We start from the raw sequence: 144,179 nt of genomic DNA, 5'->3' as shown, positions 1-144,179 counted from the left end.
GAAGTTATTTTGACCCAAAATTACTTTCTTTTTGATAAAAAAATTTACATGCAGAAGACAGGCACAGCGATGGGGTCAAATGTGGCCCCATCCTATGCCTGTCTGGTCATGGATTACATAGAGGAATCTATTGTTTACAATCATCCTCTGTTTCAGAAACATTGCCTTGCATGGCATAGGTATATAGATGACCTTTTTATTATTTGGCAGGGCAGCCCCGAGTGTTTAAATCAATTAAAAAATGACATTGAAAGATCAGCATCATTTATAGTATTCACTGCCAAACATGATTACACTAAAATTGAATTTCTTGACACTTTGGTTTACAAAGAGAATGGTCATTTAAGCACCTTTATGTCAAGACAACTGACAAAAACACATTACTTCATAGGAATAGTTTCCATCCTCCTGCTATATTTAAATCAGTACCTAAATCTCAATTTCTCAGGGTTGATAGAATTGTCTCGGACCCCTCAGTTAAGGTGAATAGACTTAATGAGATTCAATTAAAATTTAAAGAGAGAGGATACTCTGAGAAAGAGTTAACAGAAGTGAGGTCAAATTTCCAGTCTAGAAAGAGTCACCCCAACAATAATAGGTTAACTTTTGTCAGTACATACAATACTCTAAGCTATAAGATACAAGGTATTCTTAAGCACAATTGGCATATCCTAAAAGAGTCATGTCCTGACATTGAAGAATTTTCTCAACTCCCTAGAGCAGCATACCGTAAGGGGTACACCTGTGGCAAAAGGATCGTTAGATCTACTGTCAACTCTGATAGCAATAAGTCTCCTTTTTTTGGGAAACCTAAGAATGGCACCTTCCCCTGTTTGGGTTGTCCACTCTGCAACAGTGTCATTAAAGGGGGTGAAATCTGTCACCCCTACTCCGGGTGTAAATTTAAAATACCGGGTTTTTTTACCTGTAACTCATCCTACATTGTATACGCCCTTAAATGTCCATGTGGGCTGTTATACATAGGTGAGACCACCCAAAGGGTAAGGGACCGTATAGGACAACATAAGTCCACTGTCAGAAATGACAGTACTAAAGACCTTCCTGTGCCTGCTCACTTTTTAAAAATGGGACATCAAGTAAACCAACTTCGGTTTATGGTATTAGATCAAATAAAAAGAAAACCTAGGGGGGGGGGGTGATAGACATAGAGAGCTTCTATACAGAGAGGCTAAGTGGATATGGAAATTAGACACACTTTAACCTAAAGGCATGAATAGGGAGTTTGATCTCAATCCATTACTATGATTTTATTTTCATGTTTCTCTAGTGTATATCCCTTTCTATTTAGATGGCTATGTATTCATCTTTAATTGTCCCCTCTCATATGATGTTTTTAATTTAGGCCCTTTAGGATACAATTTTTGGCAATATGGGGTTAATTAAATGAATGTTACTATGTATGAGAAAAGTTTTGTCTCTCTTGTGTAACCCCGCCTTCTACATGTGCTCCTATTGGTCCTTGTTTTAATTGACTGTGCTATAAAGTGTTTGCTTGTGCATTACATTTTTAGCTTGACAAAGGGGCAGTAGCCCCGAAACGTTGCTGTTCACTTTAATAAAAGCCCTTTCACTTCATTGTGTGCATCATCATTTGCTTTTGGATACTTATTTGGAGTCTATGGGATTGGACTCTGCATGATTGCACCTACCATGAAATTTATGGATCATTGATGAACTCAGGTGTGCTGGTCCTACCCTTGTGTTCTCATTTTCATACTGCATGTTAAAGTGTTTTTTAATACATTACAGTCCATTATAGATGAATAGTTGTGCAATCACAAATGGAAGCAACTGAACTCATTAGGATTTATCAAAGTGGATCCTATAATGTCTCAAATGTGGATGATGTATGAATTCTTGTTTAAAGGGGAGGGGCAAACTATGAGATGTCTTCAGCCTGTCTTAAATGTTGTATCTGAAAAAAAGAGAAATGATAGATGCTAAGACTGTGGTAGAAAATGGACTTCATCTTGACCCTGAATCTGCCCCTGAAGCTACACTTTACTTATATATCAGAGACATATGAAGGAATGTGACAATATGCTACCACATTGACACTGACATAATTATGTGTGGGGCATTTATATATATTTTTTTGAGCAACCATTCTATCTATCTATCTATCTATCTATCTATCTATCTATCTATCTATTTTTCTATCTATCTATCATCTATCCATTTGTCTTGTATCTATTTATCTGTCTATCTTTATATCTATCTATCTATCTATCTATCTATCTATCTATCTATCTATCTATTTATCTATCTATCATCTATCTATCTACTGCATCTATCTCTCTATTTGTCTCTTTATATCTCTCTTTCTATCCAATGTTTGTTAACTGGCATACTTTGCAAAAGTAAAATTACCTGGATTTATGCTTTGATTATTTCCATCTCATTACAAAGAATGAAATGCAGATTTAACCATAACGTTTTTTCTTAATTCTGTCAATGTTTGTGAAAGAGTTATGTGATGATCATATATTTGCATACACTTTTAATCCAAGCTAGAAGCAAGTAGGTGTGTGCAATTCATGTATTCAATTATTCAAGCATGCTGCAGAGTGAATATTGCTCTTGAGGCAATTTTGTTTGGTACATAATTGTTAATATGCACAATACTAAACCTTTGTTCAATCAGTTTTTAAGAATAACTAAACATTTCTCTGGTAAATCAAATTTTCCACAGTTCAAATGACATTTGTTGATTTGTGAAGAAGGCATGTCAATTGAAACAATAATTCCTACAAAACCATTTATGTATTTTAAGACACATTTCAGTGCCTACAAATGCACAACAGGGAACACATTGTGCAACCTTTTTGTGTTGTCAGGCACACGTTTTAAGGCTAAGCAATTTGAAGTGCTAGAGACTTGCAAAATTTGTCTGTATGAATGGTACAGGTTTTTGTTCTTACAAAATAAAATGCATAAACATAAAATAATCTCTAAGGTATTATTTGAGCATTTATAAGGCAATATATCCTTTTCCCTGTCATTTGGGCTTTTGTGTTTAGTCAAACCCTGTCAGCTTCTAAAAAGCTGCCGTTTTGTTTTTACTATTGTAAAGTAACAAGATAATAAGACTTGAAGGATTTTTATTTTTTTGTTTTATAATATGTTACTTTTCACCTGTATATATTGTATTTAAATATATGTCCCAAATAAATGCTATTCATTCTTTATTTTCAAGTGTGCCCATTTTTTTATTTCAAATACAAAGAAAAAAGACAGAATATGTCCTTTTTATACCATTACCTACATGTATCAATATATAATATTCTAAGTTTAGAGTTGATCCTTTATTCTGTTGATCAAAATCCATTAAATAAGATGAGTTACCTACCAAAATCCCCATAGGGGGATATTTATTAAAGCGTCAATCTCAGTGCATTCGCCAACGTCAATAAGCTTGCCAGACATCGCTGACACGGATCCACATACGATGCCCTTAATTTATAAAAAAAACGTAAAAAACACGTGTGTCAAGTATGGCGCAATGAGCATCGGACTGTTGTTAAAGGGACAGTTTAGTCCAAAATAAACTTTCATGATTCAGATAGGGCATGTCATTTTAAACAATTTTCCAATTTAATTTTATCACCAATTTTGCTTTGTTCTCTTGGTATTCTTAGTTGAAAGCTTAACCTAGGAGGTTCATATGCCTATTTCTTAGACCTTGAAGGCCACCTCTTTTCAGAATGCATTTTAACAGTTTTTCACCACTAGAGGGTGCACATGAAGTTACCTGGGAGCCAGCACTAATTGGCTAAACTGCAAGTCTGTCAAAAGAACTGAAATAAAGGGGCGGTTTGCAGAGGCTTAGATACAAGATAATCACAGAGGTAAAAAGTATATAAATCTAACTGTTTTGGTTATGCAAAACTGGGGAATGGGTAATAAACGGATTATCTATCATTTAAAACAATAACAATTCTGGTGTAGACTGTCCCTTTAACTAACAGTCATCAATGTTGCGGTTATTCAGGGTTTTTCCAACTTTATTTATACCATTTCATTACCGTCCATGAACAAGCACATTTCTCTAAAGCTAAGCTTTTATTTTTCATCTGTTAATGTCCAAGAAATAGCTACATTTATACCTCAACAAACAATATCTCATAGAAAGTTTTTATATTTGTATTTTTTATACAAAAAAATCTGTTATGTGATACTTTTACATAAATTAATGTGTATTTGTTTTTCTAGAAGTCATGATATGCTTTTATCTCATGTTTTTTTTTTATAAATGATTATTAATGCTAGAATTTGTACATATATCTTTGCACATACTTGTGTGTATATATATATATATATATATATATATATATATATATATATATATATATATATAATGTATGTGTGTGTGTCTGTGTGTTTGTGTTATGTCAAAATCTTTTGCAAACATATTTACATGTCCCTAAGATCCTTTATTTGTTCTAAACAATGTTGTCTGTCATATCTCTTTATTTATTTATACCACTATATGTATATAGTTTAAATGTATTATTATTCTGAGCAGGAATAATTGCGAATATAGCATGTAATCAGGGTATCATATGTATTTATTTGCAATCAATGGATATCTTAAGAGCTGGGACAGTTTTCTCTCTATACCTGTGTAACCCCTCCTGATTGCAATCTAGTTTTAAAAACCTCCCCTACACAGGTGTTATAAAATGGGCTAGCATATAAGATGACATTTCTTACTGAAAAAGAAATTCAAGAGAAGGAAGAAAAATATAATGACAGTAAAGAGGTGATTTTAATTTCTGCTTTATCTGAATCATGACAGTTTAATGTTAGGTGGGCTATCCCTTTGAGCTATCATCTTAAGATTATATTGAATCCAACATCAATTTGAATTTTAAAATCATTGTCTAAAATATTACACTGTGTGTCCTAATTTCAGCATCAATGTTATCTTTAATACTAATTTCACATATACATACATTCAAAGTATAATACACAATGTAACAAATGGCACTTACAAGTTCTGATAAATGTGATCAATGACAAACGTATTGAGCAATTTGATTTGTTAGTGATAGTTTAAAATGTATATTTGAATCAGATTGGCTAATGTCATAAATCATGTGATTATGCATATTCCAATCAAAAGTGGTTGAAAAATTCACTAGTGTGTGGGTTTGTGTCATAATTCGTGCTACAAGTGTTGTGTCAAATTTGGTGCAAAGTGGAGAGTGGGACTTGTATTACATGGCTTAAACATGGTGCAAATAGATTTTTCCAAAAAAATAAAAAGGAAGTTAGCTATATTATATTGTGCATTTATTTCATTTTTATCTCTATATCTATTAGTGCGACATGTTTATGCCAAAACTTTGGAGAAATAATATTGTCCTCTTGCTTTGTAATGAGAGACAAAGTTGTAACATAATCCATAAGTTGTAATGTATTTTTCATTTTTATCCCTATATCTACTAGTGCACCAAATGAGGAGCAATAATATTGTTTGATTTAGAAAGGGTATACAATTTTAATAAAGTTTCTAATTAGCTTTTATTATGTAATATACTTCATTCTCTTGCAGCATCGAACATAAGCTTTCTATGTATTCAGACTTCCATTGATTTCTATGGCATTCACGGCCTCAGGTGGAAGATTGAAAACTAAGTACGCTGCATCAGAATAGATGCTAGCGTACCTGTCAAATGTTTGATACATTGGGAAAATGGTCAAATAGAGTTGAATGTGAATTTGAAACATCTGTAAAGACGCAAGCATCAATCTGCATCAGATTGAGATTGTGGAAGCGTATATATTTTGTCACACATTTCAAAATTTGACGATCTTGACTCTTTGATAACTACGGTGGATCAAACTTGTGACAAATATGATGCAGGGTTCAAGCGTATTTTCAGTTGACGCTTTGAAAAATATCCCCCATAATCTTTAATGGTTAATTTTGTAGAAAAATCATTAGATACATGTTTTGACAGGATTATGTCAGGATACCAGGATCCAGACAGAGACGTAAAATGATAAATGAATCACACCTTCATTAAAAATAACAAACAAATATAACGAGTCCAAAAGCCAAATGACAAGCCAGGAGTCAAAGCCAGAGCAGATATTCAGATGAGCCGGGTCAGGTACCAAAGCGAGTAGTCAGACGAGCTGGGGTCAGGAATACAAAGATCAGTCAGGAGAAGCCAGGGATCAGGCCCAGAAGGGACATCAAACAAGCCAGGAACTCACAGAGAGATCAGAGAGAACGCAAGGGTAATGACAAACAGGACTGAGGCAGTTAAATAGGGAGTGATGACATCATGATTCTGGGACTGCAACCTGTCTCTCTCTGATGATGTTCTCCAGTTTGGCCATAAGAGGGAGCCTGGGAGTAGTGAGCAGCATTGCACACTCTGCTACAGGTGAGGAGAAAAAACAGGTAAGTCAAAATTGCAGCCAAGATAAAAAGCAACATTTAACTATTGGAATCAGGGTGAAACCCTGACAGATTGTGATCAACACCTATATTATAGTTTGGGAGTGAACCGATCAGTGGCAGCTGAATATAAATATATTTTAAAAAAATCAATGTTACTGGTGGTAATTCATTGACCTCAGAATGATGAGCATATAGAGATTAGAATATCACTCTCAGATTTGAAGAGGTACAAAAGAGGCTAATTAATCAAATTCTAATTAACTTGTCTATCTTGTGAGGGGACAGATAAACCAAAAGTTGATGGAAAATTTCAGCAATAATCTCTTCCGCCAGAAGAATATAAATGTAAAATTTATTTCTGCGGAATTACTGCATCTTAAAGTTGCAGCAACTTCAGAGGTTGTGAATATCAAACATCCAAGACTCAGTTGCCCGGGATGATTGTGAAGCCTTGCTCTTTTTTCAGATATGGTATCAAAAAAAGCAAAAAAACAACGAGTCTCAAAACGCTTTTGAATCAAAAGAAAATGTTGTTTATTATGGAGAAATTATAAAATATTGGCATAAAAGCAGATGTTCCCTCACAGCCTGCAAAAATGTCCTATGCGTTTCGGCAGCCCTCTGCCTTATTCATGGACATAACTACAATGATTGTAGATGCTTCTTAAATACACCTGAGCCCTCAGGTGTGATCAAACTACAGCTGCAAATTTTAAAGGGACATGACCTTATAGATATGCAGAACACAAACAGCATGGATATGTTAACACAATTAGAAGTAGGAACATGGGTATTTAAACAAATGATAAACAATCATCATATAAAATAGTATCATTGTAAGTAAGTAAACATACACCAAATAGCAATTCCACTTCATAAATGTCAGGGACTGAAAAGTTAAAAACAAAAATGAAAAGAAACCATCAACTCATTTAAATCTAGACCCATCTTGAGTAACAGATTATCCTTAAATGCTATTTATTTTGTACCCATTTATTTGCATTAGGCGAAATAGCCTGATTAATATGACTGCCTACACAAATGCAGATCTAAACACTGTTAGATCAAGTCTCTTAAACTGATGGGGTGTGTAGCATTATTAGGATCCCCTGCACTAGAAACTCAAATGATACTGATTTCGATATGGCCTTTATATATATATATATATATATATATATATATATATATATATATATATATAAGGGTGTACACTGATATCTGACGGTACCTTGGTAATGCGCTAGCTCACACAATGAACAACATGGTTATAACATCCAATGTAAAATCCCCCAGGGCATATAACTGAAGTGTAGGTTTAGAACATATCTATAATCATGTTGGACTAGACCATAGAGTAAATTTATCATACACACCATGATTCTTCATAATAATCTCAGTGTGACTAGTTATAGGGGTATACAGATATAAGTAGAGTGGACTTTAACAGATTTTTTTAGCTCTATTATTATACCATTAGATGAATCCTCAGTACCACGTGTTAGAGGATAGCCTTGTAAGACTATACAAGCTTGTATTTAATACCTCATAGCCTAACCTTGGTTATTAGCTATGGGATATGCAGGAGGAAACTATCCTAAAACATAAGGACAAGTGGAGAAGCCTATATTAGTTGCATAGATATTATATCAAAAACTTAACCTTACAGTAGAAAGGACATATGTTCGTAAAGTTTACAGTGTATTGATTAATTTATTAAACCATTTCATGTGGGATACTATATCAAATATGAGGAAGAAGGACAGAACCTATATACTCCATGAGTTCCTGGTGTCTATAGAGGCTGGACCTAATACTTAGATCTGGACTACAAGCTCTTATTTAATTCTGTCGGCACCAGAAATGAATGATGCCACCATCTATATTAATGCCATTTGGTCTTCTGATCTTTAATTGGTAAATCCAGAAAGCTTCCCTGTATAACAATTTAGATGTTCTATCACCTCCATGAACAGAGGGTCTGATATGATCAATCACCTGGCATTTAAATGTTGTGACTGTCTTACCATAAGTATGTATAAAATGTCTGGCCAAATCAGAGCATTCTATGCCATGTTCAATATTTTTCAACTGTTCCCTGATTCTACTTCTTGTCTTTCTAGTGGTGCACCCCACATATTGTTTTCAACATTGGACGCAATTCACCATATAGATAACAAAAGTGGAGCGACAGTTGGTATAGGTTGTCAAGGTCATAGACTTTCTGAGTAACACGTGACTGGAAATTCTGTGAAATCTGGGTAAATCCACACAATATACAGTTACCAAAGTGACACATAAAGTGTCCCTTTACTTCCAACAACTGCTCCTATTTGTTAAAGATGGACGTAGCAAACTAGGAGATAATGTGTTGCCAAGTGTGCAGCCCCTCCTTGAAACAAAATTACAGTCTTGTGACACAAAGTCTTTAAGGCTGTATTCAGCAGTGAGAATTGGAAGGTGTTTTCTTTTTACTACACAGATTTTGTCAAATTGTGCACTATAGGTGGTTATAAAGGTAGGCTTGGATACATAAAAATTCTTGTTCCTTCTTGTGTAAGTCTGTTCCACAAGTAACTGGTCCCTATCCATACGACTAACCTCTAGAAGCGCTCGATTGACTATTTTCTTCGAGTAGCCTCTGTCCAATAATTGTGCCGCCAGTGTCAAACTTTCTTTGGCAAAATCTTGTTCATCTGTGCAATTTCTTTTTATGTGGATGAACTGTTCCTTCACCACACCAAAACCTGTATGTTTCGGGTGGTTGCTACGTGCATGAAGCATGGCATTGGTGGCAATTGGTTTACGGTATAAGGTAGTTTTTACACTACTTGTATCAATGTCTCCAATTAAAAGAAGATCCAAATATGGTATTGAATGCGAAACCCAAGCATGTGTAAACTAAAGATTGATGTTATTGTTGTTCAAATAGTGAACAAACTCAATAATTTTCTGGCTACCCCCTGTCAAAATGAACAGGAGGTCGTCGATGTATCTCTTATACATCTGTATGTCTGATTTAAATGGGTTTCTATCTCCAAAGACGTGGCCCATCTCCCACCAACCCTTGAACAGGTTGACGTAGGCTGGGGCAAATTTTGCTCCCATAGCCGTACCACATCTCTGGAGATAGAAAACTCAGTTGAATTGGAAGAAATTATGGGAAAGCAGAAATTCCAATGTTTGCACCAAAAACCTCTTGAGTACCTCATCATAGTTGCTGAAAGTATTCAGCATGTATGTGACCACCACTTTAGTGAGGAATGGCCGAATATAGGCCAACCACATCAACCGTTAACCATTCAGAAAGGTTACTCCAAGTGGTTTGTTGCAAACAGCTGAGAAGGTGCTTAGTGTCCTTCAAGTATGAGGGAAGTTTAAAAGCCAATGGCTGGAGTAGAGATTCCACCCAACTTTAAAATTTCTCGAACAGAGAGCCAATCCCAGCCACAATGGGCCTACCCTTCACCTCCTCCAAGGACTTGTGTACCTTGGGGAGGTGATGAAAAATATGAGTCATGGGATTAGAAACAAATAGGAAATTAACCGTTTCCTGATCAAGGATCCCCCATTCGAGACCGTCATTTAAGAGGGACACAAGCTCCCTCTTAAAACTTTCAGTGGGGTTACAGCTCAAAATCTGATATACATCTGTATCACTTGACTGCCTATTGGCTTCTTGTATATAGGCTGTCTTGTCTTGCACAACGACACACCCGCCCTTATCTGCCTGCTTGATTATTATATTATCCCTATTTTTAAGGGTTTCCAGAGCCAATGTCTGGGCAGCAGTATGATTAGGGTGGGGCTGTCGAATCTCAAAGGATAGCTGAATCAAATCTTTCTCGATCCTATGGTGGAACGCCTCCAAGAAGGGACCCCTCTCCATAGTCGGGTAAAAAATAAACTTTGGTTTAAAGCCCCCATGTGACAATTTGAGAAGGGACTCTTCCACGGGTGTTTTTAAGGCCAGATCGTGCAGATGCAAATAGTCACAGGCCTCATTGAAATCAACCAAATCATATAACCTGGGTAAATCACAAGGTGTTAACGGTGTACACGTATACATTTCTCCACCCATAGATTCTTTATTCCAGAAAAATTTCTTAAGGGTTAAATCCCAAATCATTTTGTTGATGTCAACAATCATCTGGAAAAAATTAAATTTATGGGTGGGAGTAAAACCTAGACCTAAGCCTAAAACCTCACACTCCTCATTGCTAAGGTCTACAGATGTACACATATTTGCTTGAGCAGTGTCAAATTCCAGGAGATAATGCGGCATTAGAAGCCACAAAGACATGTGGACACATTCCCTGTGTCCTCAAGAACAAATTAATAAATGGGAACCTTGGACTACATTTTCAATAGATTTTGGACTTTTCTATTACAATATCCCTGACTTCTTTAAAATACATTTTTGCCTCTTTCACTTGAAATTCTTTGGAGATTTTTTTACCCATGTGAAAGTTCTTGCACTTGGCCAGTTTAAAAGGATATGAAACCCAAATTTAGACAGTTCTATGATCAATTTTTCTCTGTTGTCTTGATATCCCTTTTTGAAAATGAGCATGCACATATTTGGACCACCATATTTGTACCACACGGCTGCAGTTTTGCAAGAATGTTATACATTTACAAGAGCACTAGGTGGCAGCACTATTGCCTGCCATATAGTGCTCCAGACACCTACCTAAGTATTCTTCAATAAAGAATACCATGGGAACAAAGCAAATTTGATAATAGAAGTAAATATGAAACTTTTTTAAATTGTATGCTTTGTCTGAATTAGAAAAGAAAATTGTTGGGTTTCCAAAGATTAGAGGGAGAATCAGACCCCTTATTTGGAAGTGGTGATTTCAATTACATGTTTGATAAGAGGAAGGGGGAACTGTCAACTGTATGTTTGAGTTTTTTCTTGCAAAATACATACACAAACAATAATTCAAAGTTATCAAATGCCATATGAATCAACAGGAGGTTGGACTCAGATTTCGTATAACAAATGATTGTTGTTGTTATAAAACAAACAAAACAATAAAAAACAATAGGTAAAATGCCAACAGGCACAAGTCTCTTAATGAAAAATACACAAGACAGTACCAAGAGGGTGTCACTAAAAATATAGCTTAATATAATGCAACAAAAGATGTGCACAGCCTGAAGGTTTTAGCTAATCAAGTCTAGATTAAAATTAGCTGTGTATTGCTAAAATCTCAGCCCTTTTACAACACCTTTATAAACTATAATGTAGTTTTCACATTATTGGTTAAGGTGGAGGTTAGAGGAGGTAACAAATACTATGGGGGACATCAATAATCCATGAGATAAGCATAAATCTATTCTACAAAATCAATAAGCTTAAACTTTTAGGAAATTTGGCCATACTTGTTGGGACTATGTTTCTTATTTGCCGTCAAAATCAATCATTCTATGTTTAGTATCCTAAAAGAAAGTTCAATCTGAGATGCACGCAAAAACAGTCCTATTTCCATTAAACAAAATAAAGTAAACAACTATCATTGGAAAAACAATAATATAATATTAGACCTAGCTAATTGTTCAAGTCTATAGTATCCTCAGATTAATTTTCCAACTTCTAATTTAATTCAACATATTTCAGGTATTTTTTTATTTTACTAGATTGGGTTACTCAGTAGAAATGGACACCATTGACTGTTCCTGTCTCCATAATTCTGCTTATTGCTGGCTTCATAAATGTAGACTAATGTATTTTGTTTTTGCTCATTTTTTAACTTCATATATACAACCTTTTGCCAGTTACACTGAGCATATCACTTTCAGAACTCCTCTAAACAATTTGACTTTTGGCCATGGCAACCTTAGAGTGCAATGCAGCACTACTTGATTCCTTTCCATGCCTACATAGAATACCATGCATGAGAAAGACAATAAATGTATGAGATCAACAGTTTTAAAATTTATAAAATGTTGAATGTCCACCTGTTAAAAATTCCCTGTCTTTTTTTTTTTATAATAATTTTTATTGAGGTTGTGCGAAATAATACAACTTATATGAAATAACATATCATAAGACAAACTAAAATTAATTCACATTATAGATGATACAATGCAGAAGACTAGAACCTCTTTTTCTTTTTAACATGGCCTAAACAAAATGTATTACCTCACTTGACATTGAAGGCAACTATAGTGCCTCTTAAAACTTGCGACAAACTCTGAGAGAGGAAACTGAGTAATTTGAACGGTCACTTTTAGACCTATAGACTTAGATTAGATTGGTAATTAACATATGAAGTAATAACCACAATGAAAGTACTATTCCTAAATGGAAATAACATGATGAAACAATCAGAGACTCATCTGGAAAATTATGTTGATCAGGCCTGCTGAGTAGAATATAGTAGTTAGAGTCAATACTGTGGTAATATGTAAAAGTAAATGCTAGGGGGGTATTTAAGGTTGCGGCATAGGCGAGAGGAGCCGCATAGATAGCCCTCCTCATCTAGGAGGTTCATTATGTGGGGGGGGAGGAGGTGGTAGTTTAAATTCTCAAAGTAAATGGGAAGATGGTGAAATGTTTTATTTATTTATCTAACTTTCCCTCTTGTGTTAAGATTGAGACATTATAGATGTTAAATATTAGACTGGACTCTATGAATAAATGGCCTCTGTGAGTTACTATAATAGGTACAAGTGTTCATTTTTATGAGAATGGGAGCTTATTAGATGCCAGCTAGTCAAACATAAAGAATGTTAATATGAGAGATGTGTGAACTTGCCATGACAGCCCAATAGCCATACATAAGGTGTTAACAACATGTCTAAAGCCTTAACATAAAATAGAAACATTGCTTGAAGAGATTAATTTTCATTGCGATGTAAAGCTAGACCTAGATCTCTTCCACAGAGCCATATATCTGTATAACGTAGGCGTCACCCTGCCCCGGCCGCTGGCAGCAGTGCATCCTAACTAGAAGCTATATCAGGACTCTAAGAATAAATATAATATATAAGAATCATCTTTAAAACTAAGAAATAACTAGAGAGGTGATAGTCTAGCCCTACTTAATTTAACATGGGAGCATATATAAATAGTGTTAAATTTAAATTCCATTAACATCCCAATGGGTGCAAATAAAACAACAAACAATTGCAACACAAAACTGAGCCATGTAAATAAAATAGAATGGCCTTATGTTAGAGAAGTAGTCATATTTTTATCCAGCACTAGAGTTCACATGCATCAGTATCCCAGCAAAGATTGTCCAGTTATGAGACAGGCATTTTTAGCTAGTATGTATTAGAACCAAGTTCAGTGTGTCAACAAAATACTATAGTATTTAAAATACAAACACAAACAAGTAATTAGCATGTCCATGTCCGGATGTGATATAACATTTAAAATAATCATATATAGATAATATTACATTTAAATTCCATTAATATCCCAATGGATGCAAATAAAACAACAAACAATTAAGAAATAACTAGAGAGGTGATAGTCTAGCCCTACTTAATTTAACATGGGAGCATATATAAATAGTGTTAAATTTAAATTCCATTAACATCCCAATGGGTGCAAATAAAACAACAAACAATTGCAACACAAAACTGAACCATGTAAATAAAATAGGATGGCCCTGTGTTAGAGAAGCAGTCATATTCTTATCATAATGCCATTTGTTTTATATCAAAGATATGCTTATTAAACTATTAATCAGAAGAGGCTGACTAGGATATTAAGAAAGACTGTAGCAACATCTTAATTAAAGACAGCTTAAATAGTGCAGTAATGTATTAAACTAGGCATCTCCAATTTGTTTATATTGCAATTGTAAACCTGTAATGCAAGGGTTCGGCAACCTGTAAAGCTGGGTATAGAAACTCCTAAGGATAATGGATCTCAAGGTATTATCAATACTAGACACATAATATAAAATGAATTAAGCATCAAACACTTGTTAATCCCGCATTAAGTATAAAATTGGAAAGTAATAAATCTTAAGTTTCTAGAGCTAAGTAGTAAAGAGTTAGGTTACTAAAATACCAACATAGAACAAGCATAAACCTTTAACTATCATGTGTGTCAAAATCAGCCGCTTGAAAGACCCACTGGACCAGGCACAACCATTGAACTTTAAGGAAATTAACACAATCATGTCCAGGTGTGGGTTTCCTTAAGGACACAAGCTTAGAAGTGGCTTAGCCCAAAGGCGTCCTCAGTAAAACTGACAAGTTAACATATCGTCCCTATTGTATGTCCATAATTTCACTTATGACCTGCTCCAAGCACCAGGCATATTTGAGTCTCCAAGGTTTTAACCAACACCTTCTTTTTGGCGTTTCTGGGGAATGGAGGGTCGAACTGACAAGTATAATACATTTTCACTCTTGCTCCTAAGGTGGTTGATGACCGCTTCCGGACAATATAGAGTGGGCGTTCTGTAACAGGGAGAAACTAAATAGCATGCAAGTCTCACAGGAATAGTTACCGGTCCGTGAGGGCTTTCTTCTGTTGCTGTTGCCTGAAGTGATTGGCGAGCTGGCCACATTACATAAACACACATCTGCTCACAAATTACAGCAGGCAGCCCCACCAGCCCTTCAGCGATCGGCCCTCTCACTGCAAATGTCGGCTTCTTCTCCATGATCACATGAGGCAGACCTTGCAATACGCCCATCTCTTCGGAAAGAGTGCCCTGATTATAATGTTTTACGGTTACTGCTGGATCCTTAGGTGTTAAAGTGGTTGCCTCTAACTGTCCACGCACACCTTCTCCCACATCTTCCTGCCCAAGATCTGTCGCCTCCACCAAACGTACATCTGTTCAAACGCTGGGCATCCGCTTGTATATGGTGTCCCATTCTGATGTGAGGCAGTCCAAAAGGCGGCTAAAATGGGCATTTAGTAGGTGGGGAATAGCGGTCACTAGTTCAGAGCTGCATGATGTCATGTTATCACCACAATGGTACTCTCTTCTATCCTGTGTAGCCGGTCCTGTTCGTTATGTGAGAAAGGTCTCTTGATTCACTAGGAAGCCTTCACTTAGATAATAAATTGGCCTCTCCTAGGCCATCCCAGCATTAGTCAGTCCACAAAACAGCAATTCTCTCCTTATGAAAAGTACCATTCGGTGATCTATGTATCCCTTTCTTCTCCTCAGGGAACAGGTGTACCTAAGATATGAATTTGAACTGGGCTGAACGGTCTAACAAGTAAGATTATATGCTATATCAGGAGAGCTGAAGTAAAATGCGACCGTTCAGTTCCCAGGCTTGCTCCGCCAAATTCACTGTCTTTGATACATATTGACAATGAATGCAATTCCCTCAGCGAATACATGCTTTTGTCAATATATTTTTTAAAAACAATTATTAGGGGATGGGCCACATATGAACATACTCTTAACCAAATTGTCTTTTAGATAATAATCTGTGATGTGCAGTAATCAATGAGGGATCGGCCACAACATTTTTATTGGCTATCAAGTAGTGCCAGTTTTTTAAAGAATGTTAAATCTAACATTGTTGACTATAGATTTTTTCTTTTTGATGGTTAGTATTTCACTTTTTTCCCCCTAACTCTTTAGTGAGTTTTTTTTTACTTTATTATAATACATTTTTCTAACAAATGTATCTTTCATTTGTGACGCATGTTTGATCATAGGGAATACCTTTTTGTTTACTGTATGCTTCTATAATACTATTAGGGGAAATTGACTTCCTAAATGCTCAATAATCAAAGATATCCCTACCTTTTTATCTTTATATCAAAGAACTAGTTATCTCTCATTTGCATTACAACAGTGACATTACAACGGTGACAACTAATAGCCATTTAATAGCCATTTAGCATAGACTATAACCAACCTAATAACAAGGTGATATAGCTAGAAAAAGGAGAAGAAAAGAGGAATTAAGGTAAGAGAAGGAGAAGAAAGAAGATGAGAGAATATAGGATTACAGCAGATGAATAAAGGGGGGAAGGGAAAGGGGAAAGGAAAAGGAGTCAGGTGTGAGCCGGGTTTCCCAATAAAATCTGATATCTTGAAACATGGTTAGTTCTTTAATCTGAGATAGGAAATCTCTTCAAGTACCATCATTTCTTGTGTCCTCGCTGACCATTTGGCGATTTTGGGGATGCGAGTAGTCTTCCAGTGTCACGCTAAAAATAAACGTATGCTATTAAGGCTAATTTGAAGGTGGGAAATTATAATTACATATTTATTCGAGGTCTATCATGCAAAAGCCCTATAGCTGGTGTAAGTTGGAATGATTCCCCCAACCATTCAGTGATGTTGGGGACACGAGTAGTCTTCCAGTGTCATGTTAATAATGAACTTATGCTATTAAGGCTAATTTGATGGAGGGAAATCCTAATTTCACATTTAATCTGAGGTCTATTATGCAAAAGCCCTATAGCAGGTGTAAAATGGAATGATTCCCCCAAGAAGGTCTTTAATATTGATACAAGTGACTCCCAGAGTCCCTTTAAGCTTGGGTGTGGACTCCACAGCTTGGGTTTTAGTTCCCAGAAGAAATGGCTTGTGGACTTTCACCACCTTATGAAAGAAAATACAATTTGTGTTTACCTGATAAATTTATTTATTTAATGGTGATGAAAGTTCACAAAACCCACCCATCTTTTTTTTTTATCAGTTAACGCTGTTCTAGTATACACCTCATTTACCCTGCTTTGTTATTTACTACTTTATTTTTTCTCTGGATTCTCACCTGCATGAAAGGAATGAATATATAATTTAAGTAAACATTTTATGTTTCTTTTGCGTGAAGAACAATGCTATTTAAACTATTTTGGTGCTAGCATTGTTTTCAAGTAGACATTGGCATGGATTCGTTACCATTATTTCCAAAGGGAACAGCAAATAATCGGCTAGATTATGAGTTTTGCGGTAAGAGGTGCTTGGTGCTAACTTGCAAGTTATTGTCACCGCTCACCTCCCTATAGCGCTGCTATTACAGGTTTGTAAAATCCGGCGTTAGCAGGCAATAAGTGAGCGTAGAGCAAAATTGAGCTCCATACCGCACTCCAATACCAGTGCTGCTGTGAGCTGGTTTTACGTGCTTGTGCACGATTTTCCCATAGACATCAATGGGTAGAGCAGGCTGAAAAAAAGCCTAACACCTGCAATAAAGCAGCGTAAAGCTACGTAATGCAGCCCCATTGATTCCTATGGGGAAACAAAATGTATGTTTACACCTAACACCCAAACATTATCCCTGAGTCTAAACACCCCTAATCTGCTGGCCCCGACATCGCCGACACCTACATTATACTTATTAACCCCTAATCTGCTGCCCCCGACACCGCCAACACCTACATTATAATTATTAACCCCTAATCTGCCGCCCCCGCCACCGCCGCCACCTACATTACACTTATTAACCCTTAATCTGCTGCCCCTAACATCACCGCCACCTACCAACACTTATTAACCCCTAATCTGCCACCCTTAATGTCACTGCCACTTACATTACAGTTATTAATCCCTAATCTGCTGCCCCCGTCGGCGCCACTATACTAAAGGTATTAACCCCTAACCCTAACCCTAAGTCTAACCCTAACACCCACTAACTTTAATATAATTAAAATAAATCTAAATAAAAATTACTATTATTACCTAAATAATTCCTATTTAAAACCAAATACTTACCTATAAAATAAACCCTGAGCTAGCTACAATATAACTTATAGTTACATTGTAGCTAGCTTAGGTTTTATTTTTATTTCACAGCTAAGTTTGTATTTATTTTAACTAGGTAGACTAGTTAGTAAATAGTTATTAACTATTTACTAGCTACCTAGCTAAAATAAATACAAATTTTCCTGTAAAATAAAACCTAACCTGAGTTACACTAACACCTAATCTTACACTACAATTAAATAAATTACATTAATTAAATACAATTAACTAAATTACAAAAAAACAAACACTAAATTACAAAAAAAACAAACACTAAATTATACAAAATAAAAAAGAAATTATCAAATATTTAAACTAATTACACCTAATCTAATAGCCCTATCAAAATAAAAAGCCCCCCCCCCAAAATAAAAAAAAACCCTAGCCTAAACTAAACTGCCAATAGCCTTTAAAAGGGTCTTTTGCGGGGCATTGCCCCAAATAAATCAGCTCTTTTACCTGTAAAAAAATACAAACAACCCCCCAACAGTAATACCCACCACCCACACAACCAAACCCCCCAAATAAAAACCTATCTAAAAAACCTAAGATCCCCATTGTCCTGAAAAGGGCATTTGGATGGGCATTGCCCTTAAAAGGGCATTTAGCTCTTTTTCTGCCCAAACCCTAATCTAAAAATAAAACCCACCCAATAAACCCTTAAAAAAACCTAACACTAACCCCCGAAGATCCACTTACAGTTTTTGAAGAACTGACATCCATTCTCAATGAAGCGGCAGAAGTCTTCATCCAAGCGGCAAGAAGTCCTCAATGAAGCTGGGAGGAGTCTTCATACAAGCGGGCCGAAGTTTTCATCCAAGCCGGCAGAAGTCTTCATCCAGACGGCATCTTCTATCTTCATCCATCCGGTGCGGAGCGACTCCATCTTCAAGACATCCGGCGCTGAGCATCCTCTTCTTTCCATGGTGACTGAAGAATGAAGGTTCCTTTAAGGGACGTCATCCAAGAATTCTATCAGCCAATCGAAATTAAAGGGCAATAAATCCTATTGGCTGATCCAATCAGCCAATAGGATTGAGCTTCAATCCTATTGGCTGATCCAATCAGCCAATAGGATTGAGTTTGCATTTTATTGGCTGTTCCAATCAGCCAATAGAAAGCAAGCTCAATCCTATTGGCTGTTTCAATCAGCCAATAGAAAGCGAGCTCAATCCTATTGGCTGATTGCATCAGCCAATAGGATTTTTTTACCTTTAATTCCGATTGGCTGATAGAATTCTATCAGCCAATCGTAATTCAAGGGACGCCATCTTGGATGACGTCCCTTAAAGGAACCTTCATTCTTCAGTCGCCGTGGAAAGAAGAGGATGCTCAGCGCCGGATGTCTTGAAGATGGAGCCGCTCCGCGCCGGATGGATGAAGATTGAAGATGCCGTCTTGATGAAGACTTCTGCCAGCTTGGATGAAGACTTCGGCCCACTTGAATGAAGACTTCTCCTGGCTTCGTTGAGGACTTCTTGCCGCTTGAGTGAAGACTTCTGCCGCTTCGTTGAGAATTTATGTCGGGTCTTCAAAAACTGTAAGTGGATCTTCGGGGGTTAGTGTTAGGTTTTTAAGGGTTTATTGGGTTGATTTTATTTGTAGATTAGGGTTTGGGCAGAAAAAGAGCTAAATGCCCTATTCAGGACAATGGGGAGCTTAGGTTTTTTAGGTAGCTGTTTATTTGGGGGGTTTGGTTGTGTGGGTGGTGGGTTTTACTGTTGGGGGGTTGTTTGTATTTTTTTTTTTACAGGTAAAAGAGATGATTTCTTTGGGGCAATGCCCCGCAAAAGGCCCTTTTAAGGGCTATTGGCAGTTTAGTTTAGGCTAGGGTTTTTTTTATTTTGGGGGGGCTTTTTTTATTTTGATAGGGCTATTAGATTAGGTGTAATTAGTTTAAATATTTAATAATTTCTTTTTTATTTTGTGTAATTTAGTGGGTTTTTTGTTTGTAATTTAGTTAATTGTATTTAATTAATGTAATTTATTTAATTGTAGTGTAAGGTTAGGTGTTATTGTAGCTTAGGTTAGGTTTTATTTTACAGGTGAATTTGTATTTATTTTAGCTAGGTAGCTAGTAAATAGTTAATAACTATTTACTAACTAGTCTACCTAGTTAAAATAAATACAAACTTGCCTGGAATAAAAATAAAACCTAAGCTAGATACAATATAACTATTAGTTATATTGTAGCTAGCTTAGGTTTTATTTCACAGGTAAGTATTTAGTTTTAAATAGGAATTATTTAGGTATTAAAGGGACACTCAATAAAAATTAAACTGTCATGATTCAGATAGACCATACCATTTTAAACAACTTTCCAATTTACTTCCATTAACTAAATATGCACCGTCTTCATATATTTAAACTTTTTTAGTCACCAGCTCCTACTGAGCATGTGCAAGAATAAGTGTGTATGCATTTGTGAATGGCTGATTGCTGTCACATGGTACGTGTATGCATTTGTGATTGGCTGATGGCTGTCACATGGTACAGGGGGAGTGGAAAAAGACATAACTTAAAATTGTCAGAAAAAAAAATCTACTACTCATGTGAAGTTCACACTAAGTGCTATTGCATTGTCTTGTTATCTTGCATTTGTTAATTATGCAAATCCACTGTGTTGACTGGTCCTTTAATAGTAGGTTTTATTTAGATTTATTTTAATTACATTAAAGTTAGGGGGTGTTAGGGTTAGACTTAGGGTTAGGTTTAGGGGTTAATAACTTTAGTATAGTGGCAGCGATTTTGAGGGCAGCAGATTAGGGATTAATAACAGCAATGTAGGTTGCAGCGATGTTAGGGACAGCAGATTGGGGGTTAATAATATTTAACTAGTGTTTGCGATGCGGGAGTATGGCGGTTTAGGGGTTAATATGTTTATTATAGTGGCGACAATGTTCGGAGCGTCAGATTTTGGGTTAATAATTTTATTTTAGTGTTTGCGATGCAGGAGGGCCTCGGTTTAGGGGTTAATAGGTAGTTTATGGGTGTTAGTGTACTTTTTAGGACTTTAGTTATGACTTTTATGTTACGCCGTTGTAGCATAAAACCCATAACTACTGACTTTCAGTTTACGGTATGGATCATGACGGTATAGGGTGTACCGCTCACTTTTTGGCCTCCCAGGCAGACTCGTAATACCGGCGCAAAGGAAGTCCCATAGAAAAAGGACTTTTGGAAAGCTACGATAGTTACGTTGCGTTACGGCCAAAAAGTGTGCGGTACAGCTATACCTGCAAAACTCGTAATACCAGCGGTAGTGAAAAAGAGCCTTAACGCTGCTTTTCACTCATACCGCAAAACTCGTAATCTAGCCGATAGACAACTAATAGTATCTTTTAATGATAACAGAGGTGACTAGCTCACAGAAGCACAAAACAACTGTATATGGTTTATGACGAGGTTTTGGACATGGAAGTCTCCAAAGAATGTTAAATCTAACATAGTAGACTATAGATTTTTTCTTTTTGAAGGTTAGTATTTCACTTTTTTCCTAACTCTTTAGTGAGTTTTTTTAGAACTTTATTATAATACATTTTTCTAACAAATTTAGCTTTCATTTGTGAAGCATTTTTTTCAAAACTGCCAGACAATGAACAGTTTCTAAGCAATCTGAAAACCTGAGCATAGGGAATACCTTTTTGGTTACTTTATGCTTCTATTAGACTATTAGGGGAAATTGACTTCCTAAATGCTCAATAGTCGAAGATGTCCCTACCTTTTTTATCTTTATATCAAAGAAATTTATGGCTAGATTACGAGTTTTGCATTATGAGTGAAAAAGCAGCGTTATGGGTTATAACACTGCTTTTTCACTACCGCTGCTATTATAAGTCTTGTCAAAAAAGCTGTACCGCACACACTTTTTTGGCCGTAACGCAAATTAACTTACGCAATTTGCGTAAAGTCTTTTTTCAATGGGACTTCCATAGCGCTGATATTACAAGCTTTTTCTGGGAGGGCAAAAAGTGACGCAATCTAAAGTCAGTAGTTATGAGTTTTACGCTACATAGCTGTAGCATAAAACTCATAACTAAAGTGTTAAAAAGTACCCTAACACCCATAAACTACCTATTAAGCTTTAAACTGAGGCCCTCCCGCATCGTAAAACACAAAAATAAAATTATTAACCCCTAATCTGCTGCTCCCGACATCGCCACCACAATAATAAACATATTAACCCTTAAACCGCCGCACTCCCGCATCGCAAACACTAGTTAAATATTATCAACCCCTAATCTGCTGCCCCTAACATTGCTGCCACCTACCTACATTTATTAACCCCTAATCTGCCACTCCGGACATCGCTGCCACTAGAATAAACATATTAACCCCTAAACCGCCGCACTCCTGCATCGCAAACACTAGTTAAATATTATTAAGCCCTAATCTGCTGTCCCTAATATTGCTGCAACCTACATTACAGTTATTAACCACTAATCTACAGCGCTGCGGAATCTGTTGGCGCTCTACAAATACCTGATAATAATAATAATAATAATAATCTGCCGCCCCCAACGTCGCTGCCACTATACTAAAGTTATTAACCCCTAGACCTAAGTCTAACCCTAACCCTAACACCCCCTAACTTAAATATAATTAAAATAAATCTAAATAAAACTTTCTATCATTACCTAAATAATTCCTTTTAAAAACTAAATACTTACCTATAAAATAAACCCTAAGCTAGCTACAATATAACTAATAGCAGGGCCGGATTGGCCTACCAGGATACCAGGAGATTTCCCGGTGGGCTGCAGCAGCTAGCTACATTGTATCTAGTTTAGGTTTTATTTTTATTTTACAGGCAAGTGTGTATTTATTTTAACTAGGTAGAATAGTTACTAAATAATTATTAACTATTTACTAACTACCTAGCTAAAATAAATACATATTTACCTATAAAATAAAACCTAACCTGAGTTACACACCCAACCTTACACTACAATTAAATAATTTACCTAAATAAAATAAAATTACCTAATTTACAAAAAAAACACCACTAAATTACACAAAATAAAAAAAGACATTATTAGCTATTTAAACTAATTACACCTAATCTAATAGCCCTATCAAAATAAAAAAGCCCCCCCCAAAAAAAAAAAAAAAAAAAACCTCTAGCCTAAACTAACAATAGCACTTAAGACATCTCCCAGCTTCGTTGAAGACTTCTTGCCGCTTGGATGAAGACTTCTCCCTGCTTCGTTGAGGATGGATGTCCGGTCTTCAAAACTGTAAGTGGATCTTTGGGGGTTAGTGTTAGGTTTTTTTTAAGGGTTTATTGGGTTGGTTTTAATTTTTGGATTAGGGACTTTGGGCACTTGAAAAAGAGCTAAACGCACTTTTAAGGGCAATGCTCATCCAAATGCCCTTTTCAGGGCAATAGGGATCTTAGGTTTTTTTAGTTAGGATTTTATTTGGGGGGTTGGTTGTGTGGGTCGTGGGTTTTACTGTTGGTGGGTGTTTGTATTTTATTTTTACAGGTAAAAGAGCTGATTTCTTTGGGTCAATGCCTCACAAAAAGTCCTTTTAAGGGCTATTGGTAGTTTAGGCTAGGGTTTTTTTTATTTTGGGGGGGCGTTTTTTATTTTGATAGGGCTATTAGATTAGGTGTAATTAGTTTAAATATCTGATAATGTCTTTTTATATTTTGTGTAATTTAGTGGGTTTTTTTTTGTAATTTAGGTAATTTTATTTTATTTAGGTAATTTATTTAATTGTAGTGTAAGGTTAGGTGTAAGGTTAGGTTAGGTTTTATTTTACAGGTACATTTCTATTTATTTTAGCTAGGTAGTTAGTAAATAGTTAATAACTATTTAGTAACTATTCTACCTAGTTAAAATAAATACAAACTTTGCTTGTAAAATAAAAATTAAACCTAACCTAGATACAATGTAAATATTAGTTATATTGTAGCTAGCTTAGGGTTTATTTTACAGGTAAGTATTTAGTTTTAAATTGGAATTATTTAGGTAATGATAGTAAGTTTTATTTATATTTATTTTAATTATATTTAAGTTAGGGGGTGTTAGGGTTAGGGTTAGACTTAGGTTTAGGGGTTAATAAATTTAGTATAGTGGTAGCGACATTGGGGGCAGCAGATTAGGGGTTAATAAATGTAGGTAGGTGGCTGCGATGTTAGGGGCAGCAGATTAGGGGTTAATAATGTTTAACTAGTGTTTGTGATGTGGGAACATGACAGTTTAGGGGTTAATATGTATATTATAGTGGTGGCGATGTCTGGAGCGGCAGATTAGGGGTTAATAATTATAATGTAGGTGTCGACGATGTCGGGGGCGGCAGATTAGGGGTTAATAAGTATAATGTAGGTGTCGGCGATGTTGGGGGCGGCAGATTAGGGGTTAATAAGTTTAAGATTAGGGGTGTTTAGACTCGGGGTTCATGTTAGGGTGTTAGGTGTAAACATAAATTTTCTTTCCCCATAGGAATCAATGGGGCTGTGTTATGGAGCTTTACACTGCTTTTTTGCAGGTGTTAGACTTTTTTCAGCTGGCTCTCCCCATTGATGTCTATAGGGAAATCGTGCATCAGCACGTAAAAAAAAAGCTCACCGCAGCTTTCAGCAGAGCTGGTATTGGAGTGCGGTATGGAGCTCAATTTTGCTCTATGCTCACTTTTAGCCTGATAACTCCGGGTTTTTATAAACCTGTAATACCAGCGCTGTAGGAAATGAGCGGTGACAATAACTTGCAAGTTAGCACCGCGCCCTTCATAACGCAAAACTCGTAATCTAGCCGTTAGTTAGCTCTCATTTGCATAACAACAGTGACAAGTAATAGCCATTTAGCATAGACTATAACCAACCTAATAACATGGTGATATACTGTAGCTAGAAAAAAGGAGAAGAAAAGAGGAATTAAGGTAAGAGAAGAAGAAGAAAGAATATGAGAGAATATATGATTACAGCAGATGAAGGAAAGGGGGAAGGGAAAGGGGAAAGGACCAGGGGTGTAGTCAGAGTGTATCAGAACATAGATTTGGTTAGTTCTTTAATCTGAGATATGAAATCTCTTTAAGTACCACCAGAAGTCTTCCAGTGTCATGCTAATAATGAACGCTTGCTATAAAGGCTAATTTCAAGAAGGGAAATCCTAATTCCACATTTAATCTGAGGACTATCATGCAAAAGCCATATAGCAGGTGTATGTTGGAATGATTCCCCCAAGAAGCTCTTCAATATTGATACTAGTGACTCCCAGAGTCCCTTTAAGCGTGGGCATGACCACCATTAATTTTTGTCTAACTCATTTACTCATGGACTCACAGCTTGAGTTTTAGATGCCAGAAGAAATGGCTTGTGGACTACCACCTTATGAAAGAAAACAAAATTTATGATTACCTGATAAATTAATTTCTTTAATGGTGGTGAAAGTTCACGTAACCCACCCATATTTTTTTTTATCAGTTCTAGTAGGCACCTCATTTACCCTGCTTTATTATTTACTACTTTATTTTTTCTCTGGATTCTCACCTGCATTAAGTAAACATTTTAATTTTCTTTTGAGTTAAGAACAATGTTATTTAAACTATTTCTATTTTTCTTTTTTTTATTTTCAAAAAACAGCTTTATTAAACAGAATATGGATCCAGTTACAAATTGGAAATGTCAATAACAACAAAAAAAAGGGAATAAAAACTGTTACATCACAGCTTCCAAATGTAAACTATAGTAATATGCTGTTGCATTTTACAATGTTATGTATCACGTAAAAAACAGAGAAAACAAAACAAAAACAAAACAAAAAAAAGAAAAAGAAGATAAAGCAAAGAAACATGAAAAGAATCATATAGGCTAATCAGCTATAAAAATTCCACTGTACTTTCTTATATAAACATCCATGAGAAGAAGCATTGCAAGGGAAATCAGGTCACCTAGTTGCAGGTGAAAACACTGCCTATTTGGCACCATAAAGTATCACTAGGTCTGGGGTGTACTGTTTGGTCGTGTCAGTATATAAGTCTCCCAAGTAATTTTCATCTGAGTGTAGATATCTATTCTTTTGTTTTTCATGAAGGCATACTCTTCTAGATCTAGGAAGTGGTGTAACTGATGCTGCCATTGAACTATTGTAGGGACTTCCCTGTTCTTCCACCCCCTTGCCACTAGGATTTTAAAGCTATTGCTTGCTACGTATAGTAGCTTTTGTTTATATCCACTAACTTTACCATGGGTAATATTAAATAGCCAAATTGTTGGGTCCGCTGGCACCTCTACCTCTAACATAATTGAGGTTTCTCTTGCTATGTTTTCCCACATATGCTGCAGGGGTGGACATGTCCACCATATGTGAGCCATGTTTCCTGGTGTACCCCCACACCTCCAACATCTCTCATTGCTGGAAGGGAATATTTTATGAATTCGTGAGGGTGTGAGGTACCACCTCTGTATTATCTTCAAATTTAATTCCACTATCTTGCTGGATGTGGAGGTCTTTGTTATGGAGGCAAACATACGTGTTCTATCTATGTATGAGAATTCAACGTTAAGTTCCCTTTCCCAACTGTCCAGATAGTGTGGTGTAGACGAGGTCAGTTGTAAGATAGAGTATGTGAGTGAAAGAGTCCTCCTAGCCGGAGTGGATGATTTACATAGAGTTTCAAATGGAGTTGGGGGCCGTAAGAGATTCCTTCTGTCTTTGTGTTTAAAGATATAAGAATGACACTGTCTTAATAAAAACCAGTCTTTGAAAATAGTAAGTCCGTCATCTGTCAGTTCTCTGGCGGACCTCAAACTCTGTTCACACCCTAGGTGGAACATCATTACGGCTCTTTGATTATTTATGAGTTGGGGATCCCTCAACATACTAGCTCCCGGAGCAAAATCTACATTATCAGTAAGGGGGGTCAGGGGCGAAAACCTCGAGGAGACATGCGGGTACTCTATGATGATTCTATCCCAAGTTTTGAAAGTTTCTGATATTATGGCGTTTTGGGCTATGCCGGACGAAAGTAATGTTCGCCTCTGCCAACAGAGAGTCCCTAAGTGTTGCTGTCCTGAGATGTCATGTTCTAAGTTAACCCAAGCTTTGATTTCAAAATTTGTGAACCAATCTATGATCCTTTGCATGAATACTGCTTGTCTATATTTTTTAAGATTGGGTACCCCCAAACCCCCATCCCTGATATGTAGGTGCATAAGCTTTTTGTTGATCCTGGCCCTACGTTTGTCCCAAATGTAGTCGTAGATAGCATTTTGTAGGTTCACTAGGTAGGTGGGAGGAAGTGGGATGGGTAGGGTCTGAAATAAATACAATAATCTTGGTAAGATGTTCATTTTTATCGTGTTTATTCTTCCTAGCCATGAGATGTTATGAGACCTCCACGAGGACATATCATTGATGATGGATCTCTGTAGTGTTTTATAATTGAGAGAGAACATTTCCGGTGTGGAGGGGGCTAGCATGATTCCCAGATATTTTAAGCCTGACTTTTGTAATTTGAAAGGGCAAATCTCTTGTATATGTGTTATGAGGTGGGCATTACTCTGTAAAATTAACATTTCGGATTTGCTCTTATTAACTACGAAATTGGATACTAAATGGAAGTGGTCTAGTTCTCTAAGCAACTGTTGGATCGAATTAAGAGGGTTAGTCAGAAAGAAAAGGATATCGTCGGCATATAGCAGAGTCTTATGCTCTGTGTCTCTTATTTGGGTGCCTGAAATGCTTGGGTTGTGTCGTACTTTTGATGCCAGAGTTTCCACCACGCAGGCGAATAGCAGGGGCGATAGAGGACACCCCTGCCTGGTCCCATTAGAGATATGAAATGGCTCCGACAGGATCCCATTCACTCTCACCCTTGCCATTGGGGTCGCATAAAGAGCGAAGATCTTAGATATAAAGGATTTATCTATGCCAAATTTTTGTAATGTAAGACGTAAAAAGGTCCAACCGACGCGGTCAAAAGCTTTTTCCGCGTCGGTTGAGACCACCACCGCCGGTATCTTATGAGATTGTAGGTAGTCAATTAGATGGAAAGCCCTCACAGTGTTATCCTTTGCCTCACGTGAGTGGATGAAGCCTACTTGATCGTTGGAAATTATGTGTGGGAGGATTAACTTGAGTCTATTTGCGAGGATCTTTGCGTAAATTTTTACATCCACATTAAGCAAGGATATAGGTCTAAAATTTTCAGCCCTATCTGGGTTTTTGCCCTGTTTCGGTAAAACAGTAATATGGGCTTCCAATCCCCTCGGGGCAAAGGGAGTGTCCTCTGAAATATCATTAAAGAGTGAGAGCAGGTGGGGTATTAAAATATCCCTAAATCTTTTAAAGTATTGAGTAGTGAACCCATCCGGGCCTGGGGCTTTATGTGCTGGTAGCTGTGTTATTATATTTTTAACCTCCTCATAAGTGATCTGTGCTGTGAGAGATTGATTTTGTTCCTGGTTTAAATGCGGGAGGGGTATATCTTTCAAATACTCATGTATATCTTTGTCTCTGTCTAAGTGTGGAGCCTCTGCATTATGTAAATTATAAAGTTGTTCGTAATATAGTCGGAAGGTTTCTGCTATCTGATCTGAGGTATGTACCTTTCTATTCTGTTTGTCATGAAGTGATAAGATATAATTTCTATTTATCCTCCTCTTCAATTTTCTAGCTAGTATTGGGCCACTCTTGTTGTCCCCCTCGTAGTATTTTTGACTGAGTTTGAATGCCCGGAGTTTACATTCCTTGCCCATCAAAGTATTAACTTGTGCTCTACTCTCAGCGATTTTCAAATTAATATCAGCCTGATTAGGGTGAGTAACCAGCAAGCCCTCGAGGTGAGCTAGTGTATGAAGTATATTTTAACAGTCTATTGGCTTGCTTGGTGTGGTGGGTATGGATACTAATTAACTCCCCCCTAATGACCGCCTTGTGGGCATCCCATAGTGTTCTACTATCCACTGCTGGGTGTGTCGCTTCATTAATGGTAAAGTATTCCGTAATGGTCTTTTCTATGCGTAGAAAGTTTATAGGGTCATCTAGAATGCTATCTTCCAGTCTCCAGACATGTTGGTGTCTAGGGACGTGGGGCCAGCTAAGTTCGCATCGGACCATGGAATGGTCAGACCAGGAATTAGGGAGAATCCTTAGACGTGTGACTTTAGCTAAGCTAGTGACATCTACCATAAAATAGTCTATTCGGGAATGCCTATTGTGGGGGTTAGAGTAGAATGTGTACTCCTTGCTATCGGGATATAGTATTCTCCATGAATCACGCAGAGTTAGTTCTTTTAAATGCAGTTTGACAGAATTGATAACTTTATGTGGTACTGAGGAGGTTTGATTGGAATTATCTAAAACCGGGTTCATTGTTAAATTAAAATCCCCTCCCATTATCACTGCTCCCTTTGAAACCTCTAATACCAGGTTAGTGCGATGTTTGAAGAAGATATCCTGTTTTGTGTTTGGGGAGTATACATTTATAAATGTAACCATCGTGTTATATAATTTCCCTATCAGTATCAGAAATCTCCCATTTTTATCTGCGTGTTTCTTGATTAAAGTAAATGGGGTCCTTTTACTGATGAGTATACCAACCCCATTGGTCTTGGAGACATTGGAGGCGTAATAAGAAGGGCCAAATTTGCAAGAGAATGTCTTAGGCTCCCTACCCCTGACAAAATGGGTTTCTTGTACAAAAACCACATCACCCTTTTTCTGTTTAAAGTCTCTGACAGCTATATTACGTTTATATTGGTTATTAAGACCCTTCGCATTGGCAGTGATGAGATTCAAATTACCTTTCTTGTGTGCCATAGTGAACTTGGTAAATAGCTAGGGAGGGCCTAGTGTTGAAAGACCTATTACCTGAGAGTCGGTACGGATATTGTCCCCTATCGTCTGTTCTTAGAGGTACAGTCGTCTGTGGGCTGAGCTGACAAGTTTGGGAGATAAACATCAACAGATTCCACAAAATAGTTCAGATGCATTCACATACTGATATTAACCTAAAACTGTTAAAAAAAAAACAAAACATAAAATGGTGAGCACCAAGAAAACAAAAACAGAAAAACAGTACATAACATAAAACCCCTTGGCTGACTCCGCCAAATAAGGCATACATTGTATTGAGGAGTTTGCTCGATACCTAAACCTTGGTTATATATAAATCTGATTTTGGCAAAACAAAGAGAGAAGAAGAAAACAAGAAAGCATTTTCAACATATTCATGAACAAGTGCTATTATCTAAGCTAAAACAATTTAACCATCATATATCCTATAATGGGCGAACCATAATAACCGCTACCCCCACCATCTTCCCAGCCTCCCCGGTGGGAGTCTACCTTATCCAAACACCGTTATGGAGAAAGTAACCTGGTGTACTCATCTCCAGGAATTAGATTGAGTCAGTGTCTATGAGAGGCATTTTCCGTTAGGCCCCTGGACCTCTATTTGGGCCCCAAGCCTCAAGAAATATCATCACAGTTATCAAACTGCCTCTCCATAGGCTATGTGGGTAGTGAGGAGTGATCAATTAATATCCTTGTTGCCACTTCTGTCCCAAGTGGCTGCTTCTCTATGCTTCTTTCTTTTAGGGGACACTGTCATCCAGTTCTGAGAGGAGCTCTTAACATGCTGTTGTTGTTTTGAGGATTCTGGGCCCGTTACTCTGACATCCGAGGGGTGAGGTCGTTGGAAAGATAAATTGAGTAGGTCAGATAATGCTGGTAAGTCCTGCTCACTCCTATAGGTAACCGTCTGACCCTCATGCGTCACAATCAGGCCAAACGGGAATCCCCATCTATACCTGATGTGTCTGTCTTGCAGAACTTTAGTAATAAACCGGACTTCCTTCCTCTTTTGGATTGTAGAAGGACTCAGATCCAAGAAAATCTGCAAAGTATGGTCTAAATATTGAATGTTAGCTGTCGTACGTGCTGCTTGCCATATTCTTTCTTTGTCAGTATATCGTAAGAATCTTAAAATTATGTCTCTAGGGGGCGCATTCGGTGGAGGGAGGGGTCGTAAGGCCCTATGGGCCCTATCCAATTCCATGTCTGGGGATTGCTGATCTTTCAATAGAAATTTGAATAGGCCCTGTAGGTAATTCGCAATATCAGGTTGTAGAACTGCCTCAGAGACTCCTCTAATTCTCAAATTATTGCAGCGCCCCCTATTGTCCAATTCCTCTACTTTATCTTGCAAAGTTTCTATCTGGGTATACTGAACATTTGTTTGTGTAGTGATGTTGTCAATTAATGAACTCATTGTATCTTGTGATTCTTCTACACATTCTATCCTCTGTCCAATATCAGTAATGTCTCTTTTCATATTTGCTAGGTCTGATGTGATAATATCTTTGAGGGCATCAAAGTCTGCCTTGGTAGGCAGGTTAGCAATATCCGCTTTGATCTGGGCAGCATATTCCATAGGGACATCACTGGTATGCACTGGCAGAGTGGTAGAGTCACTAGTTTGTGATGACAGACTGTCAGTGTCTGTGTGGGTGATGGCAGAGCTCTGGAAGAAACTGCTAACAGATGTAGGTAGTGAGGCCTGAGATTTAGCGGCTCTCTCTCCCTTCTGTTTAGATTTAGTAGTCATTATATGGCTGTATAGGTCGTCGCTATGCCCCTAGTGCCTGGGATATATGAAAGAGTTATTTCTGTATTGCCCGTTACATAAATAGGGAGAATAAGGCAGCAGATGTCTGTAAATGTCACGTAGTTAGCGGTGTTTAGGCCTAGTGACCTTATATTTTAAAATGCGCAGAAAATGTCCCTGTAGTCCACCTCTGTGATAATGTACTATGCCCCAACAGCCAGATATCAAGTTGTGAGAGGTGGGCGTTTCTGGACGTGTGTGTCGAGTCCCAAATTATAAGTTATATGGCCGTACCTCTTGATCCTGTTATTTAACTTGTTGCCGACTTCTCTTGGGCCACGTGGAGAGCAATGGCGTCAGGAACTGTCGGGATGAGGGGTGATTTGCCGTTACCGCTTATGGTAAGCGATGTCTCCTCAGCGGGTCCAGTGCTGTGTTACCTCCGATGGCGTTTTAGATCTGTGTAAGATCCGGCGATCACGGTGGGTTGCTTACGTGCCGTCACGGTGGTTAATCTGACACGCGGGCCTCCGCTTCTATACTGGAGCTGTCTGAGTGCAGTGTCATGAGCCTGTGTCCGGCAACCCACCCCGTGCAAAGCCGGGTGTTAGCAAGAGGTATCCAGCCTATTAATGTGTGGTTAGTCTCAGTTTTGCCCTAGCATTGGGCCAAGGTGCGGTATCAGAGCTCGGAGCTTCAGTGACCAGCAGCCATTTCCTTGCCTGGTCCGGCTCCACCCCCCATTCACCTTCTATTTTTCTTTTTTTTAAATGGTTCTAGCATTGTTTTCAAGTAGACATGGGAATGGGTGAAAAATTTGTATGAATATTGGCTTTGAATTTGTTACCATTATTTCCAATGATAACAGCAAATATACACCTAGATTACGAGTTTTGAGCGCTATAGGGAAAGTAAAGAATGCAACAAAAGTTGCGTTATTTAACCCCCTATAGCACTGTCATTATAAGTTTAAAAAAACCCGGCTTGCGCAGGTGATATGGAGATTTTAAGCTCCATACCGCACCAAAAACAAGCAGTGTTTTGACATGCTCATGCATGCTTTCCCCATAGACATCAATGGGGAGAGCCGGCAAAAATAAAGTCTAACGCGGAAACAAAAGATCAGTAACGCAGCCCTATTGATGTCTACGGGGAAAAAGAAAATAGCGTTCAAACCTAACAACCTAACATAAACCCCGAGTCTAAACACCCCTAATCTGCCCCCTGACATCGCCGACGCCTGCCTACAGTTATTAACCTCTAATCTGCCGCTCCCAATATCGCTGCCATCAAAATAAAGGTATTAACCCCTAATCTGGCGCTCCCGATATCGCCGCCACTATACTAATGTTATTAATCCCTATTCTGCTGCACCCAAACATTGCCCACACTATAATAAATCTATTAACCCCTATTCCGCCACTGCCGACATCACTGCAACTAAATAAAGCTATTAACCCCTAAACCTCTGTCCTCCCACATCACTACTACTAAATAAACCTATTAACCCCTAAACCGCCAGCCCCCCACATCGCAAAAACCTAAATTAAACTATTAACCCCTAACCCTAATGTAACCCTAACGTAACCCTAACCCTAACACCCCCTAACTTTAACATAATTAAAATAGAGCTAAATTAAACTTACAATTATTAACTAAATAAACCTATTAACCCCTAAACCGCCAGGCCCCCACATTGCAAAATCCTAAATTAAACTATATTAACCCCTAAACCTAACCCTAACCCTAACGTAACCCAAACCCAAACCCTAACCCTAACACCTTGTAGCAAAATGCTGGGCTCAAATTTGTTAGTTACCTGTATGTGGCTGATTAATAGTTGATATCAGCGACTTAAACCAGTTAGCTTAATGTTAATGTTTGGGTGTGTATTAGGTGCTAAAGTGTAGGTAATGTTTAAAGATAGGAGAGTACTACAGAATATTAGACACAATAGTAATATAAAAATATATATATTTACTATAAGAATAAAAGTTACAAAGTTCACAGAGAAAATCACAAGGAAACAAGTTAGCAAATCATACTGCCATATTGCAATGATTGCTAGATAAAGCAATGTTAAAACAACTAAACAATTATGCTACAGTATATTTGATAATTAAAAGTAGTATTGCGCAATATTAAAATAAAATAAAACGAAAGACCCAATTGTTGCAATGATTATCTGAATACACTATAGCTGTTTAGCGTTTTAGGAAAAAAACAATCAAAAGCTGATATGTATCAATAAAATATAATGTAATAAGTAGCAATGACTGTCAAAGATACTAAGTATAGCTGAAAGTAGAAAAATCTAGTGCAATATGTAGCAAAGAATATGAAAGATACTAAGTATCACTAATACCTCTCATATAGGTATAACACTATTAAATAAAGGAAACTACTCAGTTTTAAAACTTGATAGGAATGCAGATATGAAATTATGAATGCAGATAAGAAGTTACAAAATTAGTGAAACCAGAAGCAAGTTAATGTAACTGTGCTGGGGGCTACCCAAATATGCTTAGATATCAAATACAGTGGATTGGCCAATTTTTTGTTTACATATAAAAAGGAAATACAGTAAAACACAATACAAGTGTCTGTGTAAGTGTCCATGGAAATAAATATCCCAATTGGGAGGCAAAAAAGAGAATGTCCTGGAATAATCTGGAAATAGTGTCCTGAAAAGGGAAGTGAAGTCTCACTGTGATGTCCTAAGGTGAGTGGAGGACACGTTGGTTACAAAAGAAGAGAGAGGAAGGGGTATGTGTGTCCTTTATCCGGATCAGTTAAAAAACAGATGAAAAATATATATAACTAAAGAAAAAACCTGTGAAGGAAAAAACAAAAAAAGAGCTATAGCAAACTAAATAACTGATATGAGCTTGTATAGAAATATGCTCACCTTTCAGAGCGGAACTCGGGCTGATATGTTGGGAACAGGTCTACGCGTTTCAGCCTTCAAATGAGGCCTTTATCAAGACTATACCAGCGGTGTTGTTATGTGCATATTTAAAGGCTAAATTAGCCTATAGCATGTTGGGGGCGTAGTTAAAAAGTGCACCAAAGAATTTCATTTGTGAAGTATATCTGTCAGTTTGCTTTTTGACAGATGTGGCAGTTTTAAGAATATTGTGACCATCTTGGAAGTGGGCAAAAAGATACTCTTAGCCTTTGGCAAAATATAGATGCTGATTGGATGGCATGATATATTAAAGGAGTTAACGAAATTTTATTGAAATGTTAAAGTCAGATATTTCAAAGTAATAAAACAAGTTTAAAGTCATAAAGCAGTTTCAAAGTTATAGACCGATTAAATGTGTTTAAATTGTTTACAGCCCAAATTTAGGTATAATTTAAAAAGGTGAGCATACATGTCAGAGATTTCTAAACTTATACATCAACTCGAAATTCCATGACAGTTTTATTGATACACAGAAAAATTTAAAACTATATGTACAAATTAAGAGCTGGAATGTGTGTGTGTGTATATATATATATATATATATATATATATATATATATATACATATATATATAAAGGGATTTTATAATTATGAAGGGAAAATAAATAAGTTGCCAAAATACATAAGATTATATATCAAAACTTTTTTGGAACTCATAGCATAACCCTAATATATATGTTTTTAATGTGTTTTTAATACATTAGAGAAACATTCTTTAAAATTTACGGCAATCGTATAGCTTTATGACTTTAAAATTGTTTTATTACTTTGAAATATCTGACTTTAACATTTCAATAAAATTTCGTTAACCCCATTAATATATTATTCCATCTAATCAGCATATATATTTTGCCAAAGGCTAAGAGTATCTTTTTGCCCACTTCCAAGATGGCCACAATATTCTTAAAACTGCCACATCTGTCAAAAAGCAAACTGACAGATTTACTTCACAAATGAAATTCTTCGACCACTTTTTAACCGCGCCCCCAACATGCTATAGGCTAATTTAGCCTTTAAATATGCACATAACAACACAGCTGGTATAGTCTTGATAAAGGCCTTGTTTGAAGGCTGAAATGCGTAGACCTGTTCCCGATATACCAGCCCGAGTTCTGCTCTGAAAGGTGAGCATATTTCTATACAAGCTCATATCAGTTATTTAGTTTGCTATAGCTCTTTTTTGTTTTTTCCTTCACAGGTTTTTTTCTTTAGTTATATATATTTTTCATCTGTTTTTTACCTGATTCGGATAAAGGACACACATACCCCTTCCTCTCTCTTCTTTTGGAACCACCGGGTCCTCCACTCACCTTAGGGCATCACAGTGAGACTTCACTTCCCTTTTCAGGACACGATTTCCAGATTATTCCTGGACATACTCGTTTTTGCCTCCCTATTGGGATATTTATTTCCATGGACACTAACACAGACACTTGTATTGTGTTTTATTGTATTTCCTTTTTCATATGTAAATAACGGATTGGCCAATTTACTGTATTTGATATCTCAGCATATTTGGGTAGCCCCCAGCACAGTTACATTAACTTGCTTCTGGTTTCACTAATTTTGTAATTTCTTATCTGCATTCATAATTTCATATCTGCATTCCTATCAAGTTTTAAAACTAATTGCAACAATTGGGTCTTTCGTTTTATTTTATTTTAATATTGCGCAATATTACTTTTAATTATCAAATATACTGTAGCATAATTGTTAAGTTGTTTCAACATTGCTTTATCTAGTAATCACTGCAATATGGCAGTATTATTTGCTAACTTGTTTCCTTGTGATATTCTGTGAATTTTGTAACTTTTATTCTTATAGTAAATATATATATTTTTATATTACTATTGTGTCTAATATTCTGCAGTACTCTCCTATCTTTATACATTACCTACACTTTAGTACCTAATCTACACCCAAACATTAACATTAAGCTGTAACTGGTTTAAGTCGCTGATATCAACTAATAATCAGCCACATACAGGTAACTAACAAATTTGAGCCCAGCATTTTGCTACATAGGTTTGTTTCTTTTGGTAACCCAAATAGCAGTGTGGCGGCTAACACATAGAAAATCTAGCCACTATTTAGATAAACTGTTGGCATTCCTTATTCACATTATTTAACATTATTTAAATAAATTCCTCAACGTACTATAGCCCCTTGTGAGGCGCTCCTTCACACACACTCTATATCATTTACTAAGAACGATTATATTGGGTAATCGCTCCATACAGATGTTGAGCAAGTACGTTCTACACCTGGCGCTGTCCTCTACACCAAACTTCCATTCCCTAACATCCCCTAACTTTAACTTAATGAAATTTGATCTAAATTAAATTTACAATTATTAACTAAATAATTATTATTTAAAACTAAATACTTACCTGTGAAATAAAACCTAAGGTAGCTACAATATAACTAACAGTTACATTGTAGCTAGCTTAGGTTTTATTTTTATTTCACAGGTAAGTTTGTATTTATTTTAACTAGGTAGACTAGTTAGTAAATAATTATTAACTATTTACTAACTACCTACATAAAATCAATACAAACTTACCTGTGAAATAAAACCTAACCTGCCTTACACTAAAACAAAACATAAAAAAAACCTACCATTAAAAAACAAAAAAACAAAAACAAAAAATGAAAATATCCAAAAAAAATAAAGATTATTCCTATTCTAATACCCTTTCTTTTTTTTAAAAAAAAAAAGAAAAAACCCAACCCAAAATAAAAAAGCTTAATCTAGAATAAACTACCAAGGGCCCTTAAAAGGGCATTTTGGAATGCCCTTAAAAGGGCCTTTGTAGGGCATTGCCCTGAGTTAAACAGCTCTTTTGCTATAAAAAACACCCTCTAAAAATATACATTACACAAAATAACAAACAAATTATCAAAAATAAAAAAAATATTCCTATTCTAATACCAATAAAAAAACACTGCAAAATAAAAAACCTAATCCAGAATAAACTACCAATGGCCCTTAAAAGGGCCTTTTATAGGGCATTGCCCTAAATAAATCAGCTCTGTTTATTAAATAAAAATACTAATACCCACTAACATTACAAACCCCCAACCCCCAAACCCACAAAATAAAAAAAAACTATCTAAAAAACCTAAGCTACCCATTGCCCTGAAAAGTGCATTTGTATGGGCATTTCCTTAAAAAGGGCATTTAGCTCTTTTACTGCCCAGACCCTAAACTAAAAAAAAAAACCTTAAAAAACATTAACCCCCTGACGATCCACTTACAGTTTTTGAAGTCTCGCTTGAATGATCTTCATCCCGGAGTTGAAGTCCTGATCAAGGCGGCGAGAAGTCTTCATCCAGATGGCCTCTTCAATCTTCATCCAGGCAGCATCTTCTATCTTGATCCCGGAGGCGCGGAGCAGCTCCATCCTGAAGACATCTGGCGTGGAGCGTCCTCTTCATATGATCGTCGCCATACACTGAATCTTCAATGCAAGGGACGCGATCCAAGATGGCGTCCCTTGCATTCCTATTGGATGAAAAATTTGAATCAGCCAATAGGAATTAGAGCTGCTAAAATCCTATTGGCTGTTCAAATCAGCCAATAGGATTTAAGCAGCTCTGATTCTATTTTTTATATATATCTGATGATAGTTTGGTAACATCTATATCTATACTATACATATATACATGATTATGTATAGGTATTTATTCAGGTGGCCCTCGGTACACGCCGGTTCAATTTGCGCCGTTTCAGAATAACAACCTTTTTTTCAGTCATGTGACTACTATTGAAAAGTTTTGGAAAGCAATGCACTAATTAAAATAGCCAGTAGGTGGAGCTGTCTGCTTGTTTTGCAGCAAAGTTATGTAAGTTTAACAGCCTGAAATTGATCTGTGTACACAGATCAGACCAGACTTATCGAGCAACAAGTTCTAGCAGGCACTTCCCATCTTCCTGTCCAGCTGCTTGAGGTGAGGGTGCCTAACTGCTTATTAATCACTGCAGATTGAAATGCATAGAATAGGTGCAGACCCAATATTATTTAACATGCTAACAATGCAGAGAACTGATTGCAGAAAAATGCAAGTAAAAAACGTTTTTGTTAATTAAACTTAGTTTGATGATGATGGAGTCTGTTGTGTGATTATTTAATAAGGTGCTGTTAACAAATGTTTTTGTTCATTAAACTTAGTTTGATGATGATACAATCTATATTATAAGCTTTAAAAATAATGTATTAGGTGTTACTTATGACAATTTTGAGAGAGGCCTGGAACCTAACTCCCTCACTTCCCATTCACTTACATTATAAACTGGGTTTCAATTTACAACGGTTTCAATTTACAACCATTCCTCCTGGAACCTAACCCCAGCGTAAACTGAGGGCTCCCTGTATATATATATATATATATATATATATATTTACAAATATACAAATACATAGAACATATTCTGCTATGTGCAGAACATTGGAATGTGAACTATTTGCAATAAATACATTGTTAAAGCCTTCATTAAATATGAATATTGCATAAATATGCAAATGCTGCAATGCACATATACATGTTTATATGTGTATATATATCTGTAAATTCATATTTACACATATAAATACATAAATACATTTGTACACATATATAAAATCTAGCCACTATTTAGATAAACTGTTGGCATTCCTTATTCACATTATTTAACATTATTTAAATAAATTACTCAACATACTATAGCCCCTTGTGAGGCGCTCCTTCACACACACTCTATATCATTTACTAAGAACGATTATATTGGGTAATCGCTCCATACAGATGTTGAGCAAGTACGTTCTACACCTGGCGCTGTCCTCTACACCAAACTTCCTTTCCCTAACACCCCCTAACTTTAACTTAATGAAATTTGATCTAAATTAAATTTACAATTATTAACTAAATAATTATTATTTAAAACTAAATACTTACCTGTGAAATAAAACCTAAGGTAGCTACAATATAACTAACAGTTACATTGTAGCTAGCTTAGGTTTTATTTTTATTTCACAGGTAAATTTGTATTTATTTTAACTAGGTAGACTAGTTAGTAAATAATTATTAACTATTTACTAACTACCTACATAAAATCAATACAAACTTACCTGTGAAATAAAACCTAACCTGCCTTACACTAAAACCTTACATTACAAAACATAAAAAAAACCTACCATTAAAAAACAAAAAAACAAAAACAAAAAACGAAAATATCCAAAAAAATAAAGATTATTCCTATTCTAATACCCTTTATTTAAAAAAAAAAAAAAGAAAAAACCCAACCCAAAATAAAAAAGCTTAATCTAGAATAAACTACCAAGGGCCCTTAAAAGGGCATTTTGGAATGCCCTTAAAAGGGCCTTTGTAGGGCATTGCCCTAAATAAATCAGCTCTGTTTATTAAATAAAAATACTAATACCCACTAACATTACAAACCCCCAACCCCCAAACCCACGAAATAAAAAAAAAAAAACTATCTAAAAAACCTAAGCTACCCATTGCCCTGAAAAGTGCATTTGTATGGGCATTTTCCTTAAAAAGGGCATTTAGCTCTTTTACTGCCCAGACCCTAAACTAAAAAAAAAAAACCTTAAAAAACATTAACCCCCTGACGATCCACTTACAGTTTTTGAAGTCTCGCTTGAATGATCTTCATCCCGGAGTTGAAGTCCTGATCAAGGCGGCGAGAAGTCTTCATCCAGATGGCCTCTTCAATCTTCATCCAGGCAGCATCTTCTATCTTGATCCCGGAGGCGCGGAGCAGGTCCATCCTGAAGACATCTGGCGTGGAGCGTCCTCTTCATATGATCGCCGCCATACACTGAATCTTCAATGCAAGGGACGCGATCCAAGATGGCGTCCCTTGCATTCCTATTGGCTGAAAAATTTGAATCAGCCAATAGGAATTAGAGCTGCTAAAATCCTATTGGCTGCTCAAATCAGCCAATAGGATTTAAGCAGCTCTGATTCTATTTTTTATATATATCTGATGATATTTTGGTAACATCTATATCTATACTATACATATATACATGATTATGTATAGGTATATATATATATACAGGTGGCCCTCGGTACACGCCGGTTCAATTTGCGCCGTTTCAGAATAACAACCTTTTTTTCAGTCATGTGACTACTATTGAAAAGTTTTGGAAAGCAATGCACTAATTAAAATAGCCAGTAGGTGGAGCTGTCTGCTTGTTTTGCAGCAAAGTTATGTAAGTTTAACAGCCTGAAATTGATCTGTGTACACAGATCAGACCAGACTTATCGAGCAACAAGTTCTAGCTGGCACTTCCCATCTTCCTGTCCAGCTGCTTGAGGTGAGGGTGCCTAACTGCTTATTAATCACTGCAGATTGAAATGCATAGAATAGGTGCAGACCCAATATTATTTAACATGCTAACAATGCAGAGAACTGATTGCAGAAAAATGCAAGTAAAAAACGTTTTTGTTAATTAAACTTAGTTTGATGATGATGCAGTCTGTTGTGTGATTATTTAATAAGGTGCTGTTAACAAATGTTTTTGTTCATTAAACTTAGTTTGATGATGATACAATCTATATTATTAGGTTTGTAATGCTGTTTAGCATTTAAAGTCTTCATTTCAAAGCTTTAAAAATAATGTATTAGGTGTTACTTATGACAATTTTGAGAGAGGCCTGGAACCTAACTCCCTCACTTCCCATTGACTTACATTATAAACTGGGTTTCAATTTACAACGGTTTCGATTTATAACCATTCCTCCTGGAACCTAACCCCAGCGTAAACTGAGGGCTCCCTGTATATATATATATATATATTTACAAATATACAAATACATAGAACATATTCTGCTATGTGCAGAACATTGGAATGTGAACTATTTGCAATAAATACATTGTTAAAGCCTTTATTAAATATGAATATTGCATAAATATGCAAATGCTGCAATGCACATATACATGTTTATATGTGTATATATATCTGTAAATACATATTTACACATATAAATACATAAATACATATGTACACATATATAAACATACATATATACATACATATACATTGTTAGAGATGTATATTTATATGTCTCAATGTTAAAGCCCTTTGCCTGACTTTTTTTCTCTAACACCTAATACCTCCTTTCTTTGAGCCTTTATAACTTTTGTGTGCAATATTTTTTTTTTAATAATTTATATTAGATGGTGTTATCATGGGTGTAAGTGTACTTTACAATATTTTTTTGATGTGTTTTGAGCAAATTTTATGTCTCAAGAAACAGTTAACCACAGCTCTGAAGTCATGGTAATCATGACTCGATTGTGTATTTACTTTCAACTCATAATACGAAAGGTAAGCCCAATGAGCACAAACCCTCACTATATACCCCTTATCCGCTTGGTCTCAATGCCTATTTTTGGTATGTTGAGTCTGTACTATTTTCTTTCAATAATTTAAATGTCCTCATTTTTTTCCTAATTTCACCTAACACATTTTTATTTAGCTACATTGGCTTGGATTTATTTATTTTACTTTTATACCATGTGGTATGTTGTTGATATGTATATTTATTTAACAAAGTTTTAAATATAATCCATTGATCTCCTCTGTATTTTCATTAGAGACTACTTTGTCCCAATTTATGTTATTTAATGTTTTCCTTACATCATTGAATTTTGCTTTCTCAAAATTAAAATCTTGTGGACTTAGAATCCAAATTATTTGTCATGAGTCTTAAAATATGCTACTTATGGCTTAGACAGATTACATGTTTTGATGATCATTGTTGCCTAGTGCACATGCCTGTATGAGCAAAGGAACTCTGACAGGTCGGACAACGCCACACATACTGAAAACCGGGGGAGGGGCAGTTTACAGTTGAGGGGCAGCAAAATGTATGTCGGGTTGCAGTCAGCCAGTTATCCAGATGTTTAGAAACCCTGTCCTAAGCATAATTTATTTCAGAAGAATATTTGAGAATACAAAGGTTCCAGGCAAAATTGTGTGTCACTTTTAACAATGTATTGTTTAAATTTAGAAAGCCTATGTATATCATATTTTTAAAATGGCACATGTGTTTGTATTTCTTAAGATTCAATATTTTGAAAATATGTTCGAATATTAGTAAGAAAACAAATCATATTATTAAACATCTATTATATTGCAGAAAGCCTGGTTATTAGACAGACAGCTAGATTACGAGTTTTGCGTTATGGCTCATAACTCTGCTTTTTCACTACCGTTGCTATTATGAGTCTTGTAGGTATAGCTGTACCGCAACGTAACTACCGCACCTTTCAAAAAGTCCTTTTTCAATGGGACTTCCATAGCGCCAGTATTACAAGTTTGCCTGTCCGGCCAAAAAGTGAGCGATACAGCCTACAACTATAAGATCTGTACCGCCACGTGAAAGTCAGTAGTTATGAGTTTTACGTTAAAAAGCTGTAGCATAAAACTCATAACTAAAGTGTTATAAAGTACACTAACACCCATAAACTACCTATTAACCCCTAAAATGAGGCCCTCCTGCATCGTAAACACTATAATAAACATATTAACCCCTAAACCGCCGTATTCCCACATCATAAACACTAGTTAAATATTATTAACCCCTAATATGCTGCCCCCAATATCGTCGCCACCTACATACACTTATTAACCCCTAATCTGCCGTCACTAACATCGCAGCAACCTACATTACTGTTATTAACCCCTAATCTGCTGCCCCCAAAATCGCTGCAACCTAACTACGCTTATTAACCCCTAATATGCTGCCCCAATGTCGCTGCCACTATACTAAAGTTATTAACCCCTAAACCTAACCCTAAGTCTAACCCTAACCCTAATGTAACCCTAACCCTAACACCCACTAACTTTAACATAATTAAAATAATTCCAAATAAAAATTACAATTAATACCTAAATTATTCCTATTTAAAACTAAATACATACAGTACTTACCTGCAGATTAGGGGTTAATAAATTTATGTAGGTGGTGGCGACATTGGGGGCGGCAGATTAGGGGTTAATAAGTGTAATGTAGGTGTCGGTGATGTCGGGGCGGCAGATTAGGGGTGTTTAGACTCTGGGTTTATGTTAGGGTGTTAGGTGTAAACATACATTTTCTTTCCTCATAGACATCAATGGGGCTGCGTTACGGAGCTTTACGCTCCGCGATTTCAGGTGTTAGGCTTTTTTTTAGCCGGCTCTCCTTATTGATGTCTATGGGGAAATTATGCAAGAGCATGTCAAAGCAGCGCTGGTATTTCTGTGCGGTATGTAGCTCAACGCGGCCATATCGCCCGCAAACGCTGGGTTTTTGCAAACCTGTAATAGCAGCACTATTAAAGGTGAGCGGTGGAAATAACTATTAGCGAGCCACTCATAACGCAAAACTCGTAATCTAGCTGAGAGTAAGTAAAAAGAATATGGTAAATTAAATTTCAATTAAAAATGTCAATATTTATTTTGCATGAATATGTAGTGTCTGCTATTTATTTTATCAAAAGAAAATGTGCTTAAATAACCCGTCTGTTCATTCACATTTAATATTTAGCTTCATCTTCTTAAATTAAATATATGTCTTTGAACTTAAGTACTAAACATATTTTAAGTATTACATGGGACTATAATATTGTGTCCTTATTTTAATAGCTCTGTGGATGGCTAAAATAAAATCAAACACCATATATTATTATTTTTTTAACATTCTACACAAAATGTTTTTAATTTTGCTTGGTGCAAAATTCAGTTTTGATTAACTATCATTTTAATTATGGATTTGCAAACCAGTGTGCATTGGCCACATATCAAATTAATTGCAGTTCTCAAATGTGGTAGCTTTATTAATAGTTGTTAGAAGAGAATGTCTAATAAGCAATATTTAAATGATATGATGTACCAAACTTTCATCCCTTTACAGATCATCCCTAACAATAAATCATACAGTCAAACAAAATGTTATTCAGTAATGCTCATATACAACCTGTTACAAATTATACTTAGTTGTTATTATTATTATTATTATTATTATTATTAATATTATCAATATTGTAATGCTCCATCAGATTCTGCAGCACTTTACATAGGAGTAAAAGAATAAAGACAAGGAAGACATATTGGGACTTCAATGTTACAAGACCATAATCACTTACAATCTAAAAGGAATATAAAAGGAAAAATGTTGTTTACTACTTTTAAACAAATGTTAGAGTATGTTTAGAACTTGGGTTTTTCAAAGTATCTTTGGTGTCCATCACAATCCTTCAGAAAAATGTATTGAAATTACTATAAAAATCCCCAGTCATTAATCTATATCATTAGGTGAGTTTTTCTAAAGGATTGTGATTGATTGTTTATGTTAGAATAGATACTTAGATGACATATTTCCATTATAGTCTCCTAACCTTAAAGGGACACTAAAAACATTTTTTTTCTTTCATGAGTCAGAAAGAGAATACAAATTTAAATAATAATCAAATTTAATTCTATTATTTATTTTGCTTAATTTTTTAGATATCCTTAGTTGAAGAAAAATCAATGCACATGGGTGGGCCAATCACATGAGGCTTCTAAGTGCAGGAACCAATCAGCAGCTACTGAGCCTATCTAGATATGCTTTTCAGCAAAGAATATCAAGAGAATACAATAAATTAGATAATAGAAGTACATTAGAAAGTTGTTTAAAATAGCATGCTTTTTCTATGAAAAAAATGGGTTTCATGTCCCTTTAATTTTTTGTATTCATACCCTGAATGTCTGAATGTTTATGGTAAGAGGTCAGGGTTTTGTATAAAAATGATGAATGATTACTTTTTTGTAATATAATTTATGCTAAACTTATATACTGATTATATTTACTGATTATATTTATCTGTTTTACTTTTTGTACCATTATAAGCCTGCTCTTTAATCTATTATTACACACACAAAAAACACATTTGATTATCCAGTAAATTAATAATAGTGGAATGGATAACAGTTTTGGAGGGAAGAAGATTAATAACGAAGAAATCATTTTTTCATCCATTAATAATAAATACAGTATAATGTCATTTACAGTGGTCAAATGAAAATTCCTAGGATCTGATTATTGAAACTTTGCTTGGTCAGAGGGGAAAGATCACACCGACACTCACAGGGGCTGCCCTCAGAGATTTAGCTAAAAAAATCTTGTTGGAAAATAAACTTGAATAGTGAAGTTAGAAAAGGGCAGCGGACACACATTCAAAATGAAGTAGTGCATTTAATACAAATCCTATTGCTCAAATTGCATTGTATAGTATCTTAAAATATCCACTTTGTTGTATGCATACATGCATTTTATTAGAGTAAAAAGTGTTTGCATATTTTGACACAATTGACTCCATGTACTAAGCAGCGTGAGCTGCTTTGGAGCTCTTGTGAAACATGTTTGCAGATGCAATCTCCTCCACCTCTGAGTTTGGGGAGAAAAATCACCCCCTGAACACGTCTGCTCAGGGTGACTGGCAGACCCTTCTCTCACACAACATTCGGTTGAGTGTGTAATGATATATACAGGCTGCTGCTCATACTTCTTAAAGCCGTGAGGACAAATTCTCAAGTTGAAAACCTTGTTCACACGCTGTTTAATACATTTGGCCCCCATCTTTTAGCAAGATCTGCATGGGGGAAATGTTTAGAGAATACACCAGACATAGTGGAGAAATTTCAACTACAACCATGGAATGCTCCTGTTTAGTCCACTAGCAGAGGCATATAACTATATTAAAACAAATAATATGCTTCAAATTTCTGCACCACTAAATTATTTCTTCCTTTTGCATTTCCATACAAATTTATATGATTTTTAAACTTTAGATTTAGATTTTTTTTTTTTGTGAGACCTATTGTAATGTATTCATCTCCTTCATAAAAAGGGCTTCATAATACTGGTTATATTTATTATAGAATCTCACAAGTACAAAGAGCTTTAGAGAAATGGGCTCATGTGTTATTTAATTATGCTATTGAATTCCTTTGTGGGTTAGCCTGTGTTGTCAAAATTACAAAAAATTATTATGGTCATAATTTGTCAACATTAAACCCTCATTGTAAAACTTGACCCTGAGAAATGCATCTTCTAAATTCATAGCAGTGTGTGGATAAAGCAATTAAATTCCCTCATAATTTGCTTTAATATAGAAACATTTGAAGCACTTTTTTTTTCTAGGATTCCATTCACTGATTGATTAGAAAACACCAATTGTTTAAATAGAAATAGTGTCCTCAGCTATCAGAGTATATTGATAATGAAATGATTTACTTGAAAATTAATATATTGCCAGCCAGCTAGAGGTCCCCATTTATGAAACTGCAGTCTTAAGACTGCTGCTACTTAACCTCTCTGCCACCAAAAATGTGGCAGAGTGAAATCAGGATGGTTGAAATCCCCTGCTCATGCATAAATAGCCGTGCGCAAGCAGCGTCTGTGAGACCAGGCAGACAGGTTCACGGGAGCAAACCATGTCTGCTTGGCTATCAATAAATGGGGCCCATAATCTCTATGAAAGTATTGCCATTAACTGTACATTCTTTATTTGCAGCTGCTAGATGGTAATGTCTGCTGATAGACAAATGCAGTAAAATGTTATATGTAATCAAACAAAGAACTATAAATCACAAATAGAGGCTAAGAGAAAAGCATTACAAAATTGTGAACTGAACATTTAAATCATGTTTATTTTGCTAAATCCAGTTAGCAAAAAAATAAGACAGTAAAGCATCACTAATTACCAATATAACATTATAGGAGTTGCAATGGATATATCCATACAGATCTTTGAATATCAGTGAATAGCTCTATAAGAGATTCAAAGTCCTCTAAATAAACCCTGTAGAGATCAAATATTCAATAAAGTGCATAGTAGACCTAATAAAGAAGTCCAACAATACTACTGTATTTGAAGTTTACCTATGCCAGACTGACAAACCAGGCAAAACCAGGGCATGCTCAGAATCCAGATGATTCTTCATTTATCAAACCAAGCTTCCACAGCAGAAGGAGGAAAGCATTATGTGATAAGCTCATACCCTGAATAGATCTTTCCCAGATACAGCTCTTTGCAGACTTATTCAGACTCACATTGGAATCACACCAGAAGGAGCCATAGTCAAGGAGCAGAAGCTCAGGCTAATCTTTCAGCATGTAATTTCTTCTTCCTAACAATGAACTATTTTTAAGAGTTCTGCAATCCACTTTTTTGTTAAGAAGATGAAGATTCAAGCATAATGTCTACAGCAGGTGACCTCACACTACCATCAATCTACACACCCTCACACACCATGTAGACACAACTTTGCTATTTAAGGTGTGTGGTGATATATGTGCAGGACTCAACTGTGCAGCCCCTAATTCTGATATGCTCCCAGTATCAGAAAAGGAAATCTAAAACAAGTGGGGGGAGGGGTGCGCTCTACTACAGAGCTGTGAGTGGGACTTGTATTAATTTAGCCTACTTATAATATATTGGTAGTATACAATTGGGATATTTTTAATTTATATATTCTACCCGTGGTGGCTTATGCGGTTGGAGATTGTGAGATGTGAATCCTTATATAAGGTTTATGCATGTATGCAATGATTGTTATAAATAGTGCTACAATATGTTGCAATGTGTTGCAAAAAACAATGAGTTGCAAAAAACAATGCTTGAAGTGCTATATGTGCAATAAATACGGTGATAGTATCGATATGTGCTTCTTATTAAAACTAACAATATGTGCTTCTTAATTGAAATAAAACAAATGTACAATTGACTTATTAAACAGTTTATATAAGTAAATAAAAACAAATAATAACAAATAAAATGGTCATATCATTGCATTAGGATACAACAGCTGTTGGTTCACTGAATTATGAAAAAATGGTGTCGGTGAAACTGATTTATCAGCATAGACAAAAGTACTGGCATTGGTCAATAGACACTTAAGACAAAATTTGTCCTTAAAAAGATACGATGATTATGGTTCAGCGTATAATATAAAAGTTATAAGTTAAAAGTTGTGGCCACAACTATTTGTAAAAGATCCAAAAAAGCTCCAAAGAGCTGTTTCCTGTTAGGATAGCTTGTGTAGCTTGTAATGTCCCGTTATTGGAAAGCTGTAATATGAAATTCTTATGGTGCTCACCCCTACCGGACTACCGATATCCCTTACCTCCTCTTGTACTAGCGTGGGTTATGGGAAGGATTGCAATATACTCGGGATATGTCTCAGTTCGGCGTTTTGCCGTGTAGCTGTGGTAGTATGTGAGCGTCTCACCTTCAAATTGCCCGGTCAATCCTTCCTACCCTGACGTCTACGTTGAGTAGTCACGTGGTCCTCGGAGGTCCAATCGGATAGCCGGGTCGTAGGGGGGAGTGTTGCGATAGCGATCCTGTTTGATTTGCTTGCTGGAGCCAAATTCGGTCACACTAGATTGTGTGACCGAATTTGGCTCCAGCAAGCAAATCAAATAGGATCGCTATCGCAACACTCCCCCCTACGACCCGGCTATCCGATTGGACCTCCGAGGACCACGTGACTACTCAACGTAGACGTCAGGGTAGGAAGGATTGACCGGGCAATTTGAAGGTGAGACGCTCACATACTACCACAGCTACACGGCAAAACGCCGAACTGAGACATATCCCGAGTATATTGCAATCCTTCCCATAACCCACGCTAGTACAAGAGGAGGTAAGGGATATCGGTAGTCCGGTAGGGGTGAGCACCATAAGAATTTCATATTACAGCTTTCCAATAACGGGACATTACAAGCTACACAAGCTACCCTAACAGGAAACAGCTCTTTGGAGCTTTTTTGGATCTTTTACAAATAGTTGTGGCCACAACTTTTAACTTATAACTTTTATATTATACGCTGAACCATAATCATCGTATCTTTTTAAGGACAAATTTTGTCTTAAGTGTCTATTGACCAATGCCAGTACTTTTGTCTATGCTGATAAATCAGTTTCACCGACACCATTTTTTCATAATTCAGTGAACCAACAGCTGTTGTATCCTAATGCAATGATATGACCATTTTATTTGTTATTATTTGTTTTTATTTACTTATATAAACTGTTTAATAAGTCAATTGTACATTTGTTTTATTTCAATTAAGAAGCACATATTGTTAGTTTTAATAAGAAGCACATATCGATACTATCACCGTATTTATTGCACATATAGCACTTCAAGCATTGTTTTTTGCAACTCATTGTTTTTTGCAACACATTGCAACATATTGTAGCACTATTTATAACAATCATTGCATACATGCATAAACCTTATATAAGGATTCACATCTCACAATCTCCAACCGCATAAGCCACCACGGGTAGAATATATAAATTAAAAATATCCCAATTGTATACTACCAATATATTATAAGTAGGCTAAATTAATACAAGTCCCACTCACAGCTCTGTAGTAGAGCGCACCCCTCCCCCCACTTGTTTTAGACACAACTTTGCTGCCAAACCAGCAGTGTTCCTGTGAAATCACAGCCAAATAAAAAGGCTGAATAGACCTCCATAGCTCTGTTCAGACAGCTTCCTGATGAATGTATTGTTCAGTAGTTCTTGATGGCCGTAAAAAATATCACCTACTTATTTTGCTTATGGCAACCACTCACTGTCCAACTAGGCAGATTAGACAAAAAAGCAAACCAACAAAAAAAAAAAACATTTTAGTTCTTGTTATGTATTCAGGATATTTAATAGTCTTGCACAAGGACAAAGGAACAAGGCATAGGGGCCGATTTATCAATGTCTTTCCGACATGATACACTGTAGCGTATCATGTCCGACAGACATCGCTGAATGCCGATAGTATACGATGTCGGCATTTAACATTGCACAAGCAGTTCTGGTGAATTGCTTGTGCAATGCCGACCCCTACAAAAGGATGATATGAAATGGGAAAAATTGCAGTAATGTAAATCTCACATAGGGGGCGCTTCCTAACCAATACTACAACAATAAAATCAACACAATATACAATGAACCAGCAAATACAAAACAAAAGTCCATAATATCCAAATAGAGGCAGCACTCTGTCAGAGGATGGTCAAATCCTGATGTGAAGATGATCTAAAAAAGGAAGGAAACAGAGGTGCCAAAATAGTACCATCGAACCAAGTAATAATAGAGGTATGACAAATGACTACTCACAAGCGTGATGCACCCAATGGTGCTAATGAAGCTGGCTGGAACTTTACAGTAGTCCAGCTCACTAGATGTAAACAAACAGTTGTCCAGATCAGGAGGGTTCCAGGGAGATCACAACTTTTCCAGCCTCCCCATCAGGACTACTACATTTAGCAGAAAGAGATATTCCAAAGTCAATTAGAGCTAGAGAAACAATATCTAATATAATTATAGTTTGGAATAAGTTCAACAGAGAATTACACATTGACAATCACCTTTCTCTATATTTACCGATCTGGGGGTAATCCAGACTTTGCCTCGAGTTTAGTAACCAATATCTTTAAAAGATGGAAACAGAAAGGCCTAGTGTACATGTATCAATTAGAAGACTTGAATATGGGTACAATTAAATCCTTTGCAGATTTAAGTCAGGAATATGAACTGTCATCCAAAGAATGATATGCTTATCTCCAGATTAGACATTATTATTTCAGAATAATAGAGAAACATGGTAGGGATTGGTCTTTGGGAGGGATTGATCAAGGAATCAGATAATATAATGCGGGTCAGACATCAATCGCTATCTAGTATAATCTTCTAATGCAAAAAAAAGGTCAAGTAAATTTGGATATAATAGATTTCAAATGGATAAATGAATTCAGTGAGATGTCAACTGATATTGTCTCAGAGTTTAAAACTACTCTATAAATGTACTTATTCACAAGGCTGGAGAGAATCTCATATGCGAGTAATTAATAAGTCATATTTATCCCCAGCTAGAATTGCTAAATGGTCAAGTAATCTTACATGTTGTTCTTGATGTTCCTATCCCGTGGCGGATCTGATGCATTGTTTTTGGGCATGTCCTAAGGTAAAGAAATTCTGGTTTAAGATTAATTATTGGTTGAACAGATTTTTAGAAAGACAAATAAATCTGAAACCTCTGGACATAATATTTTTACATGAAAAATCTTATATAAAAGAGAACAACAATTTGATTAATATGGCAATTCTAATTGGCAGAACTATGATTCTAAGCTCATGGAAATCAAAAGTCCAAGTATGAAAGAATTCAGTAAGACAATTTTATTACAGATTAATCTAGAACAATACGACCCAAATATAATACATGAGACAGCAGTCAAAAGATTTTTTTGTCAAATGGCATAAGGTAATTATCTCATATCCAGCGAATATACAGAAACAAACAGTAGCTACATTTAAATAATCAGATTTCTTTTGCAAGTCAGTACTAACAGGAGAATTTCCAGATTACTGGATGGATTAAAGATATATATATATATATATATATATATATATATATATATATATATATATATATATATATATATATATACAGTATATACATAGGATATATGATTACATATAAGGATATGAGGAAGGAAGAGGGAGGAGGGGGGAATTTTATTTATTCATTTGTATTTATTTATTTATTTTGATTATTGTTTGTTCTTCCGCATATATATATAAGGCTTAGAGAGAATTAGGTCTCCATCCCAGCATATAGCCCAACAATAGGGCTTCTTTTCATCAAAGAGAGCACGAGATTAAAGTAGGAGGAGAAGCGGGAAGGGGTAGGGAAGGGTCAGAAAGGGGTTTATGGTGATTTATAAAGGTGTGTTTTGATCTTTAAAGGTTATAAGGAAAATAATTATGTTAAGACAATAACTAAATTAATGCAGCCTGTGTTGACATATTTAGAACATATGAACGTTGATATATTATTTGTATGACAGGTATATATGAGCTAGCTTGTTATGTGCTTTGTTAATTGGATTTATTTCTGTATATACAGTTAATGGAGTTGGAGTCTTGCGTGACCCTAGTGATGTTGATTTTTCCTCTTTCTTTTTTCTTTGTATTGCTTGCGTAAAAAAAACAATAAAAAGATAATAAAAAAATAAAAAAAAGAGGGACAGGGGGCTTCACTTAGTCTAGTTTCTCTCCCTGTAGCTCAAGGCAGGACATCATTTTTTGACCTCTTTGCAACCAGACGTGATAAGCTGCTAGTAACATTTCTTAAATTTCTCTTCTCTGTTCCCTCTCTCTCTCTCACTCACTCTCCACTCCTCTTTATTCTCTTCTCTCTCACTTCCTCTTCTCTTTTCTCTTTCCTTTGTATCTCCGTTCTCTGTGGTAGATTTATCAAGCAGCGAATGCTGCTTTCTACGCCCAAGGTTTCCAACTCACTGGAAACCTAAGTTAAGGAGCACTGCTGCTTCTTAACTTGTCTACCACCTTTTAGAATACGATCAAGATGATTGACCACCCTGCTGGCAGTCGATTGGCTACGAATGTGCAGGGGGCGGCATTACTCAAGCATTTCTTGCGAAATGCTTGTGCAAACTTAAATGCTGACATGGTATGCTGATGGCATTTAATGATGCCGGGTGAACATGCTATAGCAAACCATGTCCACCCGGGGTTTAATAAATGTACCTCTTTGTCTCTTCCTATTTACTCTCACCCTCCTCTCTATTCACTCTCTGTTTCTTGTGTATTGTTGCTTGTGGTATTACTTGTTTATTGGTGTATATTGTTGGTTGTGTTGTTGCTTGTTTTTTTTGTATATTGTTTTGTGTTTTGTTGGTACTGGTTTATTGTTGTATATTGTTGGTTGTGTTGTTGCTTGTTTATTATGTATTTTTGGTTATGTTGGTACTTGTTTATTTTTGTGTGTTGTTGTTTGTGTTGGTACTTGTTTATTGCTGTGTATTTTTGTCGATTTTGTGCTTATTTATTGTTGTTCACTTTTGGTTAATGATTTATTTACTTTTTTGTGTTTCACGGTTGTGCAATATTGGTTGTTTTTATTTTGTGATATTTTTTTGTTTACTGTAGAGGAGTTAGGTTGTGGTGTGGGTTATGTCGCTTAAGGGTTAATAGCATAATGGGGTTAGGTTGCATTGGGGGTTATGGCACTTTAGGGGTCAATATTTTAGTGGGGATATGTTGCTTTGGGGGTTATGTCCCTTAAGGGGTTAATAGTGTAGTGAAGTTAGGTTGCATTAGAAGTAATGGTGCTTTCAGGGTTAAAAGTGTATAAGGGTTATGTTGCGTTGGGGGTTATGTTGCTTAAAGGGTTAATAGTATAGTGGGGTTAGGTTGCATAGGGGGTTATGAAACTTTAGGGGTCAATAGTCTAGTGGGGTTAGGTTTCTTTCTATGTCACTTAAGGAGTTAATAGTATAGAGGGGTTAGGTTTTGGGGGGTTATGCCACTTTAGGGGTTTATAGTGTAGTGGGCTTAGGTAGCATTGGGCCTAATAGCACTTATATAAATATAAATATAAATATAAATATAAATAAATATACATATTTTCCTTTTTGTATGTTTTTTCATAGAAAGAAGAGGTATTGTTTGTGATTTTAATATGTCTGGAAGACAGTATCTATGACTTTCTAGTTTTACATAACTGCATTTCAGTTAAAGAAATGCAGTTATGTAAAGCTAGAAAGTCATGGCTACTATCTTCTATAATATATTAATATCACTAACAATACATCTTCTTCCTTAAAAAGAAAAAAAAGAAAACCTTTTTAAAATAGTGACAATACCTAAAAAAATACATGTGATTGCATTATACAATGAAATACATATATAAATCATTGTATATACATGTTTTCCCACAGCAAATATAGGTTTAATAGGAAGGGCTTTTTTGTCTTTATTAGCATGGTAGATTACAGACATGACCAATATAGGTGTTCCTTGGGAGTTTGGTGGGCGATCCATTGGAGTAACCTATATTTTAATGTGGAAACATTGCCATGAGTGTGTAATATTAAAAGCACTGCCCTCCATATTAGATACACCTTTTTTAGCCATATTAGTCTCATCAGCTTTTAAGTGGCGATAATTTCCACTTTGTAAAATGTAGTTATTGTACAATGAAACTAAGTTTACATGGGCATTATTAGAAGTGTTTCTACACAGAAACCTGTTTTTGTTTCAGCAACTGCACATTCTACGTTGGGTAAGAACACTTTAAATACAGCCCCCCCCCCCCCTCCCAGGCCAAGATCGCAGATAAGTGGCGATGTGGGCACACTTTTCCTGGAGTTGCGATCCCTATAATTTCCTATGGGAGACACATCGCCATTTGTCATAAAAGAGAGGTTCCACCTAATATTTTGGAAAATATTGCCAGATCCACGGATTGTTAGAATGAAGTTCACAAAAAGGCAATTTCTCATGAGTATTGATCATCAGGGCCAAAGTGAGATACCATAAGAGTTGTATATTAACTTTGTAAAACTGCTAGGAATGTAACTTGACTATGTAATTTATCGGGTGAAAGGACTGATGCAATGCCAGACAGGTAAGATTTCCATATCTCTGAAATGTAAATATGATTTTTTTTTTCTATAGTTCTTTTTAGCATACCTGTACTGTTCTAGCATTAAAAGTTCACTAATTATCAACCTCCATTACTGTAAGAAACAAGCTCCCGATATCGTACAGTTTTTTCTATTAAACTTTTAGCCCCATTAGTCAAAATCTTGTATAGGTGTAGATGGAGCAAACTGAATCTGAAGGGAATTTATTTAATAGCCACTTCAACAGGTCCCAAGTTGAGCTAAACTGAAATATTTTTTGAACTCCCAAATAACTAAATTCCAGAAGCAATGAATAATTATGCATGGCCACTACATGTCAGTCTTTTAAATGCGCTCTTTTACTTTTGAATATAGAGTTTCTTGCAAAAGGGGTGTTCCCTGCATATATGTCAATGAGATGCATAGATTGCAATAGTACTCATTAAGAAATTGTAATTTAAAAATCGTATAAAACAAATATATGATATTAAAATAAAATATGCAGGAATGATTGTATTGTTAAATTGTAATTAAATTTATAACTAGTAGACTGAACACGGGTATTTCATGGACATAGTTGAAAGTACTCTGTGAGTTTTCGCGTATTCTCAAAACATTTTTTTCCCATACAAATCTTGCAGTTCTATCTCGCAAACTGAAAAATGAGTTTGTGGACAACATACACAAAACATTCATTACCCTAATATATAATCACATGCATACAAAAAAATAGAGCCAATTGTAAGACACTTTCTATTGACTACATTATTTCTTTTTTAAAGCATGCTCCTTGCTAACTTTCCTCTCTCCAACAAAGTTTCCCTTTACAACAATAAAGGACTGATGCAGTGCCAGACAGGTAACATTTCCTCATCTCTGAAATGTAAATATGATTTGTTTTCTATAGTACTTTTTAGCATACCTGTACTGTTCTAGCATTAAAAGTTTACTAACCTTCAACCTCCTTTGCTGTAAGAAACAAGCTCCCAATATCTTCCAGTTTTTTTTCTTTTAGACTTTTAGCCCCATTAGTCAAAATCTATAAGAAGCATCTTGTAACTGGCAGGGCAGCCCCTAAAAGTGTAATTGTAGTTTTTCCTATGTACTTTCAATGAGCAACAAAAAGACCAAAGATCTTACATATAAACAGTACTTATGACCACCAGGAACAATAAAAATATGCAAACATTTTTTAAATGCACACTTTCTGAGGCCCCAACTCATAATGAACATGTGGAAGACTCACAGAATATACATGTATCATTTTGTTATTGGCTGATGGTTGTCACATGATGCAGTTGGCAGGGAAATAAAACTAAATTTGCAATTTGTCCGAAAAAAATCTACCAATTATGTGAAATTCAAACTATGTTCTTTAACGTTTTTTATTTTGCATTTATTGCACCCTGGTATTATAGAAAAGTTGAAGGATCAACAGATACTATAGATAGGTATCATGCCTAGCTAGTACTATAGGCAAGTGGAAGGTCCAGCATAATAGGCAGTTAGATGGCTGAGCAGGTAAAATAATTTGGGTCAGTTGGGCTTGGTATTATAGGAAGATATCAGACCCAGAAGATACATTTGCAAGTAATAATCCCACTAGGTACTATAGGAACGTAGCTGGCCCAGCAGACATGGCAACAATTTAGATCTTAGCAGATACAATGTGCAAATAGCATTCACAGGCAAAAAGAGTTGTTATCAAACTTTATTCAAAAAGAATAGCATTATGAGCACACTGGAGTGAGCACTGCATTCTTAGGAAGGGAGAACATCAGTAAAAATGTAATACCTAGGTAGGCTCAGGAGCATCAGTTCTACTGGGAGCTAGCTGCTGATTGGTAGCTGTACATATATGCCTCTTGTCATTGTCTTACCTGACGTGTTCAGCTAGCTACAATTAGTGCATTGCTGCTTCTACAACAAAGAAAACCAAGAGAACAAAGCAAATTTGATAACAGAAGTAAATTGGAATTTTTAAAAAAAATTTATGATCTATCTGAATCATGAAAAAAATGGGTTTTATGTCCCTTTAACAGTCTTCTTAGTGGATATTACTAACAATTTGTTTCTGTAAACCAACGCTCCCCCTTTACTCTTTCTGACTTCACTTATATATGTTAATATATTGGTTATATTTTATATGAAACACCATGTGTGTCAGTGCTGTAACGCTGTAATTGCCACTCCATATAAACCCATAAAAATGCTATATAGGCTGCCAAAAGACCAAAAATAGCTTTAGAGAATGAGTTAAAGTAGATTGACTACATTTATGATGTACTATTAACTCGGAAAGGACAGATCTCTGACAGTTGAACAAAATTCTCAACACCTTTTCATTCAGGCTAAAATTTACATTATTGCCAATACACAGACAGTTATTTTCCTGGAGAAAAGGAAACACAAAGATGGCAGGTTGTCACCAACAGTTTACTATAAAGACACTGCTAAGAACACATTATTGGTCGCTTATAATTATCATTCTAAGTATTCATTTTTAAGAATAACTATGGGTCAGTATCTGACAATGAGGCCTATTTATCAAATGTCTGTCGAACCTGATCCAACAGTGTGGATCAGGTCCGACAGACATCGCTGAATGCGGAGAGCAATACGCTCTCCGTATTCAGCATTGCACCAGCAGCTCTTGTGAGCTGCTGGTGCAACGCCGCCCCCTGCAGACTCGCGGCCAACCAGCCGCCAGCAGGGGGGTGTCAATCAACCCGATCATACTCGATCGGGTTAAATTGTGGCGATCTCTGTCCGTCTCATCAGAGCAGGCAGACAGGTTATGGAGCTTGATAAATGGGCCTCAATATTGCTACTGTTGACAATGATTTCAAATAATAAGCCAGTAAACAACACCAAAAGTTCAAGGAAAACACACATTATAGTAAGAAAGCATTGCATATTTTCAAAAGCCTCAGCTTGTCTTGCAGTACAAATTTTGCATTACCTTACATTTTGATTTTAAGAACTACAATGTGCTACCTAAAGGATTTCTGGAATCTCAATACATAAATTATTTAAGTCCTTAAGGGACACTGTAGTCAAAAAACAATGCACAATATTGAAAAAATATGACAAATTGTATTTTGGAATATATATGAAATAACATTTTTTTTCTAAGGTTGTAAAAATTGGAGTGAACTTGCTTGTGTTGTCATTTCCTCTAATGACCTGTATGATTCTATAGTACTGTTTCTACTATACACAGCTCACTATTTTCCCATGCTCCTTAGCCAACTGTAGTACATGTATAGAGTAAATTCAGTAGTAAGCACTAATAATAATACACATGCTGCTCTCTATAATGATTTTGAGGATAAAGAAGACCTGCAACACACACTAATAAAAAGCTCCTTTGCATTAGGATTGTTCACATTCTGCACATGCCTTTATATAGACTGGCTGCTATGAGCCTCCTTAGCACTAGAGCCCTGGTGCCACGGCACCTGCCACACCAATGATAGTTCTGACCTGCAGGCAATACTGGCTGTGGCAGTGCTAGCTGTGCACTGTAGAAGGCAATGGTTTTCTGTCTTACTTTAGCAGAAATGCAATTTGTTAGGGAAAGTTAGTTTAGGCAGTTAAGACACCTTTCCAGGAAGCAGTGTAAGTAATGTAAATTTCAGCTGCCCTCACTTCAGAGTAGGTTTATCACCTCAGCCATGTTTTCCTTGACACTTATGAGTTACACATTATGCAGGGTAATCAAGGTGGAAAATGAATTATGTTCCCCCCTGCTTACCTTGCAGAATGCATAACTCGTAAGTGTCCAAGAAAACATGGCCGAGGTGGCAACCCTACTGCAGACAGAGACTAACTTTTTGCTAAGGTAACCCAGGCTGTGCAGGAATTGCAGTCAACTACAGAGCATGTCTATCAGGGCAGGGACTTGGAGGCATCTTCTGCTTCATTTTTTGTTCCTTCACTTTATTTCCGCTAATGTAAGCAGAGCACTGTTTCCTTCTCTGCTGTGTGCAGTATACTTTTGGAAACATAGAAAAATAGGGAGCTATGTGGGACTCATAGCAGCCAGTTATAGGCTTGTGCAGAATGTGTACAATCCTAATGCAGAGAAGCCTTTTATTAGTGTGCATTTGAGGTCTTCTCTACACAGTGCAGCCTGTATATTATTACTATTAATTACTACTGAATTACTTTTGAGGGCCCAAAAATAATGTTGCACAAGGGCCCTCTGTTTAGTAGGTCCACTATTGAGTGTCTGTTAGCTGAATAGGCGGCTCTATACCTGTACTACAACTGGCTAGGAAGTGTAGAAAAATAGTGAGCTGTATGTAGAAGAAACAGTAGTATGGTATTATACAGATCATAACAGGAAATAATAACACATGAAATGTCACTCTTTTAACAACTTTAGCTGCAATATTTTAACCTCTTAAGGTTTATAGAGACAGTGTTGCCGAAAGTACAAGAGACGTTTTTGAATTTTTGCTATCACTCCATTTTTTATTTTTTTATTTACAACACTATATATATATATTTTGTAGTAGACAACCCAAGGCATTCATCTAGGCCCATTTTGGTATATTTTATGCCACTTTTCCGCCGCCAAATGCGATCATATTAAAAAAAAAATCATTAACTTTTTCATACGCTTTTGGTTTCTCACTGAAATTATTTACACACAACTACTTCAGTCATAAGACAAATGGTTGTAAAAGCTTCTCTAGGTCCTTTTTGTTCAGGAACAGCACACATGCATTGATTTGCCATTGTTTTTGGTAGGCCGCTAATTGCAGCTGCGTACCAAACTTCTGAAATTCCCGGTTAATGAGGTATCTTGTAAGGTTAATTTTAGCTGAAGTGTAGAGATTACTCTCACACCCCCTGATTCCTACCTAATCCCTCCCAAACAGCTCTCGTCTCTCCCTCACCCCCCCCCCCCACTGGTCACCGCCGCCTTAGGTACTGGCAGTATGCTTTTTATGGAGAGTTATTATTTTTTTTTATAGTGTAGGGACCTCTCCTCATCTACCCACTTCCCTGATCCCCTCCCAAAACAGCTCTCTAACCCTGTGACGTAGTAGCTATGTCCAAAAGGCTTGAGGGGTCAATAGATAGACAGACAGGCAGACAGATAGATACAGTGAGGGAAAAAAATATTTGATCCCCTGCTGATTTTATACGTTTGCCCACTGACAAAGAAATGAGCAGTCTATAATTTTAATGGTAGGTTTATTTGAACAGTGAGAGACAGACTAACAACAAAAAATACAGAAAAAACACATTTCAAAAAAGTTATACATTGATTTGCTCTTTAATGGGTGAAATAAGTATTTGATCCCTTTGCAAAACATGACTTAGTACTTGGTGGCGAAACCCTTGTTGGCAACCACAGAGGTCAGACATTTCTTGTAATTGGCCACCAGGTTTGTACACATCTCAGGAGAGATTTTGTCCCACTCCTATTTACAGATCCTCTCCAAGTCATTAAGGTTTCAAGACTGATGTTTGGTAACTCGAACCTTCAACTCCCTACACAGATTTTCTATGGGATTAAGGTCTGGAGACTGGCTAGGCCTGTGCTTTATATTGAGCCACTCCTTTGTTGCCTGGGCTGTGTGTTTTGGGTCATTGTCATGCTGGAATACCCATCCACGACCCATTTTCAATGCCCTGGCTGAAGGAACGGGGACCTTGCAGGCGCTGCAGGATTTAATTCCTTCACGGCGTAGTGTGTTACCAATTGTTTTCTTGGGACTTTGGTCCCAGCTGCCTTGAGATCATTGACAAGATCCCCCTGTGTAATTCTGGGCTGATTCCTCACTGTTCTCATGATCATTGAAACTCCACGAGGTGAGATCTTGCATGGAGTCCCAGACTGAGGGAGATTAGGAGTTATTTTGTGTTTCTTCCATTTGCGAATAATCGCACCAACTGTTGTCACCTTCTCACCAATCAGTTTGGCAATGTTCTTGTAGCCCATTCCAGCTTTGTGTAGGTCTACAATCTTGTCCCTGTAATTCTTGGACAGCTCTTTGGTCTTGGCCATGGTGGAGAGTTTGGAATCTGATTGATTGATTGATTGCTTCTGTGGACAGGTGTCTTTTATACAGGTAGCAAGCTGAGATTAGGAGCACTCTCTTTAAGAGAGTGTTCCTAATCTCAGCTCGTTACCTGTATAAAAGTGTCAGGATCTGTGTGTCATCCTCTAGCCCATCCCCCTTGCATACATATCCCGAACGCTACCTGACACAGGTGCTTAGTAATTTGTTTAGACTAGCATAGCTAAGTAGTCTGAGCTCCTGAGATCAACAAAGCATTACTTGCAACCTGAATTCTGGAATTCCACTTGTAACCCTGGAATCTTATTTGTGTACTCTGCAACTGCAACCTGTTTGTATAAGAAGGAAATTGACTGTATCAAAAATCGTTCTACGGAATTTCCTACCTTCAGTTTCAGTGGCAAGAACTTTGCTCCTGTGGTACAGATTCACCTCAATGTACTGCCTTCCTATAAAGTTTTACCTGCATAAACGGACAATTACATGTTCAACTCATTACCGCAGTAAAACTCCTCACTCTGTAACCGTACAGAAGCTCCGCCCACTACTGTGACATCACATATCCTGTCTCTTACCTCTGACAGTGTACAAACGAACACAGAAAGCAACCATTCAAGTTTAAATATCCACTCCACTTTATTATCAGCACATTCCCAATAGCTCCAAATACCGGACTTAAGCCCCACCTCCAGGCTGACATCATTATACTCTTATAGTCATCTGATCCCTGCAATAGAGGCTGCTGTCAGTACGACTGATCTATCAGTTTGTTCTTGTAAATATACTAGGAGACTTAGTTTCCACTACCTCCCAAGAAATAAACTCACTAAGGCTACTTTTGACTACTTCCCAAATAGTAGTTTAATAGCTTTGTGGAACATTTATCCTCCTTTTTAAGAGACAACTATCTCTAACGCCGTAACCTGCAGTTGAGATCCTTAATTAAAATAATCCACCTTACATCAGTGCTGACAAAAAGACACCTGGGAGCCAGAAATCTTGCTGATTGGTAGGGGATCAAATACTTATTTCACTCATTAAAATGCAAATCAATTTATAACTTTTTTGAAATGCGTTTTTCTGGATTTTGTTGTTGTTACTCTGTCTCTCACTGTTCAAATAAACCTATCATTAAAATTATAGACTGATCATTTCTTTGTCAGTGGGCAAATGTACAAAATCAGCAGGGGATCAAATATTTTTTTCCCTCACTGTAGATAGATAGATACCATACCATAAACTTTACAGGTACCTACCCAGCTAGTGCTAGGCACCACATGTCTAGTTGGTTTTATTTACTGATATACAACTGATACATGTACAGCATAATATATAACACATATTAACATTATTTAAAAATGTTTCCATCATATTTGTTTATTTTTAAACTAAACTATTCAATGTAAATTCTAGAGATGAGAATTGATTTCAGAAGAATGAAATATCTGTTGAATTTTTGTTAGCAATAATTATAGATGTATGGTTCTATATTTACGCAATATAACAGGTAATGTATGCTGTTTAAGGTAAATAGACAGCATTTTTTATTTAGATAGAACTCAGTTAAAATATATCATTTTCAGTTAACTTCTATTGTCAAATGTGCTTATTTATAATGTTATTTTTTATTAAAATTTAGCTCATTTTAATGAAATCATACCTAAAGATTATTTAGGAACGTGCATGTGACTTGAACATTATATTGTTGCACTAGTGCAATAACGCATTCATACCTTTGAGCATATCTAGATATGCTCTCATGGAAAGAAGCTACATTTTAATAAAGGATACAAACACAAAAAGGTAAATTTGATAACATGAGTAAAATGAAAAGTTTTTAGTTTTTTTTAAATTGTACACCCTATTTAAACAAATGAAAGCTGAAATGGACAATAAACATTTGTGATTGGTATTTGGTAATACATAATAATGTTTAATTATACATGGTAAAAAAACTTTATGATATACTTTCATTACGTTTTTGGCCCCCTTTCTTTATTATTATCTCTTAAAATATAAAGTTTTACCTTATGTGAATTGAGAATCAGAAGCATAACCCTGCCGCATATCTTTCACTAACTGGCTTCAGCAAAGGTTATCAGATAAGAAACTGTGAAACAATGGAACTTTTAAGTAGTGGGTGGAGATTGGCTATTTTTAAAAACAACTGCAGAAAACGAGGCTAATGCATTCAACAAATTTATTTCTAGGCAAAACAAAATAATGTTATTATAAGGTATTTACTGTGTATTTAAAAGGATAGTCTAGTAAAATATAACTTTCATAATTCAGATAGAGCATGCGATTTTATGCAACTTTCTAATTTACTCCTATTATCAATTTTTCTTAGTTCTCTTGGTATCTTTATTTGAAAAAGCAAGAATGTACGCTTAGGAACCAGACCATTTTTGGTTCAGCACCTGGGTAGCGCTTGCTGATTGGTGGCTACATTTAGACACCAATCCGCAAGCGCTACTCAAGTGTTGAACAAAAAGAGGCCGTCTAGATGAAGACTTCTTGCCGCATGGATGATGACTTTGCTGGCTGGATTTATGCTTCAAGCGGGACTTCAACAACTGTAAGTGAATCGTCGGGGTTAGTGTTAGGTTTTTTTAAGGTTTTTTTCTGGGTGGGTTGTTTTTTAGATTAGGGTTTGGGCAATGTAAAAAGAGCTAAATGCCCTTTTAAGGCCAATGCCCATACAAATGCCCTTTTCAGGGCAATGGTTAGCTTAAGTTATTTTAGATAGGTTTTTTTTATTTAGGGGGGTTGGTTGGGTGATGGTTATTACTGTTGGAGCGGTCTTTGTGTTTTTTTTTACAGGTAAAAGAGCTGATATCTTTGAGGCAATGCCCCACAAAAGGTCCTTTTAAGGGCCATTGGTAGCTTATTGTAGGCTAGGGCCCAGATTACGAGTTTTGCATTAGAGGCTATGCGGTGCTAACAAGCAGTTTTCACTCACCACTCACTTACCTACAACGCTGGTATTACGAATTTTCAGAAACCCGACGCTAAAAGGTAAGAAGTGAGCGTTGAGCAACATTTTGCTCATTACCGCACTCCAATACCAGTGCTGCTTAAGTCAGCGGTGAGCTGGTGTAACGTGCTTGTGCACGATTTCCCCATAGGAATCAACGGGGAGAGCCGGCTGAAAAAAGTCTAACACCTGCAAAAAAGCAGCGTAAAACTCCTTAACGCAGTCCCATTGATTCCTATGGGTAAATACAATTTATTTTTACACCTAAGACCCTAACATGAACCCGAGTCTAAACACCAGTAATCTTACACTTATTAACCCCTAATCTGCAACCCCCGACACCTACATTCTAATTATTAACCCCTAATCTGCCGCTCCGGACACCGCCGCCATCTACATTATACTTATGAACCCCTAATCTTATTCCCCCAACATCGCAGACACCTACATTATATTTATTAACCCCTAATCTGCCGCCCCCAACGTCTCCGCCACTATAATAAACATATTAACCCCTAAACCGCCGCACTCCTGCCTCACAAACATTTGTTAAATAATATTAACCCCTAATATGCCGTCCCTAACATCGCCGCCACTTAACTACATTTATTAACCCCTAATCTGCTGCCCCCAGCGGCGCCGTAACTATATTAAAGTTATTAACCCCTAAACCTAAGTCTAACCCTAAACCTAACACCCCCTAACTTAAATATAATTCAAATAAGTCTAAATAAATATTACTATCATTAGCTAAATTATTCCTATTTAAAACTAAATACTTACAAGTAAAATAAACCCTAAGATAGCTACAATATAACTAATCAGCCAATAGGATTGAGCTTGCATTACATTGGCTGATTGGAACTTGTAATATCAGTGCTATGGAAGTCCCATAGAAAAACGACCGTATGAAGTTTACGTAAGTCATTTTGCGGTAAGGCCAAAGAAGTGAGTGGTACACCTAAACCTTCAAGACTCGTAATACCAGTGGGCGTAAAAAAGCAGCATTAGGACCTCTTAACGCTGCTTTTTTACCCTAACGCACAACTCATAATCTAGCTGTAGGTTTTTTTTTTTTTTTGGGTGGGCTTTTTTATTTTGATAGGGCTGTAAGGTTAGGTGCAATTCTTTATTTTGTGTAATGTATATTTTTAGGGGGTGTTTTATTTTTTGTAGCAAAAGAGCTGTTCAACTTAGGGCAATGCCCTACAAAAGGCCCTTTTAAGGGCCCTTGGTAGTTTGGGGGCTTGAATAGTGTTCATAAATAGCCGTTTATGTCAGGGCAATGCCTTACAAAAGGCCCTTTTAAGGGCTCTTGGTAGTTTATGATAGATTAGGCTTTTTTATTTTGGGGTGTTTTTTTTAAAGGGTATTAGAATAGGAATAATCTTTATTTTTTTAGATATTTTTTTTTTTGTATTGGTAGGTTTTTTATTTTTTGTAATGTTAGGTTTTAATGTAAGGCAGGTAAGGTTTTATTTCACAGGTAAGTTTGTATTTATTTAGCTAGTTAGTTAGCAAAATAGTTAATAACTATTTACTAACTAGTCTACCTAGTTAAAATAAATATAAACTTACCTGTGAAATAAAAATAAAACCTAAGCTAGCTACAATGTAACTATTATATTGTAGCTAGCTTAGGTTTTATTTTACAGGTAAGTATTTAGTTCTAACTAGGTATTATGTAGTTAATAATTGTAAATTGAATTTAGATCTATTTTAATTATTTTAAAGTTAGGGGGTGTTAGGGTTAGGTTTAGGGTTAGGATTAGGGGTTGATAGCTTTATTTAGGTTGTTGCGATATTGAGGGCTGGCGGTTTAGGGGTTAATAGGTTTATTTTAGTGGTAGTGATGTGGGATGCCAGAGGTTTAGGGGTTAATAGCTTTATTTATACAATAAATGTACAACTGAATCACAAAGTAACAGAAAATGAAATAAATGTGATAAGCAGAATTGTGAACTCAAAGTTCGTTAATTATTTAGAAGGATATGTTCCCTCCTGAGGAGTTGTTCAACAAACGATGTCTTCAAATTCGTCCTCACATAGAATGATAGAAGAAAAAACACACCATAGTGTAACTCTGTAACCCACTTGCAACATATGGTAGAAAATGGACAAATGGTTACTCACATTTAGCTGGAGCGGCTATTATTTAGGTGGCAGCGATATTGGGAGCCGATAAATAGGGTTTAATAACTTTAATATAGTTGTGGCGATGTTGGGGTGCGGCGGAATAGGGGTTAATAACTTTAGTATAGTGGCAGCGATATCAGGAGTGGCACATTAGGAGTTAATAATTTTATTTATGCTTCGATGATATCGGGAGCAGCAGATTAGGGGTTAATAACTGTAGTCAGGGGCAGCAGATTAGGGGTGTTTAGACTTTGAGTTTATATTAGGGTGTTAGGTTTAAACTGTCTTTTCTTTTTCCCCATAGACATCAATAAGGCTGTGTTACTGAGCTTTTGTTTCCGCAATCGCAGGTGTTTTTTTTGCCGGCTCTCCCCATTGATGTCTATGGGGAAAGCGTGCACAAGCACATTAAAACACTGCTGCTTTTGTGTTCAGTATGGAGCTCAACGCAGCCATATCGCCCGCACAAGCCGGGTTTTTTTTAAACTTGTAATGGCAGCGCTATAGGGGTTAAATAACGCAACTTTTGTGGCTTTCTTTACTTTCCCTATAGCGCTCAAAACTCGTAATCTAGGTGTCTGTGTTATAAAAAGTGGATGTTTAAAAGATTGAACAAAGTATCTTTATGCAGCCAAAATGTTTTTAGCTCTCCGTATAGTTTTAATGGACAGTATTACGAGTCTTGCATATACAGGTGTACCGCTCACTTTTTTGGCCAGACTCAGAAATACCGCAAATCCACTTACGTCAATTGTGTATCCTATATTTTCAAAGGGACTTGCATAGCGCCGGTATTACGAGTCTGACCAAAAGTGAGAGGTAGACCCTCTCCTGTCAAGACTGGTACCGCATTTTAAAGTCAGTAGTTAAGAGTTTTACACTACAACGCTGTAGCATAAAACTCTTAACTAAAGTGCTAAAAAGTACACTAACAACCATAAACTACCTAATAACCCCTAAACCGAGGCCCCCCCACATCGCAAACACTAAAATAAAATTTAACCCCTAATCGGCCGAACCAGACATCGCCGCCACTATAATAAACATATTAACCCCTAAACCGCCGCACTCCTGCATCGCAAACACTAGTTAAATATTATTAACCCCTAATCTGCCATCCTTTACATTGCCGCCACCTACCTACATTTATTAACCCCTATTCTGCTGCCCCCAACGTCGCTGCCACTATAATAAAGTTATTAACCCCTAAACCTAAGTCTAACCCTAACCCTAACACCCCCTAACTTAAATATAATTAAAATAAATTTAAATAAAATTACTACAATTAACTAAGTAATTCCTATTTAAAACTAAATACTTACCTATAAAATAAACCATAAGCTAGCTACAATATAACTAATAGTTGCATTGTAACTAGTTTAGGGTTTATTTTTATTTTACAGGCAAGTTTGTATTAATTTTAACTAGGTATGATAGTTATTAAATAGTTATTAACTATTTAATAACTACCTAGTTAAAATAAAAACAAATTTACCTGTAAAATAAAACCTAACCTAAGTTACAATTACACCTAACACTATACTATAATTAAATTAATTACCTAAATAAATGCAATTAATTCCAATTAAATTAAATTATCTAAAGTACGAAAAAAACATTAAATTTCAGAAAATAATAAAGAAATTACAAGATTTTTAAACTAATTACACCTACTCTAATCCCCCTAACAAAATAAAAAAGCCCCCCAAAATAAAAAAAAGCCCTACCCTACAGCGGCCTACACTAAATTACAAATAGCCCTTAAAAGGGCCTTTTGCAGGGCATTGCCCCAAAGTAATCAGCTCTTTTACCTGTAAAAAAAGTACAAATACCCCCCCAACATTAAAACCCACCACCCACACAACCAACCCTTATCTTAAACCCACACAATTCCCCCTTAAAAAAAAACTAACACTAACCCCTTGAAGATCACCCTACCGTGAGAAGTCTTCACCCAACTGGGCAGAAGTGGTCCTCCAGACGGGTAGAAGTCTTCATCCAACCGGGCAGAAGTGGTCCTTCAGACAGGCAGAAGTCTTCATCCAGATGGCATCTTCTATCTTCATCCATCCGGCGTGGAGTGGGTCCATCTTCAAGACATCCGACGCGGAGCATCCTCTTCTGTCCACGGCCAACGACTGAATGAAGGTTCCGTTAAATGACGTCATCAAAGATGGCGTCCCTTCAATTCCGATTGGCTGATAGAATTCTATCTGAAAATCGGAATTAAGGTAGAAAAAATCCTATTGGCTGATGCAATCAGCCAATAGGATTGAACTTCAATCCTATTGGCTGATCCAATCAGCCAATAGGATGGAGCTGGCATTCTATTGGCTGTTCCAATCAGCCAATAGAATGCCAGTTCAATCCTATTGGCTGATTTCATCAGCCAATAGGATTTTTTCAACCTTAATTCTGATTGGCTGATAGAATTCTATCAGCCAATCGGAATTGAAGGGACGCCATCTTGGATGACGTCATTTAAAGGAACCTTCATTCAGTCGCCGTGGACAGAAGAGGATGCTCCGCATCGGATGTCTTAAAGATGGACCCGCTCCGCGCCGGATGGATGAAGATAGAAGATGCCGTCTGGATGAAGACTTCTGCCTGTCTGGAGGACCACTTCTGCCCAGTTGGATGAAGACTTCTGCCCGCCTGGAGGACCACCCGTTGGTTGTGTGGGTGGTGAGTTTTAATGATGGGGGGGTATTTGTACTTTTTTTTTTTACAGGTAAAAGAGCTGATTACTTTGGGGCAATGGTCCGCAAAAGACCCTTTTAAGGGCTATTTGTAATTTAGTGTAGGGTAGGGCTTTTTTATTTTGGGGGGCTTTTTTATTTTGTTAGGGGGATTAGAGTAGCTGTAATTAGTTTAAAATCTTGTAATTTCTTTATTATTTTCTGTAATTTAGTGTTTTTTTTCTTACTTTAGATAATTGTATTTCATTGTAATTCATTGTATTTAATTTAGGTAATTAATTTAAATATAGTGCAGTGTTAGGTGTAATTGTAACTTAAGTTAGGTTTTATTTTACAGGTAAATTTGTCTTTATTTTAACTAGGTAGTTATTAAATAGTTAATAACTATTTAATAACTATTGTACCTAGTTAAAATAAATAAAAAGTTGCCTTTAAAATAAAAATAAACCCTAAGCTAGCTACAATGTAACTATTAGTTATATTGTAGCTAGCTTAGGGTTTATTTTATAGGTATTTAGTTTGAAATAGGAATTATTTAGTTCATTGTAGTAATTTTATTTAGATTTATTTTAATTATATTTAAGTTAGGGGGTGTTAGGGTTTGGGTTAGACTTAGGTTTAGGGGTTAATAACTTTATTATAGTGGCGGCGACGTTGGGGGCGGCAGATTAGGGGTTAATAAATGTAGGTAGGTTGTGGCAGATTAGGGGTTCATAAGTATAATGTAGGTGGCGGCAGTGTCCGGAGCGGCAGATTAGGGGTTAATAATATAATGCAGGTGTCGGCGATGTTGGTGGCAGCAGATTAGAGGTTAATAAGTGTAATATTAGGGTTGTTTAGACTCAGGGTTCATGTTAGGGTGTTAGGTGTAGACATAAAATGTGTTTCACCAAAGGAATCAATGGGGCTGCGCTAGGAGCTTTACGCTGCTTTTTTGCAGGTGTTCGGTTTTTTTTCAGCCTGCTCTCCCCCATTGATTCCTATGGGAAAATCATGCACGAGCACGTTTTACCAGCTCACCGCTAACGTAAGCAGCGCTGGTATTGAAGTGAGTTGTGGAGCTAAATTTTGCTCTACGCTCACTTTTTTGCGGCTAACGGCCCCGTAATACCAGCGCTGTCTGTAAGTGAGCAATGAGCATAAACTGCTCATTAGCACCGCACAGCCTCCAACGCAAAACTCATAATCTAGGCGTAAGTTTTTACTCTGTGAGTTTTGTGCATGAGCAAATCTGACTCCCTGTTATCTGGTCTATGCAATAGCCTAGATATTTTATGACATCATTCTAAGATAAAACTACCTGCAAAAGCCTCCTCCTCCTTGTAGGGCTCTGTCAGAAAGTAAAAAAACACTGCTTAAATGTAGTGTGAGAAATAAATAAAAAGTTAAATCCATTTAAATAGGTGAATAATACTTATTGAAATGCTTTCTATTAAAGGGACACTGAACCCAATTTTTTTCTTTAATGATTCAGATAGAGCGTGTAATTTTATGCAACTTTCTGATTTACTCCTATTATCAATTTTTCTTCATTCTCTTGATATATTTATTTAAAATGCAAGAATGTAAGTTTAGATGCCGGACCATTTTTGGTGAACAACCTGGGTTGTTCTTGCTGATTGGTGGATAAATTCATCCACCAATGAACTAGTGCTTTCCAGGGTTCTGAACCAAACAAATAGCTTTGATGTCTTCTATTTCAAATAAAGATAGCAAGAGAACGAAGAAAATTTGATAATAGGAGTAAATTAAAAAGTTGCTCTATCTGAATCATTAAAGAAAAAAATTGGGTTCAGTGTCCCTTTAAGTATAAACAACTGATTTGTGCTTTTTTTAATACGATTAAAATGACAGTTTAAAATCCCTTTAAAGGGATAGTAAACAACAAAAATGTTATTATTTAAAAAAGATAGATAATCCCTTTATTTACCATTCCCCAGTTTTGCATAACCAACACTGTTATAGAAATATTATTTTTACCTCTGTAATTACCCTGTATCTAAGCTTCTGCTGACTGCCTCCTTAACTCAGATTTTTTGACAAACTTACATATCAGGCAATTAGTGCTGACTCTTAAATAACTTCACGTACATGTGCACAATGTTATCTATATAAAACATATGAACTTCCTCTAGCTGTGAAAAAATGTAAAATGCATTCAAATTAGAGGCGGCTTTCAAGGGCTTAGAAATTACCTTTTGAGCCTACCTAGTATTAGCCTTTAACTAAGAAAAACAAGAGAACAAAGCAAATTTGATGATAAAAGTAAATTAGAAAGTTGTTTAAAATTACATGCCTTATCTGAATCATGAAATGTTAATTTGGACTTTACTATCCCTTTAAGTGTTGCAGCTAACACAATCCAAAATACTGCTGTAAAATGTTGCCCTTTTTGAGACCTGAAAAAAAAGATTATCACTTGCTAGTTGACTTAACAAAACACATGGAAACGTTATGGAATTAAATTATTTAAGTTATAACTGTATTTAGATCTAAAAGTTAAAAAAAAAGGTTTATTAACCCCTTAGTGACCAGACCACTTTTCAATTTGTTGACCATCTGGGACCAAGTCTATTTTTGCATTTCTGCAATGTTTGTGTTTAACTGTTATTTTCCTCTTACTCATTTACTGTACCCACACATATTATATACCGTTTTTCTCGCCATTAAATGGACTTTCTAAAGATACCATTATTTTCATCATATCTTATAATTTACTATAAAAAAATTATAAAATATTAGGAAAAAATGAAAAAAAACACACTTTTTCTAACTTTGAGCCCCAAAATCTCTAACACATCTACAACCACCATGAAATACCAATGCTAAACAGTTTATAAATTTTGTCTTGAGTTTAGAAATACCCAATGTTTACATGTTCTTTGCTTTTTTTGCAAGTTATAGGGCAATAAGTACAAGTAGCACTTTGCTATTTCAAAACCATGTTTTTTCAAAATTGGCAATAGTTACATTGTAACACCAATATCTGTCAGGAATCCCTGAATAACCCTTCAAATGTATATATTTTTTAAAAGAAGACAACCTAAGGTATTAAACTTGGGGTATTTTGACTTTTTTCATGCAACCATTTTACCACCAATCTATGCCAAAGTTTTTTTAGAGAGCGCATTCCAGTTTTTCAAATTGGAATTTTCACATCGGTCATCATGCACCCATGTCCCATTTCTGAAGCTGGCCAATGGAATTTACCCCCATCAAACCATATATTTTTGAAAAGTAGACTCCCTAGGGTATTTCAAATGCTGGTATTTTAACACTTTCCATGCACTAATTCAACCACTAGTCTTTGTCAAACTTTAGGGTAGTTATTTTTTTGTGTTATTTTTCACACACATTGTATTTTATGCATGAATTTTCAGTTCCTGTTATGTGTTACTGCCAAAAACCACCTCAATATGTGTTCAACAATATATCCTGAGTACAGTGATACCACCTATGTATAGGTGTGTCGGGTTCTCTGGGGGCTAAATGGCCTTATTTTTAGGTAGCACATTCCAGTTTTTCAACTTGGAATTGTCACATTGATCATCATGCACCCATGTCCTATTTGGGACATTTCTGAAGCTGGCCAATGGAGTTTACCCCCATCAAACAATATATTTTTGAAAAGTAGACACCCTAGGGTATTTCAAATGCTGGTATTTTAACACTTTCCATGCACTAATTCAACCACTAGTCTTTGTCAAACTTTTGGGTAGTCATTTTTTTGTGTTATTTTTCACACACATTGTACTTTAGGCATGTATTTTCAATTCCTGTTATGTGTTACTGCCAAAAACCACCTCAATATGTGTTCAACAACATCTCCTGAGTACAGCGATACCACCTATGTATAGGTGTGTCGGGTTCTCTGGGGGCTAAATGGCCTTATTTTTAGGTAGTGCATTCCAGTTTTTCAACTTGGAATTTTCACATCGGTCATCATGCACCCATGTCCTATTTGGAACATTTCTGAAGCTGGCTAATGGAATTTACCCCCATCAAACCATATATTTTTGAAAATTAGACACCCTAGGGTATTTCAAATGCTGGTATTTTAACACTTTCCATGCACTAATTCAACCACTAGTCTTTGTCAAACTTTTGGGTAGTCATTTTTTTGTGTTATTTTTCACACACATTGTACTTTAGGCATGGATTTTCAGTTCCTGTTATGTGTTACTGCCAAAAACCACCTCAATATGTGTTCAACAATATCTCCTGAGTACAGTGATACCACCTATGTATAGGTGTGTCAGGTTCTCTGGGGGCTAAATGGCCTTATTTTTAGGTAGCGCATTCCAGTTTTTCAACTTTGAATTTTCACATCGGTCATCATGCACCCATGTCCTATTTGGGACATTTTTGAAGCTGGCCAATGGAATTTACCCCCATCAAACCATATATTTTTGAAAAGTAGACACCCTAGGGTATTTCAAATGCTGGTATTTTAACACTTTCCATGCACTAATTCAACCACTAGTCTTTGTCAAACTTTTGGGTAGTCGTTTTTTTGTGTTATTTTTCACACACATTGTACTTTAGGCATGTATTTTCAGTTCCTCTTATGTGTTACTGCCAAAAACCACCTCAATATGTGTTCAACAACATCTCCCGAGTACAGTGATACCACCTATGTATAGGTGTGTCGGGTTCTCTGGGGGCTAAATGGCCTTATTTTTAGGTAGCGCATTCCAGTTTTTCAACTTGGAATTTTCACATCGGTCATCATGCACCCATGTCCTATTTGGGACATTTCTGAAGCTGGCCAATAAAATTTACCCCCATCAAACCATATATTTTTGAAAAGTAGACACCCTAGGGTATTTAAAATGTTGGTATTTTAACACTTTCCATGCACTAATTCAACCACTAGTCTTTGTCAAACTTTTGGGTAGTCATTTTTTTGTGTTATTTTTCACACACATTGTACTTTTGGCATGTATTTTCAGTTCCTCTTATGTGTTACTGCCAAAAAACACCTCAATATGTGTTCAACAACATCTCCTAAGTACAGTGATACCACCCATGTATAGGTGTGTCGGGTTCTCTGGGGGCTAAAAGGCCTTATTTTTAGGTAGCGCATTCCAGTTTTTCAACTTGGAATTTTCACATCGGTCATCATGCACCCATGTCCTATTTGGGACATTTCTGAAGCTGGCCAATAAAATTTACCCCCATCAAACCATATATTTTTGAAAAGTAGACACCCTAGGGTATTTAAAATGTTGGTATTTTAACACTTTCCATGCACTAATTCAACCACCAGTCTTTGTCAAACTTTTGGGTAGTCATTTTTTTGTGTTATTTTTCACACACATTGCACTTTAGGCATGGATTTTCAGTTCCTGTTATGTGTTACTGCCAAAAAACACCTCAATATGTGTTGAAGAACAACTCCTGAGTACAGTGATACCACCCATGTATAGGTGTGTCGGGTTCTCTGGGGGCTAAAAGGCCTTATTTTTAGGTAGCGCATTGCAGTTTTTCAACTTGGAATTTTCACATCGGTCATCATGCACCCATGTCCTATTTGGGACATTTCTGAAGCTGGCCAATGGAATTTACCCCCATCAAACCATATATTTTTGAAAAGTAGACACCCTAGGGTTTTTCAAATGCTGATATTTTAACACTTTCCATGCACTAATTCAACCACCAGTCTTTGTCAAACTTTTGGGTAGTCATTTTTTTGTGTTATTTTTCACACACATTGTACTTTAGGCATGGATTTTCAGTTCCTGTTATGTGTTACTGCCAAAAAACACCTCAATATGTGTTCAACAACATCTCCTGAGTACAGTGATACCACCCATGTATAGGTGTGTTGGGTTCTCTGGGGGCTAAAAGGCCTTATTTTTAGGTAGTGCATTCCAGTTTTTCAACTTGGAATTTTCACATCGGTCATCATGCACCCATGTCCTATTTGGGACATTTCTGAAGCTGGCCAATGGAATTTACCCCCATCAAACCATATATTTTTGAAAAGTAGACACCCTAGGGTATTTCAAATGCTGGTATTTTAACACTTTCCATGCACTAATTCAACCACTAGTCTTTGTCAAACTTTTGGGTAGTCGTTTTTTTGTGTTATTTTTCACACACATTGTACTTTAGGCATGTATTTTCAGTTCCTCTTATGTGTTACTGCCAAAAACCACCTCAATATGTGTTCAACAACATCTCCCGAGTACATTGATACCACCTATGTATAGGTGTGTCGGGTTCTCTGGGGGCTAAATGGCCTTATTTTTAGGTAGCGCATTCCAGTTTTTCAACTTGGAATTTTCACATCGGTCATCATGCACCCATGTCCTATTTGGGACATTTCTGAAGCTGGCCAATAAAATTTACCCCCATCAAACCATATATTTTTGAAAAGTAGACACCCTAGGGTATTTAAAATGTTGGTATTTTAACACTTTCCATGCACTAATTCAACCACTAGTCTTTGTCAAACTTTTGGGTAGTCATTTTTTTGTGTTATTTTTCACACACATTGTACTTTTGGCATGTATTTTCAGTTCCTCTTATGTGTTACTGCCAAAAAACACCTCAATATGTGTTCAACAACATCTCCTAAGTACAGTGATACCACCCATGTATAGGTGTGTCGGGTTCTCTGGGGGCTAAAAGGCCTTATTTTTAGGTAGCGCATTCCAGTTTTTCAACTTGGAATTTTCACATCGGTCATCATGCACCCATGTCCTATTTGGGACATTTCTGAAGCTGGCCAATAAAATTTACCCCCATCAAACCGTATATTTTTGAAAGGTAGATACCCTAGGGTATTTAAAATGTTGGTATTTTAACACTTTCCATGCACTAATTCAACCACCAGTCTTTGTCAAACTTTTGGGTAGTCATTTTTTTGTGTTATTTTTCACACACATTGCACTTTAGGCATGGATTTTCAGTTCCTGTTTTGTGTTACTGCCAAAAAACACCTCAATATGTGTTGAAGAACAACTCCTGAGTACAGTGATACCACCCATGTATAGGTGTGTCGGGTTCTCTGGGGGCTAAAAGGCCTTATTTTTAGGTAGCGCATTGCAGTTTTTCAACTTGGAATTTTCACATCGGTCATCATGCACCCATGTCCTATTTGGGACATTTCTGAAGCTGGCCAATGGAATTTACCCCCATCAAACCATATATTTTTGAAAAGTAGACACCCTAGGGTTTTTCAAATGCTGATATTTTAACACTTTCCATGCACTAATTCAACCACCAGTCTTTGTCAAACTTTTGGGTAGTCATTTTTTTGTGTTATTTTTCACACACATTGTACTTTAGGCATGGATTTTCAGTTCCTGTTATGTGTTACTGCCAAAAAACACCTCAATATGTGTTCAACAACATCTCCTGAGTACAGTGATACCACCCATGTATAGGTGTGTCGGGTTCTCTGGGGGCTAAAAGGCCTTATTTTTAGGTAGCGCATTCCAGTTTTTCAACTTGGAATTTTCACATCGGTCATCATGCACCCATGTCCTATTTGGGACATTTCTGAAGCTGGCCAATGGAATTTACCCCCATCAAACCATATATTTTTGAAAAGTAGACACCCTAGGGTTTTTCAAATGCTGATATTTTAACACTTTCCATGCACTAATTCAACCATCAGTCTTTGTCAAACTTTTGGGTAGTCATTTTTTTGTGTTATTTTTCACACACATTGTACTTTAGGCATGGATTTTCAGTTCCTGTTATGTGTTACTGCCAAAAAACACCTCAATATGTGTTCAACAACATCTCCTGAGTACAGTGATACCACCCATGTATAGGTGTGTTGGGTTCTCTGTGGGCTAAAAGGCCTTATTTTTAGGAAGCCCATTCCATTTTTTCCACTTTGAATTTTCACATCCCATGCACCCATGTCCTATTTAAGACATTTCTGAAGCCGGCCAATGTAATTTACCTCAATCAAACCATATATTTTTGAAAAGTAGACTTCCTAGGGTATTTCAAATGCAGGTATTTTAACACTTTCCATGCACTAATTTAACCACTAGTCTTTGTCAAACTATTGGGCATTCATATTTCTGTGTTATTGTTCACATACATTGTACTTTAGACATGGATTCACAGCTCCTGTTATGTGTTACTACCAAAGAAGACACCAATATGTGGTCACCAACATCTCCTGAGTTCAGTGATACCACCTATGCATAGGTTTGGTGGCTTGTTTGGGGGGTGCAATGCCAAATGTCTGACATGCGTTTGTGATTTTTTTTTCACATTTAACATATTTTCTTTGCCTATCGTCTTTTTGGGGGGTCTTTTAATATACCCCAATTTATTTGTTTTCCATGAATGTGCATATATTTGAAAAGTTGACACCCCAAGGTATTGTATATGGTGTGCTTTGATGCCTTTGAAGCAACCGTTTTAGCCCAAAAAATTGGAGAAAGTGTATGGTGGTTATTTTTCAATTTTAATTTTTACAGACACATTGCTTTTTGACTATGATTTAGGAGAGACTGTTGTAAGTTATTGCAAAAGAATACTTCAGGTTGTTTTCTGCAAGGCACCCTGAGTACACCTATACCCCCCATGCATAGGTTTGCCAGGATTTTGGGAAGGTTATGTTACAATTTTATGACTTGTGATTTTAGTTATTAACAATGAGAGTATTTCTTCTGATAGGCCTATCTTTAGTTTGTGGCCTATCGCATACCCCACTTTTATTTATTGCCATGAAAGTGTATATTTTTTAAATGTTGACACCCCAAGGTATTGTATATGGTGTGCTTTGATGTCTTTGAAGCAACCGTTTTAGCCCAAAAAATTGGAGAAAGTGTATGGTGGTAATTTTTCAATTTTCATTTTTACAGACACATTGCTTTTTGACTATGATTTAGGAGAGACTGTTGTAAGTTATTACAAAAACATACTTCAGGTGGTTTTTTGCAAGGCACCCTGAGAACACCTATGTCCCCCATGCATAGGTTTGACAGGGTTTTGGTTAAAAAAAAAAAAAACAGGCCCAATTTTAGAAAAAAATAGAGTAGTGAAATGTAAAAATCTGGCACAGTAAAAGTAAAAAAAACAAAAAAACAACCATCTAACAGTAAACATAACCAAAAAAAAATATATATATATATATATATATATATATATATAAAACACCAAATGTATTTATTTTTTTAAAAATTGACCATTGTATGGTACCGCTTGAAGCAGTCCCCAATGCAGAGTGCAGGCTGTCCAGGGCAATCAGGACAGTGATATATGGTGTCCCTTCTCTTCCCCCTCTTGGTACAGACTCTGCATTTTTTTTGTGGTTTCTACTTTGCGGCAGTAGGGGGGATTTTAAAAATAAAATGAGTAGCCCCAACTCTGCTCTCTCCCATCACCACCCGGGGAGCAGGTGCATCACGGTACAAAATCCCAGTAATAATCTGGAGCTGAAACTGTAAAAAAGTTTTTTTAACTCTGGGGTTTGCTTTTTTGAACAACAAAAAAGCGTTGTGGGTTGCAATCTGCATTAGGTAAATTGCAACCTTTTTGTACCAGGCCCTTGTCTTCCGCATAATTAGGTAGGGCTGCAGCAGCTGATCAGCCAGATCAACCCCACCCATATGCCGGTTATAAGATTTGATGCACACTGGCTTCCTTATGATCTCAGCTCTGCCACGTACAGAAACCGCCACTGATCTCTCTGTGTGGATGGTGGTAAGAAGGTATACATCCTTCTTGTCTCTGTACTTAAGTGCCAACAGCTCCTCTTGGCGCAGAGCTGAGGTCTCCCCCCTTCGTAGCCGGGTGCGTACAAGTTGTCCTGGGAAACCTGCGCGGTTCTTTTTAATTGTACCGCAAGCTACTGTATCAAAGCAATACAGTAGCTTGAACAAAAGGACACTTGTATAAAAATTGTCTAAGTACAAGTGATACCCTTTGTTCATTAGGGGTAATATCAGGTCCCAGACAATCTTGCCAGCCATATGTTCTGGGCAACCTGGAGGGTCAAGGTGGCTATCCTTTCCCTCATACACCTGGAAGGCCTGAGTATACCCAGTCTCGCTGTCACAGAGCTTATACACCTTTATCCCATATCTGGAGCGTTTGGAAGGAATATACTGCTTGAATCCCAGCCTTCCCTTATACTTCATTAGGGATTCATCAACGCATATATTCCTTCCAGGTGTATAAGCCTCTGAAAACCTGGCAGAAAAGTGGGTTATCAGGGGGGCAGATTTTATACAGCCTGTCAAATTGGGGATGCTCCCTAGGGGGGCACAGGCTGTTGTCGCTGAAGTGCATGAAATGCAGAATCATTTCATACCTCTTCCTCGACATAGTCTGGGAGAAAATGGGGGTAGAGCAGATGGGGCTAGTACTCCAGTAGGAGCGAATGGAGGGTTTCTTTATGATGCCCATCAGCATAGTCAATGCCCAGAATTTTTTTAATTCTGGCACATTGATGGGGGCCCATTGCTGCTTTGCCAAATATGTTCCAGGCTTTGCAGCACGGAACTGATGGGCATATAAATTAGTTTGGGCGACAATGTTCCCCAATATATCATCGCCCAGAAACACTTCCAGAAACTGCTGGGGGCTAAAACCTGCCACATCTATATTTATGCCAGCATTTGCTGTGAAGGGTGGGATATCTGGCCTCTGGAGATGAGGCGTTACCCACTCTTCAGCAGCAATGGCAGCAACACGCCTCCTTCTGGCAGGGGGGCTAGCAGGGGGGCTGGCAGGGGGGTAGCAGGGGGGCTGGCATGGGGGCTAGCAGCCACAGATACATCACTATCAGTTGAGACTGCATTTAGTGATGTATCTGAGCACATGGCAGGGTCAAAATTGGGGTCTGAGTCAGAAATAGAGGCATCTGACTCTGACGCAAGGATGGCATATGCCTCCTCAGCACTATATCTTTTCTGTGACATTTTTGTATCTGTCACAGAAAACAATTACTAAAAAAAATTAAATTAACTAAATTAATTAACTAAATTAACTAGCAAAAAAGTACAGCTATGCTACTGCCAGTGATTTATAGCGATCACTGGCAAGCTAGGGGTTAATGGCTCTGAAAATTAAATTAAATTAACTAAATGTTTCTGAAAAGAGCCTTTGGGTTTTTAAAAAATTACAACAACAAAATTAACCCCTAAAAAAATGCACAGACAGCAAAAAAGTACAGCTATGCAACTGCCAGTGATTTATAGCGATCACTGGCAAGCTAGGGGTTAATGGCTCTGAAAATTAAATAAAATTAACCAAATGTTTCTGAAAAGAGCCTTTGGGTTTTTAAAAAATTACAACAACAAAATTAACCCCTAAAAAAATGCACAGACAGCAAAAAAGTACAGCTATGCAACTGCCAGTGATTTATAGCGATCACTGGCAAGCTAGGGGTTAATGGCTCTGAAAATTAAATTAAATTAACTAAATGTTTCTGAAAAGAGCCTTTGGGTTTTTAAAAAATTACAACAACAAAATTAACCCCTAAAAAAATGCACAGACAGCAAAATGCAGCAAAAAAAAGTGCACCTATGCTACTGCCAGTGATATATAGTGATCACTGGCAAGCTAGGGGTTAATGGCTCTGAAAAGAGCCTTTGGTTCTATATTTTTTAACAAATAAAAGAAATAAATCTCTCTCTTTGCTAAATACAGGTCTCTCTCTCTCTCCAACAAAATGGCAAGTGAGGAGAGGGAGGGAGATCCACACTGATCATAGTCAATATTTACAAATATTGACATGATCAGACAAATGGGGTATTTTATTATTTTTTTTTTTTTAGGGTGGGAGGCTCAGATTGGGTGACCCTAGCTTGCCCCTATGATGATGCAGGCTAGGGACACCCCCAGAGGCCCCATGATGCACTGGGCATCGCCATCTTGGATGCCTAGTGAAGGGGGAGGGGGGGGCTATTTGGGCTTTTTTTTTTTTATTTTATCCGGTTTTTTTTTTATTTTTTTTTATTTATTATTTAATAACCAACTAAGTGCCTCGACCCACCGAGGCACTTAGCACACAAGCAGAGCATCGGAAGCGTGTCCGATCGCTTCCGATGCTCTGAAACACTGCCGGGCTCCACGTGGAGCGAAACCGGAAGTGATCACTCGTGGGGGAGTGATCAATCCAGTCCCGGCACTCGGGAACAGTATTGCAGGATGCCTAGACATCAAGGCAAGCCTGCAATACTGTTAGAGCAGCTGGAAGCGATTTCGATTGCTTCCAGTGCTCTGTTAAACCGACGACGTATGCCAAACGTCCTCGGTCGTTAAGTGCTTTTTTTTTGAGGACGTATGGCATACGTCGTCGGTCGTTAAGGGGTTAAGGAAAAAAGTTTTATGGCAGTAGTAAAGGGAAATGGTGTATGACAAGGAGCAGAAATGAGAAAGGGTTAAAGGTGCATGGGTATGTATGTGTATGTATGTATGTACAGTTGTGCTCATAAGTTTACATACCCTGGCAGAATTTATGATTTATTGTGAACGATAACACAAAAACTTTTCTTTCACTCATGGTTAGTATTTGGCTGAAGCCATTTATTATCAATCAACTGTGTTTACTCTTTTTAAATCATAATGACAGCAGAAACTACCCAAATGACGCTGATCAAAAGTTTACATACCCTGGTGATTTTGGCCTGATAACATGCACACAAGTTGACACAAAGGGTTTTGAATGGCTATTAAAGGTAACCATCCTCACCTGTGATTTGTTTGCTTGTAATTAGTGTGTGTGTATAAAAGGTCAATGAGTTTCTGGACTCCTGACAGACCCTTGCATCTTTCATCCTGACTATTCTGGATTCTGAGTCATGGGGAAAGGAAAAGAATTGTCAAAGGATCTGTGTCAAAAAGGTAGTTGAACTGTATACAACAGGAAAGGGATATAAAGAGATATCCAAGGAATTTTTTTTTTTTTTTTTTAATAAATAATTTTTATTGAGGTAACAAATTCAAAAATAAACATACACTGTAAAACAGCATGGCAACACGCCTATTTGACAAACAATAATATTGAAGCAACCCACACAAGAGCCATGTCTTATACATATCAACCACACTTTGGTTTCAACTTATAAGGGAAATTGTCTAGCCATGTATAAAACCTCATTTTGCTTATATACATGTTCATTTGGACAACTAACATACCAGACATATGCCGCAGTCCTTGGGCCTGACATCAGTAAAAGAAAAAATGTCAACTAAGAATGGTTAGGCCTACAATTGTCCATATTTTCTTCATGGCAATAGCTATTATAATGGCGTGCTTCCTCCACATACTGTGAAGCCACTTATGGACTTCCTGTCACTTTAAGAAAACTTGGTAGGAGGAAACCTACACAGGCCACTGTTAGACCTCTAATAAAATAAAGTCACAAATATATGTACTCCACGTCTAGGTGGCACTGGAAAGAGTAAAAAGAAAAAAAATGTGATCTTCTAGGAGTAGCAACTTCAACAGGTTAGAAAAGCTCTATAAGAACTATTACGCTCACCCACTACGGAGCCATTACAGGTCTATGGTAATAAGTTATATAATAGGGCCAATATAGATACATTAAGGCTGGGCAGAGACTTCCTAACTCTGCCTGAGATTGTGGAGGGTGGCGAGTCACCCCTGTCTGCAATGAGTGAAAATGGAGGGGGGGGGATACTGATATAGTGTGTGGCCCACTACCATCTATGTAGGTATATTCCCTGTGCGTAGTGTGAGAAATATATAACTTCATGCCAACAAATAAACATAAGAAGTATAGTAGATAGCCAGGTGCAAAAAGCCTGACATTCAGAGTTAAATACATACATAAGTGAAACATGTGGAGAAGAATACATTCCTATCCTGCAGCTAAACAGTGAAACAGAGTAGAGAAATAGATAGATATTACAAATCCAAAAGACGAGTCTAGGCACTGTTAGCAATAGTAGCTGCTGACCATTTTTGCACGCTCCTAACAGATACATTTTAGTGATATGTTCAGTCAAATGAAGAGTCACAGACCTGTGTGTGTAATCCTATAAACCCAAAGATATATATAGTTATCAACTACTTCTAAACCATGCTGTAAGCCTATCCCAAACTGTAAGATAGGCATAGGTCTCTCTTGTCTCAATAGTGATTCATGTTAAGTACCTTCGGTCAATAGTATAAGTTTGTCAGCATATTTGTAGAATTGTTTTTATATTTTAAACTTGAGAGTGCAGCAATTTCCTTAACTCAGTGAGATCATGCCACCTCGGCCGCAGGTGACACCCCCACTATGGTCTAAAGCAATAAATGAACCAAGGTGTAGCTGCTGCTATTAGTTGGTGGGGATAGTACCATGCATAAAAATGGGAACTAAATAAGCACTAGAGCCTTGACGTATGTACAGTTAAGTACCCAATTTGAGATACAAGTAGTTGTAGAGTCAGCAAACAAAAAACAAGGGTTAATCAATGACATGTACAGCAATATAGGTGACACCACGATCTGTAACCATACCAATAAGTTTTCTGTCATCTGGTAAATTAGGTGCATCAAGTTACATTTTAGGATCAAGACACATAGTTAGCAGAGAAACTTGTATTGGCAGACCTAAACATCCAGCATAATATTAACATTGAGTCCAGTTCTACTTGCTTGCAGATTTAGGAATTGCGGCCTTTCAACCCTGCAGGGACCGAACAGGCAGGGACATCCCCCTCCCAAGTCCCACCAGATATACATGCCTTTAACCTATGCCAGTTCTCCAGCGTATTATGTCTACCCACTTCAGCCCCAGACAACTCTCCACTGTGTCACAATAGTAGGAGCTCCCGCTCTCTCTAAGAGGCATATGGGCTGAGAGAGTTCTCATGCATAGGGCCACAGGCGATCCGCAATCCTCCCATTTGCACAATGAAGCGTGTGTAGGTAAGTTAAGGAGAGACACCAGTGGTGCCTGTTCCCCCATCGCCATTCCTTCTGATCTAGTCCCCGACTGGGATCTTGGTGGTATCAGGGTAGGAGTACAGGCTACAGACAAGCGTTGATTGTTATGGGCAATTACATTTTCTTGTTCAGGTGCCGTGTCTAGGCCATGTGATGGACTTCCTCCCTGCCGTGTAAGTGTGAGAAACTTATCCATCCTCTCGCAGAAATGCCTGTCAAAATCTGCCAATAGGGTCCTAATTAAACTGCAGAGCTCCGTCATGGCCAAAATACAACCCGGAGCCTCTTAGGTCTCCTCCAACACAAGATTATATTTAGGGCATACGATTGTACTGATTTCTATCGGCATCTGCATTCAAAGATGGCCGTTCCACTGCCGTGTTCTGTGGTGAGTGTCGCAAAGTGAAATGTCCCCGATCAGTCGATCCCAGAGCTTCTCACACTTCTGAACTCCCTGGCTCAATTGTCTGGTACGTTAGCCACCTTTAAATTGTAATCAGGGCAATATTGAGTGGTCTATTAATTAGGTAAAGTTAAACTATAGCCGGAGCCATCTAAACATGCGACCGCTCAAATTCCCGGCTCGCTCCGCCCCAGTCATATCCAAGGAATTTAAAATGCAAATCAGCAGTGTTCAAACTCTAATCAAGAAGTGGAAAATGAGGCATTTTGTTTGATAACATACTGCATTCATCTTGCCATCAATTCTGAACAAATTTCCTATGCCTTTGTAGCGCACACATTGATTTTCTTGTGCAAAACTGTCCTACAGAGGATGTAATATAAAAGATGTAATATAAAAGATGTAATATAAAAGATTTCTAATTTTTAATTTCTAAGAAATCTTTTATATTACATCCTCTGTAGGACTGTTTTGCACAAGAAAATCAATTGCTGTATATTTAAACTTGTTGTCAGAAAAGTTATAGAGCTTTCAAGACTTTTTTTCATTGTTTGCCTCTTGGCACACTATATATATACATATTCGATCAGGTGTATTATATTTATCGTAGACTGTTTTGTATAAAGCATACTCTATACCGTATCATTTCCCTTTAAAGCCATCCGTGAATTCGATCTAGACCCTAAATATCTGACATCCAATCAAGATGGCTATCATCCACACACCCCTCCTTAATTACCAATAGGAATATCGAGATTGGGTCGTGATGTCATGACCAATCAAACTCTTAGGATATCGTAATACAAAACAAAACTTCTATTAAGCAACATTATTTACCAACTTCACTATGCACAATCACACTGGTTCTATGCTACTCTTTGATAACGTCAGCTCCGTAATTGGTATGTGAAGTTATGTCCCTAGATACCGCGATCTACTCTAATATAGAGCTGTCAGTTACAGCAGCAATGCCCAATCGAAGACGCCTAACTGAATATCCCTGTTTCTAAATTGCCAACAGAATGCTGACAGTAAATCGTGACATCACGATCAACTAAATGTTCGGTAGATTATTGAAATACAATATAGTTGTTATATAAAGTTCCATTCATGAATCATCTTAAATTTTCCATATAATTGCTCTTATAACAATTATTGTTATAAATAACATCTATCACTGTTAATTCCGTGAACCGGAAGTGACATTATGATCTTGGGCACTATGATGTACTGAGCATAATATAGACCAATATAAGTCAGCACAGTTTTTGTTTACACACCTATTTGACTAACATATAGAAGACTAGTATGTTAATCGACACACACTGTGATCATCTTTAAGATAGATATATATATATATTTTGCGAAACCGGAAGTAGAATTTTTTAAGCTACATCCGGTCACTTAAGTGACATCCCTATATAAAGACGCTCAGCTTACCAGTGTATCAGTCTTGATAAAGGTCCACTGAGGACCGAAACGCGTAGACACATTGGTAAGCACTTTTTCATAAGTTTTATTGTTTTTAGGATGTGTTACACTATGTTTTAAACTTTGGTTACAGGAAGACACTAGGGCCTAGATTTGGAGTTCGGCGGTAAATGGGCTGCTAACGCTCCGCGGGCTTTTTTCTGGCCGCACCATAAATTTAACTCTGGTATCGAGAGTTCAAACAAATGCTGCGTTAGGCTCCAAAAAAGGAGCATAGAGCATTTTTACCGCAAATGCAACTCTCGATACCAGAGTTGCTTACGGACGCGGCCGGCCTCAAAAACGTGCTCGTGCACGATTCCCCCATAGGAAACAATGGGGCTGTTTGAGCTTAAAAAAAACCTAACACCTGCAAAAAAGCAGCGTTCAGCTCCTAACGCAGCCCCATTGTTTCCTATGGGGAAACACTTCCTACGTCTGCACCTAACACTCTAACATGTACCCCGAGTCTAAACACCCCTAGCCTTACACTTATTAACCCCTAATCTGCCGCCCCCGCTATCGCTGACCCCTGCATATTTTTTTAAACCCCTAATCTGCCGCTCCGTAAACCGCCGCAACCTACGTTATCCCTATGTACCCCTAATCTGCTGCCCTAACATCGCCGACCCCTATATTATATTTATTAACCCCTAATCTGCCCCCCTCAACGTCGCCGACACCTGCCTACACTTATTAACCCCTAATCTGCCGAGCGGACCTGAGCGCTACTATAATAAAGTTATTAACCCCTAATCCGCCTCACTAACCCTATCATAAATAGTATTAACCCCTAATCTGCCCTCCCTAACATCGCCGACACCTACCTTCAATTATTAACCCCTAATCTGCCGACCGGAGCTCACCGCTATTCTAATAAATGTATTAACCCCTAAAGCTAAGTCTAACCCTAACACTAACACCCCCCTAAGTTAAATATAATTTAAATCTAACGAAATAAATTAACTCTTATTAAATAAATGATTCCTATTTAAAGCTAAATACTTACCTGTAAAATAAATCCTAATATAGCTAAAATATAAATTATAATTATATTATAGCTATTTTAGGATTAATATTTATTTTACAGGCAACTTTGTTATTATTTTAACCAGGTACAATAGCTATTAAATAGTTAATAACTATTTAATAGTTACCTAGTTAAAATAATAACAAAATTACCTGTAAAATAAGTCCTAACCTAAGTTATAATTAAACCTAACACTACCCTATCAATAAAATAATTAAATAAACTACCTACAATTACCTACAATTAACCTAACACTACACTATCAATAAATTAATTAAACACAATTCCTACAAATAAATACAATTAAATAAACTAGCTAAAGTACAAAAAATAAAAAAGATCTAAGTTACAGAAAATAAAAAAATATTTACAAACATAATAAAAATATTACAACAATTTTAAACTAATTACACCTACTCTAAGCCCCCTAATAAAATAACAAAGCCCCCCAAAATAAAAAATTCCCTACCCTATTCTAAATTAAAAAAGTTACAAGCTCTTTTACCTTACCAGCCCTGAACAGGGCCCTTTGCGGGGCATGCCCCAAGAATTTCAGCTCTTTTGCCTGTAAAAAAAACACATACAATACCCCCCCCCAACATTACAACCCACCACCCACATACCCCTAATCTAACCCAAACCCCCCTTAAATAAACCTAACACTAAGCCCCTGAAGATCTTCCTACCTTGTCTTCACCATACCAGGTTCACCGATCCGTCCTGAAGAGCTCCTCCGATGTCCTGATCCAAGCCCAAGCGGGGGCTGAAGAGGTCCATGATCCGGTCAAAGTCTTCATCCAAGCGGGGCAGAAGAGGATCTTCCATCCGATTGAAGTCATCATCCAGGCGGCATCTTCGATCTTCTTCCATCCGGAGCGAAGCGGCAGGATCCTGAAGACATCCAGCGCGGAACATCCATCCGGACCGACGACTGAACGACGAATGACTGTTCCTTTAAGGGACGTCATCCAAGATGGCGTCCCTCGAATTCCGATTGGCTGATAGGATTCTATAAGCCAATCGGAATTAAGGTAGGAATTTTCTGATTGGCTGATGGAATCAGCCAATCAGAATCTAGTTCAATCCGATTGGCCGATCCAATCAGCCAATCAGATTGAGCTCGCATTCTATTGGCTGATCGGAACAGCCAATAGAATGCTCCGGATGGAAGAAGATCGAAGATGCCGCCTGGATGATGACTTCAATCGGATGGAAGATCCTCTTCTGCCCCGCTTGGATGAAGGATCAGGACCTCTTCAGCCCCCGCTTGGGCTTGGATCAGGACATCGGAGGAGCTCTTCAGGACGGATCGGTGAACCTGGTATGGTGAAGACAAGGTAGGAAGATCTTCAGGGGCTTAGTGTTAGGTTTATTTAAGGGGGGTTTGGGTTAGATTAGGGGTATGTGGGTGGTGGGTTGTAATGTTGGGGGGGGGTATTGTATGTGTTTTTTTACAGGCAAAAGAGCTGAAATTCTTGGGGCATGCCCCGCAAAGGGCCCTGTTCAGGGCTGGTAAGGTAAAAGAGCTTGTAACTTTTTTAATTTAGAATAGGGTAGGGAATTTTTTATTTTGGGGGGCTTTGTTATTTTATTAGGGGGCTTAGAGTAGGTGTAATTAGTTTAAAATTGTTGTAATATTTTTATTATGTTTGTAAATATTTTTTTATTTTCTGTAACTTAGATCTTTTTTATTTTTTGTACTTTAGCTAGTTTATTTAATTGTATTTATTTGTAGGAATTGTGTTTAATTAATTTATTGATAGTGTAGTGTTAGGTTAATTGTAGGTAATTGTAGGTAGTTTATTTAATTATTTTATTGATAGGGTAGTGTTAGGTTTAATTATAACTTAGGTTAGGACTTATTTTACAGGTAATTTTGTTATTATTTTAACTAGGTAACTATTAAATAGTTATTAACTATTTAATAGCTATTGTACCTGGTTAAAATAATAACAAAGTTGCCTGTAAAATAAATATTAATCCTAAAATAGCTATAATATAATTATAATTTATATTGTAGCTATATTAGGATTTATTTTACAGGTAAGTATTTAGCTTTAAATAGGAATCATTTATTTAATAAGAGTTAATTTATTTCGTTAGATTTAAATTATATTTAACTTAGGGGGGTGTTAGTGTTAGACTTAGCTTTAGGGGTTAATACATTTATTAGAATAGCGGTGAGCTCCGGTCGGCAGATTAGGGGTTAATAATTGAAGGTAGGTGTCGGCGATGTTAGGGAGGGCAGATTAGGGGTTAATACTATTTATGATAGGGTTAGTGAGGCGGGTTAGGGGTTAATAACTTTATTATAGTAGCGCTCAGGTCCGCTCGGCAGATTAGGGGTTAATAAGTGTAGGCAGGTGTCGGCGACGTTGAGGGGGGCAGATTAGGGGTTAATAAATATAATATAGGGGTCGGCGATGTTAGGGGCAGCAGATTAGGGGTACATAGGGATAACGTAGGTGGCGGCGATTTGCGGTCGGAAGATTAGGGGTTAATTATTTTAAGTAGCTGGCGGCGACGTTGTGGGGGGCAAGTTAGGGGTTAATAAATGTAATACAGGGGTCGGCGGGGTTAGGGGCAGCAGATTAGGGGTACATAAATATAACGTAGGTGGCGGTCGGCAGATTAGGGGTTAAAAATTTTAATCGAGTGGCGGCGGTGTGGGGGGAGCTCGGTTTAGGGGTACATAGGTAGTTTATGGGTGTTAGTGTACTTTAGGGTACAGTAGTTAAGAGCTTTATAAACTGGCGTTAGCCAGAAAGCTCTTAACTCCTGCTATTTTCAGGCGGCTGGAATTTTGTCGTTAGAGCTCTAACGCTCACTTCAGAAACGACTCTAAATACCAGCGTTAGAAAGATCCCATTGAAAAGATAGGCTACGCAAATGGCGTAGGGGGATCTGCGGTATGGAAAAGTCGCGGCTGAAAAGTGAGCGTTAGACCCTTTAATCACTGACTCCAAATACCAGCGGGCGGCCAAAACCAGCGTTAGGAGCCTCTAACGCTGGTTTTGACGGCTACCGCCGAACTCCAAATCTAGGCCTAGGACATTGGATGAGCAGCTGATCGCCGTTAGGAACCATCTGGGAACTTCCATCATCAGGATCCAATGTTTTTTTCATGTGCCTTTTTTTACTTTTTCACTTATTTGGATTACAAAGGAATTTTTCTGTTCTTCACTAACATTTGTTGGACATCATTTTGCAATTTGATTTTTGCATTGTTTTTGTCTTCATCTCATCATTCACTACTCCACTAATTGTGACAGTTCATTGAATTCTCCTATATAATTTTTAATTTTTTATATATATATATTTTCACTCTTTTTTTTTTTTTTTTTTTTTTTGCACTGCAGTGCCACCAGTACACTTGAGCTTTGTATATCACGATTCTTTTATGCGCATTGTTTTAATCATTGTTTTAAATTTTTTTGCATTGTTTGGTAATTCACATTGCACATCACACTCATTCCCACACAATTTATTTTTAACATCATCATTATTCATCATGGATCCATGACTGTTAGCTGTTTTCACTGTGCCGCTGCTTTATTGACCTTTTACTGATCTTTATTGATTTTCACTGCTAGCTGTCATTGTTAGTCTTTTATTTATTTTTATTGTAGACTTGTATTGTATTCGTATAACAGGGAATATTTTCTATCATCCACCAGCTCAGATAACCATTATTCATTGTTATCAGCTTTTAGGAATGAATTTGTATAGCCATTGTTTTTATTAAATCTTATTTAGTATACTTCTTTGTAGTGTGTATATCTATCCCTTGGCCTTTTTTTGGCGCTGTACTCAAAATCCTTTACTGTTGACGTTGTAACTACATCCAACACTGTAGAGCAGGTTGCCACCGCAACTGAAGAACAGAAGGCATCTGCCTGTATATAGTAAAGGAGGACTGATCATGCTCTCTTACCATATGAAGACAGATTTCTGATACAGACAGTGAGGGGCTAGGGTCCCTACACTACAGAGAAAGAGCAGAAACAAATTAAATAACTAAATTAATATATATATTTTTTAACAAACTCAAGGTACTGTTGACTGGCTGCCATTACTTACAATGGCAGTGACAAGTGAGAGGTTAGAAATGTTTTAGAGCTTTTAGGAGGTATCAGGGAGGTAGGAAGTTGAGAAGAGTTAGTATAGTACAAAAAATATATAACAAATAAATAATTAAAAAACGGCCCCTCCCAGTCTGCCAGTACCTATCATGATGATGACCAGTGGGGAGTGAGGAGGAAAGACTGCTGTTTGGGAAGGATCAGGTAGGGATCAGAGAGGTGGTAGCACTACAATAAATATTACCGTTAGCAGGTAACCGATTAATCCCTTCACTGCCGGGTAATTTCCTATGTGTGGTGGGCAGCAGCAATTAGCATCCTTCTAATTACCAAAACCAATGGTAAAGCTATGCATGTTTACTATTTCTGAACAAAGGGGAACCAAGAGAAGCTGTTACATTCATTTGTTATGACTTCACAAGCAGTATGTAAATAATTTCTGTGAGAACCCCAAAGTTTGTTAAAAAGTTAACAATTCTTTTTTTATATTATCCCAGTTGGCAGTCAAAATGGTGGCATCAAATATACCAAAATGGGCCTTAATCAATAACTTTGTTTGTCTACCTTGAAAATATTGTTTTGAGGTCAATTTTGAGAATATGGGCAGTCTATCTTTATATATACTTTTTTGTAGTTGTAATTTTGCACCTATTTCTTAGTTCTGTGAATAAAAAGCTAGATGAAAATGTCATCCACTGCTAAAATAGCAAAAATACTAAAGATTCTTCAGTACTTTGGGCAAATGTTTCCATGAAATTCCGGGTAGGGAAGGGAATAAGTATGTGACCACTGTCATTTTAAACTCTTTTAAAATGAATCAAAACAAACAGAATGCACTCTTGAATAATTCACATTTCCGATTAGACCACAAATCCTGTTTTGTATTAATTTTAAATACCTATATTAAAGGGTCAAAAAACTTTTAACATTTCTAACATGCATATGAAAGGGTCAAAAATACTTTAAATGTTTATATTATGCATATAAAAGAACACAATTTAAACATAATACATTTTTTGTATAAGTCATTTTGAATAAATAACAAGGGCAAAACAGTAAAATAATATTTATTATTCTTATTTTATTTTAACAATGCTTCAATTCACAAACACATATACTTATTTATAAATGTAATTCCTACATATGTCTTCTCTATTAACATTATTAATCATAATGTATTCCATACACATCTTGGTACATATCTCATAATATGTTAGTGATCTTTGTTGTGGCTTTGCTCAGAGCCTATTTGCTACATTTTAATTTCTGCAAAAATATAAAACAAATGACAAAAATCAATTTAAAATTTCTTCCTCTACACATAATAATACCTTCATTAAGGAAGCCACTTTTTTCCATTAACCAAACTTTGCTGCAATTGATGACAAAGCAGGCTTGGGTAAACTTTTTAAATGAACATTCACATTGAAGATGTTTTTCTTTTGAAAAACTAAGCAACAAATATTTCATATTCTATTAACAGTAAGATAAGATTGTTTTAAACTTCTGATGTCAGCAGCGTACATGAGTAAGAAGCAAACAAGTAGAGGTAGAAAAGAAACGCCATATCAGAATGCTTCACAAAAATTATAAATTAATATTAAAGAACTGGGGATCAAATAGAAAGCATCAGGTGCTATATTTTTGGGCACTTTTATGTTAAAAGGTTATGTGATAAAGAAATTACATAGGGACTTCTATAGAGCCTTTACTGAATACAATTATGTAAGTAAAATTCTGCTTGTTGAAAAGCTTCCAAAGTGCAAATCTCTTGTTGCACTTAGCCAGGACTGCTTTAACGTTTCAGTTTGGTTATGGTCACTGTATACTATGCGGGATATGGCAAGGAGGGCACTGGTATCCAGTAATCCCCTACAGTGATAATAGTCAGTCACTGATCAGTATGGTATTTAAAATAAGTGTTCCGGTGGAAAGCACCATGTGACTATAGATCTCTTGTCAAAATGTCTTGTTAATATATAACTGGTGCAAAATCACGGTTTAATGAGTATTAACAAATGTTTGATAAGAAGTTTAACTAGGTATCACTTTAAGGAGGTTTTGTCTTTTTCGATGATACCTCTGATGTCAAGAAGTTTTTTTAGCCAATCAGGAGAAGGTTATGGTTTTAAATAGGCACATATGTGTCACAGAATATTAGGGCTATCAGTTCGGCAACAGCTGAAACGCATCAGCCTTTGACTAGACACAAAGGTGTTGATATGATGAGATACATTATAGACTGTTTTAATGAGGATACAATAAAATTTGTTTTTAACTCGGAAATAGTGCTCCATTTTTCACTTTGAGATTGTTAAAAAACTTTCCCAGGTAGCCTGAGGAGCAGTAATGCACTACTGGGAGCTAGCTGGTTATTGGTGGTTTGCCAAGCGGTCGATTACAATCTATTAACAATTTGCTCCCAAAATGGATTTTTGCTTTACTCCCAAATTGGTTGTTGAGTTTCTCAAGTGATCACAATGCAAAATGGATTTGTGTAACCTGCAGCCTTGGAAGGTTTTTTACAGAAAAAGTCCCCAAAAGTCCTTTTAATGTTTTAAGTACCTGTTTTGATGATAGAAACTGTAAGGTCAACGGAAATTGGCTTATACAATAGCCCTTTCACACCTATTAATGTTACAGTAAAGGGCTTTTAAATTAACCCCTTTGTTCACTATACATTTGAATGTATGGCATTAAATAGTGCAATCCAAATCCATCTTTACCACTGCTTAACCAATCTTGGCCTGATAGCTTCCCCCCAAAAAATCACATCAGGACCTTAACATCTACAAATTGTTTGTAGTAATCTTTTTCTGTTAATGTTTCATTCTATGTCACACTTTATGCAGATACAATGTTGCAAGGAAGCAAGATCACTCTTTTCAGAACTTTTAAAATCAAGTTAGCAAAAAATACATATAAATATTATTAAAAACAATACTTCTTAAAGATTAAAATTTACAATATAGCGATGGAACAATCAATTCCAGTATGCCCATCATGCCAATATACAAATGACATTCATGTAGTTTAGCAGTGGTGAAGATGGAAACAGACTGCAATAGGTTCCTAGGAACTCAGGATTCCACAACCCAGTTTTGAAGCCCAGTAATAAAGATGTCTGTACTTTTAGGGCCCGATGATTTAAAGCTCTCTGGACTGTTGAGATTATTAAAGAATCCTCACCAGTATTTCTATTTATCTGGTGGAATGATCTAAAGTCACTTGTTTCCCTGAATACAGGATGTCTCGCTAATAAGCGTATATTACATTTTCACATAAAAAGAGCAAAAAAAATGTATTATAAGCATCATACAAAACAAATAATTGAACCATTCACATAAAAAAGCAGGGGAAAATTGTATTGTTAAGGTGCATCAAAAATCCTAACTAAATTGATCAGCAAAAATCGTATTTTATCAAACTCATTTGTATGTAAATTACATAGCAATAATTTGTATTAACTATGTACAGTGTAAATCATATTTTAAGTACACTGGATGTGAAAAAAAGCAAGAAATGTTTACAAAGCGTCACTGTTTTTTTTCTTCGTAAAATGGGCTGATCATGGGCATTCCATGGGTTTATATAAAATTGTCCCTCTAATCCCAGTGTAATTCTGTAAAGATTTTCACACGGAAAAACTCACAATTTTTCTCTCCAACTAAAAGGCAGCATGCTTTTCTCAAAACACTCAAAATACTTATAACCCTATTAGACAAACACATGGATATGAAAATATAGGCGATTATAAGATGCTATACATAGAAAGCCGAGTAATGTTGTTTATATTGACTGCAGAGTTTAATTTTTAAAGTGCACCCTCTGCTCAATGCTAACTTTGCTCCACAGTGCAAAGCTTTCCTTTCCAGTGAGCTCCATTACTTTGAATAGGAGAAATCTTGCCACTCGTAGGGATTGCCCCTTTTTTATGATAATTCCACAAGGGCAGCCCCTGCGAGGGTTAGTGAGAAAAGCCACATCTGAAATTGGGAGATTTAGATAATTGGGCCTTCAACAATCACAACAGTGAAAGTGTGATTTAGAATAAAGCATTTACAGAAAGAGATGAATCCACGTCATTTGTAGATGTTGGGGTCCTGGTGTGAATTTTCCTGCAGATGCCCTTAGCTGTACAGGATATCACATACTCAACATGCATACACACTTATATGGACCTATACATATGTAAAGGTGTGCCCTGTCCACTGTAGATGTATATATAATAGTAATAAATTAAGCTGTAATGAATCAATACCATGTATGTTAATATACCTCTACAATGTCTCCTGTGGTCTTTTCAGAGTATCACATGCGCAAGACAATAGACTGTTTCTACTAGAGTTGGAATAGTTGCAAAGATTTTTAGAAGGCCATTCCAAGGGGGCGATTGTAGCGAATCATGTCCGCCCGACATCGCTAAATGCGGACAGCGCATACGTTGTCAGCATTTATCATTGCACAAGCATTTCGGGATGATTGCAGTCCACCAACTCAGAGGTGGCGGACGAGTTAAGGAGCAACGGTCTTAAGACTGCTGCTTCTTAACTCCTGTTTACGGTGAGCTGGAAAGGCTTGTGCAAAATAAGCAGCATTCGCTGCTTGGTAAATCGGCCCCCAAGGCTTTATCAAGTTCCTTGAGGTGTCGAATTTCACAGGTCAAACCTGGTCTTGAAAAGTGATGAAATTACTCCGAAAATGGATTGCGATTGACGAGAATCTTTCGGCACACGAGTAAAACAAGGCTTTTAGAGAATATTTGAAAACAAGATCGCTTTAGAGAATATCCGAAAACAAGATTGCTGGTGCAGGAAAGAGCTAAACACATGCTATTGTAATGATGATGAATTATTATGATCATGTTTAAAACGTCTCACCTTGATAGATTTGATTCACTCCCAAGTGTGTTAAGCTAGGTACCAGTAGTAAAAAATCACGTAGCACCCAGTAAATTAAGGAAAAATAGTGAAGGGAAATCAACATGTAGTGGTAGTTTACAAAATTGGTTATCAGCCCCTAGAGGAACATTTAAATATAACAAACCTAATTGCCCCATGTGCCCATTTGTCAAAAAAGGGGACTTATTCTTTAATCACAATGGATCTGAGTCTTTTAGTATGAAACATAGGTGTAATTGTCAGACCACGTACACAGTCTACCTCCTTTCCTGCAAGTGTGACCATATTTATATTGGGCGTACGAAAAGAAAAACATCTTAAAGGTTCAGTGAACATCTTTATCATATTAAAACTAAGTTTGACAAACACAGCGTACCAGTCCATTTTACCACAGTTCATGGTAGTGACACCAGGGGTTTAAATGTACAAATTATAGATTGGGTACCCACAGGAATCCCTAAAAGACTTCTACAGTTAAGGAGAAAAGAGACTGAGTGGATATACAGGTTGAGAAGCCTGGCTCCGCTAGGTCTAAATATTGATCTCGATGTTCAAGCTTTCCTTTAACCATGTTTTAAGTAAAAAAAGTGTATTAAATTGCTTTTTATGCATTAATTATATGTTTTTTCAAATGTATTTATTATATGTCTTTTTTAAAAATGTGCCTTATGAATTTTTGTATGTAAAAATTTGTTTATGTACTATTTATGAAATAATCGTATGGATTTTAATGTTTTTTTACCTGTAATTTGAGTATCATTATCATTATGTAAGGCATTTTATGAATTTGCATGTCTCTTGCCCATTTGTGTTGAATCTTTACTTGTGATTTTATGCACCAATCAGAATTGTGATAATGGGTATTTAAGGACTATCACAGGCTACGACCCACTACTCTTGAAAAAGCCGGGGTGTCACCGGCAAAACGCGTTGAGGTCTTTTGGTCGTGCCGAGTATCCGTAGAGCAAGGTGGAAGGATGCTGGATGACGTATCCTGACGGCTACGCTACTGTTTTCACAGCCGGGAACCTTTGAATCTGCGCTATATGGATGGCTTCTCCTGCTTAATCTGATGTTCTGTCGCTGATGTGGTGAAGTCATTCATCATACTGTTGATTGTGCTGTTTTTTATCTGCCTTCTAGTAAGTTCATTACTAGTGTGTGCCCTCTTGTATGAATAAATTTCTACCTTGAATTGGATGTGCGCTGTCTCCCTCTCTTCTATTCCAGTATTGCCTTAGGTACCAGTAGTGCATTGCTGCTTTGTAGCTAACTTCAACTATGTGTTAACTGCTTGCAGAGATAAAACATGTAGTTATATGGAAGAAAATGTTGAATACAGAAATGCACTAAAATGCCTTACATAGTTATGCACTTTTATGTTCCTTTAATTTGATATATTTTATTACTTTTTGTCATATCCCCGCTATAATATTCATTTGAAATAATATGAAATAATATATGATATACATAGTTAAGTGCAACTAATACTTAAAATGCAGCTAGATTACAAGTTTGGCGTTATGATTGAAAAAGCATAGTTATGGCCCATAATGCTGCTTTTTCCCTAACGCTGCTATTACAAGTCTTGTTGGTATAGGTGTACCGCACACCTTTTTGGCCATCACGCAACGTCAGTACTGCACTTTTAAAAAAGTAAATTTTCAATGGGACTTTCATAGCGCCGGTATTACAAGTTTTGCCTGGGAGGCCAAAAAGTAAGTGGTACCCTCTATAACCACAAGATTCATACCGCCATTTAAAGTCAGTAGCTGTTGCATAAAAATCATAGCTAAAATGTTAAAAAGTACACTAAACACCCATAAACTACCTATTAACCCCTAAACCGAGGCCTTCCCACATCACAAACACTAAAATAAAATGATTAACCTCTAATCACATCGCCGCCACTTAAAAAATGTATTAACCCCTATTCCGCCGATCCCCAACATCGTCTACACTATAATAAACTTATTAACCCCTAAATCGCCGCCCTCCCGCATCGCAAACACTATTTAAAGATTATTAACTCCTAAACTGCTGCCCTCCCACATCACTACATTAATATATTAACCCCTAAACCTAACCCTAACGTAACCTTAAGCCTAACACACCCTAACTTAAATATAATTAAAATAAATCTAAATAAACCTTACAATTATTACCTAAATAAACTATTTAAAACTAAATACAAACTTACCTGTAAAATAAAACCTAAGCTAGCTACAAAATAACTAATAGTTACATTGTAGCTAGCTTAGGTTTTATTTTTATTTCACAGGTAAGTTTGTATTTATTTTAACTAGGTAGACTAGTTAGTAAATAGTTATTAACTATTTACTAACTACCTAGTTGAAATAAATACAAATTTACCTGTAAAATAAAACCTAACCTGCCTTACACTAAAAACTAACATTACAATAAAATAAAAAAAATTAATTAATCAATTACAATTATCTAAATTACAAAAAAAATAAACACTAAATTACACAAAATAAAAAATGAAATTATCCAAAATAAAAACAAATTACTCCTAATCTAATAGCCCTATAAAAATAAAAAAGCTCCCCCCCATAAAAAACCCTAGCTTACACTAAACTGCCAATAGCCCTTAAAAGGGCCCTTTTGCGGGGCATTGCCCAAAAGAAATCAGCTCTTTTACCTGTTAAAAAATACAAACAACCCCCTAACAGTAAAACCCACCACCCACACAACCAAACCCCCAAATAAAAAAAATCTAAATAAACCTAAGCTAACCATTGCCCAGAGAAGGGCATTTGGATAGGCATTGCCCTTAAAAGGGCATTTAGCTCTTTTACATTGCCCAAAACTCTACTCTAAAAATAACACCCACCCAATAAACCCTTAAAAAACCTAACCCCCGACGATCCACTTACAGTTTTTGAAGACCGGACATCCATCCTCATCCAGGCGGCAGAAGTCTTCATCAAAGTGGGCAGAAGTCCTCATCAAAGCCAGCAGAAGTCTTCATCCAAGTGGGCAGAAGTCTTCATCCAGATGGCATCTTCTATCTTCATCAATCCGGCGCGGAGCATCCTCTTCTTCCGATTGCCGCTATAGAATGAAGTTTCCCTTTAAGTGACATCATCCAAGATGGTGTCCCTTACATTCCAATTGGCTGATAGAATTCTATCAGCCAATAGGAATTAAAGGTTAAAAAATCCTATTGGCTGTTGCAATCAGCCAATAGGATTGAGCACGCATTTTATTGGCTGATTGGAATAGCCAATAGAATGCTAGCTCAATCCTATTGGCTAATTGGATCAGCCAATAGAATGAAAGCTCAATCCTATTGGCTGATTGCAACAGCCAATAGGATTTTCTCACCTTTAATTCCTAATGATGTTAAATGGAAACTTCATTCTCCAGCGGCAATCAGAAGAAGAGCGGGTTTGGTTGTGTGGGTGGTGGGTTTTACTGTTGGGGGGTTGTTTCTATTTTTTTTTTACAGGTAAAAGAGCTGATTTCTTTTGGGCAATGCCCTGCAAAAGGTCCTTTTAAGGGCTATTGGCAGTTTAGTGTAGGCTAGGGTTTTTTATTTTTTGGGGGGGCTTTTTTATTTTTATAGGGCTATTAGATTAGGAGTAATTTGTTTTTATTTTGGACAATTTTGTTTTTTATTTTGTGTAATTTAGATAATTGTACTTGATTAATTTATTTTATTGTAATGTTAGTTTTTAGTAGGTTTTATTTTACAGGTAACTTTGTATTTATTTTAAGGTAGTTAGTAAATAGCTAATAACTATTTACTAACTTGTCTACCTAGTTAAAATAAATACAAACTTACCTGTGAAATAAAAATAAAACCTAAGCTAGCTACAATGTAACTATTAGTTATTTTGTAGCTAGCTTAGGTTTTATTTTACAGGTAAGTATGTATTTAGTTTTAAATAGGTATTATTTAGGTAATAATTGTAAGGTTTATTTAGATTTATTTTAATTATATTTAAGTTAGGGGGTTTTAGGGTTAGGTGCAGGGTTATGATAGGGTTAGACTTATGCTTAGGGTTACGTTAGGGTTAGGTTTAGGGGTTAATATATTTATGTAGTGATGTGGGAGGCCAGAGGTTTAGGGGTTAATAACTTTAGTATAGTGCTGTCGACATTGGGGGAGATTAGGGGCTAATAAGTGTAGGTATTTGGCGGCGATGTTTGGGCCAGGAGATTAGGGGTTAATAACTGTAATGTAGGTGGCGGCAATGTTAAGGGCGGCAGATTAGGGGTTAATAACATTATTTAGGTGGCGGAGATGTCAGGGCCGGCAGATTAGGGGTTAATAACATTATATAGGTGGCAGCGATGTTAGGGGCAGCAGATTAGTGGTGTTTAGACGTGTTTTTTATGTTAAGGTGTTTCCCCATAGACATCAATTTGGCTGCGTTACAGAGATTTTCATTCCGTGATCGTAATTGTTAGGCTTTTTTTTAGCCGACTCTCCCCATTGATGTCTATGGGGAAATCGTGCACGAGCACATCAAAACACTGCTTGTATTTGGGTGAGCACAAGCCGGGTTTTACAAAACCTGTAATAGCAGCGCTATAGGGAGGTGAAATACCGCCGCTTTTGTGTCGGTCGTTAATTTCCCTATAGCGCTCAAAACTCATAATCTAGCTGATGTTTAGGTATATTAGAAAAATATAATTGACTGCCACTTCCGAAGATGCATTATAAAAAAATTATTTAATAGGTTAAAAAATAAATTATTTTTAAGTTCAAAGATAATGAAATACAACATACCAAGAACTTTCATATTTTTGATCAGACTTTGTAGATAAAAGAAAAAATTACTTTGATATAATGCGGAATGTGAATATTTTAAATGCTAGAGGCTATTTCTACATTGATATGCAGTGAAAATGTTTAAGAAACAATATTATAGACAGATATTGCTTATCTGCTCTTATACTTGAACTGTTCCCTGAACCCAAATGACAGATGAGTTATGGGTTATCTAAGTAATACAGAAAACAAGAACAATAGAGAAAGCTCACAAGCAAACAACTTTAAACTTGAATTTCATGTTATCATGAAAAGCTTTTCATATCTTTTAACTCACTCTCTGAATTATACGTTACCTCTTGGAGCATATGTTTGACTTGTACATTGGCTTAATGGAAAATTATATTTTATTTTTTTATGGATAAAAGTTTGAGAAATATTTATGTAGTACTTTCAAGAACTGAGATGTCAAGCCATGAGATATTTATGTAAATATGTTTAGCTGGTAAATTATATTAAAGAAATGGTTCAAACAGAGTAACAGATGTAGGAAAAGTGTGATTTTTTTTAATAGTGTTTTTACTATACATGAGTACAAAATGCTAGTTCTTATAGATTCCAACCAAATATATATAGTGTTCTTCTTTATCATGCTGTACTCATTGTGATTAGTTCAGATGAATACATTCTATTGCTTATACTAATTTTATTCCTCTAATTCATTATCAGTAAGTACATTTATTCTCACAACTTTTATTATGTAGCTAAAGACTTAACTCTTAGGTTTACCTTTAAATGTAGTCTATATTCCTTTTTTTATAACCAGCAAACTGAGTGCATGAAAACAAAAGCAGTCCATTGCACAACTGTTTTCATATACACCGTTGCCTAAAATACTTAAAGGGACACTGAACCCAAATTTTTTTCTTTCGTGATTCAGATAGAGCATGACATTTTAAGCAACTTTCTAATTTACTCCTATTATCAAATTCTCTTCATTCTCTTGGTATCTATATTTGAAATGCAAGAATGTAAGTTTAGATGCCGATCCATTTTTGGTGAACAACCTAGGTTGTTCTTGCTGATTGGTGGATAAATTAATCCACCAATAAAAAGGTACTGTCCAGGGCTGAACCAAAAAATAGCTTAGATGCCTTCTTTTTCAAATAAAGATAGCAAGAGAACGAAGAAAATTGATAATATGACTATATAAGTAAATTAGAAAGTTGCTTAAAATTGCATGCCCTATCTGGATCATGAAATAAAAAATTTGGGTTCAGTGTCACTTTAATTTGTGAGTAAAGGGGTCTTATACAATTATAATAATTGTGAACTAGATAACAAGTAAAACGTTAATTTAAAGGGTCAGTCAACAATAAAATTGTTATTGTTTAAAAGATAGATAATGCCTTTACTAACCTTACCCCAGCTTTGCACAACCAATATTGTTATATTAATATACTTAATAACATTTAAAACCTCTAAACTTCTAAATGTTTCTAAACCACTAAAAACAGCCTCTTCTCACATGCACAGGTGACTGCTAGTTCATGTGGGCCATATAGATAACATTGTGCTAATGCCCGTGGAGTTATTTAAGAGTTAGTACAACACAGCACTGATTGACTAAAATGCAAGTCAATAGATAATAAATAAAAAATCCTGTGATCAGGGGGATGTCAGAAGATGCTTAGATACAAGGTAATCACAGAGGATAAAAAGAATATTAATATAACTGTGTTGGTTATGCAAAACCGACAAATGAGTAATAAAGGGTTTATCTATCTTTAAATAACAATTCTAGTGTAAACTGTCCCTTTAATGTGCGCCCATAAAGGGGCACATGTGTCTGTTTACAAATGCATGTTAAATAACCAGCCATTACAAGTGGCTGGTTAATGCTATCTAAACCTCACGGTAGCACTTTGCGCTAAGCGAAAAGAACCAGAGGTCAGACCTCTGATTAATTAAAAAAATGTTCCCCCATTGCAACCCAAATAAAGTGTACAGTTTTCTTAATAAAATAAAAAATAGTAGCATCTTTATTTTGTAATAAAGAAAACTTCACAAAGCAGTTATAAGGGGTTAAAGTGAGAGGATACGGGATGTTAGAAAAAAATGTCACTGAAAAGTCTATTTAGACTGTGTTTATACTGTTATATATATATATATATATATATATATATATATATATAGTATGATAGAACTGGGTCCAACGGACGGCCTCTGTTGTTGAATGTGATCCAAAAACAGCCGGCACACAGGGAATTTTTCAAAAATCCGATTTATTCAACAGAAGAGAAACCAGACGTTTCGGCTCTGTTGTGAGCCTTTCTCAATGGTATACAGACCGGACTGTATACCATTGAGAAAAGGCTCACGACAGAGCCGAAACGTCTGGTTTCTCTTCTGTTGAATAAATCGGATTTTTGAAAAATTCCCTGTGTGCCGGCTGTTCTTGGATCACATTCAACAACGGAGACCGTCCGTTGGACCCAGTTCTATCATACTGTGTGTATTTGCCCTGCCGAGCACCTGGTTGTTGCTTATTTGGCGAATGCCGTTTCCCAAAAACGATTTGTATATATATATATATATATATATATATGTATATGCTTATATACATATATATTTATGTGTTAATATGTGTTTATACACATATAAACAAACACACATGTATATATTTATATTCATATACAGATATATTTTAAAATTGCTGCCCAACGCTGCACGATTTACCCCCTGCGCTTTGCTAGGTTCTCTGCCGTGTCTCATGTCATGAGGACGAGGCTCCCATTGGAGCCCATGGAAGTGCTCTTTCCATTTTAAAAATAAAAAAACTAACATTACTAAAAAATGATAACTACAATTACAAAATATAAATATAGCTGCAAGCATCGATAGGGGTGGCCATGCGCAAAGCATACAAGCTGCAAAGTCACAATATATAGCTACACAGCAAATTTCACAGCTTTAACATAAGCAGTTGCAAAGAAATCACATTTTCAAAATTTTCGCATAAACCAATATGGCTGCCATAGCCTGTGACCAATTCCTTCAACATGAACAAATATGACTCTATGTCACAATATAAGGTTATACAGCTAGTTTCACAGTTCTAAGATAAGCAGTTGCAGAGAAAATAGATTTGTGAAATTTTCGTATAAAACAAAATGGCTGCCAGATCACATGATATACAGCCTCCATATTATGCACAATAATTCTCACTATATATGTCAATAATAATGGCAACAATAAAGCATTTTTGTAAAACGGTATTTGTTTTATTATTAATTTAAAAATATCGTTAAACATTTTTGAACAATTCAAAATGGCTGCCAAACCACATGACCTATCAACTTCTCTTGAACAAATCTGAACGTTAGTCATAAGCTAACTCTGTAAACAAAATTTCAAGTCTGTGCCATAAGCGGTTTTGGAGTTTTTAAAAACAGCTCATATGAAACAAAATGGCCGCCACAATGTGTAATGTATGGCTTTCATATTACACACACTAATGCTTATCATAGACCTCTACAAATTGCACAAGTTTCATAAAAAATTGCAAATGTTTTATTCCACGAAGGCGACTGCGCAATGCAAATTTTAACTGCAATATTGTCTGTAAGGGTTATGACTATGTGTAATCATGTGTGTATTACACTGTAATATTGTTAAATATTGTAAAACTAATGTATAAAGTGCAAAATTACGCAATTAAATGGCGATAAAAAGGTTAATGTCTCACAGCAGCTATGTTGATTATGGAAAAATCGCAATTTTAACAAACTTGGTAGAGGTTCTTACAAGGAACATATGTGCAAAATTGCGCTTTATTGCACTAAGCGGTTTAAGAGAAGAAGATGTTTAAAGATTTTCGCAAAATGCAAGATGGCTGCTACATCATGTGACCAAGGCACTTCTGTTGAACAATGGCAAATCTAGATCATAGCAGCACTGAGCACAGCAAGTTTCAAAGTTATAACATAAGCAGTTCCAGAGCTGAAGATTTTTAAGCTTTTCTCGAAATTTGTTGCAAAAAACAAAATAGCCGCCAAGCTATGCAATGTATGGCTTTCAAATTGCACATACTAATGCTCACTATAGACCTCTACAATTTGCAGAAGTTTCATGAAAATTTGCAAATGTTTTATTTCATGAAGGCGACTGCGCAATGCGAATTTTAACTGCAATATTGTCTTTAAGAGTTATGACTATGTGTAATCATGTGTCTATTACACTGCAATATTGTTAAATATTGTAAAACTAATGTATAAAGTGCAAAATTACGCAATTAAATGGCGATAAAAAGGTTAATATCTCACAGCAGCCATGTTGATTATGGAAAAATCGCAATTTTAACAAACTTGGTAGAGGACTTTGCAAGGAGCATATGTGCAAAATTGCGCTTTATTGCACTAAGCGGTTTAAGAGAAGATGTTTAAAGATTTTCGCAAAATGGCTGCTACATCATGTGACCAAGGCACTTCTTTTGAGCTACAGCAAATCTAGTTCATAGCAGCACTGAGCACAGCAAGTTGCAAAGCTGTAACATAAGCAGTAACAGAGCTAAAGATTATTAAGCGTTTATCGAAATTTGTCGCAAAAAACAATATGGCTACGTAACCTTATGACCTATGAGTTCAATATGGCATGAGATGTAGCAGAGCAATAGGCTGTACTAGCATACCTGATTTTAAGAGCTTTGCATTAGCAGTTCAAAAGTTATGAGCAATAGAAAAAGTGGCGGAATAATAAAAATAATAATAATAATAATAATAATAATCATGACAATAACAATAGGTTGTCCTGCAACTTCGTTGCATGGCCACCTAATAAACACAAAAATTACAAAAAATAAAACAAACTAACATAACAAAAAATAACAAATTATCCAAAAAAATTAAAATTATTCCTATTCTAATACCCCGTTTGAAAAACAAAACAAAACACCCCTAATACACATAATCTATAATAAACTACCAAGGGCCCTTAAAAGGGCCTTTTGAAGGGCATTGCCCTAAAGTTAACAGCTCTTTTGCAAAAAATAAAAACAAACACCCCCTAACATTACAAACCTCCAAACCCACAAAATAAAAATAAACCTATTCTACTCATTGTCCCGAAAAGGGTATTTGAATGGGCATCCTGTTTTTTCGGCCCCTTAAAAATGAAAAATGCCTAATTTAAAAAAAAAGAAACACTCCAAAAATAAAAAAAATCACATTACAAAAAATAAATGAAATTATCTAAAATAATAAAAATTATTCCTATTCTAATACCCCTTTAAAAAAAAAACCACTGCAAAAAAAAACAAAAAACCCTAATCTATAATTAACTACCAATAGCCCTTAAAAGGGCCTTTGCCCGAAAGTTAACAGCTCTTTTGCTACAAAATTACAATAAACACCTCCTAAAATTACAAACTCCCACCCCCCAAACCCACAAAATAAAAAAAAACAAATTTAAAAAAACCTAATCTACCCATTGCCCTGAAAAGGTCATTTGTATGGGCATTGCTTTTAAATGGGTATTTAGCTCTTTTACTGCCCTTAAAAGGGCATTGAGCTCTTTTTCGTCCGATTAAAATAAAAAAAGCCCTAATCTAAAAAAAAAAAAACAACCCAAAAAAAACCCCTAACACTTCCCTCAAAATAGGTACTCACAGTTGCTGAAGTCTGGCGAAAGTACTTCATCTCAGCAGCGAAGCATCTTCATCCAGATGGCTCTATCTTCATCCATCGCACATCAGGCATCTTCTTCATCCCTGTGGAGGCGGCACGGTCGATGCGAAGGTCAAGGCAGAGGTCCAGGCGGAGGTCCATCAGTCCGACGTGATTCAAATCAGCCAAAAGTAATGAGAGCTGCTTAAATCCTATTGGCTGTTTAAAAGAGCCTTTTGAAGGGCATTGCTCTAAAGTTAACAGCTCTTTTGCAAAAAAATTAAAACAAACAGCCCCTAACATTACAAACCCCACAAACCCACAAAATAAAAATAACCCTAATCTACTCATTGCTGTTAACTTTAGGGCCATGCTCTACAAATGGCCCATTTTATGGTCCTTGGTAGTTTATTATAGATTAGATTTTTTTAATTATGGGGTGTTTTTTTTTTAAAAAACGGGGTATTACGGGGTATTAGATTAGGATTTTTTTTATTATTTTGGATAATTTCGTTTGTAATAGTAGTTTTTTATTTTTGTAATTTTAGTGTTATTTTTTTTTTAGTTTTTTAGTATTCTTACGGCTAGATTTAGAGTTCTGCGGCCAAAGGGGTGCGTTAGCTACGCGTGTATTTTTTCCCCCGCACCTTTTAAATACTGCTGGTATTTAGAGTTCACAGAAGGGCTGTGTTAAGCTCCAAAAAGGGAGCATAGAGCATAATTTACCGTCACTGCAACTCTAAATACCAGCGGTGCTTACGGTCGCGGCCATCTTAAAAAATGTGCTCGTGCACGATTCCCCCATAGGAAACAATGGGGCAGTTTGAGCTGAAAAAAAACCTAACACCTGCAAAAAAGCAGCGTTCAGCTCCTAACGCAGCCCCTATTGTTTCCTATGGGGAAACACTTCCTAAGTCTGCACCTAACACCCTAACATGTACCCCGAGTCTAAACACCCCTAACCTTACACTTACTAACCCCTAATCTGCCGCCCCCGCTATCGCTGACACCTGCATATTATTTTTAACCCCTAATCTGCCGCTCTGTACACTGCCGCAACCTACGTTATCCCTATGTATCCCTAATCTGCTGCCCCTAACGTCGCCCACACCTACATTATATTTATTAACCCCTAATCTGCCCCCCCAACGTCGCTGCTACCTACCTACAATTATTAACCCCTAATCTGCCGACCGGACCTCACCGCTACTATAATAAAGTTATTAACCCCTAATCTGCCTCACTCCCACCTCAAAAACCCTATAATAAATAGTACTAACACCTAATCTGCCCTCCCTAACATCGCCAACACCTAACTTCAAGTATTAACCCCTAATCTGCCGACCGGACCTCGCCGCTACTCTAATAAATGTATTAACCCCTAAAGCTAAGTCTAACCCTAACACTAACACCCCCCTAAATTAAATATAATTTTATTCTAACGAAATAAATTAAATCTTATTAAATAAATTATTCCTATTTAAAGCTAAATACTTACATGTAAAATAAACCCTAATATAGCTACAAAATAAATAATAATTATATTGTAGCTATTTTAGGATTAATATTTATTTTACAGGCAACTTTGTATTTATTTTAACCAGGTACAATAGCTATTAAATAGTTAATAACTATTTAATAGCTACCTAGTTAAAATAAATACAAAATTACCTGTAAAATAAATCCTAACCTAAGTTACAATTAAACCAAATAACTACACTATCATTAAATAAATTAAATAAATTAAATACAAATACCTACAAATAAATACAAATAAATACACTAACTAAAGTTAAAAAAAATAAAAAAAGAACTAAGTTACAAAAAATAAAAAAATAATTTACAAACATTATAAAAAGATTACAACAATTTTAAGCTAATTACACCTACTCTAAGCCCCCTAATAAAATAACAAAGCCCCCCAAAATAAAAAAATGCCCTACCCTATTCTACATTTAAAAGATAGCAGCTCTATTACCTCACCAGCCCTTAAAAGGGCCTTTTGCGGGGCATGCCCCAAAGAATTCTGCTCTTTTGCCTGTAATATAAAAATACAACCCCCCCAACATTAAAACCTACCACCCACATACCCCTACTCTAACCCACCCAAACCCCCCTTAAAAAAACCTAACACTACCCCCCCTAAAGATCTTCCTACTTTGAGTCATCTTCACTCAGCCGAGCCGAATTCTTCATCCAAGCGGGGGCTGAAAAGGTCCATCATCCGGCTGAAGTTTTCATCCAGGCGGGGGCTGAAGAGGTCCATCATCCGGCTGAAGTCCTCATCCAAGCGGGGGCTGAAGAGGTCCATCATCCGGCTGAAGTCTTCATCCAAGCGGGGGCTGAAGATGTCTTCCATCCGGCTGAAGTCTTCTATGAAGCGGCATCTTCAATCTTCTTTCTTCCAGCTCCATCTTCATCCCGCCGACGCGGAACATCCTTCCTCCACGATGAACTCCCGACGAATGAAGGTTCCTTTAAATGACGTCATCCAAGATGGCGTCCCTCGAATTCCGATTGGCTGATAGGATTCTATCAGCCAATCGGAATTAAGGTAGGAATAATCTGATTGGCTGATGGAATCAGCCAATCTGATTGAAGTTCAATCCGATTGGCTGATCCAATCAGCCAATCAGATTGAGCTCGCATTCTATTGGCTGTTCCGATCAGCCAATAGAATGCGAGCTCAATCTGATTGGCTGATTGGATCAGCCAATCCGATTGAACTTGAATCTGATTGGCTGATTCAATCAGCCAATCAGATCTTTCCTACCTTAATTCCGATTGGCTGATAGAATCCTATCAGCCAATCGGAATTCGAGGGACGCCATCTTGGATGACATCATTTAAAGGAACCTTCATTCGCCGGGAGTTTGTCGTGGAGGAAGGATGTTTCGCGTCGGCGGGATGAAGATGGAGCCGGAAGAAAGAAGATTGAAGATGCCGCTTGATAGAAGATTTCAGCCGTATGGAAGACCTCTTCAGCCCCCGCTTGGATGAAGACTTCAGCCGGATGATGGACCTCTTCAGCCCCTGCTTGGATGAAGACTTCAGCCGGATGATGGACCTCTTCAGCCCCCGCTTGGATGAAGAATTCGGCTCGGCTGAGTGAAGACGACGCAAGGTAGGGAGATCTTCAGGGGGGTAGTGTTAGGTTTTTTTAAGGGGAGTTTGGGTGGGTAAGAGTAGGGGTATGTCGGTGGTGGGTTTTAATGTTGGGGGGGGTATTTTTATTTTACAGGCAAAAGAGCAGAATTCTTTGGGGCATGCCCCGCAAAAGGCCCTTTTAAGGGCTGGTAAGGTAATAGAGCTGGTATCTTTTAAATGTAGAGTAGGGTAGGGAATTTTTTTATTTTGGGGGGCTTTGTTATTTTATTAGGGGGCTTAGAGTAGGTGTAATTAGCTTAAAATTGTTGTAATCTTTTTATAATGTTTGTAAATTATTTTTTTATTTTTTGTAACTTAGTTCTTTTTTTATTTTTTGTACTTTAGTGTATTTATTTGTAGGTATTTGTATTTAATTTATTTAATGATAGTGTAGTGTTAGGTTTAATTGTAACTTAGGTTAGGATTTATTTTACAGGTAATTTTGTATTTATTTTAACTAGGTAGCTATTAAATAGTTATTAACTATTTAATAGCTATTGTACCTGGTTAAAATAAATACAAAGTTGCCTGTAAAATAAATATTAATCCTAAAATAGCTACAATATAATTATTACTTATATTGTAGCTATATTAGGGTTTATTTTACAGGTAAGTATTTAGCTTTAAATAGGAATAATTTATTTAATAAGATTTAATTTATTTAGTTAGATTTAAATTATATTTAATTTAGGGGGGTGTTAGTGTTAGGGTTAGACTTAGCTTTAGGGGTTAATACATTTATTAGAGTAGCGGCGAGGTCCGGTTGGCAGATTAGGGGTTAATACTTGAAGTTAGGTGTCGGCGATGTTAGGGAGGGCAGATTAGGGGCTAATACTATTTATTATAGGGTTTTTGAGGTGGGAGTGAGGCGGATTAGGGGTTAATAACTTTATTATAGTAGCGGTGAGGTCCGGTCAGCAGATTAGGGATTAATAATTGTAGTTAGGTAGCGGCGACGTTGGGGGGGGGCAGATTAGGGAGTAATAATTATAATATAGGGGTCAGCGATGTTAGGGGCAGCAGATTAGGGGTACATAGGGATAACGTAGGTGGCGGCGGTGTGCGGTCGGCAGATTAGGGGTTAAAAACATTTATTAGAGTGGCGCCGATGTGGAGGGACCTCAGTTTAGGGGTACATAGGTAGTTTATGGGTGTTAGTGTACTTTAGAGCACAGTAGTTAAGAGCTTTATGAACCGGCGTTAGCCCAGAAAGCTCTTAACGCCTGGCTTTTCTCTGTGGTTGGAGTCTTGTCGTTAGAGTTCTAACGCTCACTTCAGCCCAGACTCTAAATACCAGTGTTAGAAAGATCCCATTGAAAAGATAGGATACGCAATTGACGTAAGGGATCTGCGGTATGGAAAAGTCGCGGCTGGAAAATGATCGTTAGACCCTTTCCTGACTGACTCTAAATACCAGTGGGCAGTAAAAACCAGCGTTAGGACACCCTAACACTGGTTTTGACGGCTAACGCAGAATTCTAAATCTAGGCATTAGTTTTTTTTTATTTTTAATAATGTTAGGTTTTTTATTTTTTGTAATGTTAGGTTTTATTAGTTTAAGATAAGGTTTTATTTTTATTTCACAGGTAAGTTTGTATTTATTTTAACTAGGTAGTAAGTACATAGTTATAATGTAGCTTGCTCAGGTTTTATTTTTATTTCACAGGTAAGTTTGTATTTATTTTTAAATAGGTAGTTAGTTAATAATTGTAACTTTAATTTAGGTATATTTTAATTATGTTAAAGTTAGGGGTGTTAGGTTTAGGGGTTAATATAGTTTAATTTAGGTTGTTGCAATGTGGGGGCGATGGATTAGGGGTTAATAGGTTTAGTTAGTGTTGGTGTACTTTGGTTTAGGGGTTAATAGGTTTAGTTAGTGTTGGCAATGTTTGGGAACAAAGGTTTAGGGGTTAATAGGCTTAGTTAGTGTTGGCGATGTTTGGGAAAGGCGGTTTAGGGGTTAATAGGTTTAGTTACTGTTGGCGATGTAGGGAATCTGCGATTTAGGGGTTAATAGGTTTAGTTAATGTCGGTAGAATGGCGGTTTAGGGGTTAATAGCTTTATTTAGTGATTTAGTTAGTGTCAGCGATGTCGGGAACTGCGGTTTAGATTAGACCGTTGAAAAGTTCTGAATATGAATATAGAATGGAACCCAAAAATTCGGAAACTGATTTATTCATTTTCTGAATTTTTCAGGATATTAGTTATGGTGCCTTTTCGAAAATACGGATTCATTTCAATCTCCGAATCAGCCAAAATTTGGCCAAAACAAATTGCACATTTCTACTCTTGGCAACCTCTGAGGTTGTGGAGATAAATCAAGTGAATTCAGGTTGATTGACAGGTGCCACTGTTACTGTTTGTGCAATAGCTGACATACAGTACATGGGGCTTTATAGATGAGCAAATATGTATGTAAAACAGGAACAGGACCTTTTTCTTTTGGAGAACTACTTACACCTTTAGACATCATTCATGTATCATACAGCATTTCATATTCATCTTTCATGTGCCAATGTTTCTGTCCAACTTAATATAAATAAGACCATGATTTTCTTAATTAACCTTTACTGGAATTATAGTTTTGGATGATGTAATGCCCAGTGAACCTTTTATTAAGGAATTCAACTAATCCCTGATTTGATAAATTTAGGCCATAGTTTTTATTTGTATGATTGTTTCTATTTTTCTAAATAATTGTAAGTTTGTAATTAATCATCAATAAAACTCTAAACTTTTCTATCATGCATATAGAAAAATATGGCACAAAACTGAGGGAAAATAACACTTTTCCCTCTTATCACTGTTACCATCTTTTTAAATCTACTGCATGTATTTGCTTTAACTGTACTTTCTGTAGCTACTGAAGCAAATTAATAAGAGCTTTGCTTAGACATTTAGGGTTAGATTACAAGTGAAGCGATAATGTATCAAGCTTGCGGTAGAAATTTGTGCTAAAAAAATTAACCAGATGTCAGACTTTTGGTTCATTTTTAAAATGTACCCCAATTCCCCCCAAAATAATATTTGAGGTCCCTTTTTTTAAAATAAAAAACATGTAGCATATTTTATTGTTTTAAACAGCACTAAACAGTTTTTAGTGGTTAAAGTATACAGGTCTGGGGTGTTAGAAAGAGTGATGTTACATTGTGGGCTATGGGGAACTGTGTGTTCTCCATAAATATATATGTATAAGCTTATATACATATATATTTATTTGTTAATATGTGTATATACACATATAAACACATAAATACATAAACACATAAATACATATTTATATATATATATATATATATATATATATATATATAAATATAAATTTGCTGCCCATCACTGCGTGACTTACCTCCTTTGCTGCGCTAGGTTCTAATGCCATATCTCATGGCATGAGAACGAGGCTCCCATTGGAGCCTATAGAAACACGCTCTTGTGAGCAAAAAGCTTCCATGCAATGCGAATGCAATTGCAATGCACCTAACTTGTAATACCAGCGCACATTTGCGTGCGCTGGTATTACTAAGTGGAGCGCAAATATTGCTTTTTGCAAAAGTGATATTTTGCGCTCCACTTATAATCTAGCCGTTAGCTGGATATTTTGTATGGTTCTTGAGGTATACCATACAAGTTGTGTTCACCCTGCGCTGAGAAATTTACCAATAAGCCAGTGGGTAAATGGAGAGACCTCTTACTCCAATGATAGACCAAACACACACAATAGTATCTAAGATACTAAGAACCCCCGGCGCTGTACAGCTTAAATTGGTCTAAAAATAATATAACTATATATATGAGTATATGAAACCTCTATATTATATGGCAGAAGTCAGAGGCAAAACTAGCAACACACAAAAAAAATTTCCCCAGAGAGAACGAAATTCAAAATTAATATGTAGTGGTTTATTACATCAAGTTCACACATACATTGATTCACACATACAACAAAGGACAATGATTACCCTAAAAAACGCTGATCAGATGTTCACAAGTGCAGTATCGTTAATCTAAAGACAGCAAGACTACTTCTCTATACAAAGAATAAAAATAAAAGCAACAAGCATAAAATAAAAACAATAATATATTTGAAGCGAAGATCCCAGTACAGATCATGTGAATGTCCACATCAACTGGAAGTTTGTTTGTGACGTCCGGAGCTGCAACGAGATTGATAGAGGTTTAATATACTCATATATATATATATAGTTATATTATTTTTAGACCAATTTAAGCTGTACTTTCAGCATCGGGGGTTCTTAGTATCTTAGATACTATTGCGTGTGTATGGTTCTTGAGGTGCAAAACTTTTGTATATGCATGCAAAGTGTTTTGTAAACTGAAAAAGGGCATAATTAATGCATTGCACAGTAGTAGCATAAATTGTTATAACCTGTAGATTTTACTTTATAGTTCATAATTCACTATTTATTTTTAGATAATAATAACTTTACTAGGGCTACACTTATATCTGTCCATCACTTATAAATTGTTTTATCTTTATCAATGTCTCCATGCCATGTATAAGCACTGATATTTTAATAAATCATTAAAATAAACTATATTTTAGAACAAACGTGTAAATATTAGATGCAGGTATAAAAAGTGGGTGAGAAAAATAATGACCAAAACCATAACTTATAATATTTACTATGTAAACACTGGCAGGTCCTTTTGTTAGATCCGGTTACAAAATTAAGGGACAAACCAAAAATGAATTCTATAAGTTGGTGGGGAACCCTACCATGTTTATATAAATGTAGAACAAAGGATTGTTTGATGTGTCTACACATTACTAAAGATAATGATCACTTCTTTAACTGCAATGGTACTAAAATATTCCCTTGGAAAAGTCGGTGTACTTGCATGAGTACTTATGTGGTCTTTGATACAGCAACCATGGCAAAACACGTCAGTGGCATTCCCCCTTTCCCTTCTTGTTGTTTTTAATAATATTTGCTCTACTACCTAATATAGAATGACTATCTAACATTGCTAGATAGATTAAACGCTTTGGCGGTCAAAATTATTCAGTGACGCTACGCTATAGAACAAGTCTGACTAGCCGGCCTCTTTATTATTTCTTAATATATGTTAAGATAACTTATAATGGTATCTATGAGGTGCAGTATGTCAGACTTCTCTTAATTTAGATACTGGGTATTAACTACGGCATTAATATGGTATAGCGGTTAGGCTTTTCCTAACCTTAATACTGGGTACTCATAACGGTATTAACAGGTATAACAGTTAGGTATTTCCTAACTACGTTTTTGGCTCTACCTTAGATAACTTACTATTCTAATTATTTTATGGGCTATCACAACGGTATTAATAGGTAAAACATGTATCTCCTAACTACAATATTGGTCCTGCCCAAGATTACTTACTATTCCAACTACTTTATGGGCATCCACAACGGTATTAACAGGTAAAATAGTTAGGTATTTTCTAACTATAATATTGGTCTTGTCCAAGATCACTCACTATCTTATTTACTTTATGGTAATTACAAGGTATAGAAGTTAGATTCTTCTAACCTGGACTTATTCTAATTATCACGGTAATAACATGGTAATGAAGACTGACCACCATACTCTAACTCGCTAACGGTAATAATAAGGTATCGGATTTGGGCTTTTCCCAAACCACCAATAGATTATTACAATCGGTACTAACAAGGTAATCAGTCAGGCTTTTCCTGACAGACTAGTGGACACCATTATTATCTAGTTTATTAATAACTGACTATTCTCAGTGTCAATAATATATTATTACATTTTTCTGAACAATTATTCCTCACTCCGCTAACATATGATGACCATTGGTTAGTGTCACCATTCACTGATCTGCAAGATCTTTATATGATATAACATTTTTCTAGCCTGTAATATTGCAGACAATTTTAAAGAGGCAGACAGATGAACACTCATATATTTGGAACGTGGGGTTACTTATTCAAACACATATTGACAATTTACCCTAGCTATAACCTTTATGGTATAGACAAGAATTTTGATGTCTCCACTATCTGAAGTTACTGATAAATACTAACTTACCTTAAACCACTAGTGAAAGTTCCACTCTCTTTCTCTGTACCGTATTCAAATCACACAATTCTGCACATTGTGTACCTGATATCACCTGGGTAATATTGTATATCTGATGAGTTAGATTATGCCCAATTACTTGAGTCGTATCACTAGTACTTATATAGGTAATCGTAGCTAGTCATTCTCACAATAGACTCAATACTAATCCTAACAAGGTTGTATTGTTCCTCAAGGCCAGTACTTATCTCTTCTGGCTTAATGGTAGTAGACCAAAGTGGATTTTAAAATGTGTGTTAAACCCCTGTTTTTATGCGATCTAATAAAGGTTATATTTTAATACACCCTCTTTCACTCTATTTCTACATGTTCATGAGTGCTATATTTGTACCTTTTTTTGTCAGTTCTTTACTGATTTTCTGTACAATTTACCAGTAGGTACAAACACCAACCCCTAAAAGATTGTTACTAATTAAATATATCTAAACTTAACATACCCATCACTTTGGGTTAATAGGGGAACGTTCAGTATACTATATTAACGTCTGAGTAGTGCCATTGTTTCTTCTCTATAAACGATACTTATGCAAATGCAATTGGATCTACATAGGTAGAACTAAAATAAAAATAAAATATAGATTCAAAGAGAATCTCACTAATCTTGAGAAAGGATGTAAATTACGGTGTGTGTCCCAACACTTCAGAGTAGCACACAATCAAAATCCAGCAGGTCTAGAAATTTTGATCATAAATTGGGTGGCCACAGACATTTGGGACACAAATAGGCTTCTTAAATTAAGACAAAAAGAAACGTTCTGGATTAAAAAATTGAATTTCCTACAACCTAATGTTCTCAATGTAGATCTAGATATTCTGGCATTTTTGGTATAGGCTAAATTGGGGCATGTCGTTTTTACTCCTCCCTCTTATGTTAGTGTTATCTTTTATGGTTTGCGTAGGGTATACAGTGAAACAATATTAATTAGCATTATTTGCAGTAGTTTAAATTTACAATATAATTTTTTTAATTTAATTTGGGAATAGCATATCTTATTTTAACCACATCTATTGAAGTATGGTTATCTTATCACAGGATAGGAATATATGAACTTTTTGTCTTTGAGCAGTTAAGTCCAAGTTAAGGTGGTATTGAAATACCGAATTTGTACAGTGTTCTTATATTAATATTTAGGTATAATTTTGTTATATATTTTATATAATTAAATCTATACACCATAACAGTTGGAGTCTGAATGGAATCGAGTTATGAATAAAAATAGAAATAAGCTTTTAACAAAATTTCCTAAAAAACACTTCTTAATATATATATATAGGTTTTTTATTGAAATGTTATGTGCCATCAAACAGTGATACATGTGGCAGTGTAAAGATCTTAATATAGACTATCAAACTGTTACTTTTAATGTGGCCATTTTAAACATAGAAATACTTTGTTACATTTGCAGATAGGAAGGCACTTTCTAATGTTTTTCTCACATAGATTCCATTAGATACAGCAAAAAAACAGATGAATAGAAAGGTTGTAGAAAGTTTTAAGCCAACTTGATAGAATGTCAGTCCATATATAAATCAGACAGAGGCACATTTCCAAAATATGAGTGACACTAAATACACTGTGCAGCTATTGGTAGTGCTGTGGCGAGTATTATCTGCTAGCTCACAGAGGATTCAGCATATCTCCCAAAAAAAGGCAAAGATTAAATAAACAATAGTGTCCCACAGGTTTCTTCACTCACCCACACCAAGAAGTCACAAGCCACTTGTGATGAGAGCAGGAAGTGATGTCACTAGATTGGGGGCGGGCTTAGGTCTGTTTGTCTGTGTCGCAGTTAGTTAGTGAGATCAACCATACTAGATGTATATTTCCATGCTCTGTAATAAAATAGAGTTGTACCATCTTTGCTGTGTCCTGCATGTGTCCTGCATCTCATGACATGGTGTCAGAAGTTCTTGCCTACGCTTCTGTTTCCTGATCGATGACGATGTCAAAGTTTACCCCACCTGAGCCTTTTGACTTCTCTCAGCCTGCAGCTTGGCCCACATGGCGTCAGCGGTTTCAGCGCTTCAGGATTGCTTCCAAGCTGGACAAGGAGAGAGGTGAAGCACAAGTCAATTCTATTTTATACTCTATGGGGACAGATGTGGAGCCAGTGTTCAATGCTTTTACTTTCCAAGAAGGGGAAAAATGTAACTTTGAAATAGTTATGGATAAACTCAGTGCCACTTTGTGCCCAAAAGAAATGTGATTCATGAGAGGGCTTGTTTTCACAAACGTAATCAGCGTGTGGGAGAATCTCTGGAGTCATTTGTGCGCAGCCTGTATGAATTAGCTGAATTCTGTGAGTTTGGTGTTGCTAAAGAAGAGCAAATCAGAGACAGAATAGTTATTGGAATTGCAGATGCTGAAGTCTCCCTGAAGCTGCAGTTAGAGTCTGATTTAACATTAGATGGGGCTATTAGCATGGCCCACCAGAGTGAACTGGTGAAAAAGCAAAGTGCTGATCTGAGGTCTGAGAGTATTGTGGATGAAGTGCAGCAGTTCAGGAGAGCTGCTAGTGAAAGGCACAGTGTGAGCGGTATATCTAAGATAACAGATAGACCTAGAAGTGGATGGGCGCAGCATGCCCGATGCACTAGGTACAACCGTGTCCATGATCAGAGTGTCATATGCCCTGCTAAAGACAAAAGATGTAGAAAATGTAACAGGATTGGCCATTTTTAGGTGGTGTGTAAAACTGAATATATTAAGGAGATGCAGGTGGATAGCGACCAGGAGGGTCAAGAAGTGTCCTTTGTAGGGTCTGTTGTTGAACGGCCGGGTTCAGAAGATTGGAAGATTACTTTTACTGTAATGGGAAACAAAGTTGCCTTTAAGATTGACACAGGAGCAGATATCACTGTAATGTCCCTTGCAGCATTCATAAAACTGCCTCAACAGCCCCAGCTGGCAAAGGTTACTACAAAAGTCCATAGTCCTGGTGGCCGCATTGATTGTGCGGGAAATTTCTTGCCAGCTTTGAGTACAAGCAGAGGAAATTCACCATGTGGGTGCATGTGATTCGAGGTCAGTGTGTTAACAATTTATTGAGCAGAAAAGCACCCTGTGGTTTGGGCCTAGTAGCCAGAGTGAAAGAGATTTCTGAAGATATGTTTGGTGAATTGGGCCTACTGAATTGCAAGCCAGTCCGTATATCACTTAAAGGTGACGCAGTCCCATACAGCATTACTACTCCCCGTAGAGTTCCGTTCCCACTCATGCATCAAGTGGAGAAGGAGCTTATGCGCATGAAGAATATGGGGGTTATTGAAGAGGTTTTTGAAGCAACTGACTGGTGTGCCCCCATTGTATCTGTTGCAAAGAAAAACGGGAAGATGCACATCTGTGTAGACTTAAAAAGTTTGAATGAGGCAGTGAAGAGAGAGAGATTTGTGCTGCCGACACTGGAAGACATAGCTCCGAAATTGGCTGGGGAGAAGTTCTTCTCTACATTGGACGCTTCTAGTGGCTTCTAGCGGCTCCTAAGAGACCATGTGGGCATGGCAGTCGTCATGGACGACATCTTAGCGTATGGGTCTACTTTGGAGGAACACGATCAGTGATTGAGCTGTGTGTTGCAGACTATCAGAGAGTCTGGGCTGAAGTTAAATAAAGAAAAATGCTATTTTAGAAAAGCTGAGTTATGTTTCTTTGGGCATATCATCAATGGGGATGGCATCAAGCCAGACCCCGAGAAAATTTGTGCTATTGAACAGATGAAAAGTCCTTCCGATGTACATGAGCTGAGACAAATATTGGGCCTTGTAAATTATGTGTGCAGGTTCCTTCCAGATTTATCCACAGTACTACACCCTATCACAGAGTTGCTAAAGAAAGATGTTGCCAGAGTCTGGGGACCTCCACAGGAAGAATCTTTTATGCAGGCCAAGTCCCTGCTTGGGTCTGCCCCAGTGCTGGGGTTCTATGACCCTTCCAAAAAGACTGCGAGCAGTTATGGTTTAGGGGCCGCCCTCCTGCAGTTAAATGAAAATAAACTACAGCCCATTGCCTACTGTTCCCGCACACTGACGGCTGTTGAGTCAAAATATGCTCAAATTGAGAAAGAGTGCCTTGCTGCAGTTTGGGCCTATATGCGCTTTCAGCGTTACCTAGTGGGTTTAGAGAAATTTAGTCTGGAGACTGACCATAAACCGCTAGTCCCTCTAATCAACTCCTATGATATAGACAAAACACTCTTAAGATGCAAGTGACTTCTAATGAGGCTACTCAGGTTCAACATTCAGGCAGTGCATGTGCCGGGGAAAAAACTGGTTGTGGCAGATACACTATCCAGGCTCCCGCTGCTGCCGAAGAGTCTTCAACCGAATCGGATGTAAAAGTGTATGTAGATTCAGTTCTGGCCTCAAAGTCCATTTCTTCAAGGAAACTAGAAGAAATAAAGAAAGAGACATATTTAGATACAGACCTTCAAGAAGTTATAAAGTACATAAAAGAAGGTTGGCCCAAGAGTCGGGCAGCCTGGATGTCTTTAAGTTCTTACCAGTCAGAGAGGTCGCAGCTCACAGAGCTGGAGGGGTTGGTGCTGTTCCAGGACTGCATCGTTATTCCTGTCAGCATGAGGCAGGAGATGTTAAACAGGATTCACGTTGGCCACTTAGACATTACAAAGTGCAGAGAAAGGGCAGCTATGGCTGTATGGTGGCCTGGGATCAGCTCCGACATTGCAAGTCATGTGTCTAAATGTGCCTTTTGCTGGGAACACCGGCCTACTCAGAGAAGGGAGCCTTTGATTTCTACTCCGCTGCCTGCAGGTCCATGGCAGAAAATAGCTGCTGATTTGTGCGAACTACATGGGAAAAAGTTCCTAGTTGTGATCGACTACTATTCCAGGTATTTGGAAATTGCACCTTTGAATGAAATCACAAGTCAAGCCGTTATCATTCGTCTTAAGAGCTTGTTCGCCCGGTGGGGCATTCCAATGGAGCTGGTGAGTGATAACGGAATGCAGTTCGCTTCTACAGAGTTCAGTTCTTTCAGCAAGGAATATGATTTTAAACATTTCACGTCAAGTCCACATTACCCTTAGTGTTCACATATCAAATTTAGAGACTGAGAGACAATATAAAGTCTAAATGTTAATATTTTTTTAATGATATGCAAGGAATACTTCAATTTAATAAGAGAAAAATAGTTAAAATATGGGAAAACGTTAACTAGAAAAAGTGTGTGTGTGTGGGGGGGCTATTGTGGGATTATAATACCACCAACATAAAATGTCTAATAGCAATAAGTACATATAACTCTGTAAGTAAGTACAATAACTATGTGTAAACACAACCTGACAATAAGCATAACAAACATCAACTTTATTATTGAATCAGCTATTTATAAGAAACATATTAGGACTCGGGGGGTGAGACAAAAATTATTGTATACATACACAACCAATTATCTCTGCCAAAAATTGATGATGTCAAATTTGGAATTAAAACCGAACGGTATAAGACACTTGAGCTTGTGTATCCACAGAAAATTTGTCTCCACCTCTGGGCAATCTTTTGATCTGTTCAAACGCTTTCCTGTGCCGACATCCTTCCTATGTACCTCTAAAAAATGTCTGGAGAGGGCAGAGCAAGACCTCTCTCCAGAAATATAACAGACATGTTCCCTAATACAGGTGCCTACCTCTCTAGTAGTTATACCCACATAGGATTCGTGACACTGGGTACATTCTATCATATAGATGACAAACAGACTTTTGCAGTTAATACATCCCTTGTTAAACTCCTCCCCAGTGTGGTTAGAGGGAGCTAAACTTTTTAGAAACCTGGACATGGTTACAGGAAATACACGTTCTTCTGCCACATCTGTATGTGCCATTGTGGTGTAACCAAGAGCTCTGGGACTTATTGTCCCTTAAAAAACTGGGAGAAAGCATATTACCCAGGGAGACATTCCTTTTAGCCACAAACATGCATCCCTTATGAATAGTACCTCTCAATTGCTTGTCACCCATAAGTATAGGCATATTTCTATTGATGATTTTACAAATCGGACCATACTGGGTGGAGAAGGACATTACAAATTTGGGTGTAGCCTGATCGATGGTATCTCTTATCCCAGAACAAAAGAGACTCTCTATCCATTTGCTTCACTTCAAAAAATCCTTTATTTAAAACACTCTTAGTGTATTTACTATTACTGAGATCTCTGCTATCCTCCTGGAAAGAGCCATCTAAGGTAAAGTTACACCTTGTTCTCGTGAATTGTCCTTTGGATATTATTAATATTATTATCATTTATTTGTATAGCGCCGCCAAATTCCGTAGCGCTGGGTACAATGATAAAATACAAAACATAACAAAACTAAACAAATCTAGCACAGGAAGAAGAGTCTACAGGTTTAGGGTGCAGAGACATAAGGTTGGGGCAGCTTGTCACATCGGTTGTAGCTGCGGAAGTGAGTCAGGCAGTTCATGTATTAGTTTGGTACGGATAAGGGATAGAGGAGAGATGGTAAGCCTCTCTGAATAGGTGGGTTTTCAAGGAGCGTATGAAGCTATACAAGACATGCCTAGGGTGGTTACTGCGGACATGTAATAAACTGTTGCTAGAAATGGGTTTTCTGAATAGAGTAAAGACCAATTCTTGACTGGACACTACACCGTGCAAGGTGATGTCCAAAAAGGTGATACTGTCGTTTTGCCACTCATGAGTGAATTTGATGCCCAGACCATTAGTGTTTAGAAGTCCAACATATTAATCTGGCTCATCTGAACCAGCTGACCAAACAATTAACAAATCATCAATACATCTTACATACTTGATGATGTGATCAGACAGAGGGACACCACTAACCCCATAGTCATGGGTCCTCTCCCACCAACCCATAAACAGGTTGGAGTATGGGGAGCAAACTTCGCTCCCATGGCAGTACCCTGTCTCTGGAGGTAGTAGTGTCCTTGAAACAGAAAGAAGTTGTGCTCCAACAAAAATCTCACTGATCTTACCACAAAATTCATCATACTGGCAGTTAAATCCATGTAGAGATCCAGAAAAAAAATCAATGGACACCAGGCCATACTTATGGGGGGTGGAGGAGTACAGTGATACAATATTAACTGTTAACCAACTGTACTCCTTCCTCCACGGAATGCCCTCCATAGTGTGTAGTGTTTGGGTTGTGTCCCATATATGGCTGGGTAGTCTAGGAACCAAAGGTTGGAGAAAAATATCCACCCATTTAGAGAGGGGTTCCATAAGAGAGCCAATGCCAGTTACTATTGGTCTACCCTTAACATTGATTACGCTCTTGTGAACTTTGGGGAGGTGGTGGAAGATGGGAGTGATGGGTTTTTCACCAATAGGTGATCAGCCGTTTGGTAATCCATTAAACCATCTTCCACCGCCTCATCAACAAGATGCTTAAGTTCCCTAGAGAACCTTTTAGTTGGATCTCTGGGTAACTTTAAGTAGGTGTCCGTATTGCTCAGTTTTCTATGAGCCTCGTTAAGATAACTGCTTCTGTCTATGACAGCCACACTACCCCCTTTGTCCGACTGCCTAATCATGATGTGTTTATTGTTTTGTAGCCCCAATAGAGACTCTTTTTCCTTAACTGTCAGGTTATGCCCACCTTTAGTCATTTTATATAGCTCTGTAAGGTCATCTACTACCCATTGATGGAAACCCTCCAGTGATTTACCCCTAGTCTTAATGGGATAAAAAGTGGATCTGGACCTGAGACTGGGCAACCTAACACCTGATGATGAGTTATATGTACTTATTGCTACTAGACCTTTGCCATTTATGTGTTGACTATGATGTAAATGATCTGTCCATTATGACTATAAAGTAATATGTTTATATGCACCTCATTGTACTAGCTGTACGACTAATTATTATTATTATCGGTTATTTGTAGAGCGCCAACAGATTCCGCAGCGCTACTAAGGAGAAAGTTATGCTTACTGTCAGGTTGTGTTTGCACATAGTTATTATACTTTCTGTACAGAGTTACATGTACTATTTGGTATTAGACATTTGACATTTATTCATTCACTATGTTGTAAATTATCTGTTCATTATGACTATAAAGTAATATGTTTATATGCACCTCATTCTACTAGCTGTGTGAATATGGAGAAAGTTAGATGTCTGATTTCTCTTATTATCATATTCACTATTCGGTAGTATTATAATCCCTCAAAATGCCCCCCCCCCCCATTTTTTCTAGTTAACTTATTCCCATGTTTTAACTATTTTTCTCTTATTAAATTGAAGTATTCCTTGCATATTGGTAAAAAACATATTAACATGTATACTTTATATTGCCTCTCAATTTGATATGTGTACAATAAGGATTAAATTATTAGGCCATTTTTGTTTTAGCCTCCAGGCAGTTTCTTAGCCTTTATATTCTACACACAGATGTACTCTGTTATGTCTATGATTACGATCCTAGTGACCGAAACCGGTCAGATATTTTGAATGGCCTAGGATTTTACATTACGATTCCTGCTGTTTATCTTTTAAAGATTTGCTCAATAAAGTGTTTACTTCTTATTTTTATCTACCATGAGGCTCTACTGGACTCTTTTTTCAATATCCCATTAGATACACCTGTCTTGGAGGTGGGACCTAACAGGATACATAAAAGGTATCAAACGGTCCATATTTTCACTCTTGAAAAAGTTCCCAATCTATTGAATTTATTTGTGTGTCACTTTTTTGTTTAACGGACATTACATATAACTTTTCACTGGGCTCCAATCTGTGGACTGCTGAAAGGAAGGATTGTCCAACAAAGACTCCAGACCACATAGACACTTGCTGGAGACAAAAAAGAATAGGAGGACAGTCGGTTACAGACACACCAGCTTGCGGACCACTCCACGGGTTGCCCTGCCATATATGCTGTGTTGACAGGTATATGCTGTTATATGCTGTTATTTGATTTTAATCTTGTGAGTAGCTTCTTATAAAATCTGTATTCTGTATTAAATCTGTTTTTATCTGCACTTAGATGCGTTTGTTGTTTTTTAATGCTTAAAATCTGCCTAATGGTCTCCATATACAGACAGTTTTTTTAAAAAAAAATTATAAGCTTCACATAAGTTACTGAAAGCTGTGGTAAAGAAAAGTAAGTGGGCTTGATTACGTGGGCGGTATATTGCATTTTCAAGATCGTGAAAACTCCACTAGAGTTAGGCTTTTTGCGCTAGTCGGGTTGCGCTGGTATTAAAAGTTAAAAAATAACTTATTTTGCGCAATCGGTAACCCGACTAGTGCAAAAATCTGAACATCAAATATCATGTATTACCTTGTAGAAGTCAAAAGAGAAAAAAAAAGTGGAAAATAAACTAACACTATCGCATATTCGCAATTGCGCTAACCCAACATGAAAATATTAATATTTCATATTCCAATGTTCTTAACATTATGGAATATGGTCTATTTATTCATAATTAAATATTTCTACATACAGTATATCTATATCTGATGGTTTTTAACATATATATATTTATAACTATATATATAGATGATTATATATAGGTATAGATATATACAGATATATATAGGAATATTTGTTTAAAAATACTTAGAACATATTCTGCTATGTGCAGAACATTGGAATGTGAAACATACAGTTAAATATATATACAGGGAGTGCAGAATTATTAGGCAAGTTGTATTTTTGAGGATTAATTTTATTATTGAACAACAACCATGTTCTCAATGAACCCAAAAAACTCATTAATATCAAAGCTGACTAGTTTTGGAAGTAGTTTTTAGTTTGTTTTTAGTTATAGCTATTTTAGGGGGATATCTGTGTGTGCAGGTGACTATTACCGTGCATAATTATTAGGCAACTTAACAAAAAACAAATATATACCCATTTCAATTATTTATTTTTACCAGTGAAACCAATATAACATCTCAACATTCACAAATATACATTTCTGACATTCAAAAACAAAACAAAAACAAATCAGTGACCAATATAGCCACCTTTCTTTGCAAGGACACTCAAAAGCCTGCCATCCATGGATTCTGTCAGTGTTTTGATCTGTTCACCATCAACATTGCGTGCAGCAGCAACCACAGCCTCCCAGACACTGTTCAGAGAGGTGTACTGTTTTCCCTCCTTGTAAATCTCACATTTGATGATGGACCACAGGTTCTCAATGGGGTTCAGATCAGGTGAACAAGGAGGCCATGTCATTAGATTTTCTTCTTTTATACCCTTTCTTGCCAGCCACGCTGTGGAGTACTTGGACGCGTGTGATGGAGCATTGTCCTGCATTAAAATCATGTTTTTCTTGAAGGATGCAGACTTCTTCCTGTACCACTGCATGAAGAAGGTGTCTTCCAGAAACTGGCAGTAGGACTGGGAGTTGAGCTTGACTCCATCCTCAACCCGAAAAGGCCCCACAAGCTCATCTTTGATGATACCAGCCCAAACCAGTACTCCACCTCCACCTTGCTGGCGTCTGAGTCGGACTGGAGCTCTCTGCCCTTTACCAATCCAGCCACGGGCCCATCCATCTGGCCCATCAAGACTCACTCTCATTTCATCAGTCCATAAAACCTTAGAAAAATCAGTCTTGAGATATTTCTTGGCCCAGTCTTGACGTTTCAGCTTGTGTGTCTTGTTCAGTGGTGGTCGTCTTTCAGCCTTTCTTACCTTGGCCATGTCTCTGAGTATTGCACACCTTGTGCTTTTGGGCACTCCAGTGATGTTGCAGCTCTGAAATATGGCCAAACTGGTGGCAAGTGGCATCTTGGCAGCTGCACGCTTGACTTTTCTCAGTTCATGGGCAGTTATTTTGCGCCTTGGTTTTTCCACACGCTTCTTGCGACCCTGTTGACAATTTTGAATGAAACGCTTGATTGTTCGATGATCACACTTCAGAAGCTTTGCAATTTTAAGAGTGCTGCATCCCTCTGCAAGATATCTCACTATTTTTGACTTTTCTGAGCCTGTCAAGTCCTTCTTTTGACCCATTTTGCCAAAGGAAAGGAAGTTGCCTAATAATTATGCACACCTGATATAGGGTGTTGATGTCATTAGACCACACCCCTTCTCATTACAGAGATGCACATCACCTAATATGCTTAATTGGTAGTAGGCTTTCGAGCCTATACAGCTTGGAGTAAGACAACATGCATAAAGAGGATGATGTGGTCAAAATACTCATTTGCCTAATATCTCTGCACTCCCTGTATATATATATATATATATATATATATATATATATATATATATATATATATATATATATATATATATATATAGTTTTCCAAGAAAAATGCACACTGAGAGGAGCTTAAGTGAATAGGGTTTTAATACCCATAAGGAGTAAAATTGTTGTGGTCTAAAGACGGGGCCACCCCAAAATGTTACTACTTGTTGGTATTAAAACCCTATTCGCATAAGCCCCTTTGAGTGTGCCTTCTTCTTGGAAAACTGTATGTGCATTGTCAGGATTACACCCAGGGCGCCGGACATATCATAAGTGACATGAGTGCTTGAACCCATTATATACCTACAAATACATCTCTAGCCATCTGTATGTATCTCTATGTTAAAGTACTTTGACTGCTTTGTTTTCTAACACCCCGAGATCTCATATCTTTGAGACCTTATTACTTTTTTGTGCAATATTTTTTAAATAATTTTATTAGATAGTGTTATTATAAGTGTAACTGTACTTTGTAATGTATTTGATGTGTTTTGTGCAACTTTTTAGTTTTATGAAACAGTTAACCACAGTTTTTTTTTTTTTTTAAAATATGTTTTATTGAGGATTAAGCAATACAACCGGTGTCACAACGCAGGTGACTAAAAAATGCACATATATGCAAACATTATATTGTTGTAATGATACAGTAAATATAACTATTGATGGAAATGCAAATTACATAAATCAAGCATATCAAGCATGAAATACAATATCAACCGCATAAACCTCATTTTTAATTATCTTGAATAAGATTATAAACCTCATTTTTAAATAGTGTGAACAGACTGTAAACACAGGGGCAAACTAATACTTCAGTATTATCAATTAACTCAGTTTTCTAGGAACTTCATAAAGTCAGTTTAGGAATATCTGTCTGTATACTTCAACTAGTATTCTCAGTGCGCATCTCCAGGCGGGGGTGGCCCTCTATGGGGAGAAGGAAGGGAAGAGAGGGGAAATAAAGACTAGGAAGTATGATAAGAGAGGGGAAGGGTGGGCAATCAGTTTATTAGTAGGGAATGTAGGAAAGCAAGTGTTATCAGCCAATTAGTACATCCCCAAATTGGTGTGAAAGTTTAATTATAATAATGGAAGGGATCAGAAACTTTAATGCAGCTAAAAATTTAGCTGAGTTAACCACAGTTTTGATATTGCGGTGAGAATTGTAGTGTAAATCGCTCAACTTGTAATATCAGTGCAATTAAAACTTCTTGCAAAAACACTATAGCGCTTGCGCAAAAATCGTTTGTGCTTCACTTATAATCTAGGCCAGTGTCTCTTCCACAAAGTGGATGCTAAATAAACAATTTTAAAGTAATGGTGATTTTTTTTTCTGTTGCTTACAGAATATAATATCTCATAAATAGTAGATTATTTTTATTTTTGCAGAGCATAGTACACATTTCTTTTTAACTACAAAAAAAAGGAAAGCGTAAAATGTGAGAGATTTCTTTCTTCTTTCTCTTTCAAAATAACATTTTTAATAGCTAATTTTATGTGCGAGAAGATTATTTTATTAATACTATATTATTGAAGAAAATGTGTCTTCAATATAAACAACTTCTATGTAGAAATAATTTTTATTTTGGATAGCTAAATATTTTATAGTTGAGCTTGAAATGTTTGTTTAGCCTGTTTATTTATTGATGAATACTTTATTGATGTCAGTATATATAGGTTGTTTAAATAAGGTCCAAGGACACTAGCAAATTATTATTATGGAAATTGACTGCTTCATTTTTGAAAATTGTTCCTGTTTATGAAAAGGCAATCTTAAAAAATATTTCTGTTTTGAATATATCACTTAAAACTATAAATATAAACCAATTATGATTATAATTGGTATTGATTATATGACACATATTAACCCCTTAATGACCAGCAATGGGGGTGCCGTTTTCAACAGGTTTTCAAGACCATTTTAACTCATCAAATTCAACACCTAAAGGGACTTGATAAAATCCTGAACTGGTCTTTTTTAAATCTTTCCAGTATTTTAGGACAATTTAGAATAATTCTATCAGGTTTCTATCATGATGCACATGTGCAAGACACTCTGAAATGGCCACCGGAAACTATTTAAAGGTGTATTGGCAATTATCTCTATTGTATAGTCAGTCTGCAGCAAGCAGGAAACATATTGACATATGTATATGCACAGTTACATATGTATATGTACTTGATATCATGTACAGCTAAGGGGACCTTCAGGAAAAGTGAAATCAGGACTCCAACATCTAGAAATGAGTTTGTTTCTAATTCACACTCGCATTGTCGTGAATGTAACTTTCAGTACAAGTGTCTTCATAACTGAGCTTTCATAAGGGATAGCGCATACATGACCGAGTTCAAAAGGAGCCTATTGAAATTAAATCCATCCTGATCACTGTTAAACAAAATGAAGGCCATTTGTATATAGGTATGATGGGTAAACTAGGCATGTTGGCTCAATTACTATATTGACACTTTTAATATTTTAAAAGCAGTCTTTTTTTCAGTAGTTACAATTATTGATTTTAAAAGAAACATGGGAAAATTTGGGGAAATTTGCACCTGAAATCAAGAAGAAGGCTATGGGTTTATATTAATAGGACTTCTATTCTAAAACTGCATTATAACAGTGCTCACATTACTGAACTCTTAAACAGGATTAAGCCTTCATGACTGGGTGTTCAATAATGTAGCTGCAAGAGCTGGAAAGTACACTGGACCAGATTACAAGAGGCACGTTAATTAGCACTTCTGCTCATGCGTAAACACCGCCAGAAGTAAGCTTTTAATGTGCGTATTACAAGTTGAAAGTAAAATGATTGTGTGCAAGCAAAAGCCGACACACGCTAACTTCAGGACTTCAGAAGTCAGAAAGAGGTTAACGTCTTCTCCCCATAGAATTCAATGGAGCACGTAAACACTTTTCGCTATAACGCGACACCTTGTTAGACCAACTGTTCTTGTATTTTCTTCACATACAAGAAAATGTATGTATATATATATATATATATATATATATATATATATGGCTCATTTAAAAACATATACATATATATATACCTATATATACATACTGTATATATATATATATATATATATATATATATACACAGTATATATATATATATATATATATATATATATATATATATATATATATATATATATATATATATATACAGAATATATAGGAATATCTGTTTAAAAATACATAGAACGTTTTACCCTATGTGAAGAGCATTGAAATGTAAAATATTTACAATACATACTTAGTAAAACACATTATTAAATATTAAAAGTTATTAAAAAACATGTTTTCAGGTTTTCAGGTATTTGAGTGGAAAGGGCATCACAGTGTATATACACATGTACATATGTGTAGACATGTATGCATATATACAGTTTATATATATATATATATATATATATATATATATATATATATACTGTATATATATAATATGTGTGTATATATATATATATATATATATATATATATATATATATATATATATACACATATGAATGAATATATAAAGGTATAGAAATATATATATATATATCTATTTTAAAATTGATATAACAGTTTTCCCTATGTGAAGAACATTGGAAAGTGAAATAAATATCTTATGGTAAGTCAGGACTGGGAGCAACAATAGGCCTGGGCATTTTATGCCAGAGCAGCCCACCCTGGTATACATTGTAGGTGTGTAAGTGTGTGTATAGGGCAGTTGGCTGTTACCCTGCATAACTACTGTAACTGTTAGCATAGCTACCAACAGGGGCCAGCCTACCTTCATCCATCCAAAATTACCATGCAGCATCTCCAGATTCCATGCAAGCCAGCCCCCTTAGAAATATGCAGCAGCTCCAGAAACCAGGTGTTTGTGTATGTGTGTGTTTACATATGTATATATAAATATATATATATATATATATATATATATATATATATATATATATATATATATATATATATACATATGAACATAAATACACACATATATATATATACAGGGAGTGCAGAATTATTAGGCAAATGAGTATTTTGACCACATCATCCTCTTTATGCATGTTGTCTTACTCCAAGCTGTATAGGCTCGAAAGCCTACTACCAATTAAGCATATTAGGTGATGTGCATCTCTGTAATGAGAAGGGGTGTGGTCTAATGACATCAACACCCTATATCAGGTGTGCATAATTATTAGGCAACTTCCTTTCCTTTGGCAAAATGGGTCAAAAGAAGGACTTGACAGGCTCAGAAAAGTAAAAAATAGTGAGATATCTTGCAGAGGGATGCAGCACTCTTAAAATTGCAAAGCTTCTGAAGCGTGATCATCGAACAATCAAGCGTTTCATTCAAAATAGTCAACAGGGTCGCAAGAAGCGTGTGGAAAAACCAAGGCGCAAAATAACTGCCCATGAACTGAGAAAAGTCAAGCGTGCAGCTGCCAAGATGCCACTTGCCACCAGTTTGGCCATATTTCAGAGCTGCAACATCACTGGAGTGCCCAAAAGCACAAGGTGTGCAATACTCAGAGACATGGCCAAGGTAAGAAAGGCTGAAAGACGACCACCACTGAACAAGACGCACAAGCTGAAACGTCAAGACTGGGCCAAGAAATATCTCAAGACTGATTTTTCTAAGGTTTTATAGACTGATGAAATAAGAGTGAGTCTTGATGGGCCAGATGGATGGGCCCGTGGCTGGATTGGTAAAGGGCAGAGAGCTCCAGTCCGACTCAGACGCCAGCAAGTTGGAGGTGGAGTACTGGTTTGGGCTGGTATCATCAAAGATGAGCTTGTGGGGCCTTTTCGGGTTGAGGATGGAGTCAAGCTCAACTCCCAGTCCTACTGCCAGTTTCTGGAAGACACCTTCTTCAAGCAGTTGTACAGGAAGAAGTCTGCATCCTTCAAGAAAAACATGATTTTCCTGCAGGACAATGCTCCATCACACGCGTCCAAGTACTCCACAGCGTGGCTGGCAAGAAAGGGTATAAAAGAAGAAAATCTAATGACATGGCCTCCTTGTTCACCTGATCTGAACCCCATTGAGAACCTGTGGTCCATCATCAAATGTGAGATTTACAAGGAGGGAAAACAGTACACCTCTCTGAACAGTGTCTGGGAGGCTGTGGTTGCTGCTGCACGCAATGTTGATGGTGAACAGATCAAAACACTGGCAGAATCCATGGATGGCAGGCTTTTGAGTGTCCTTGCCAAGAAAGGTGGCTATATTGGTCACTGATTTGTTTTTGTTTTGTTTTTGAATGTCAGAAATGTATATTTGTGAATGTTGAGATGTTATATTGGTTTCACTGGTAAAAATAAATAATTGAAATGGGTATATATTTGTTTTTTGTTAAGTTGCCTAATAATTATGCACAGTAATAGTCACCTGCACACACAGATATCCCCCTAAAATAGCTATAACTAAAAACAAACTAAAAACTACTTCCAAAACTATTCAGCTTTGATATTAATGAGTTTTTTGAGTTCATTGAGAACATGGTTGTTGTTCAATAATAAAATTAATCCTCAAAAATACAACTTGCCTAATAATTCTGCACTCCCTGTATATATATATATATATATATATATATATATATATATATATATATATATATATATATATACACACACAGAGAGAAGTGCACACACAGGAACGAACAACTGGCTCAATACCATTGTTAGATCCACACTTTAAAGGAAAATCCCTGCACTTAGAAAATAAGACTTGATTCAATACAAAATGAATGTTAAAAGCAAGTAAATTTTTTCAATGTATAAAAAACATTGTGCATCCAAAAATGAGCAGTGGAAAACGAGTCAAAAGCGTTTTGTCATATACAACATACTTTGTCAATGACTCCTAGCTGTTAAAGCATGCAAGGGTTCTTATATACGGTAAAAACACACCCCTTTCACCTTAATTACTCTATTAACCCTTAACATCCTTGAAAAAGTGGCTATTCAGAACCTATAACAAAATTTGACTAACATTCTTAATTATCTCTCATTTGTTTTTAAATGCTTGTAATATAGTTTATAACTGCATGCTTATACCAATAAACAATATTTATTTATCCAAATTAATATATTTACTAATTTTTGTATATCTAAAAGACACAGGTGAAAGTAAGAGTAACATGGAACTAGAGTATCTATCCATATTCTAGAATATGTTGTGATCATAATAAAAGTATATATAGGTTATGGCATATCAATCAACAAAAAGTTTTATGTCCCATTCAGAATTGAGACCAGTCGGTATTCTGGTACCCAATTGAAAAATCCAAAACACCTCCTGTTGCTTCAAGGATTTAATCCTATCTCCACCTCTAGGGTGTCTCTTAGTGTACTGGATACCTTGTGCAGTCAATAAAGAACTATCTGAGTTGTGATATCTATGAAAATGCAGGGCTATGAGAGTAATTGAATGAGGGTCTTCAATAGCCCGTAAGTGTTCCAAAAACCGATCTTTTAAAGTTCTGGTCGTGTGACTTACATACTTTTTGTCACAGCCCAAACATCTTAACAGATAAATCACAAATTTTGTATACAATTAATGTATTCCTTAATCTTAAATGTCTTTGAATTATCCTGAGACATAAATTCATTTCCCAGTACAACATAAGAACATGTCTTGCATATTCTACTGCCACATTTATAAAAACCAGCTTTCTTTGATAGCCAATTATATTTATTTACCACTGGTAACATGGACAGTGACAACATGTTACCGAGAGTTTTGTTTTTTCTACTTACAAAATTTAAACCCATATCTACTACTTTGCTTAGTATTGGACCTGTTTTTAAAATGGGCAAAGATTTATTAATAATCCCACATATTTGGTTAAATTCCTTACTGTAAGACGTGCAGTTTCCGGAGGGATTTCCTATTTGCAGGACACAGCACACAGCGTGAAGCACATGTAAGGGTAAGAAATTGAGGGGGAGCAGAGAAACTGAGCTCTACCTCCGTAGGAGTTTGACTCAATACTATTGTTAGCCTGTTCTATGGCGACTTACCACCTTGGTGCAACTTTTTAGCCCAGTAATGCTTTTCACAGAGTAGAACTTTCCTGTAGTATATCAGTCTGATCCCGACTATTACGGTCAGTCCAGTGATGAAATACCACGCAATTCCTCTCTGAACAAGGAAGACAGCAACCCCAGATGACTGTTTCGGCCTTCATTGGACCTCCCCAGTGAGATGTAGCCACATTCCTCTAAACACACTGAGCAAGGTGTAATGAATACAGTTCTTGTTAAATACTTCAACCAATAATGACAGATGTTGGTATGCGAGATTAATAACTTGCATATAATACTTGAATCAAAATATGTTGTTGTTTCACAATGCTAACCTACCGTAAAGGTAATTCCTTAGGCTAACAGAGTGACTTGGTATTGCCAGAGAATAACCCGCTGTAATCCGGTGTTGCTAAGAGTACAGAGTGGTTATTAGTGGCATAAGTAGTTAAACAAAGTTCATACCTCACTGGGCCGTGGAGGATCAGCTGAATACTGCTGGAGAATATTTGGAGCAGGCAGGGAACAGATCGCGGTTAACCGCAGCTACCGGTTTCTCAGAGGGAGAGAGACGCTGCTGACAGGAGCGGGCGGTAGCTGATGACGTAGCCGCAGCTCCAAGCGTCTGTGTCCCAAGGCTGTGAGAGGAGAGGCTGGCAGGTACAACCTGTGCTGAGCGTCTGTGTCCGAAGGCTGTGGGTGGAGAGGCTGGCAGGTACAAACTTGTGCTGAATGGTAAAAGGAAAAGTTAGAAGTTCAGATCAGAGAAAACTTCAAAGTTCAATGGCTAGTAGAAACGAAGCTTCAAGTAGACTTGTCAACTTCAATAATCCAGCAACTAGTTAGGCAGGCTATGCTAATTTATAGTGAAGAGGAGGAGTGTTCTTAAAGGGACAGTGTGAGGGAAACGGCATTCCTTACACAGACCCCCCCCCCCCCAAGGAAACCACAGCGAGGTTTCAAGGATAAGGCCTGTCCGGATGTCTCTGATGGAACTGAGAGATCAACCTGGGCGCAGAGAGATTGGAGACAGGTTCCCATGAGTCCTCTTCCTGACCAAATCCCAGCCAACGAACTAGGTAAAATAACTGTCCATGAACAAGTCAGGAGTCCAGAATACTGTGAACCTGGAACTCCTCCTGGTCAGTCGGTGCTGAAACACCCGGAAGATGAGAGAGTGTAGGTACATCAGAGTGACAAGGTTTCACCAGAGAAATATGAAAAGTAGGGTGCACCTTAAGTGAAGGTGGAAGATCCAGGGTAACAGTGAGAGGATTCGAGATTGAGGAAATAATGAATGGTCCAATAAAAGTACGTCCAAATTTCTTAGATGGGTAGTGCAATTTCAAATTCTTAGTGGACAACCAAACGCGTTGACCAACTGTATAGGTTGGTCCAGGTCTATGCCTCAAGTTGTAGTATTTACTATGAGTGGTTTGAGAATCAAGAATGTGCTTCTTTACTGATGAGAAAACTCGGCAGATGTCATTCATGGTATCGTTCACCTGAGGGCAAGGTGTGTCCATCTTGGATAAAAGGTCCGCGCGAGGATGCAATCCATAATTGATAAAGAAAGGAGTGAACTGAGTTGAAGAATTCACATGGTTATTATAAGAAAATTCGGCTAAATGAAGATAATCTGCCCACGTATGCTGTTCTTGGGAGCAATAACAGCGTAAGAACTGTTCAATGCTTTGATTCACTATTTCAGTTAGTCCGTTGGACTGTGGGTGGAAGGAAGTTGTGAGGGATTGTTCCATATGGAGAGATTTGCAGAGATTCTTCCAAAATCTGGATGTAAACTGCGTCCCCCGATCGCTTATCACAGATTTGGGGATACCATGTAACCGTATGATTTCTTTAAGGAATAAATTAGCAGTAATTTTAGAGGTAGGTAAAGCACTTGTCGGAATAAAATGAGCCATTTTGGAGAAGAGGTCCGTTACGACGAAAATGGTATTAAAACCATTGGATCTAGGGAGATCTACTATGAAGTCCATTGAGACTTTCTCCCAGGGTTTATCAGGTACTGGTATAGGTTGCAAGAACCCAAAGGGTCGCTGTTTTGCATGTTTAGAGGTAGCACAGGTATCACAGTTGGATACATATTTACGTACAGATTGTCTGAGACCTGGCCACCAGTAGAATCGACTGAGTAGTTCTGTGGTTTTTTCCACACCCATATGTCCTGCTAAGGGTAAGTCATGTACCTGCTTTAGTAAGGATTGACGAAGGTTAACAGGTATATAGAGCTTGTTCTCTCTGTAGTACAATCCATCGGTATTTAATGTGAGGTCGTCTAAGTTAATCTCAGTGCTAACAGTTTGATCTGCTTTGATCTGAGATGTAGTTAACCCAACGAAACACTCTTGTTAGGCAGTCGAGACAGGGCATCCGCTTTTCCATTTTTATCACCTGGCCTGTAAGAGATGTTAAAACGAAATCTAGAAAAATAGAGACTCCATCGCAGTTGTCTTGAGGAGAGAGTTTTATTAGTTTGAAGATACTGCAAGTTTTTATGGTCGGTAAATATGACTATTGGATGTTCTGCACCCTCTAGGAGATGCCGCCAGTGATCGAATGAACATTTAATGGCTAATAACTCCTTTTCTCCCACGGGGTAATTCCTCTCTGCCGGTTGGAGGACTCTGGAGTAGTATGCAACTGGATGGAGAGGTTCCTTACAAGAGGGCCTTTGTGATAGGATTGCTCCAATAGCATAATCCGAGGCATCAACTTCCAAAACAAACTGGTGGGTTAGATCAGGATATCTCAGAATAGGTTCTGAGGAAAATCTTTGTTTTAAGAAGTCGAAAGCCTCTTGAGCTTGGAGTGTCCAGGAGAAGTTAAGTTGCTGTTTAGTGAGATCTGTGAGAGGTTTGCAGATAGCAGCGAATCCCGGAATAAACTTCCTATAAAAGTTAGAGAATCCAAGGAACCGCTGTACGTCCTTCCTGGAAGAAGGAGTAGGCCAGTCTTGTATAGCACAAATCTTTTTGTTATCCATAGAGATACCTTGCTCAGTGAAATTATAACCTAGGAAGGTTATGTTTTTTGCTTCAAATATGCACTTTTCAGGCTTAGCATATAATTTGTTTTGTCTTAACCTGAGCAAAACTTCCTTGACATGACTTCTGTGTTGGTTCAAATCAGAAGAGTAAATTAGAATGTCATCTAAATAGACTATAATGTACACGTCAAGTATATCCCTGAAGATGTCATTTATTAAACATTGAAATGTAGCTGGGGCGTTACACAGTCCGAATGGCATTACAGTATACTCATAAAGACCATATCTAGTTCTAAATGCTGTAAGCCATTCGTCCCCAGCTCTTATTCTTATCAGATTATAGGCTCCTCTGAGATCCAATTTAGTGAAGTATGAGGAACCGCGTAATCTTTCTATTAATTCTGGGATCAATGGAAGTGGATATCTGTTTTTCCTAGTGTGCTTGTTCAACTCTCTATAATCTATTATAGGCCTGAGTGTACCATCCTTATTGGTCACAAAAAACATTCCCGCACCAGCGGGGGAGGTACTAGGTCTAATGAACCCCTTTTTAAGATTATCGTCAATGTACACCTTTAGATGCTCTAATTCAGGTTTAGAGAGTGGGTAAAGGTGTCCAAAAGGTATGGACACCCCAGGAAGCAGATCTATGGGGCAATCGTAAGCCCTATGAGGTGGAAGAGATTCTGCTTCGGTCTTATCGAATACATCTCTAAATTCATGATATTGTAGAGGGATGGGGTGTTCACTGTTAGTCACAGAGAGGAGGATAGAGCTGTCTGTCAATTGTGTTCTCTCTATTTCCTTGGGAAAAGATATGGTTAAGTGTGTCCAATCTATATGTGGTTTGTGAGTCCTTAACCAGTTTATACCAAGGATAACTCTGTACATGGGGGAAGAAATAACATCTAGTGATATCCTATCTGAGTTATGGTTCCCTATGTATAAAGTCAAAGGAATTGTCTGGTGAGTAAGAGGCCCACTTGAAAGTATGCTACCGTCAATAACTTTAACAGAGACAGGTGTTTGCTTTGAAATCATAGGTATTTTATTTTTAAACACAAAATTCATGTCAATGAAGTTTCCACAAGATCCGGTATCAATTAGAGCTGTTGTCTGGATCTTGCAGGATTCCCACTGTAAAATGACAGGAATAGTGAGGTAAGAGGTAGAGACAAGTTTAGAAAACAAATTAAGTTGAGGTTTTTTGATCTTACCTATTTTCTGTTTTGCCAATTGGGGGCAGTCTTTTACCTCATGTTTGGGTGATGCGCAATATAGGCATAGGTTCAACGTCTTCCTTCTGGTTTTCTCCTGTGAAGATAAAGGGCCCTTTATAAACCCTATCTCCATGGGTTGTGGCAAGTCCTTTGTAGAAGTGACAGGAGAAACAGAAAGCTTCTTTGTAATACCAATTCTTTCACTACATCTCTCTCTAAGACGCCTATCAATAGAGAATTCCTCCAAAGTCTCAGGTATTCCTATACGGGAGATTTCGTCTTTGAGCTCTTCACTTAAGCCTAGGCGAAATTGAATTTTGAGAGATATCTCATTCCACATAGCATCTCTTGCATAAATCTTGAATTGTGTAAGTTTCGACTGGGTTTTTAGACTGTTTCAAAGCTCTCAAATTATTTTCTGAAGATATGTGTTTATATGGATCATCATACAGTGTTGACATCTCAGAAAAGAATGCTTCAAGTGATCCCAAAATAGGATCTTCATTTTCAAAGAAGGCATCTGCCCATGCTCTTGGCTCTCCTCTTAGATAAGAGATTACAGTTAGTACTCTGGTTCTTTCTGTGGCATAAGTCTAAACATGAATTCCTGAATTCCCTAAACTGTGCCCTATTACCAGAGAACCATTCTGGAGTTGATACAGCAGGTTCAGGAGAATGTTCTGTAGCAGGTAGTTTGGCTGATAATGTTTCCCTAAGACAGGCTTTTAGGGCCTGATTCTCCAGCTGCAATTCTCTGAATGAGTTAGATAAAAGGTCAACCCTATCAGACAAACTTTTTAAGTGGTCTGCCATAGTGGTAGGTTCCATTTCCATGTAAGAATAACAAGACTAAGTAATTACAACAACACGAAGAAAATTAAAACAAAATACCTTTGTTCAGTTTGATATGTGCTGTAACTTTTCAGGCTGGATTATTATGTAATGAATACAGTTCTTGTTAAATACTTCAACCAATAATGACAGATGTTGGTATGCGAGATTAATAACTTGCATATAATACTTGAATCAAAATATGTTGTTGTTTCACAATGCTAACCTACAGTAAAGGTAATTCCTTAGGCTAACAGAGTGACTTGGTATTGCCAGAGAATAACCCGCTGTAATCCGGTGTTGCTAAGAGTACAGAGTGGTTATTAGTGGCATAAGTAGTTAAACAAAGTTCATACCTGACTGGGCCGTGGAGGATCAGCTGAATACTGCCGGAGAATATTTTGAGCAGGCAGGGAACAGATCGCGGTTAACCGCAGCTACCGGCTTCTCAGAGGGAGAGAGACGCTGCTGACAGGAGCGGGCGGTAGCTGATGACGTAGCCGCAGCTCCAAGCGTCTGTGTCCCAAGGCTGTGAGAGGAGAGGCTGGCAGGTACAACCTGTGCTGAGTGTCTGTGTCCGAAGGCTGTGGGTGGAGAGGCTGGCAGGTACAAACTTGTGCTGAATGGTAAAAGGAAAAGTTAGAAGTTCAGATCAGAGAAAACTTCAAAGTTCAATGGCTAGTAGAAACAAAGCTTCAAGTAGACTTGTCAACTTCAATAATACAGCAACTAGTTAGGCAGGCTATGCTAATTTATAGTGAAGAGGAGGAGTGTTCTTAAAGGGACAGTGTGAGGGAAACGGCATTCCTTACACAAGGAGTCCACTTCTGGTTGCCCCCTTTCCCATAGGCAGTCTAAATACATGCAAATTACTCTTTGGTCTCCCTAAGTGTAATGGGGAAAACAGACATGGACTCCTTGCACACATGCCATTAAAGAGATACAACTGCACCTCACTGACAAGGCCCACAGAAGGCCAAAACGATTGCCTGGGGTTGTTGTTTCTCTTGTTCAGAGAAGAATTGCCTGGTATTTTGGCACTGGACTGTCATTGGGCAGGATCAGACTGATATGCTACAGGATATTTTTGTCTCTGTGAAAAGGCATAGTGTGCAAAAATAGTGTGCACCCTGAGTTGCAATGGAAATGAACAGGCATGGAAGTTATTCTAGCTTTTGTTCTATCTCAGGAGTGCGGCTTTCTCTCTCTTCTGATATTTATGCAAATTTCTCTTGGGTCTCCCTAACAGTAATGGGGGAAACCATACGTGGACTCCTTGCACATATGCCCTTAAAGAGATACAACTGCACCTCACTGACGAGGCCCACAGAAGGCCAAAACCATCGCCTGGGGTTGTTGTTTCTCTTGTTCAGAGAAGAATTGCCTGGTATTTCGGCACTGGACTGTCATTGGGCAGGGTAAGACTGATATTCTACAGGATATTTTTTCTCTGTGAAAAGGCATAGGGTGCTAAACGATTGTGCACCCTGAGAAACAATGGAAATAAACAGGCATGTAAGTTATTCTAGCTTTTGTTCTATCACAGGAGTGCGGCTCTCTCTCTTCTGATATGTATGCAAATTACTCTTGGGTCTCCCTAACAGTAATGGGGGAAACCAGACGTGGACTACTTGCACATATGCCCTTAAAGAGATACAACTGCACCTCACTGACGAGGCCCACAGAAGGCTGAAACGATCGTCTGGGGTTGTTGTTTCTCTTGTTCAGGGAAGAATTGCCTGGTATTTTGGTGCTGGACTGTCATTGGGCAGGGTCAGACTGATATGTTACAGAATATTTTTTTCTCTGTGAAAAGACAGAGTGTGCACCCTGTGTTGCAATGGAAATTAACAGGCATGGAAGTTATTCTAGCTTTTGTTCTATCTCAGGAGTGCGTCTCTCTCTCTTCTGATAAATATATATATATACTATATATATATATACTATATATATATATACAGCAGGGTCTAGAACTCACGGTAATCCAATGCAGACTGGGGGGGGGGGGCGACAACAAGCTTTCAAAGTATATTCATGGACAAAGAAGGGACTCTCTGGATTTAAATCAATCTTTACTTATGTGACGTTTCGGTGTTTCACCCCCATCCTCAGACCATTTACAAAGAGCAACTATAATACAGACTTAAATGCTACTCACCACCTGTGCATGCCAAACTTCTGTGATTCATAGCTGTTGCGTGGCTCAGTGCGTGCTTCATCAGGCGGTGCCCGTTGCCTTGCAACCAGCTGTGTAAACTACAACTAAAATATACAAATGTCGATAAAAGCAAATTAGACACAGCAAGAACATAATTGATGACAGTCACTGGGATAACTATTCCCCTGACAAGCTATAATATTAATCTCTTGGGGCAACAAGCTTTAAAATGCGGAATCAATAGGATAACCAATCGGTCATAGATCTCTATCCGCAGATACCATACATCTGAGCATACTATTGGTGGACTAACTGTCAGTTCTAATCACTGCGGTATGGTGTTATAAGCTGCAAATAAACTAAGTGACCACAGCAAAACATAGTGTGATCTTTATGTTAGCACAGCTATAAAGATAATCAGACAAGTAGATAAAAAATGAAAAAAGAGAATGAAGCAGAACAGAAAGGGGACATAATAGAAAGAGAGAGAGATAGATAGATAGAAAGAAAAAGAAAAAAAGAAAAGAAAACAAAACACATCTTGAGCACCAAATAAAAAATAAATAAAAGGGAAACACTAATAAAATTAGATCTCATGGGGAGCATAATTTATTGGTCAGGCTGACCCACTCTTGGGAGCTGCAGTCCAAATTATTTGAAGGAACATATAAAATAAAGCTATGCCATTCTAGCTTTGTATTCAGATCCTTTGTGGTCAGAGTCTCAAATGTCCAATAATTCAAATGTCTATCTGGCTTCTCTCTGCAGAAGTATTTTATTTATTTCGCCCCTTCTCATTAAAACAGGAACATGGTCAATGATGAAGTATTGAAGATCTGCCACATTATATCAACACTATTGGAAGTGGTGTGCTAACAGCTGATCTGATTCTCCATTCTTCAATGCTTGGCATATGGCACTCTGATGGTTGGCTATCCTTGTACTCAGGTTGTCACTCGTCTTTCCAATATAGAACAAACTACATGGGCAATAAAGCAGATAGACTATATACAGTGTAGTACAGGTTACCCTATGTTTAAGGTAATACTTCTTATATCTTGGATAATTAAAAAACTGTCCAATCAACATTCCATTACAAGTGGTGCACCCACTACAGCGGAAACAACCTGGTTTCTGATTTTCTTGCCAGTTCTTAGACTAACACTCAATTGCAGTGTGTCCATATTCTTAAAGGGATTCATCAGAAAGTAGGATATCCCAATTACTCTTTAGGATCTGATTAAATGTATTCTTATCCACGTCAAATGTAGTCAGAAAAGCCAGTCTTTTTTCTCCAGTCAGGTCCGTATTTCTTCTTTTGCATGTCCCTTGCATTACTTCATCCTTTTGATTCTTGAAGGCCCTATTGTGATAGCCTCAGTTTCTAAAGCGATGCTGCATTTCTTTTTGTTGAATTCAGGCCTTTCCTTATCAGTATTGTTCCTCTCATTGAGATTTTGGGAGTGCTCTTCTTAATGCAGGTGGGTGGCAGCTGGAGGCATGCAATAATGAATTTATATCTGTTGTTTTTTTATAGAGAGTAGTGTGTAATTTACCCTCTTCTTTATAGATTTTCAGATCTAAAAATTCAATCTCGGTTTTATGCCAGTTGAGTTTAAACTGCAGCAATGCATGTTGACAATAACATTTTTCAGAAGGAAAATAGGTGCTGTCTTTCACTATCATATTTACAATAACATTTTTCAAACCACTCATGCCAGGATTCCTCTGTGCCTCTTCAGATAACTAATATACCTCTTAAAGTAATTGATGTTAGGGTTCCGATGTTAGGGTTCCGAAAACAGGTTGTCATATTTGATTCGTATTCAGCCATAAAAAGATTTGGTAGGATGTGGCCACACTTTAACCCATCGCCGTGCCTGTCAGCTGAAGATAAAACTGTCTCTCAAAACAGAAGAAGCTTTCTTGCAACTTTCTAGGAGCTCAATAATTAACTCCAGTGGTGGTCCAACATAGGGGCATCTGAGCAGCTGTTTGCAAATTGATTCTATGGGGCGCAATTATCAAGCTCCGAATGGTCCATCTGCTCTGAGGCCGTGGACATCAATCCATCCGATCCTATACGATCGGGCTGATTGACAACCCTGCTAGCGGCCGATTGGCCGAGAATCTGCAGGGGGCGGCATTGCACAAGCAGTTCACAAGAACTGCTTGTGTAATGATAAATGCAGACAGCGTATGCTGTTGGCATTTATCGATGTGCGGCAGACATGATACGCTACATCATACCATGTCCGCTCGCATATCAATAAATAGGCTGCTTCACCTTCATTGTAAGGGATGACCGTATAGAGGCTTGTGACATCTAAGATTGCTAATAGGTCATCTTTCTCTATCCATCCCAACTCTTTAAGAGAAGATATCACATCCCCACAGTCTTTCACATAGCTTCCCATATGTTGTGCCAACAGTTGCAATATACTGTCAACGTATATCACTAGTGTTCTTATTTTTATTTTTATATGAATAATTTTTATTTGATAGTGTATTTATGAGTGTAACACTTTAATGTATTCAGGTTGTGTGTGTAGCAACTTTTATTTAGCCTGAACCTTTTATGCAAGGACTTCATTCGCACTAATTCTAAATTAAATTTGTGCTCATACAGGCGCATGTTAACGTAGGTGCAATATTTCAACATTGCATGCATGAAAAAGCTAGCATGTTATGTGTAATCTAGCTAAATGTTGTGAAAGTATTGTGACTTTACAGTGAAGAAAGTGTGATCCCTTTTGATCAACATTTTTTTTGTTTGTTTCAATATTGCAGTGTAACTGCTTCACAGTTTACAGTATAAAAAGTGTAAAAATCCAGTTTTAAAAGATTAAATAAGTCTTTCTAATAGAAACCTATAGTCTACTTCTTGATATTAGATGTATGTCTCGCCAATCTGTAAAATGGTTAATTTAAAATTTAGTGTAAATATATATACAAAATACTTTTAATATATTAAATGTGTCAATATAATGAATGGGCAATTATACACAGTTTACCTTATCATGCATATATACAAATTGCATTAATATTGTTTAGCAGCTATCATAATAAATTTGGATCACAATAGGTTTATCGTACATGTGTAAAGGAGTCTTTCTCTTACACACTGTACAAAGGGGTTCAATCAAAAGAACTGTACTGTAGCATTAAGAGGCATGAAAGGGCCATTGTATATGCCTGTTTTGGTTGGATTCCTAGTATCAATCCCAATAATAAGTGCTAAACAACCAAAAATATTTTTTTTGGGAAGTTTTCTGTTGAAGGGCAAGAACTTATATTGGTGTTTATGCATAGATGCATTTACATG

The sequence above is a fragment of the Bombina bombina genome, chromosome 5, assembly GCF_027579735.1.
Source record: "Bombina bombina isolate aBomBom1 chromosome 5, aBomBom1.pri, whole genome shotgun sequence".
In the NCBI taxonomy this organism is placed as follows: domain Eukaryota; kingdom Metazoa; phylum Chordata; class Amphibia; order Anura; family Bombinatoridae; genus Bombina; species Bombina bombina.
Note: the sequence above shows the minus strand (reverse complement) of the source record.